Below are 126,921 nucleotides of genomic sequence, written 5' to 3' on the forward strand. Positions count from 1 at the left end.
GCCAGCATTAGATTGTGTCTATCACTTCTGTTACCTAAAAGGGGGTGGAAAATTCATCACCAGTGCGTGTGTGCGCGCGCGTGTGTATGCGCGCACACATGCGCATGCATGGGTGTGGCTTAACACAGACGGTGTCATGCATGGTATGTGTGCAGTTCCAAAACTGGCTTTTCATACCTGACAATTCTTTCCCATTTCTTCTGGCAATATTCGAGTTTAAAACAAACAAACAACAAAACCAAACCAAAACACCACTCTGAACAAAAGTCAGCAGCTTTACGAGGTGCTTCCAGATGGCACAGCTCCCCCTCAAAGAGGCTGGCCTAGCCCTGCCCACCAGGCCACTTGTGCCTGCTCAACACACCCGCTGTATGCTGCCAAGCCTCCGTGTGGTTCTGCTGTACTGAAGGCCAGGGAAAGGCACCATTCAGGCCAAACCCTCTCTCTGCCTGGGTTGTAATTTCCCGATTATGCAGTCACCACCCTCTCCGCACACACTGATTGCTTCCTGCAATCCTTTCACTCTCAAGGGTTCCTGGGGGCTCCAAGACCAACCAGATTTCAGAGGGCCCCACTAAGCACTGGGAAGGGGCCAATGAACTAGCCAAGCCAGGCCTGTGTGAGCCCCCTCCTTTCCTCCCAGCGAGGCAGGCCATACGCAGAAGGAATCACGGCTTAAATTTTTAAAGTTCAAGAAATAGTTTTAACGAGAAAGAAAAAGGTCACTGTGTTCCACCGGAACAAAGGGGTGCGTGTGTGGCCGGTGTTCAGATACCGACTGCCCGAGTGCTGATCTTGGCTGCATGGCTCTCACTCAGTGCCAGCATGCCCACCTATGAAACAGGATTCCTCTGGAGGCAGCTGCACACAGAGGGGCTGAAGAGACAGGCATGCTGGGTTGAAACACTGACTCTCCCTCCTCACTGGTGCAGCCTTGCATAGATTACATCACCTCTTTGAACCTCAGTTTTGCCACCTGCTTAATGGGAACTGTGAAAATACCTGTATCTGTGTTCTGTGCTTAAATTTGTACATGTTTACGTGGCCGGTAAACGGAAGTGCCAGCAAGCAGAAGACAGGGTTTCTTCAGTCAATAAAGACCGAAAGCTGTACTTTTGGTCCTCATCTGACCTCTGTGTGCGCTCCTCCTCCTCCTCTGGCTCAGCATCAATTCGTTGTTTTTTGGTTTGGTTTGGGTTGGGTTGGGTTTTTTAAGGCAGGGCTTGTCTGTGTAGCCTTGGCTGTCCTGGATTTGCTTTGTAGACCAGGCTGGCCTCGAACTCACAGCAATCTGCCTGCCTCTGCCTCCCTGAGTACTGGGATTAAAGGCGTGTGCTACCATGCCAAGCTCAGCATTAAGTTTTGAAGAGGACTTTTTTTCTTTTTCTTTTCTTTCTTTCTTTCTTTCTTTTTTTTTTTTAATATCTCAGGCCCCAGTCCCAAGCCTTGTCTCACCCTGGGGAGGGTCAGGGGGCAGTGGGGATTCTGTCCTGAGCCCCTCCCTCTCCCATGGCCCCCATGAACAGGCCTCAGTAAATCCTGTTTCTTGGAGCTCAAACAAAAACAAAAACAAAAACAAAAACAAAAACCCAACTCTTCATTCCCCTATGGCCTCTTGCAGCCTCCCTCTTGAGCCCATAGTCCCATTTTGCAAACACCAGCCATGCTTGTCCCCCCCACCCTCAGGGATACCAGAACAGACTCCCAGCTGGAGGCTTAGTCCACACTTAACAAAGTTCTCTTGCATGTTTGGTTTTTTTGTTTTGTTTTGTTTTGTTTTGTTTTGTTTTTGAGAGGCAGGGCTCCTCTGTACAACCCTGGCTGTACTCAAACTCCCAGAGATCCACCTGCCTCTGCCTCCCAAGTGCTGGGATTAAAGGCATGCGCCACCACACTCAGCCTTCTTAACATTCCTGTTTAAAAAGATGTTATCTATCTATCTATCATCTATCTATCTATCTATCTATCTATCTATCTATCATCTTCCTCTATCTTGGAAACCAGGACGTCACACACACACTAGGCAAGCTGTCTACCAGTGAGATAGAGACCTGTGCCCTAGAGGATCTTTAATATAATCTAAATAAAATCCAAGCTCCACATGATCTGATCTATTACTCACAGGGTACCATTAAAAGGTTCAACACAGCAACTAAACACTGGCCATGATGGCACATGCCTTTAATCCCAGCACTTGGGAGGCACTGGCAAGTGGATCTCTGAGTTCGAAGCCAGCCTGGTCTACAGAGTGAGTTCCAGGACAGCCAGGGCTACACAGAGAAACTGAGCCTCAAAATAGACAAACGAAATGGTGATTGCTTGCTTTCCCAGAGACCAACAGGGATCCATCTCTCAGCCCAGAAGGCCACCTCACTCCCCCACCCTGCTGGCCAGCTGATACACCAAGCCTACTGCCCAACTAGCTCCCTCTGCTTTGCTATTACTCTGGTTCTCCACCATGGTGAAGGCCCAAGAATGTTCTCCATCCAGCCCTGGCCCTTCACAACACAGCTCTTTCAGGGACCAACATACAAAGCCTCTAATAAAACTAATACAGCATGCGAGAGAGGGTGGCCTGACTAACCAGGCACAAAGAAATTCTCTCCAGGAGGAGTGGTCTAGAGAGAGTGTGTCAGTCACACTGGACCCCCTCTTTTCGGTTCATGTCTCCTTTCTGAGAAGGAAGTCAGTTACCTTTGCCTCCCTGTGCTTGCAGAATACCAGAGCTGGCCCACGTGGGGCCCAGGACAGAGTGAGAAACAGGCGATGGTCTGTGCACTGAGGGAACCTTGTCTATCAAAGGCTAGTTTGGTTTAGAGATGCTGTGTTGCCTGTTTGAAGACACCACGGTATGCTGTTCCCAGTGTCTAGTTACCAAGTTTCTGAGGATTAATGAAGCTAGCAATGATCTCCTCACCACTGCACTGTTGGTGGACTCGACCGTGGTCCAGGGAAGAAACACAAAGACAGAAACAAAAGCAACAATCCACCTCCTGCTAAGAGCTCACATCCTTCCTGCATGAGGACCTCGGACATGAGCAGAAATCTCAGGACAGCCCTGCTGGATCCCAGGAGCTGGGGCAGAAAAGAGAACCCTACCTTCCACAGCCAGGCCTGGGCAAGCAGAACTTATTCTGTCTTAAGCAAATCAATCGAAGTCTTGGCCAAGCCTGTTTGAGTTGGTGAGAACCCAAGTAGGACTTGCAAGCTGCCAGTATTTGCTCTGTAGACTGAGAGAGCCCAACAGAAACGTTGCTTTGGGACTCTTCGCCAAACAGCCATTGGTTTACTCTGCCAGTAGGGGTGGACCAACTCTAAGCACGTTGCCCATCCTAGTTTTCTGTTCTCCAAAGCCTCCTTGTTATCCTTAAAGATGCCTTGCCAATGCACCCCACATTGGGTGACCTGTGCACCCCACCTTTGGTAATGACCCGTGCACCTGGGTGCCCTTCAGGCCCTGGAAACTAGATCTCCAGATATGACCTTCTGTTTTCACATTCTGAACCAGTTCTATCTAGGGACACATTCACATGGGGTCCTGCGTGAGCTCATACCCTCTGCACGCTACTCAGCTTCCACACAGTCACCCTGCACCCAGCCTTCCTAGCCCCTAACAAGCCGGAGCCAGAGGGGGCCAAGCACTAGGAAGCATCAAGTCCTGGGCTGGCAACATCTTTTCTTTCTCTCTTACATGAATTTAATTTGGTCCTTATAACCAGTCTCTTTCATTCCACTGCCAGAGGCCATACCTGTGGCCTCAAAGGTGCAGACACCCTGTCTCCTGACTCCAAATCGGGTCACTCTCCAGCTCACTTTCCTGGTGTAGAGGAATTTTAATTCAGAACATGGCTGCTTTGGTAAAAGATCACATCCAAAGACATTCTAGGTCTGTGTGAACCAGCTGGAATACAGACAAGTCTTTAATCCAGGAGACAGAGGCAAGCAGATCTCTGAGTTCAAGGCCAGCCTGGTACAGAGCAAGCTTCAGGTAAAGAAAAGCTTAGGTCCAGGTGTGGTGGTGCACGCCTTTAAGACCAGCACTCAGGAGCTAGAGGGACACAGATATCTTGAGTTACTGTCAGTGCTGTTCTGGCATTTTGGTTGAGTCAGTGAGTTAAGAGGCAGGGCAGTAGGGTTGAGTTCATGGCAGTTCAGTTAGTGGAATTCAGAGGCAGTTTTACCAGGATAGTTTTTAAAAAGACAGGTTGAAGAGAGAACAAGCTAGACACAGGTGAAGACAGAAGGAACCAGAGACTGAGAAGGAGCCAGAAGATTAGAACATATTGCCAAAGTTAGTATGAGGCCAAACAATCAGAGACCGAGAGAGAAGCCAGACTGAATCAGTCAGCTTGGAGCGGAGTTTGAGCCAGAATAGCTGAGTTGAACAAGCTGACAAGAGCTCAGAAAGAGCTAGAAGGGGTGAGCTTATTCAGGAGTAAGTCTCAAAGGCTGAAAACATTCTAAACCTAGCTAAGATTGTACAAAGGCTAGAAGGAAGCTTCCAGGACTAGGCCCAGTTCAGCAGACAGCGGCAGTATGCCTTGGAGATGACAATTAAATCAGTTGAATAAAAGATACTTTTAACATCCTGGTACAAGGTTTTTCATCTTGTTGTTCACTTCAAAATGCCTGGGGAGTTGGATGGTGGCAGCACATGCCTTTAATCCCAGCACTTGTAAGGCCTGGGCTATAGACAAGAGTTCCAAGACAGCCAAGGTTATACAGAGAAACCCTGTTTCCAAAAAAAAAAAAAAAAAAAAACTAAGGAAATTCCTAAGGTTCCTGATGGGAGCAGGTGGGTGTGCTTACATATTCCTTGTGCTAGAGGGTGCATTTAGGGCCAGAAATTAACAGTTGTCTGCTTTGCCCTGAGCCTGAACTAGAGCCAATATATGGGACCTGCCTGCCTTGCTTAACAGGCTGTCCCCACCACAGCTCTGTTTCAAGTTCTTCACTGGCACCAAATCCTCAAGCTCCTCCCCCGACTACAGGGACATAGGCACGAGGCTTACCTCAGGCCCATGCCTAAGCACAAGTCCTTCCACACAGAAGATGTGTTGTTGACACCCACTACGCACCCCAGGCCCTCCACAGTAGGGCAGATGTCACATCCTCCTTTCCATTGTTCTCGCTGTTCTTACTAGTCCTTGGGAGATGGATGTTTGCACGTGGGCATGATTTGAGTCTCTTAACAGATGGGACTCTCTGCATTCCAACAGGAAACTGGCTAGATTGCTGGCTGCCATATGGAACTAGGAGGATGGACTCTAAGCTTTCATCACTGAATCCCAGCACACAGCTCACTGAGTACTGGTCCATATACAAATGAAACCATAGGGAAAGGTTCCTTCTCCTCTCCTTGTCCCTGGCCTCAAGGCACCACAACTCAATCTAGAGCCCATTGGACAACCATGGGACCCTCTGTCTAGATAGTCTACTTTCCCACCCTACCTCACCCCCGCCCCGTTTCTTTCTGTTCTGACCTCAACTCATGGTTGGGGCCTTTTATACCCAGCTGTGGGTACCAATCTGCCTCCCAAGTTTTTCCTAGAACCTAATTCCCTTTCTGTTTAAGATGACACAGCCTAGGTGACAAGGCTCAGGCATAGACCATATCAATGAGAAGAAACTGGACACTGTGCTGTCCACTCTAGAGTGAGAGGTCCTGCTGCCCTGGCCTGGCACTGGGGAATCTTTAGGTGGCTCTCTTGTGATTGTGCACAAGTAGTGCTAGCACTTTCATACCTCCAAGAGACAGCCAGTAGTGACACAGAAAATGCCACCATCTTAATCAAGAGTCTTAACTAACAGGATGGGAGGAATCTGAAGGGTGAACCACTGCTGTGACTCTAGACTTAAAAAGGAGATGTCCTAACATAGATGTGGTCATTAGCCAGGGCAAGCCTTGGACCTCCCTCTTAATCAACATTCACAAGCAATTATTCAGGCCTATTTCCCAAAGGTAGGGACATCCCAACATCAACACTGTAGCAAGTTTGAGAAGCCAGCCACTCCTGAAGGCTCGTGTTTAATGGAACCATCACAGCCTTTGAGGTCATGCTCTCCCAGCTACGTCTAATATATCACAGCCGAGCTTTCAGATGACTTCTCCTGAGGCATGTCTTCAAGCATGAGGTTCAGCACGTGCACAATCTCATAGTACAGCTCCTGAAGCCTGGAGAGCAAAACAGAAGAGGACAGCACCCTGAGGACAGCAACTCCAGACCACACACGGCACAGCACAGCAGCCATACCCACCAGGGACATGGGCATCAGAAGAGAACAAGGACATCAGGTAGGTGGAATCCTATATCTGTCACTCTGCTGGGGGCCCCTGGCATCAGTTAACACATCTTACATGTCATGTCAACAACAGACCTCTGGGCTCCAAAAGCAGGAATGGCTCTGTTCTCGGACCCAACGTGGGCATTCCCTGGTGCTCTCCTCTTCAGTTACTCTAGTCTCTGAGGCTTCCAAAGGGATTTCATTGAAAAGTCAGGCTTATGATGTCTGTTCCTTCTTGGAAATCCACAGTAACTCCCTAGTGTCCGCAGCTCTTCAGCTGTCAGTCAAAACCCCAGGCTAGCTGGCACTGAGACTAAGACATGGGTCACATCTCCTCAGGTATCACCATCATTTTACCAGCCCAATGGCTCCTTGTGTGACAGGAAGGAAAGGGGCAGGCACTTGTTCCAAGTACCATGGGAGAGAGGTAGCAGAACCAAGCTCGCATCCTCTGCATTTGACTCAGCACCTCAGACATAGCCCCTGCTCCTTGGAAAGGCACTAGTAAGCATGGGTCTGAAAGGAGAAAGGAGCTGAATACGGGTACAAATGGAAGAGGGCTGGGAAGGCCAGCAGAGCAGAGTCCCTCCCAACTCAGGTTCATGCACACAGCATCCCAGCACACATACATAGGATCCTGCACTCCCAGGAAAGGCCTCAGTGGTGAACCTTGGTCACCAATCCTTCAACTTCCTGGGGGTACACAACATGCCCTGGCCTTGAAGAAGCCATAGGGACCAGTAACTCACTTGCTGATAGTGTCGTCCTGGTTATCCAGAGTGGAGAAGTAGATATCGATGAAGGGGAGGCTGGTGCCAAAATCATCCAGGACCATGGGGTCCGTGTGCCGCAGGGTCTTCCTGAAGTCCTCCACCAGCGTGGTGAAGCTCTTGCCACCACTCTTCTAGAGAGAGAGAAGCACGGAGAGGTCAGTGGGCAAGAGCAGCCACGCTACAGAGACCTGAGAACCCTCATGGATGCCAAGAGTCACAAGTTCACCCTGACCGCTGAGACCGAACCCTGGAAGGATGAAAGTCTCATGGGCCACCATCCCTGATATGAGGCCAAGGGTATAACGGAACAAGAGGATGTCTTAGGATGGTTCTCTGTGGCCTCCTTCCACCCTGAACAAACCGTGGGCATAGCTAGACTGGCAGGGGGGTCTCTAATTCAGAAGAGAGACCAAGAAGAGATGCTCTGACAAAGAGACCCAGCAGGGCCCCTAAGTCACATGAGATGGAGCACACCAGGTGGTACTGGGCTTGGGACTTCCGGCCTATTCTTGTCCTGGTTTTAGGAGTATAGGGATATGAGGGTGAGTGACACCCTGATAAAGCATCCCACCCTCATCCACACCAGAGCCTGGGCTTGACCTGCCAGATGAGCACTCAGTGAAAAGCTCCAGCACAGTGGAGAGCATTAGAACTAACCACCGTACTCAATAGTCCAAATTATTCAGAGACACACACAAATGCAGAAAGAAAAGCATGGCTCCAGAGGCTGCAGGAGAAAGTCCTGCTTTACCTAAATCCACATCAGCCTGGGCCCACCTGCCCATTGTATTGAGTCTAGTTGAGTTGAGCCCAAAGCCTTTGTTCCTGACCATCCCATTAGCCCTAACTGTCCCCTTGTCCATCTGTCTGTCTGCCTGTCTGTCTGTCTGCCTGTCTATCTGTCTGGTCAATCATTCTTCAAGTGGGGCTACCTACCTGTGTGTTCATCAGCCTGCCAACCTCCTCTTGCTGACGCCTCAGGATCATCTGCCTCTCCTCCATAAGTGTCAGGTGCCTCTCCGCCGTCAACTCCCGCTCAAACTTTTTGATGGAGTCCTAGCAAGGCAGGATATCCAAGCCAAGATTGTGCTCCCTACGCCCTTCCCTTACCTATCCTTTCTCCTTGCCTAGCTTACCATGCTGCTCAGGTCTTGACAGAAAGGCCCCCCTGACATAAGGCCAGCCCCTGACTCAAGCTGCCACCTGCAGTTGTAACAGTTTCCTAAGCTCCCCTGGCCTGCTGGCCCCTATCACGAGGTGATGAACTTAGGGAGAAGAGTCAGGTACACACGAGAGAGGGCCATCTGGCTACCTCTACACCACTTCATAAAACACAATTCCAGCTTGTCCAAGAAGCCTGGCCCATACCTCTATCTGCCATGACTAACTTGAGTGGCACATGCACAGGCACACACACACACACACATGGACACACACACACACACACGGACACACACATGGACACGGACACTACACAACCTCACCTCTGTGTGCATGATCATCACACCCACAAACATGTTGAGGAAGATGAAGGAAGCAAGCAAGATGAAGATGATGGTAAATGCCCGGCTTATAGTAAACTTCCTCTTGTCCAGCTCTTCCTGCAGGTCTGTCCAGCCATCAACCTGGTCAGGCAAGGCAGGGTAGACTGAGCACCAAGGCCCAGCAGAGTGGGTTTCTATGACACCTATACCAGGGGAACATCAAACCCACTAAGGTGGCTAGTACCTCAGCATCTGCACTGGTACTTCCTCCCCACCCACTAGATATATGAATATATATATATATACATATATATGCATATACATATACATTGTTGATATATGTTGGTTCAGGAATGTAGGGTACCACTAGTTGGGAGCCAACACGCCTGTGGGAGTCTCTTCTCTCCAGGCCTCCCATTTTCTCCTAACAGGCACAAGCCTATTACCAGGCCCACCTTTGGAAGAAAACAAAAACAAAACAAATTCTTTAAAAAGAAAAAAACACCTTTTATATAATTCAAAAGTCTAGACTTTGAGACTTGTGCTTTGTTTATCCTGGGTGGATTTGTGACCGTTTATTAAAATAAATAAATAAAAAGCTGTATTCTGTGGGATTCATTTATAACTTAAGGTTAATCCAAATTAAGTATCACTTGAGAAGTCTAGCAAGTTTTGTTACCCTGCGCAACACATGGATTGGTTTATAAAAATCACAGAATTAGAGACAGAAATGGACTCCACTGGCTGCTGAGCAGTCCCAGCATGCCCACCCCCAGGCCTCCTGTACCGCAGTCATAAGCGCCTGAACATGGGGAAGGCCCCACAGGGGCCCAGCACATCTACGCGCTCACCATCCCTGGGCAGGTCCCTCCGCTAGCTCTGCCCTCGCCGCGCTTCCCAGACACAGTACCGTGGCCAAACTGAAGAGAGTAAAGAAAGCTGCAGCCAGGTTCCCCCAGTTATTCAGATCACCCTTCTCCCGACCTCCAAACAGACAGAATCCCAGGATAGCGAAGATGAACATGAGGACGAAGAGCAGGGTCAGCACAGAGGCCACAGTGTAGACTGTCTGCCCCACAGCGGTGATGAGAGTCTGCAAGGCAGGGAGACTGCAGCTAGGATAAAAATGCTCCCCCCCCCATAAGCCATTCCAGAGCGTCATCGTCGAGGGCCCGCCTCCCCAGTTCACAGCTGTCCTCAGGACCTCAAGCCGTGCCCAGTACATAGTAGGTGTTAAATAACTATTATCTGAATGAACGAACGAATGAGCGAGATCAGAACTGTGCCCAGACTGAGGGCTCCACCGGTCTCACAGTGGCAGCCACTCTGTGGCATGGGCAGGCTGTATACACTGTCTTAGCTCTGGGTCGTTTTTTGTTTGTTTTTCATCAGCCCCACTGATCTCTGTTGGAACCCAGTCTGACCCTGTGCTCATCCCAAGACGTCACATTTGTGCTCCTCAGCTAAGAGGCAGGCGCAGGTCCAGGAGGAATAGGGGCACCATCGTGTACTTGAGGATGGAGGGCAGGCCAAGAGGAAAAAGGCTCCCCGTTCTTTCTGGGCCTCACCTCACAGGAAGCCCCCCATCTTATGACCTGAATCTTCCTCCTGCAACATGGGTAACCATCCTGTCCTCCCTTTTCTTGTCCATCCCTGGAGAGCCAAATGCATTCATTGTTCAGTGACCTGAGACGCGCACCGAGTAGTGCTTTATAAACATTGGCCTACTAAGAGTGTTTTCACAGGCTGTAGTGGTCTAAAAAAAAAAAAAAAATGGCTCCCATAAGCTCATATACTTGAGTGCTTCGTCACCAGGGAGAGGAACTCTCTGAAAGAATTGGAAGGATTAGGAGGCGTGGCAAGGCAGTGTGTCGCTGGGGATGGTCTTTGAGATTTCAAAAGCCCATGGCAGGCACAGTCTCTCTTCTTGCCTGCAGATGAAGGGGTAGCTCTCAATGACTTCTCGAGCACCATGCCTGCTGTGTCTGTGGGTATGCTCCACCCCGCCCCCCCCCCTGCATGGTGATAATGGATTAACCCTCTGGCCTGTCAACCAGCCCCCCCAAAATGTTTTCTTTATAAGAGTTGCCTTGGTCTTGGTGTCTCTTCATAGCAATAGAACGTTGACTAAGACAGAAGTTGGTGCCAGGCAGCAGCAGCAGCATACACCATTAATCCCAGCACTTGTGAAGCAGAGGCAGGAGGATTTCTGAGTTTGAGGCCAGTCTGGTCTATAAAGCAAGTTCTAGGACAGCCAAGACTACACAGAGAAAACTTGTCTCAGGAAAAAAAAAAAGAGAGAGAGAGAGAGAAAGAGAGAGATAAGTTGGTTCCAGGAACTAGGGTATTGCTGTGACAGGCCTGACCATACTGGGGTTGTTTGTTTGTTTGTTTGTTTGTTTGTTTGTTTGTGGAATATGGAAGACTTTGGGACTTTGAACTAGAAAAATGGTTGGACACTTTAGGCGGGGCTTAATGGCCCATCCTAGTTGGAACATGGAAGACAGTGCTGAGGGCGATTTGAATTGTGGAGGCCCAGCTCTAGGAGTTCCAGAGGGGAAGAATATTAACAAGCAGCCTAGAGCTCATCCTTTTAATAGGCAAATAATGTGGCTGCTTTTTGCCTTTATCCTATGAATCTCCCTGAGGCTAAATTAAAGGGGGAGGGGAAGGGAAGGGGGATTGGATCAAGGGCATGGGAAGAGATTTTGAGAGAGCCAAGTAGTGACTGTGTCATGTAGTTACTAGTGGTCAGTCTTATGAAGACCTAAAGGAGCAAGTGGCGAAAGGAAAAATACAAACTGTACAGTCTGAGGGGGAAGAGGGCACCAGGAAGTGTAACGGAGCTAAGTCCAGTGCTCAAGGAGATAAGCGTAAAGAAAACCTGATGGAATAAAGAGCGCGGTGGCCTCAGGGAGAGACCCCCACACAGCCAAGCTTCCAACTCATGAAAGTAAATTGAAGAAAAGTGTAAATGGTGAAGGAAACCATTGAAACCAGAAAGCTGATAAAAAGGTATTTGAAACTAGGGCCATGTTCCAGCCCAATCAAGAAGCAGAGCCGGACAGCTTCAGCCACGTGGTTCTGGCTTTAGAGTCAAGGCACAAGAAAGAGGTTGTGGGATTTTCCTTTTCAGCTAAGGAAAGCTGCTGAGGCCAGGCATGTGTCCAGAGTGTCCCTTGCATGGAGGTCCAGAGAGGCCATTGTGTGAAGAAAGGTCGTTGAAGGTGAAGCCTGGATTGCCTTAGAGACTCCAAGATGGTAGAGATGTCAGAGTCTTGGGATAGCTGCTGAGATGAGCTGCTAACAGGGAGTGGAACCAGCCCATGAGAGAGAGGTGTGCAGCAGTCAACAAAGCTAGAAGGAATTGAAGATCTGAAGAGCCCTTCAGCATCGGCCATGGAGATGCAGAAGCTGGAGTTTGCCCTGCTGGTTTTAGGTCCAGTATTACCTCACTATGTTCTCTTTGTTCCCTTTTGGAACAGTATTGTATATTCTATGCCATTGTATATTGGAAGTATGTGATCTGTTTTGTATTTTGGTTTTACTGGGGTTTACGGTTAAGAGACTGCCTGAGTCTCAGAACAGACTTTGAACTTTGGATTTTTAAACAATGTTGAGACTATGATAGACTAGGGGACTCTTGAAGATGGACTGGATGCATTTTTGCATCTTAATATGACTACAAGCCAGAAAGTGAAACATGTTAGTTTGAATAAGAAAGGCCCCCATAAGCTCATATATTTGAATGCTTAGTCACCAGGGAGAGAAACTCTTTGAACAGATTAGAAGGGTTAGGAGGTGTGGCTTTGTTGGAGGAAGTAAAGCCCATGCTGGGCACAGTCTCTCTCTTAGCCTGCAGATCAGGAGCTCTCATAGGTCTCCAGCACAATGCCTGCTGTGCCAGTTGCCATGCCATGTTAATTAACCCTTTGAAATTGTAAGAAGACCCCAATTAAATACTTTCTTTTATAAATATTGCCTTAGTCGTGGTGTCTCTTCACAGCAAGCGACACAGCAAGTGACTAGGACACACACATCATTTCTGGTAGGTGGCTTAGTATCAAGACGAAGGGTCACAGGCTTAGGGAACATTGGTCTTGGTCACAGTACAATCCAATGGCATAGTAAGGGGTGTCTACTAAACTCTTTCTCCCATGCCACCACCTCCAAGCACCAGTGGCCTTGAGCACAGAGACCCTTAAAACTGGTTTAGCACTGGGAAGGCAGCTTGGAGCTAACCACAGAAGAGTACGGATGATGGGGTGTTCTAGGAGGAAGAAAGGTCATCTCAGAGGAATATGCTGCTCTGAATTCCCCCAGGGAATAAGACCAGTGTTTTCCGATCCACTCTGAAAGAACTAGGGTTTCTGTAGTTGCCTGTCTCCCTGCTAGGCAAAGACAGAACTTTCCTCAAGCTGCTCCAAACTGCGCATGGCTCACGTACTTGGCCACGATAGTCAGCTTTCTGGAAGTGGCTGGATCCTGATATCTCTTCACACATCCTTAGCCCTTCCTTCCAGGATGCACCATAGTCCCTACCCTACCCACAGGGTGTGTGAAGCAAAAACTTGCTGAGATTTGATGAGCCTTTCCTATAGAGGGTTTTCTCTGGTGATGAAGCTTTCTGCTCTGGTCTCTCAGTGGTGTGGGACCCCATTGCAAGGGGCTGGAGGGAGCAGGACAACGAGCTACAGACAAGTGTCACTACTTAGGAGTCCATGCAACAAGCTTTCAGAGGAAAGAGTCAGTCAGAGACGACACTCAGATCTGACTTGGCAACTGAAAGGGACTGGGGGAGACACTTCAACCAGAAAAACCAAAGACTGGAGGAGGAACCGAGGTCCAGAGATGTAAAGGTAAGTGTGAGCCAAGTGTGGCGAGCCTGTAGGTTAGACACATGTGTCTGAGGAAGGCATGAAACCTCCAAATGGCACTTGTGTCTGCGAGTCAGAATCCTAGAAAATAGAGACGATCACCCAGAGAGGAGACAGAAAGAGGACAGTGAAGTTAATTCTGAGAAAACAAAGCAATGGCCAGGCCAGGAAAATCCACATTGAGAAGGCAGCCTAGAGAAATCAAAGAGCAACAAGTGAGGCCAATAGCCACCTAGTGGGAAACAAGAGAGGCAAGTCATCTGAGAGGGGGCTGGGGAGAGAGCGGGCCCTGGGGAGAGACCAGGAAGCTGCAACAGGAAGGAAAAGGCACCATTACCTGGAAGCCTGGCCTGGAAGTGGAGAGGAATGAGGCCTGGGCACACACATGTACATATACACACACATGTGATTACATGGGTGTAAGCAATGAATGGCTGTCGGTGTATGCCAAGGGGGAAAGCTCACATTTAGGGCACAGACACACCCCGATTGGACAAATAGGAAATAGACCCAGGCCAGCCCCTTCCTCGAGAGCACCTACTGGGCCTAGGATGCACACCTGTAGGACGGGCTAAGGAGGAGAGGTCATGCCTGTTCTGAAATGTTCTGAAGACTACTCCATGGCCTTGGCAACTCAGGAAGATGGTGGGAATGGTACCATCAGAGTAGCCTTACCAAAACCAAGAGACTCTCCTCCATCAAAAAAGAACGGCAGCTGATCTCATGGAGGCATTTTCTTAGTTAAGGAAGGTTCCCTCCTTTTGGGTAACTCTAGCCTGTGTCAAACTGACGTAAAACTAGTCAGTACACTGCCTCTGCCTGCTTTCTTGGATACTAACTTAATAGCATGTCTTTCTTTTTCATGTTCATCTTTTGGCTCCTGATGGCTGCAGAGATATGTGGTTTGCTTGTCCTGTTGGTTTTCTCTCAAACTCTAATAAAAAGGTCCTGGAGAGGAAAAAAAAGGGGGAGGGCAGAATGGCAGCCAGCGGTCAAAGTCACCAGAACACTGGGAAGTCCTGGCTCACAGCTCACAGCAGTCTGCACCATAAGAAAGGCAGCTACCACACCATGGAAAGGTTCAGGTTGGCCTGTACAGCCAGACGCAGCTTTCAACCCTGACACTGTACTAAAGGGTTGTTGTTGTTGTTGTTGTTGTTGTTGTTGTTGTTGTTGTTGTTGTGTTTTGCCTGTATGTATGTGCACTCTGTGTGTATGCCTGGTGTCTGTGGAGACAAGAGGGCCTTTGATCTCCTAGAACTGGAGTTAGAGAAGGTTGTGAGATGCCACGGAGAATCTGGGAACTGAACCTGGGCCCTGTGTAAGAGCAGCCTGAGCTCTTAACTGCTGCGTCAGCCCTCTAGACCTCAGCCTTGACATTTCACTGCTGAGCAACTTTCCCTCAGGAAATATTTCTGTCAGGTGGCCTGTGGTGCTGAATATTGACCAGGACACGTACACGTAGCCATTTCCAGTCAGCTGGACAGCTGCATGGTGGTCATGTCTTCCATCTAGGGGAAACCAGACTTAGAGCCACAAGCTCAATTTCTTCCTCTGTAGAATGAAGGTAAGCACATCTTTATTACCAGTTTCAAGACCAAGATGATATTGATAAAGATGAATTAGCAGCAGGAAGATAATACTCAAGTGGTTTTGGGGTTTTTTTGTTGTTGTTGTTTTTTGTTTTGTTTTGTTGTTTTGGTTTGGTTTGGTTTGGTTTGGGTTTGGTTTGGTTTGGTTTGGTTTGGTTTGGTTTGGTTTGATTTGGTTTGGTTTGGTTTGGTTTGGGTTTTGGAGACAGGGTTTCTCTAGGTAGCCTTGGCTGTCCTGGACTCAATCGATAGACCAGGCTGGTCTCAAACTCACAGCAATCCACCTGCCCCTGCCTCCCAAGTGCTGAGATTAAAGGCACCACACCCAGCTCAAGTCTTTATTTTTTAATGAGCTTCCCACAGTGCATATGCACATTCAAGTACACACACACACACACACACACACACACACATACACACACACACACACACACACACACACACACACGGTGCTCACCTTGATGCCTCTGCTGTAAGGGATAACTTTGAGGATCCGCAGGGACTGGATACCATCAGCAATGTTGAGGAAGCCGTAGCGGCTTCCCTTGCTCTTGCGGAGGACATAGGGTATCAAGACAATGATGATGATGATGACGTCCATTAGGTTATAGCCATTTCTCCAGTATTTGGTGGGCTCCACATAGACCTTCATGATGAACTCACAGGTGTAGACGGTGACAAAGAGAATCTCTGACACCTGCAGGGGTCACAGGGGTTAAGAGACCAAAGCAAATGCAGAGGGCGCCCCGTTGTCTGGCCCTTTCCCTGCCGAGACCACCCAATCAGGTGCGGAGAAAAAACCCAGATCTCCTAGCTCTCCTAAAGAGCCTGGTTCCTTCCCGTTTTCAGCCTTCCTGGCTCTAAGGCTGGGTTTCCCTTACGTGCAAGGCCTTGTAGCTGACCAGCTGACTGTAAATGGCTCTATGTACAGGTCCTGGTTAATATTCAACATAGCAGGCCACTGGACATAAATATTTCCCAAGAGAAAGTCCCAAGACTTTTCTGGCCATCATTGTGCATATACACACTTTTCAGGTGAAATATACAAATATCTAGTTATATTTAACCCATCACCATCATCACACACAGCTAAAGAACAGTGGTGGTGGGGGGAAGTCACCTGTTTTTGGAGGGCAGTCTGCTTTAAAAAAACAAAAACAAACAAACAAACAAAACCTTTTATACTGTTTGAGCCAATCTCCTCCGAATGTTTCTCTCTCAGCTATAACTCCAATGGTTGCCCTATTGCCAGTAGAACCTTTCAGAAACATCTAAGATTTTTCTCTTCATCAAAATCCATTTGTCATCATTTAATATGCATTGTGACTGAAAAGACTGCAACAACCAAGTGCCAAGCAAGCCTGGTTTTGGGAAGTGGGAAATGAATGATTAAGACAGATCCCTGGTGTTGGGGAATTTTGAGTGGGGAAGAGATAGGATCTCAGCCCCTGCCCAAAAGAGAGACTTAAGGGGAGCTGGCCAGGGCTACTTGGAAGGCAGGGAGGTGGCAGTCACCCAGGCAAGAGGTGAGAGAAGAATTCGGTATGGAGCCGGGTTTGTTGTTGGCAGGAGGATGGTCAGGGGAGAGATAGCCAAGAAGCTCCAGGCTTCAAACACAGTGACTGGGCCCCTGGGGTGAGGGAAAGACTGCTCACTTGCGCACTGGGGAAAGCAAGGCTTGGCGTTGGTTAGTATCTTTTCATTGTTTGCCAGAAGTGGGAGGGTTTGTAACCAAGTTCATGACCCCACGTGGATACAGCGTCTCTACTTCACACTGCCCTCTACACTGGGCATGAAGGCTGACCCAGTTCCATGAGGTGACTGGCCTGTGGGAGGGGCTGGATGTCCATGAATCTAGTAACCGAAAGAGTTTTAAATGTCTAGAATTTGACAACCCTCCGAAGTGCGGGAGAAACCTTCAGTCCAGACTTGCCTGGTTTTCAGCATAGAACTGAAGCTTCTAATGTAATGCTTTCTAGTCGCCAAGGTTACGTGATGGGTGTTTTGTAAATCCTTTTCTAGAGAGTTGTTCCAGCTGGGTTTTCAAATGTTCTGGCATTAAACAATCAGATTTTCTTTCTGAAGTTAGCTTTACATTTTCTTTTTAATCCCATTTTATTTATTTAGCCTGCGCATGTGTGTGTACAAGGACACTGACAGGTGGCCGCAGTGTGACGTGTGGCGAGGCCAGAGGACAACTTGGAAAAGTCAGCTCTCCCCTTCCACCATGTGGGTTCTGGGGATCAAACTCAGGTCATAAGACTTGGCAGCAGGCGCCAGTACCCACTGAGCCATCCTGCCTGCCAAGTTATCAGGTCTTTAACTATCTCCCTCATCTTTGCTTCCCCTTCTTCTTTTTATTGTCACGTGAAGAAAGTCTTTTTAACTACTTTTAAGAGTCTGGCTCTGGGCTTTGTTGTTGCTTTCTTGGGGTGCACAGTTGAATCTGTTTCCTATTCCGTTAATTTCTGCTTTTAGTTTTCCTGTTTCCTTCTCCTGTTTTTGGTTTGGATTTATTCTGCTGCTCTTCCTCCAACACTGCAGCTCATTACTTTCTTCTCTTCCTCCTCCAGCCTCACCACTGCCCCCTCCTCTTCTTCCTTTTCTTTCTAGAGTTGGAAATCAACCGCGGGGCTTGAGCACACTAGGGATGTGACCTCTGCTCCTGAGCTAGCCTCTCATTTAAAGCGTGTGTGTATAATGTACACATGTGTTCATGTATGTGGTGTGTGTGTGTGTGTGTGTGTGTGTGTGTGTGTGTGTGTGTGTACCGCTATGGCTAACTTACTGCTCACTACTTTTTGAAGTAAAATATAATTCATCTACCATAAAATTCCCAATTTTAAAGTAGAGCATTCAGAGTCTTATGTTTTATTGGTTCAGGATACTTATTGCCTTTGCGGTAAAGTACATGACGTGAAGTTTGCCAGCCTAAGGTGCACACACTGTGTTCTTACAACCATCATCTCCAGCTCCAGAACCGCCAGCCTGCCTTCCGCAGTGGTCACACTACTTTGGAGTCTCCTGAGAATGTACAAGGTTCTGGTCTCTGCATAGTTGCAAACACTTGTTTCCTATTTTTCTTGGTTTTACAATAGCCATCCTAATGGGTATGACATCACATGTCAGTGTGGGTTTGATTGGCATTTCCTTCGTAGCTGGTGATGGTGACAGAACTGTATACTTACTGGCCATATGTGCTATCTTCTTCGAGAAACAGCTATTTAACTGTGCAAGTCCTTCATTCCTCTTTGATGATAGTGTTCTTAAACTGTAGAAATTTTTTATATTGTTCGTGTGTGTGTGTGTGTGTGTGTGTGTGTGTGTGTGTGTGTGTGTGTGTGTAAATTTGAGTTTATTCTTAAATTGACTTGATTTTTTGGATGTTTTTGTTTTCGTTTAGTTGGTGGTGGTGGCTTGGTTTTTGTTTTGTTTTCTTTTGGGGGGGTTGTTTGTTTGACAAGGTCTCATTCCAGGCTGGCCTCAAACTAACCATGTAGCCATGATGACCTTGATGACCTTGAACTTCTGATTCTCCAGTCCCTTTGTCCTAAGTGCTGGGGTTCCAGGCAAGCATCAGGCAGGCCCAGTTTTATGAGTTACTGGAACCGAACCCAGGGTTTTGTGCATTCTATGCAAGCACCCTAACAACTGAGCTATTCCTGGCTGTCTCTTTGAACACTATTGCAAATAGGGTTTTCTTGATTTCCTTTTTAGAGTAATAATTAGCAATATTTAAAAGTATGACTGACTTTTGTTGTTTATTCTATCTCACAACTTTATGGAATTTGTTTAAGAGCCACACACACCTGTGTGTGTGTGTGTGTGTGTGTGTGTGTGTGTGTGTATGTGTGTGTGTGTGTGTGTGTGTCTGTCTGTCTGTCTGCCTGCCTGTCTGTCTTACTATCATATAAGTCAACTGGAAATAGATATGTTTACTGTTTTTCTTTTCCTGCATAATTACTCTGGCTAAAACTTCAAGTACAATGTTGAATATGGTAAAAAGCTGTCAATTTTATTCTTAACCTTTACAGTGAATTATATCTAGTTTTTAATATTAAGTATGATGATAGCTGTGATTTTTTTCTTGCTGTCCTTAATTTTTTAGTTATTTATATTTGCTTAATGTATATGAATGTTTTATCTGCCTGTATGTCTACCAACTGTGCACCACATATGTTCCTGGTGGCCACAGACATCAGAAGAGGATTTGGGATCCTTTGTACCTGGAGATACAGGTGATTGTGAGCTGACCTGGATCTTCTGAAAAAGCAGAAAGTGCTCTTAATCACCCATAATGCCTTTTATTCTAAGGAATTTTCCTTCAGTGCCTAATTTGTTAAATGCTTTTAGTTTGCTTGCTTTGCTAAAAATGTTGATTAAATCAAGTGCCAATCAATGCTTTTTTCTGCATCAGTGGAAAGGTTGTGTGGATCACTCCTTATCTGTCGGTCAATTATGCTGATTAGTTGTGTAACTGAGCATTAAACTCAGTGCTAACCACATCCCCTACCCCTGAGCTGCACCCACAGCTGAGGGGTTGTTGTTGTTGTTGTTGTTGTTGTTGTTTTAACAAATCATTTTTGTCCCAGTTGGTCATGGTGTATGCTGTGGGTCTAGTCTGATTACATCGGCGACGACCTTTGCATCCTTGGCCATAAGTGATATTTGTCTGTAGGTTCTATTTCCTGTGTGCCCAAGTCTTGCCTTAGGCACCAGCTGGCCCAGGGATGAGCTCACAAACACCCATCTTCATTTACTCTTTTGGCAGCTTCAGAAAGTCTGGCGTTGATGATGAGCAGGCGTTCGTTGCTCTTTGCTGACTCAGTCTGTCACAGGCCTGTTTGGGAAGGTCCGCTTCCTGCTCCTTCTAAAGTCAGTTTGTCAGTGCGCATGTTATCCATTTTCCTTATTTAATCTGTTGGCATACAATTATCTATCTATTCTTCTCTAATCCTTTTCCTTTCTCTAATATTGGTAGTAATGACTCAATTTTCACTTCTGACGGCAATTTGAATCATTGTTCAAAATAGCTAAACTTTTATCAATTTTTCTACCCTTTTCAAAGCACTAACTTTTAATTTTTATTTTACTCTAACCTTTAAAAAAAAAAAAACTTCCTGCTGGGCGGTGGTGGCACATGCCTTTGATCCCAGCACTTGGGAGGCAGAGGCAGAAACAGGCGAATCGCTGTGAGTTCAAGGCCAGCCTGGTCTACAAAGTGAGTCCAGGACAGCCAAGGCTACACAGAGAAACCCTGTCTCAAAACAAAACAAAACAAAACAAAACCTTCCTTCCACTTGTTTGGGTTTGGTCTTCTCTTCTCTTTCCTTGAGGTGAAGCTAGGTGTGGCTAAGCTCTCTTCTGACACGATTATGCACAGACGTGAGCTTCCTTAGGGCACTACTTTCACTGTGTCCTATAAGTCTATGTTGTGTTTCTTTTTTCACTCATCCAAAAATATTTTCTCATTTCCCTGTGCTTTCCTCTTTGACCTACTGGTTTAAAATTGTGTGAATTTATACATACTGGACACTTTTTTAAGTTTACTTTTTAAAATCTTCTTACATTTATATTGTATATTAAACATATTTTATATTCTGTCCCTTTCCATTAATCCTCTTTGTTCCCCTAGAAACTTCAGTTCTACTTTAATCTATCCACACATGATTACTTGTGACTTTGTGTCTAGGAAGTACAAATGAGAGAACACACTCACTAGTTCTTTGTGAGAATGGCTTAACTCACTTCATCTTATTGTCCCCAGTTGCACCCATTTTCCCACAAAGAATATAATTTCATTCTTTACATGGAAAAGGACCTCATTGTGTATATATACATTTTCCTTATTCATTCCTCTGCTGTTGGTTCTATAATTCAGCTATTTCCAATAGTGTGTGTGTGTGTGTGTGTGTTTGTGTGGAGACCAAAGACTGATGATAAGAGTCTTCCCCAGTCACTCTCCACTTTTTATAGTAAGGCAGAGTTTCTTACTGATACAGCTAGTCTAACTAGCCATCTTGCTCCGGGCATCCCTGTCTCTGCCTCCCAATTATTGGGACTACAGACAAACCACTACCCCTGCACAGCATTGGTGTGGATGGGCGAACCAAACTCTAGCCCGCACACTGGTGTGGAAAGTTTTAGGCACTGGGCTATGTCCCCCACCTCTGTCATTTGTTAAAGATGCTATCTCTTCTCCAGCGGCTGTTTTTGCTGTAAGGAATCAGGTGGCTGCAGCTACATGTGTTCATGCCTGGCTCTGCTGTTCTGTTGACTTACTGGTTGTGGTGGTCTCTATGCCGGACCATACTGTGTTTGTTTCTGTGGCTCTGCAATACAACTCAAAGCAGGTACGGGGAAAGGCTCCAACATTACTCTTTTTGCTCAAAATTGCTTTGGTAGTTTGGTTATTTGTGGTTTCATATTAATCCTAGAGTTGAGGGTTTTTTCCTATTTTTGTGAAGAATGACACTGTGGTTTTAATGAAAATCATGCTGGCTTTTTACACGGCTTCTTTTTTTTTTCTTCACAGCTTCTTTTAAGACATTTTCACCACATGGCCTTTCCAGTGCACAAGCACGGGATCTGTCCAAAGTCTTCGATTTATTTCTTCAGTGTTTCAAGTTTTCCAGTACATTTTTATTACACTTCCTATAATGTGTATGGGTGCATTACAGAGCACACACTCCTGTTTGCACATGTGTGTGGATGCACATGTGTGAGTAGTGTGGGGGGGTACATGTACACATGTGCACGCGCATGGGTAAGTGTGTGTGCATGCACGTGGGTGGATGTGTGTGTGTACAGGCACAGTGAGCATGTGGTGGTCAGAGGGCAACTTGCAGGAGCCTCTTCTTTCCTCTCACCATGAAAGAGTGAGCGAGGTCATCAGACGAGGCAGCAGAAGCCTTCATTCCCTCAACCTACAAGGCTTTGGTGGGAGTGGGGCAGTTTTTGCTGTGTTTCGATGCAACTCTGAAGGGGATTGGCCTCTCATCTCCCTCGGCGTATTTCTGTCATTGGTGGATATGAAGGCTGCTGACTTGTGCTTTGGTTTTGTACGCTGCCGTTAAGGGTTCTGGGATCTCTTGCATGCAGAGACTCATCACCTCTCATCAGAGATGCCGGCGCTCTCTGCATCTCCTTCCTTTGCTTCTCTTGTCTTACTGCTCTAACTAAGATGTGCAGAGCACTGGGTAAGAGTAAAGAATGTGTCTTTAGAGGGACATTCAGTTTTTCCCAACTTAGTATACCGTTAGCTGAAGGTTTGTTCTATATAGCCTTTGATACACTGACACATTGCTGCCTCCTATTTCTAATCTTCTCAGGGCTTTTATCATGAAGGGATCTGGGGTTTTCTCAAAAGGCTTTTCTGCTTCTGTGAAGAGGTCACATGATTCCTGTCCCTGGGTCCATCTGCACTTGCTGAGCCACCCCTGCACCTGTGTAACAAAGCCAGCTTTAGCACGGTCAGTCGTCTCGATTGTTCTTAGTCTCGGTTGGCGGAGCTCAGTGGCAACTGTTCTTCGTCTCTTTCTCTCACGTGTATCTAGGTGGCCCTGGCTTCACAACAAGCCGATAGCGCCTGCTCTTCCCGTGTGGAGGCTGGAGAGCTAGCTCGTCTTGAAAGGACTGATGGGATTCACAGTGAATCCTTTGGACCTGCACGGTTTTAGTTTAGATGTTGGGGGTTTTTTTTTTGTTTTTTTGTTTTGTTTTGTTTTTTAGTTTAGATGTTTTTCTTGCTGTTTCAACTTCACTGTTGTAGATCCAGCAAAATTATGTATCCAAGGGAAATGATGTAGTTACATTTTTTAAATATCTTAAGGAGCTGCTGCAAAGATGTCTCTTAACTATTTGCATGTCTGGTTCCTTCATGTGAAAAAAATTAATTTAAATAAAGATAAGTTCTTTTTTATTTCTTTCCCTATTTCTCAAAGAATTGACAAATCTAACTAGATGACCTACAGGCATGTGCATGGCTTGTGATGGGGTCACTAATAGATCAGCAGTTTAGTCTCAAGACCAGAAATGACAGTATTTGCACTAATTTCTTAGAAAGATAAATATACATGCACAGTGCTTCCCCTATGAGGAACAGAATCAGTTCAGTCAGAGGATTTGTTCACTGTGGTCTTCAACCTTCAGTCTGTAATATTCATCATAATATTTCGGTTACCTGTGCTTACTGGCGTATGAAGTTCAATGAAAGACGGTTTTCACTGTCAAAAACAAGTTGTTAGTTTTCATTTAATTTTGGTAGGATCTAGAGATTCCTTCATTTCTTTTAGATTTTCCAACTTAGTGGAATATCAGTTTTTTTAAGGTATATCCTAAACATTTTCTCCATTGCATTAGTATTGTTGTAATGGTTCCTTTTCCTCTCTGCTGGGCCCTCTTTTTCTGGTTTGAACCTGCAGCTTTTTCAATCTTGCTTATATTTTCAAAGAAGCAACTGTTTGCTTGCTACTTTATCCCATTTTATTTACTTTTATTTCACTAAGTTCTGTCCTGATCATAATTATTTCTTCCAGTTACCGATTTTAGGTTTCACTTGTTCTTGTTTTCCCAAGGCCCCAAGTTGTGTCAAGTAAGTAATTTGTTTGGAACCTAATTTCTCCTTTTATTTTCAGAGGGTTTGCATGTGCATGGGTCAATAGCCATGGATGCCTGTGGGAGTCACAGGAGATCTGTATGGGTCTGTTCTTTCCTTCCACCCTCCTGTGGCTCCAGGAACTGAAGCCAGGATCCCAGGCTGGTGGGACAAGCACTTCTGCCTGTGAGCCATCTCACTGGCTCATGCAACTTCGTAATACAGGTACTTACAGCTGTAGCTTTTCCTCTTAGGACTGCTTCATTCATTCCACAGGTGTGATGCGATAAGATTCTAGGAATGCTTTTATCTCCTTCTTTGGTTCTTCAAGGACCCAGTCATTGTTCAAGAGTGGGCTGTTTAAGCTCCATGACTTTCCCTTGCTGTTGCTCTGTAGTTTTATTTCCCATTGTGGTCAGATAAAATGCAGGTGGTTGTTTTAATCTTCCCATAGTCAACAAGACTTTGTTCTTTATAATAGAAACCCTTGTCTATATCCCCAGGATAATTTAGTATCTACCATTAAACTTTTTTAAATCCCCCATTCATTTTTTTAAGTGGTTTATCTGGTAAGGACTCCAAGCAGGATGGGTGGATCAGTGGTAAGGAGCACTGCAGAGGATCTGAGTCCATTCCCCAGCACACACATTAGGTGGCTCAAAGCTGTCTGTCACTCCAGACCTGGGGACCTGATACCCTCTTCTGGCCTCCATGGGCAGCAACATATATACACAGACATACAGAGAGGTGTACACATAAACAAACGACAAATCTTCTTTTAAAAAACCCGAGCGTGTGACTGAAGAACATTCCAGTCTACATTCTGAAGCATGCTCCTCCTTTCTTCCCCATTTCTTGGCAACAGGCAGCTGGTTCCAAAAGACTGAAAGATTCAGGTTTCTCCCAAGCAAGGCTGCCGGCGCCACCCTTCCATAGTCAGTACCTCATGTCTGCTGGCTTTGTGTGGCTGCTCAGTGCCCAGATCCGTCGCTTCACCAGAGCTGAAGTGTGTGACCTGCTGTCAGTTCTTTCTAATGTATAAACTGAAACACTGTATAGAAATATCATGCATCGTGTGAATCAAACACTCGGGAGGCTGAGGCAAAAGAATCTCGAGTTTGGAGCCAACCTGGGCTGCAGAGCACAAACAAACAAGTAAACATAAAACAGCAAAACTGCCGGGAACTGTAGTGTGAGGAGGCATGCAGTAGATCACTCCTTAAGGTCAGGGTTCACAGCAGGAATACCGGTCAAGCTTGACTCTTGCCTGTAACCTGCATTTCAAGAGTAAGACATAGCTCCTCGCCTCTTTGGCCTCGCCTCAGTCTTTGAGGATTTAGCACTAACCATCGTACTTGTTACCCTCGGACTTCACATTGTCCCCTCTTCAGCCAGCAGAAGTGTCCCCCCAAGTTACCTCCTGCGTCCTTTTACCATGAGCACAGTAAACTCTGACAACTTGCTTACAGGGTAGATGACAAGAGACCATCAGGCTGGTGGATCTGGACCCAGGGAGCCCTGCACAAACTCTTACACCAACCAAAGACAATGCATGCAGTAAACCTAGATCCCCTATTTGACCGGTTCCCCTTGGTGGGGAGGCCCAGTGGCACACAGAGGAAGGGGAAGCAGGCTATCCAGATGAGACCTGATTGGTTGTAGTCACATGGCACTGAAAGAGGTCCCCTCCTGTCAGAGGTCCAGGGGAGGGGAATAGGGCCGAAGAGGGACGGAGGGTGGTAATGGGAAGATACAAGTGAAGGGATAACAATCGGGTTGTAATCTGAATAAATTATATATATTAAACAAATAACAACAACAAAAAAGACTAAGACCCTAAGCTGAGGAAAGAGAGTATAGAACATCCACCCAGGGGAAGAGGTCAAATAGGGGGCACCAGAGTTCATGTCAGAGTCAGTCCCTGCTCTCCACACAGCTGTGGAGAATGCGCTGTTCATTGGCTAGGTCTAAACAGGGGCTATGGGTTTACTGCATGCATTGTCCTTGGTTGGTTTGTTTTTGTTTTTTTGTTTGTTTGTTTTTGGCTTTTCAAGACAGGGTTTCTCTGTGTAGCCTTGGCTGTCCTGGACTCCCTTTGTAGACTAGGCTGGTCTCTAACTCACAGTGATCTACCTGCCTCTGCCTCCTGAGTGCTAGGATTAAAGGCGTGTGCCACCACATCCAGTGTCCTTAGTTGGTTTAACAGTTTGTGCAGGCCCCCCTGGGTCCAGATCCACCAGCCTTGATGGTCTTCTTGTAGGGTTCCTGGACCCTCTGGGTCCTTCTATTTCCCCATTCTCCCATACTTGTCTCACCTAGAGTCCCAATAGTAAGTCTTAGCGTCTATCCCAATCCCTTGCTGAGTGAAGCCTCTCAGAAGACATCCATGTTGGGCTAGTATCCAATTATAAGTGAGTCTATACCATGTGTATCTTTCTGGGTCTGGGTTAACTCCCTTAGGATGATCATTTCTAGTTCCACTCATTTGCCTGCAAAGTTCAAGCTTTCCTTGTTTTTAATAGCTGAGTAGTATTCCATAGTGTAAATGTACTACAGTTTCTTTATCCATTCTTTGACTGAGGGATATCTAGGTTGTTTCCAGATTCCAGCTATTACGAATAAGGCTGCTATAAACATGGTTGAACAAATGTCCTTGATGTGTGGTGGAGCATCTTTCGGGTTTATCCTAAGGAGTGGAATAGCTGGGTCTATTCCCAGTTTTCTGAGAGAGCACCAGATCAATTTCCAGAGTGGTTGTAGAAGTTTGCATTCCCACCTTGGCAATGAAGGAGTGTTCCCCTTTCTCCATGTCCTTACCAGCATGTGCTGTCACTTGAGTTTTTTATCTTGGCCATTCTGATGGGTGTAAGATGGAATCTCAGAGTCATTTTGATTTGCATTTCTCTGATGACTAAGGATACTGAGCATTTCTTTGTTTCTCAGCCATTCGATATTCCTCTGTTGAGAATTGTTTAGTTCTGAGCCCCATTTCTTTCTTTCTTTCTTTCTTCCTTCCTTTCTTTCTTTCTTTCTTTCTTTTTTCTCCCCGAGACAGGATTTCTCTGTGTAGGCTTGGCTGGACTAGCTTTGTAGAGCAGGCTGGCCTCGAACTCACAGTGATCTGCCTGCCTCTGCCTCCCAAGTACTGGAATTAAAGACATATGCCACCACACAAAGCCTGAGCCCCATTTCTCAATTGGGTTATTTGGTGTGGTGGTGTTTAATTTCTTAAGGTCTTCATATATTTTGGTTATTAGCCCTTTGTCAGATGTAGGGTTGGTAAAGATCTTTTCCCAGTCTGTAGGCTGTTGCTTTGTTCTGTTGACAGTGTCTTCTGCCTTACAGAAGCTTCTCAGCCTCATGAGGTCCCATTTATTACTTGTTGACCTTAGAGCCTGGGTTGTTGGTGTTCCTTCCCAAAATTTTTTATCACTTACATTTTTGGAGTTTTTTTTTTTTAATTCCTCCATTTAATTCAAGATAACATCTGCGTATTTAACCGTATGCTCTACTTTAGCCTTCCTTTTATTTGGGCTCTAATTGTTTCCTGGGTTTTGTCACCTCGCCTCCGTTCCTTCCTACACCTCAGACCACCTCCAGCAATGTCTTTTTTTATCTGTGTATCTCTAGCTTGCTAAATCTTACTCCAGTTCTCCTAAGTGCACTGCCCTTTGGAGGGAGCCCTGCAGGGGTGGAGCACTCCAACCCCTTCAGAGATGACAGAGAACTGTCTGCACTTGCTCACTACAGGCATAGGAGACACAATTCTTGCTGTGGCTAGCTAGCCCCACAGCAGCCCATCCCACTTTCCCCTAGCAGCCCTCTGCTTCCTCCCCACGGGGACTGACACTAATTTCATCAGAAATGCTGCCCATGAGACTCAGGTGTGACATCCAGTTTCTCCGTTTATGAGTAAGAGAGAATCCTGGGAGATTTACCAACCACATATCCACTGTTTCTTCCACTACTATCTGATGCTACCACGGAGGTCAAAGGTCTCTACAATTGTTTCTATAGATAATTTCTTACAGCAAAATGCCTTTGGGATATTTTAACATTTTCAGAAATGAAGAAGGCAAAGTAGGATAATTTGCTCACCTCAAAGACTCGGAATATTCTGTACTTTATGTTATAATTCGTCCCCAAGACCATGAAAAGAGCATTGGTGGTGACTGTGCTGATCATCAGCACCTGGAAGAAACGGCTTTTCACGACCTTCATGAAGAAAGCCTGGCACTCCCGATCCTTCCTCCTGCCAAAGGATGAGCGAGTGAGACACACGGTTACCACAGGCAGCCTGATTCCCACTCTGCTGCTCCCCTCTGAGGGCCGAGGGATTGCTCTTATCACACTGTGAAAAGAAGTGTACTGAAACCCATAAACAGAGTGACCCCCTGAGACACAGAGGGTCAGAACAGCCTGTCCCTGCCAGATCCCTCTCCCTGAACTCCTGAAAAAGAGTGGTCACTACTACTCAGGCTAAGGAAAAGGAACACACAGCCAACTCATGACAGTACAAATGGCATTGGGGAGACACAAAGTAATACCTTTATGGTTTTGTTTATAAAAATCAGTCAGAACTTCCACATAACATTTCATGCCCACAAAAGAGAACCATGACGGGACATTTTTCTTAAGGAACAGGGGAACCTACATTGAACAGTTTTGATACAAAACAAAACAAAACAAACAAACAAAACTAGAACTGTTCATGTCCTCTTTCCTACCCAGACTCTAGCCCAGAAGAACACAACATGAAATGCACACAGTGACTTTAGCTCAGCACGTGACCCCAGGACTGTTTATAGTGATGAGAACTTGAAAACTATTTTAAAATCTAACAGAAAGAGCCAGTTTCAGGCTGGAGAGATGGTCCCAGTTAAGGCATTACCGCCAAGCCCAACAACTTGAGTTCAATCCCCAAGACCTACAAGATAGATCCCAAAAGTTGCCCTCTCACCTCCACACAGGTGTCAGGGCTGTGGATGCCCTTAACATACAAAAGCAAACAAACAATTTTTCTAAGAGACTGGTCAAGTAAACTGTGGAATACAGCCCCATGAAATACGAATCCTAAAGTAGGCCTGTGCGTTTTCTCATGGCTTAGACGATTGATTAGGATCTGATGAAGAACAAAGCATAAAAGCAAAGCAAGCCTTAACATTCTTATTTCAAAAAGATTTCATTAGTGTGCAAAGACACCGGAAAAACTACTCAGTGGGAACAACAGTACCAGAATGACAGGGTGTGCTGCGAGCAGGGAGGCCACAGGCATTCTTTTTCTTACTTATTTACACTGATCTGTGCTTTGAAAGTTTTCTTAGAGAGTAGTATGTTTTTCCTGCTATCTGTAACAAAGGGATACATTCTCTTACAGGTAAATACACACACACACACACACAAAATTTAATTGTGTGTGGCATCCTGTACCTGGGGCCCCATGCCTACTCAGGAAGCAGAGGCAGAAAGATCATTTGAACCTACGACACGGTGAGGCCTTCATCTTTTTTTTTTTTTTTTTTTTTTTTTTTTTGGTAGCCTTGGCTGTCCTGGACTTGCTTTGTAGACCAGGCTGGCCTTGAACTCACAGCAACCCACCTGCCTCTGCCTCCCGAGTGCTGGGGCTAAAGGCGCGCGCCACCACGCCTGGCTGGAGGCCTTCATCTTAAGACACAAAGCACAGGGGAAGCTGAAGCACTTTCTGGCCTCTGTGGCACCACACATACAGGCAGTGCACATACAAGCATGCAGGCACTCACATAACACACGCAACAAAAACAAAAACAAGCTAACAACAAAAAAACATATATTTTATAGTCTACAACAGGATGTATACTTTTCATTATATGATTTGAAATAGGTCCTGTAGCTTAAAAAAAAAAGATTTTTAAAAAACTCTTCAAATTTTCTAATACTTTAATAGAAAAACAGCACTGGTTCCAATTCAGAGTCCAGTTGAGGAGCAGATGTGCTGCCCCCACCCCCCAGAGACCCCAGCGTGTCTGAGGCTCGCTCTTCTATCTGGGGGTGCACACAAGAACCTGTGAGAGAGACGGGGTGAGTTCTGGTGCCCTGTCCCCAGGCTGGCCTGCACACATCTCCTAATCATGGAGGTAAGGCTACTTACTTCACTTTCTTGATCTTCGCGTGCAGCGCTTCCGAAACAGTGCCAAACAGTGAGCCGGAGGCAATTCGTATGGATTCGTGGTGAAAGAACTGAGACATTGCCCCAACTTTTCAATCCTTGCTTCTAGGATACAACCAAAAACCCTCTGCCTAAGGGTTTCCTTAGCATCTGGATTCTAAGAGGCAGCAGCGAGAATGCTTAGAAAGGATTCTCGGCTTTATGAGGTCACTCTTAGGCGTTCCAGCAGTTTCTAGGCAGAGAGGGTGGCCTGACTGTGGCCCATCCACTTGCAAGAATGTCTCAGAGAGGGTGAGTATCTAGTGGCAGGGGAAAGTGCGGCGACAGCAGACATGGAGGCCTTCCCTTGGGGTGTGCCCTCTGTCAGACAAAGGTCTTTTATAAAATGATAAGACAAGCAGGGTCATGTGAGAGGAAAATGAACTTTTCTGAGTTTCTGAGGGACAGAACACACCAGAGACACACATAAGGAAAGGAAGATAGCAATGGGTTAGGCAACGGACACAAAAGAAACGGAAGGCAGGGAAGACAGAACCCAGGGTTTTGTTAATTGGAGACTTGGGATATGACTACCAAATTTCCTTTTCCGAGGAAAATGTCAACAATGTCTAAGGTCCCAAGGACAAACCCAGGGAAGATTGCACCGAAGTTCACTCCAGGGAATCAGTGAAGTTACCAGGCAGTGAGGTAACCTACAAGACACAGGCAAGGGGTCACCTAAAAGAGTAGGGGTGCTCCCTCCCAAAGGCCACACTGGAAAAGTCTCTTGCCAGCAGGAATCGTTGCTTTCCCGCAGCTACATAAATGAAGACACCACGCCCTAACCCTCGCCAGCCTATAGACTGTAGCCCTGCCCTGCCACAAGCAGTCAGGGCAGAGCTTCAGACAACACATGGTATAGATTGGCTGGATCTGCAGGTACAGGTCCTGTGACCCTCCCGTCCGTCCTTCTATAGGGGGTGTCAACAGTCAACAAGCCCAGACAGGATGACCTTGCAAACCAGCACAGCTGGACTCCCAAAGAGCCACGATACTGATGAACAACGTGGCAATTTGAAGTGTGAAGAAAGAGCCCAAGGCCTAGAGATGTTAAGTGCAAGAGCTACAGGGATTTAATTCTGTTCAGCCCTCAAACACTGTTGGCATTCTTTCTCTCTTAGTTGCTCTTACTTATTTGTTTCTACAGGTATCTCTCACGATGGTCTTTGTGTGTTGCCGGTTAGGTTTTAGGACTGTGCTTGTATTTTTTCCTCCAGTTTGCTATCAGGGTTTTTCTGTGTAGCCCTGGCTGTCCTGGAAGTCCCTCTGGAGACTGGGCTGGCCTCAAATTCAAAGACCTGCCTGCCTGTGCCACCATAGCCCAGCAGGCATTGTGTACTCCACCCTCCCGATGGCCCTCACAGGCTCCTCCTCTTGCTCCCCATCTTCTGTCTCCTGTCCTTTGCCCACCTCTTCTTTTCACTTCTTTTTTTGTTTGTTTGTTTTTCAAGACAGGGTCTCTCTGTGTCAGCCTTGGCTGTCCTGGACTCACTATGTAGACCAGGCTGGCCTCGAACTCACAGCGATCCGCCTGCCTCTGCCTCCCGAGTGCTGGGATTAAAGGCGTGCGCCACCATGCCCGGCTTCTTTCTAGTTCTTAAGTATAACCTTTGTCAATGCAAAAAAACAAACATGGGTCTCACCTTAAAAAGGAAATCAGAGATAATTTATTATGGAGCCATTTTGTGTGACCAGGAACACACACTTAGGTGACCCAAAATTCCATGTTCCCACCAAGTATGATGTATGTAATATGTGTGAAGATCACAGGAGAAAACCCATTCCTTTGGGGACTAGAGATGGCTGAGCAGTTAAGAATATTTACAGTTCTTTCCGAGGACCTAAGTTTGGTTCCCAGAATCCATATTTGGTGAGTGACAACCACCTGTAGCTCCAGTTTTAGTGTATCCAATGCCCTGCTGCCTCTTTGGGCACCTGCATGCATGCATGTCATACATGAAAACTCACACAAGCACATACACATAGAGTAAAATAAATGTTTTTTAAAAAGAGGAAGTTGAGCCTGAGATACAGGAGATTCTGTCTTGAAAATGCCAACAACAACAACAAAAACCCAGCAAACAAACAATAAGCACTATGTTGTATACTAATCTAAACTTAATTCAAAATAAAATGGGGGTATGCTCCCCAACACATCAGGGCCACTAGATTTGGGATCACCTAGGAGAGACACCTCTGGATGTGTCTGTGGGCTTCCACAGAGGTTTTAACCTGCCCTAAGCCTAGGCAGCACCATGCCACGGGCTTCCTGCTGCAGATGCAACGTGACCAGTTCACACACCTGCTGCCGCTTCCCCTGCCACGACGGAACGGCCATATTCTCGACCTGAGCCAGAACAAACGCTCATCCTCCTGTAAGCCACTTTCTCTAGGACCTTTGTTTACACTGAGAAAATGACAGGGGCACTGGCTAACTGCAGCAGCCAGGAATTGGCCAGGGGAGCCTGGCCTCTTACCACATGACCACACAGGTTCCTCAAGTTGCAGGCAGGAGTGGCAGGGGTGAGGCAGTCAGGCTTTTTGTGAAGTGAGGTTCTTACAAAGATGATCTTTGTTAGAGACTAGGTCTTCAGACTCAGTTCACTGGTAACACTACAAAAGCTGTGAAAACATGTGGCTCTCAGTTCTCAACTTATAAAGCCCCATAATGAACGGATGGGCCATCGCAATGACAGGAGTCCTTGAATTGCCACATCTTACTGGAAGACACTTGATCTCTCCTGCCACCCCTTGTTGAAAAAGGAAAACATAACCAAGACAGGTCATCCACTTTTTGTAACTTTTGTAAGAAAACTAACTACTCACGTGGCAAAGCAGCTTCAGCCTTGGGAGAAGCACTCCGTCAGCACAGCTTCAGAATGAGGGCTCCCTCCCACCGGTCTCCAACACTGTATTATAAAGTCTTGCTCTGCAGTTTCTGGGTAACAAAACGTGAATATTCTCCTATCCCTATTCTGGCCATCTGGCGCCTGGGGAGATGGCTCAGTGGTTAGCACTTGCTGTTCTTGCAGAGGACCCAGGTTCAATTCCCAGCGCCTACCTGGCAGCTCACAGATACCCATAGCTCCAGTTTTAGGGTAATGGATGCCCTCTTCTCACCTCCACAGGCACCAGGCAAGCGTGTGGTGCACAGATAATCAAGCAAGTAAAACATCATATACATAAATCTAAAAACAAAATTCCAAGTTTTTTTTTCCCTAGGCCAGTCTGGACTATATAGAAAACACCAAGACAGTCAGTCTAGCTACATAGTGAGGCCCTATCTAGAAAAAAAAATTTTAAGTTGTATTTCTTCAAAAACATTATTCATATAATGACCCAGGTTGGGGGTGGAGAGATGGCTCAGCAGTTTAGAGCTTATACTGCTCTCTCAGAGGTTCTGAGTACAGTTCCCAGCACCCATGCAGACAGCTCACACCTGTGTAACTCCAGCTCCTGGGGGGTCCTGCACGTCTATAAGCAGCCATACTCACATAAAGACACGTTTTTAAATTTTTACATAATAACTCAGGTTGGTTTATCATATATTATATCTTTGACTAGGTGTAAATGCAAAATAACAGGCTTGGGTTCAAATCATTTGTATTTAAGCATCAATCATACAAAAGTGAACTAATTTATGACTTAATTTATTCACATAAATGGCCTTTAAAACCACTGCAGACAAGCCGGGTATCAGATCTTCACGTCCACTCTCAGAGAGATCACAGAGAAGCAGCGGCTTTTTCAATAAACTGGGCCAGCTTCACATCACGCTTGGTCAGGCCTCCGCAGTCATGAGAGGTGAGCGTTATCTGCACCTATGAAGGGGAAAGCAGCTTTTCAGATCTGAGCGCAGACCTGTGGGATTTCTCTCTGGGTGGTTCAGAAATTAACCTGCTTCTCAACATTAGCTTCTGAAAACTGGGGTTTAGAGGATCTAGGGGAAAAAATGCATTATAAATAAAACACTGCATTTCCCAAATCCATGGAGCTTAGGGTGCAGGCTACACCAGGCGGGTGCGACAGCCACCCAGGAGGAAAGGGCTCCCAGAGGGTGAGGGCAGTCAGCTGACAGCACAAAAATCTTGCTTCTTGGGAATAAAGAGCAGAGATGGAAGCTCCACTAGGCAGTAGCCTAGTGAAGTAGAAAAGCAGGCTACCAAATGAGGAGACATGGTGGGGACGGCCCTCCACAATAAGATTGAAAAGCAAAGAGAAACATCCAGGAAAGAGAAGGTCGCAGGGCGTGGTGGCACACACCTTTAATCCCAGTACTCGGGAGGCAGAGGCAGGCAGACTGCTGTGAGTTCGAGGCCAGCCTGGTCTACAAAGTGAGTCCAGGACAGGCAAGGCTACACAGAGAGACCCTGTCTCGAAAAAAAAAAAACAAAAAAAGAGAGAGAGAGAAATGGAGTTCTCTTTTCTCAAAGATGACGTACAAACCCTCAGGAAAACTGGATAGATATCCCAGGTAGTGAGACCATAAAGGCAGAGGTTGGGGTTGGGGTGGCTGTTCTCACTGCATCCCTTAAAACTTTTCAGTCTGCCTTCTGGAAAGCAAAACTTTAACAAACATTTACTACAAAGAGACGGTTTCTGGGATTTATTTCAGTGAGCCACGTAAGGCCGTGCTATCTGATTTGCTAACATTCCTTTTTTTTTTCTTTTTAATTATTCACTTTACATCCTGGTCATAGGCCCCTCCCTCCTCTCCTCCCAGTCCCACCCACCGTCCCTGTATCCCTATCTCTCCTCCCCTACTCCTCAGAGAAGAGGAGCCCCCACGCACCCACCACAGCATATCAAGTCAAGTCAGGACCGAGCGCATCCTCTTCCCCTGTGCTCTGGAGATAGGGGAAAGGGATGGAAAAGCAGGCCAGAGTCCATCCCCTTACAAGGGAGCCACAGGAGGACCAATTAAGGACACTCTGCTACGCTTGCAGATGGGGGCCTAGCACAGCTGTCCTCTGAGTGGCTCCACTCAGCAGCTGATAGAAACAGATGCAGAGACCCACAGCCACACCCACTGGGTGGAGCAGGGAGTCCTGCGGAAGAGTGGAGGGAAGGACAGAAAGACTCAGAGGGGACAGGAGCCCCACAAGAAGCCCAGCAGAGCCAGCTACCATCGCTTTGAATTATGTTCAAATGAAACCTCTGGGGTCTCAGGTAACTAAACTGGGCATGGTGGCACATGCCTATAATCCCACAAAATGGGAGGCAGAGGCAGGAGGATCTCCCACAAACCTGGTGTGCATAGTGAGTTCCAGGCCAGCCAGGGCTACACAGGAGACTGACTTAAGTAATATACCCCTCCAAAGAAATACCCTCCACAAAAACATAACGTAAGATTTTTTATCTTCGTGGCTGACATCCAAGATTAACTCAGGAGCCTAATCTCGTCCAAACTTCTGGGAGACAAAAGGACAAAGACGATCAGCCTGCTCTTGGGCTCGCCCTGCCTGTGCTACTGATAAGGACGCGTGAGAGAGAGACGGCGTCCTCAGCACCACTTGTGCCTCAGCTCCGAAGTTAGAGATCCCTAAACAACGAGGCCCAGTTACCTTGTTGTACACGTTGAACCATTCCGGGTGATGATTCATCTTCTCTGCTTGCAGAGCAACCCTGGACATAAAGCCAAAAGCCTGCAAAACACCAAGTCCAGAGAGGTTACCGCCCCGCCCCGCCCCGCCCCGCCCCGCCCTGTGCTCCATGACTGGGAGACCCCAGAGCCACACAACCAGATAAAGGCTCGCTGCGATGCAGGGAAGCCTCAGAAATCACAAGGGAAGTGTTGCTCTCAGTAGGCCGGGGCACCGGGGCAGCAGACTGCTAGGTGGAGAAACAATCTGGCTCAAATAAACAAACCAGGAAATGAGTGTCACCTAGTGACCTGTCTGGACTGCTTAATTGTCCTAGGACTCCCGACTGCACAGGAATAATTTCCCTTCGACCCAGTGCCCTGGGTCTGCCTGCCCCAAATCCAGGGAGCCAATTTGCTCCTTAGCTGTTCCTTCTGTTTTTAGTGAGTGGGCTACACCAGCTATCAGCTGCAAGACTGTGGAGAACGGCTTAGAGCTGTCCCAGCTCACCAGTCAGGGGACCGACCGCCAGTGAAGGCTTACCTTCGCCACCATGCAGCGGGAGCTTCAACGAGCTGAGGTGACAGAGTGCCTCAGCAAAGGGCAAGCCTGGAAACAGTCCCAGAACCCCACCCACCAACACGGACTGTCCGGGCTCCCAAGACAGGGAAAACTTCTTTTTTGCATCCTTTCACAGTTTTACAAAGGCAACTGCAAATAATAACCCTACCTTGCACAACCCCTCTAAGGCTCAGGGAACTGTGTGGGAGGGGACCACAAAGCACATAAGAAGCCCAAGATGGACGAAGGGTTGCGGAACACTGTCACCTAGAGTCAACACAGCCAGTGCAGTCATGAGTGTACGACCAAGCTGATCGCCTGCACTGGGCACACGCAGGCCTGGTCCTGTGAACTGTCAGTCACTGGTAATACATTTTAAAAGGAAGGGAAGAATCCATTCGGCTATATGTGGAAATTACAGTCTCCTGCCTCTTTTCATTCCAAATCTGCCTCCCTAAAGCCCCTGGAGGGTAGAAGTAGCACACGAGCCCGCTTCAGTTATTCAGACACGGAACTAGACTGTCTTAAAGCGACTGGTTCTTATTCAGCAGTGGCAGAGGCAGAGGGCTGATAGCCCGCAGTGACCGGCAGGGACATGGTTAAGGCCTCCTGGCCTTCTGAACCTGGCAATCTGGATTCAAGTTCCGACACTGCCACGTCACTGTCACGTGAGCCTCCACTTTCTTTTTCTTTCTCTCTGCTGTGCAGCCCAGGCTTACCTCGGACTTACTGTTGAGAGCTAGAAGCACATCCGTGTAAATAAAGGGTTTCCAGGCCCAGCACGCCTTCTTTCTCTCAGTTATTTTTTTAAGACGTGTGCTCGCATGTGGGTATGTACACACTAGAGGTGGCGTCAAAGGTGGCTGTGCTGACCTGTGGGTCTGACCTGTGGGGAGCTGACCTGTGGGTCTCTGCAGAGCAGCACACACTCTGAAGCACTGTCCCTCCAGCCCTTAGTTTTTTAAATTCATTCAATTTGTCCTTCGGCATTCTCAGATGTGTGCATAATGCACACTGCCTACCAGCCCTCCCACAAGCCTCCACAAATCTCTCTCACACTCACACACACGTTCATGTCTACTGCCCTTTGTTGTGTGACCCACCGAGATCAGCCGGGGCCATCTGTGTGACCATGAGTTGGGAGCTGGTGGGCTCAGTAGTGGCTACAAAGCTAAGGACAGTGATTTGTTCCTCTCTCAGAATTTAGCAAGGCTCGGTAGCTCAGAGGTAAGGGGGCAGGGCCTTATGTGCCCCTCCCCTCTCCTTGGCTGGCTGTTAAGAGGTCCAGCGTTACAACGGCCAGGTGCAGGGAACTACTGTTGTGGCTACTGAGCGCAGTGGTTGTGTGCAGTGTATCGAATGGCTCTCGCATACAGTCAGTCACTGCCTGAGTTCCTTAGGCCTGTGGTCACAATTCCTGCAAACTCCAGCATCTTGAAAGGTCCAAAGTGCTGCCTAGCATCTCTTACCATTTTAGAAAAATAAACCAAGTAGATTTCCTCTTCTGAACTCTTCGGGCACCAGGCATGCAGATGGCACACAGACATGCAGGCAGACAAAAACACCCATAAACATTAAATAAATAAATAAGAAAGCAACACGAGCTTAAAAGAATTAGAAAATATATGAGACAAAGGAGACTCACATAAAACTATTTACCACAGCAAGGGGAGAAAAAGTTGTAAACAGAGCCAGGGGACAGGGCAGCTCAAAGATAGGACACCTGTCCTTGGCCTGTATTAAAGCTCTGGATTTGATCTCCAGAACTGAAAGGAAAACAGTTGTAAAAGACACAACTTAGAGTCAGCTGGTGAGATGGCTCTAGCCTCCCAAGTTGGGAGTTCTGTCTCTAGGATCTATGAGAGGGAAAAGCCATCCTATCAAGTTATCTGCTCTCCACACACATGTGCACACATGCACTCTTGCACACATGCTCATGCACACCCACACACATTGGCACTTGTGCACGCATACTACATATATCACACACACGTACTCACAAATCATATACACTACATAAACAACATATACACATATCACATATACACACATACTCACATGCACACGCACAAAATAATATAAAAATGCAACCATGGCTACACATCTTAGCAAAGTTAAATTTCTAAAAATTCTTTTGTCAGGGGCTGGTGAGAGAGCTCAGAAGTTAAGAGCACTGACTGCTCTTCCAGAGATCCTGAGTTCAACTCCCAGCAACCACATGGTGGCTCACAACCATCTATAATGTGATCTGGTGCCCTCTTCTGGCCTGCAGTTGTACATGCAGACAGAGCACTGTATCCATAATAATAAATAAATCTTTTTTAAAAAATTATTTTGTCATTTAGTAAGGAAATCCCATGTGTAAGGATGAAAAGAAATCTGTTTACTTCAAACTTCCAAATATCGGCATTCAACACTGGAAGTCAGAAAGGCAATGGAAATAAAAAACAAAGATTGAAAAAAATAATTTTACACCCAGCTAAACTATTTTTCAAAAAAACAAAAGCAATAACTTGATGCAGTAGCATATGCTTTTAACCAGTGCTCAGGAGACAGAAACAGATCTCTATGAGTTCTAAGACAGCTAGGGATAACAGTGAAATCCACTCAAAATAAATAGATACAAGCAGTGGGCTGACGTTTCAGAAATGCAATCCTTCAGGTGAGTGAGACGGCTCCTTGTCTTGGAAGCCCGGCAACCTCAGTCCACTCCCTGGAAGGCACAAGAAAGTAGGAACGAATGAGCGCCATAAAGTTGTCCTCTGAACTTCACATACACACATGCACAGACGCACACATGCATTCACACACTTAAACTTGTTTAGATTCTTTTTTTAATGCAGCAACTCATAGGATAGCTTCTACTCATCCTTCTGCAGAAAGGACTGAAAAAGAAACTGTAACAGAGAGCTGAGTGGAAAACTACTGTCACAGGTGCTGGCAGTGAGAATAAGTTCATTAAGCTCCAAGAATCTACTTAGCACAGCTATAGCAATGAAGGAACCAACAACAACTGTCATCAGCTATTAAATGTTACCAACCAGTGGAGCTGAGCAGTGGAAGAAAGGGGCAGAACGGAGACGTTGGGTTCTGATCTGGCTTATTAGAAAAGTGAAGGAGGGAGGGCTACATTTGTCATGTGAAAGTGTGTAATATTACCCTCAAGACTGAAAGTAAGATGTAAGCATCCCAAGTAAGGAAAACACAACTAAACTAAACTTGAAAACACACCAAAACACCATGTTTAACAGCACCACTCATACACAATTTAAGGTAAGTAGACACTGCTTCTGTCATGTTTTACGAAACTAAACAATCGATGACTCTGCACGGCCTAAATCCAAGCAATTAAGAAAACCAAAATAGGGCTGGAGAGATGGCTCACAACCATCCAAATGAGATCTGGTGCCCTCTTCTGGCCTGCAGGAGTTACATGCAGGTAGAACACTATATACATAATAAATAAATAAATCTTTAGGTAGGAAGAAGGAAAGAAGGAAGGAAGAAAACCAAAGTAAGGTCATCAGCAATGAAGACGACCCCTGCATGGTCTGTACAGAACACACAGCCTCAAAATCAATGAGGCAGAAAGTACGGAAGAACCCAAGGCAGATAAAACATTTATGTTTCAGTTGGTGGGTTGACTGTCCATAAAGAAGCCTTCTAAAACGCTGGGGGTGGAGGGGCATGGAGAAGCAACTGCTCCCCGGATAAGAGCCCTGGCTGCTCTTGCTGAGGACCCACGTGGGGGTTTACAACTGTCCACAACTCCAGATCCAGGGGACCCAGCCCCCGCTCCAACCTCCTCGGGCACTGCACATTCCTGATGCACACGCATACATGCTGACAAACACACAAACAAAAAGCTTAGACTGGAGGGGGACTGGAGGGAATTCAGGGTTAGTTCTGTCCTTTACAATAAATAATCCCCCCTTTGTAAAGTTTGTGGTTCTGTCAGGCTGGAAAGAGATGGCTCTGTGGTTAAGAGCACTGGCTGCTTTTCCAGAGGATCCAGGTTTGGTTCCCAGCATCCATATAGTGGCGCACATCCATCCCTGAGGATCAAGCATCCTCTTCTGGTCCCTCCTCAGGCACCAGGCACACACTTAGTGCTCACTCATTACCTACAGACAAAACACCCATACATGTTACATAAATAAATGATACAATTTTTTTAAATATATAGAGAGGAAGGAGCAGGGTGATATAGAAGAAATGCTCATGTATAAAATTCTGAGGAGGGGAAAAAAAGGCTTAGCTTAGGTATGTATAAATATAAATGTGTCTGAGAGGTGTGGTAGCACACACCTGTACCCAAACACTGAGGAGGCTGAACCAGGGGGCTCCCAAGCTTGAGAGCAGCCTGTGCCACATGGTAAGTAAAACAAGGACTGGAGAGAAGCCTTGGCAGTCAAGGGACCTGTGCTCTTCCACTATAGCTCAATTTCTAGCAGCTCACAGCACCTGTCACTCCAGCATCAGGGGACACTTATCCAGTGACACAGCTACACACAAAATTAAAGTAAAACCTTTTTTTTTTTTTAAGGCACAATGGTTTGTTTGGTTTTTTCTTTTTTTTTTTCTTTTTTTTTTTCTTTTTTAGTGGTGGTGTTTATTTTTCAAGACAGGGTTTCTTTGTGTAGCCCTGACTGTCCTGGACTCACTCTGTAGACCAGGCTGACCTTGAACACACATCGATCCGCCTGCCTCTGCCTCCTGAGTGCTGGGATTAAAGTCCTGCGCCACCACGCCCAGCTGGTGCTTAGTTCCTTTAATCCTAGCACTTGGGAGCAGAGGAAGGTGGATCACTGTGAGTTTGAGGCCAGCCTGGAGTTCCATGTAACTCAGGACTACATAGTGAGACCCTGTCTTTAAGGGGGGAGGGGTCAGGAGACAGCAAGATAGGTCAGAACATAAAAGTGCTTGCCACACAAGCTGACTACCTGAGTTCAAAGCCTGGAACCCATAATGAAAAGACAGAACCAACTCCCTAAAGTCATTCTCTGACCTCTACACATGTACCATAGCACACATGTGCCCTCTCTCTCTCTCTCTCTCTCTCTCTCTCTCTCTCTCTCTCTCTCTCTCTCTCACACACACACACACACACACACACACACATGCACACATACACACACACACACACATGCACACGTACACACACATGCACGTGCACACATGCAGAGAAACACACACGTGCCCATGCTCTCTCTCTCTCTCACATACACACACACACACACACATGCACAGAAATACAGACGTGCCCCCTCTCTCTCTCTCTCTCTCTCTCTCTCTCTCTCTCTCACACACACACACACACACACACACACAGCACACACGCCCATACTTCCCTCCCTCCCTCTCTCACACACTGCAGTACACATGTGCCCATACTCTCACACACACATGCACACATGTGCACACACATGTGCAGGCACGCAAGTCCATGGCTTTAGAATAGAGAGTTCCTCTTCTCAAAGCTTGTCACCGCAGACACTCATGCAACAGTTCCAATAACCGCCACTCTGTAGAATTTGCTACCTTGTTGCAGCACTGACTGGAAGCTGAGAGGGTGCGGATAATAAAGTGAACACAGGAACACGGCGCAGTCATCGGGGAGCACGGGGAGGACTGCCTAGACCCACTGCTAAACCACAGCGCACACCAGTGAGTGGCCTGAGAGGACAGGCAGTGCCCAAGCTCGCAAAGTGAGTGGCAGGAGGCAGGGGCTGGGAGGCAAGTGACCGGCGCCAGAAACCAGAGAACTCACTGCATTCTTAGTACCTTTTGAATTTGTACAATGAATACACTCGATCTAGTCTTAAAAATTAGTTTGGGGGGGGGGGAAGCAAAGGAGCCATGCAAATGAAGTTATCACTATAAAGGGAGCCAGGATCCTGCAACGTACGTAATATGGTTCATATTAAAATACTTTGGCTCATGCTACCTTCTTAGCATATGCCTACCTGTTGAGGTGGGTTTTAGTGCCAATTTACAGCATAGTTTGCCTATGAGCCGTGTTCTGTTGAGCCACGGCCATTTCAAACAAACATATGGTCAACAAATAACATATAATGGCTGATAATCGTTTCAGTCTTTCCTGTATTGCAAATTACAAACATTTTGTGAGCGAGCCACGAGTGCATGATGAAGTATTGATTCCCTGGGTCACTCTGCCATTTCAGGGAACGTGAGCATTGCAATCACAGCAAGCTGGGCCAACCAAGTTTGTCATTTGGAAATCTCCAAACCACCAGCAATTAAAGATTTTTTTTTTCCACAAACCCCAAATCAAGTCTTCTTTGGAAACCTGAATTTTTCTCGAAGTTGCTTTTGTTTCATTTGGCTCCGTGGAACCATGGAAAACTATCAGATGCACAAAGCCAGAACAGGAATCCGTATCAATCCGTGGCCGGTGTACCAGCACCCCCAACTTAGAGCGCAGCCTCAGTCCTAATGACATGTATGACTGACTGACGCTCACAGGCTTAACTCCGGGCACAGTTACAACACGAGCCTTTCAGTCCTCAGCACGACGCCCTTTGATATATGTCCTTCAAATCAGCTGCCTTCATATTTTGATTATAGACTAGTTTAATTACACACTAAAAAAGAACATATCTCCCACTAAGAAAATGAGCACCAGGTACTCCCAAGTAATTTCCCCAGTACAATCTCCATTAAGCCGCTAAATACTTCCCTCACTAATTCAATGAATTAGAATTCTCTATTGTTTACGAATCACCTTCATGTTTGTGGGCCTATAACCCTTCTTTTAAAAAACACAATTTCTGTGGAAGGAAATGATATTTATGTCTGATTAGAAATGAAAACACTATTACATAAATCAGTTTGGGCATTTCTTCACGTCTTGAAACTTGATCGGCAATTTCCTCTAATTGGTGATCAAGGAAACTATCTTGTGATCAATTAAAGTAATTACCAGATTCCGGCAACACAGCCTACCTTAATTTCAGCTAGAGTCTGCACTTCTTCAACTTTAATTAAAAATAATGAAAATTATTAAGCAAAATACAAGGCAAGATCATTGCCAAGTATGCACATGTCACGGGACAGGACCTTCCCTCCATGTTGGTGACACCAATCACGTAAGCACTGCTTGGTGTACTGAGGGAAGCCGCTCTCCACCCTCAAGAATGACTGCACGACTCCCTGTAACTTTCACATTGAAACACTGTTCACGATTTCAGTCACCATGGAGGGACGTGAGATCTTACTCTGTAGGTCAACACACCACTCCTGGCCAGCATTGTGAGGGACAGACCTAGCCAAAGACATTTTTCACTCATACTTTTTTCCTTCTGTACAACTACAGAGTTTGGGGGTCAGAGACCTGGGTTCAACTCCAGACTGTGGTACTCATGGGCTACATGACATCAGTGAAGTTTCTTAGCAGGGCCTCCTCCTGTGTAAAACAGGCGATTCGTGCACCGTCCTCCCCAGTACCTGACACTTGGAAGCATGCATTGCATTTGGCTATCGTCATAATGCTTTACACTGTGCACCTGTGGCCTGGAAAGGAAAAATTCTTTTTCAAACCAACCTGGAGACCAAACAAGTTTACCTTTGCAAGGCTCAGAAACTCAGCAACATCTTGAAGACTGTTCCTTTAAGTGAGTGTTGCCAAAGGAAGATTTCCTCAGGGTCTGTGAGCAGCTCAGCCAAGGATTAGACTTTTGGTGTGTGTGTGTGTGTGTGTGTGTGTGTGTGTATGTTTGTGTGCATGTGCGTGTGCGCACACACATGTGTACGTCTGTGTCTGTGTGTATATATGTGTGTGTCTGCCTGTGTGTATATGTATCTCTGTGTATGTGTCTGTGTATGTGTGTCTCTATGTGTGTATGTGTGTGTTTGTCTGTCTGTGTGTATGTGTGTGTGTATGTGTGTGTCTATGTCTGTCTGTGTCTATGTTTATATCTGTGTTTCTGTGTATATGTCTGTGTATGTGTGTGACTCTGTGTCTATGTCTGTCTGGGTATATGTGTCTCTGTGTGTATATGTGTGTCAGACTGTATGTATTAGTGTGTGTGTGTGTGTGTGTGTGTGTGTGTGTGTGTGTGTGTGTGTAAGGCCTGAGGACCAATCCCTGGGCTTTCATCTATCTGGAAGCGGATATAGGCCAGCACTCCTGGGGCAGCATCCACTGGCCCTCTACCTAATGTACTACAGAGCTTACCATTTCCAGGAACTTGGGACAAGAATACTCAACTCGAAAATGGAATTGCCTTTCTCTTGTCAATTTTGTCACGATTTCCGGTACAGCCAGCCACTCTGCCCTGCCTGAAGCTGAACCATCATCCTCTCAGTTAGTGATAATAAGCACGCCACCTGGGAAAAGCATGCGCTCTTCTAAACACATGCATGCTTGCGCTCTCTCTCTCTCTCTCTCTCACACACACACACACACACGCACACGCACACACAGGTGTGTGAGATGATGATTACAGATAATTTTTTTCATTCAGTACCCTAGACAGCTGATTGGAAAAAGAAAGCAGCGCCACAGCTAAGGATGGCAGCATCTTCAAAACACATTATTAAAGGAAGATGCAAGGCTACAGACTCAGGGCCTGGCATGTTTAGCACACGCCCCCTGGATACCAACACCGGTGAAACTCCCCTGGTAGGAATCCACCCACAGAAGCCCTTGCTTCTTAAGGAACAACATAACGCCCTCTGCACGTCACCCGCCCCCGACCCTTGGTTTCTATTCTAGTCAGGTGAGAGGACTTCAGACATTTCAGAAGCTCATTTCTAAAAAAAAAAAAAAAAAAAAAAGAAAGAAAGAAAGAAAGAAAGAAAGAGAAAGAGAAAATGCCATCTCATTCTTTCTCCCCAAAAGACCCCCGTTTCCGACTTCCTCCCCACACAGACCCAACCACTTTCCCTATATTTCATTGGCTAGTCCTTAGCAGACAACCGCCGGTCTGGGGTCTGTTTATCTGCTTCTTGGATTTCTCACAACCCCCAATTCTGCTCTCTTGGAATCAGCACATGCCACCAGCTTCCTGAGTCTTCTCTTCCACTAATGCAAACCAAAACACAGCTCAAAACCAACCCAAGAGAAGGCTGCCAGAGAGGCACTTACAGGACTTACCTAACGTCACAGCATTGCCTGGTACCCTATTGCTCACTGTCACTACACAGATGCCTCAGGACCATCCTGTGGAGGAGTCCTTACCTGAGTCTCTGATAGAAACTGATTCCTAAACTTTCAGGGTCTCATGAAGTGAGAAGTATTACGAAAACTGCCAAGGATCTGTGTTTTCTTCTAGCAATCTGTAAAACTGAACTTTATGCTCCTTGAGATCATCATTATAAAAATTCAATGTTATATAGAAAAGGTGTGTCTTCAATGCCATGCATCCAAACTGTGTGAATTCAGAATGTCAGGCCAAATACATGGAAGAAGGAAGAAGAAGAAGAAGGAGGAGGAGGAGGAGGAGGAGGAGGAGGAGGAGGAGGAGGAGGAGAAGGAAGGAGAAGAAGCTGTGGCAGCAGCAGCAGCAGCAGCAAAATAGCAGTCTGTTCCTGATTGACAGAAACCCTCCTGCTGCCTCAGCCTCCGAAATGCCAAGGTTACATGCCTGGCTGCATTTTTTTTTTTTTGAGCCGGGTCTCACATAGCTGGAGCTGGCCTTGAGCTCCCACGTCTGAGGATGCACCTTGCTGTTCTGATCCCACCACCACTGTCCCCCTAGTGCTGGGATTACAAGTGTGCACCACCATGCCCAGTTTATTCAACACTGGGGATTAAATTTAGGGCCTCGTTCACGCGAGGCAAGCACTCCACCAGCTGAGCCACTTCTCCACGCCCTGCCTGTCTCCTTCACATCCCACTGGCTGCTTTCAAGACTCCACTACCACTCATGCTGTGTGGTTCTGGCTTACCTCTGAGGCGAAGCCACGGGAAGTCTCAGCACCTTATTCCAAAGACAGAGAAAAGCACGGCTATTTACACTAGCACATTTAAACTGAAAGTAACTGAGCGGGCAGAGGATGAGAACAAGGTCTCAGGCAGACAGAGCACTCACTTCCCATTACCACCTATAGGAAGGAAGGTCACAGACATCTGAAGGAAAAATAACACCAAATGCTATGGGTGTGCACACATTATCCACTGCAGCACATCCATGCTGTGGGTGTGCACACATTATACACTGCAGTGCATCCATGCTGTGGGTGTGCACACATTATACACTGCAGCACATCCATGCTGTGGGTGTGCACACATTATACACTGCAGCGCATCCATGCTGTGGGTGTGCACACATTATACACTGCAGCGCATCCATGTTGTGGGTGTGCACACATTATACACTGCAGTGCATCCATGCTGTGGGTGTGCACACATTATACACTGCAGTGCATCCATGTTGTGGGTGTGCACACATTATACACTGCAGTGCATCCATGCTGTGGGTGTGCACACATTATACACTGCAGTGCATCCATGTTGTGGGTGTGTACACATTATACACTACAGTGCATCCATGTTGTGGGTGTGCACACATTATACACTGCAGCACATCCATGCTGTGGGTGTGCACACATTATACACTGCAGCACATCCATGCTGTGGGTGTGCACACATTATACACTGCAGCACATCCATGCTGTGGGTGTGTACACATATTACATTACAAGACATCCACACTGTGGGTGTGCACACATATTACATTACAGGACATCATGCTGTGGGTGTGCACACATTATACACTGCAGTGCATCCATGCTGTGGGTGTGCACACATATTACATTACAGGACATCATGCTGTGGGTGTGCACACATTATACACTGCAGTGCATCCATGCTGTGGGTGTGCACACATATTACATTACAGGACATCATGCTGTGGGTGTGCACACATTATACAATGCAGTACACCTATGCTGTACATTATACATTCTAATCTGGTCTGTATCCTCCCACTTCATCACAGACCACCTGATGGCACAAACAGGTCTCCAGAACACCCATGGTCCACAGTTATTCTTTCTTTTACACTGTTTAGGTCATGAGTCCATTTCCCTTTTAGGATTTTTGAAGTAGTTTCTACCACATTTGCCAATATTTTCTATAAAAAAAAAAATACATCACCCAGCTCTTGGACATCCTGATAACTCCACAGAGGATCTCCAGGAACAGACCATGGCAACACATTACTGGAAGAAAAACACCTGTTTGTGTGTCTGTCTGTGTCTGTAAGAGCACACCACAGTGCCAAGCCTGGGACAATCCTTCCACCTCAGGCACTGAGCTGAAGCAAATCATGGTATATTCAGAGTCTGTCACCGCCTGTCATGACAAAGCTTAAAGAGAGTTAAAGTCTCACCCTTGCAGACTGAAAGAAGGGACTAGTTTTTGTGTTTTAAACAACATTACTAAACAATTAAAGAGAAACCTCAGGGCTCACAGCCACAGAGAGAATAAGAAAGCTCGGTGCTCACTTATTTTTAGTATCGAGGACTCAGGCGGGTAGTATCATCTACCCTGAAAAGTCTGAATTCCAGGTATGTCTCCAGGACTGAGTAAACTCCAAACCTCAACTGACCACCGTAATCCAAGGCTGTTCTGTCTCTTAATGTCACTGTGGGATGTGAGAGGTCTCAGAGTGACAGGACTGTCACACACAGACATTGTGCCACCATGGGGCATGTGCATAGTGCCTTGAGCATATACAAACCAGTTCAAGTTTTTTTGGGGGGATTGGGTTTTTGTTTTGTTTTGTTTTGGTTTGGTTTTGGTTTTTTGGGTTTTTGTTTGGTTGGTTGGTTGGTTGGTTGGTTGGGGGTTTTTTTGTTTTTTGTTTTTTTTTGTTGTTGTTGTTTTTGTTTTTGTTTTTTCAAGGCAGAGCTTCTCTGTGTAGCCCTGGCTGTCCCGGAACTCATTCTGTAGACCAGGCTGGCCTCGAACTCAGAGGTCTGCCTGCCTCTGCCTCCGGAGTGTGCCACCACTGCCCAACTGACAAACTAATTTTTTAAGCTAAAAAGTTTGTGACCAAATAAACTTAGCAAAGTACAACTGAAAAACAATCCCCATCAAAAGTTCACACATGGGCCATAACTCATAAACACTTGAGAGAATACAATGTTAAGTTATCATTCTTCAATATTCATACACAAATCACTTTGCCATCAGCTGCTGAGTTAGCCAGGCTTTCTTCAGCTTGGGCTTCGTTCTCTAGTCACAACGTATTTGGCGAAAGTGTTTTCCTGACTGTGTATGAACAAGAATGTTTGCACTCCCTTCGGGTCTGTCATGTCTCTGGGCAGGTGAGGCCACAGACAAGCACAACAGAGTCCAGCCCAGCAAGGAAGGGGCAGGCACAAGTGCCCTGCAGCGCAGACCGAGAGCGGGTGGGAGTGCACTGCCATTCACGGGAGTGCAAGGGGGAAATGCCTCCCTTTTGTTCTGAAACGTTTATTATTTCATATCTTATGCAAATCACATTTTATATATTAGGCAATAATATTTGAGAAATACCGGAGTCAAATTAAAGGCTTCAATAGTCCTGGCTGAAAGCACTGTGATTTTCCTATAAAAAAATTATTCCAATTTGTTGATCTTACATAGGATGAAACATACTGTAACAATCTTCATAATTTATGTCCTGTTGGGACACAATGATTTAAAGTAACATAATACAGAGCCGCATCACAGTTAATCTAAACCACCTGACCAGATAAACACCAGCTTTCCTTTCCTCTTCAGCAAAGGCATTTCTGTTTATTGTCATATCATTTCCTCATTCTAGAACACGAAGAATAAATGCAGCCAGCCCGCCCTGCAGTGGGAGGCTGAGCTGGCCTTTCCCTTGTCCTGGGTTTGCGAGTGCACAGGTACCATACAGTGTCAAGGGCTTACAAGACAGAAAAACAAGCCAAGAATTCCACCCTCAAAACCATTTACAGTGAAGCAAATATGGATTCATCCGGCACAATCTGGACCAGGTGTGGTGTTATGAACCACAGCCCTTCAGTTGGCTTTGGGTTTTTAATGTCAGTGAAAAAGTAATTCTTTTTAAAAAATTATGAGGCTTACAATGAGCCAAATTGTTACAAATGCTTCAATCATGCCTCTTGCCATGTTCATGGGGAACACATGATTTGATTAACCAGATGCCCGAGCTAAACATTGTCTTCTGGAGTTAAAAAAAAAAAAAAAAAAAAAAGACAAACAATTCAGTATGGCCTGGCCATGTTCATTTCTGGTCCACAAATGCAGTCAGTCGCACACTTCAAATGTCAAGGTTTCTCTAAGGCCTGCATCCCTTCATCCTCTGCATACGCAGGAGACCTCACTAGGCACAAGGAGGTTTCTGGGAGAACTTGAGGAAAGGGTTTAGAGTTTCAAGAGGGAAAGAAACAGCACAGGGTTCACACACACTAGGAAGACAACAAGTCACCGGGAATATTTTTAAATCAAAATGAAATGCCTGTCTGACCGAATTTTTACAGACGTGGTTGGAGCGGAGGAAAACAAACAATTGTTTAAGGCTGGTTTCAAATATTGCTTTCTGCTGTTAGTGAGAATTCTCAAAGCTTTTCACGCTCCATCGGAAACGGCTCTGCCTCACAGGCTGCTGTGGTCGGCCCTGCCAAGGAAATGGTCTGATGCACTTTATTACAAGTTTATCAGTGTGCTTACCCAGGCAAACATACATAATAATCTCTGCCCAAAAAGGCCAGTGTGAAACAGGACTCCCCACACTGAACACAGTGACTGCTGAAACACAAGACAGGATGGCGGTGCCCTGCCGGCTTCCCAATCCCGGCTCCGCTGTGGTCCACACTACCCCACCCACCCAGTTCTGGCAGTCAGATGTACAGACTCACCAATCTTCCCATCGCTGTGGTTTGCACTCTCACTGGTATTTGTGTAGGAATGAAAGCTACAAGTGGTGACACCTTTTCACAACCTAGAACTTTCTGCTGTAGAAATTCTGAGAGGGTGCCTTTACACAAGGTGAAGGCGTACAGTGACTGGGGTCTGGACTTGACATCATGAATGCATATAGAAGGTAACATTTCAAATCTGCAGGACTGAGGGCATCTCAAGTCCATGCTTACCAAGACTGTGAATGGTGGTAGACACCTGTAATGTTTTGTTTTGTTTTGTTTTTCAAGACAGGTTGTTTTTTGTTGTTGTTGTTGGTGGTGGTGGTGGTGGTGGTGGTGTGTGTGTGTGTGTGTGTGTGTGTGTGTGTCCCTAGCTGTCCCAGAACTAGCTCTGTAGACCAGGCTGGTCTCGAACTCACAGAGATCTGCATGCCTCTGCGTCCCAAGTGCTGGGATTACAGGCATGCACTCCCATACCTGGCTTAACACTCAAGAAGCTAAGGCAGAGCCAAGCATCGTGATGCATGCCTGTATTCCAGCACTCGAGAGGAGGAGGAAGAAGAGGAGGAGGAAGAGGAGGAGGAAGAGAAGGAGGAAGAGGAGGAGGAAGAGGAGGAAGAAGAGGAGCACCAGCAGCTGAGGGAAGGGCAGGGGATGAATCTTGAGCTCAAAACCAACCTTGGCTACACAGTGCCCAGACACTCCTGCTACACAGCAAAATTATGACTCACCACAACAAAAGGCCACGACTTTCCATTAAAAGTAGGTTTTCTGAGCTCGGCCAGTATTCGCCACATAAGTGTGAGGAGCCATGCTCAATCCCCGCCACAGTGCAGCATGACCCCAGGCACTGCAGAGGGAGGGACAGGAGGGTGCTCGCTAGCCAGCCGGTCTACCCAAACAGGTCAGCTCCAGACCAGTGAGAGACCCCTCAAAAAACAAAGTGGGGAGAAGCTGACCCCAGGCCTCCACGTGCATGCACTTGTGCACACACACGTATACATGCATGCACACATGAACATGGGGTAAGCTTCTTCCCTTCTATGTTCTCCTAATCTTGACTGAGACCCCACTTGCTAGTGGCTTCCACAGTATTTCCACTGCATGTGTACCTGCTCATATGCTCAGTACCAGTTCAAACCAGCTAACACTGTACTGACACAATAGGGGCTCAGGTCGCCATGGGTTACTGTAGTCTCACGCGCAGGTAAGGCCTCTGATGATAAACAGCTGGTGTGACCAACACCAGCTCTTACCTCCCCACAATCCTTAGCCTTCACTTTCATTAATATGTGCACCAGATAGCTACTGCAACAGTTCCATTCCTAGGACTTCCTACAGAAGCCTGTGCCTGTGCACAAGGAGACACAAGGGCCCCTGTCACAGGACTGACAGCAACGGCAAGGTTTGGGGCAGAAATGAAGTGTTCATTAACAGAAGACATATCATTTGCTAAACTGCAGTTAAAGTACTTAAATGTCTAACTTGTGGAGATAAGAACATGTTTTAAGCACAGCGAATGTGCCAGAAGCACAGTGTTGTGATGGAAAGAGCATCAAACGTGCAGCCCAAACCTGGTCCCCAAACACAGACTGGAGAAGGAGAGAAACTCTGCCGATCACATTGCATAGAGGTAGCCTACTGAGTGCTGGTGTGGGCCACTACTCCTTGCTTCTCATTAAATTTTTAAAATTTTATGTTAAAATTTACTTTTAGGTATGAGAAAAATGTGGAAAGTGTGCTCTGACATTGTTAGGGACTTGTATCCAAGTGTGTGGGTGCATGCCCCGCCAGATACACAGGTACACACTGGTGCTGCACACAGATACACTGGTGTTGCACCCCCCCCATATACGAACATATATACACAACACACACATATCACATTCACACAACACATAGGTGCTACACACACACACACACACACACACACACATACTGGTGCTGCACACACATACACTGGTGCTGCCCATATACCTCCCCCCCACATATACAAACACATACACACAACACACACACATCACACTCACACACCACACACACATCACACTCACACACCACACACAGGTGCTGTGTACACACACACAGTTGCAGCACATGCATACACCACACACAGACACATATACCACACACACACACGTGCTTGTGTGCACATCCTGCTGCTAAAAATCGAACTCAGGGCACCGTGCTTGCTAGGCAGATGCTTTGCCACTGAGCAGATACCTAGTCATAGAGCAGTATTTCTCCTTTTTCTTCTTTCCAAGAATTGAACCATGAGAATCCATGGTCAGAGTGATGGTCCTAGGGTGCACGAGTTAGAATCTCCAGCCAGCAAGAAGCAGTCTCTTCTTTAATCCCAGCATTTGAGAGGCAGAGGCAAATGGATCTCTGTGAATTTGTGATTTAGAGACCAACATGGTCTACACAGTAAGTTTCAGGACAGCCAGAGCTACAGAGTTAAAATCTGTCTCAATAATAATAATAACAACAACAGAGTAGAACATTACAGAATGTTTAACAAAAGGAAAGATGCTATTACAGCCTCTGCCTGTGCCTTTTCCTGTGTAGCCTCCACTGACCTGTGTAGCCTGAGCAAAGCACCCCAGAAGGAAACACCTTCCACACACATGGTCCATGAAGCAACATGGTTTTCATTCCTCACGTCAGAAACCACACCATCTCCCACACCATGAGGAGCTGTTTTAGAAAGCACCCCACATATATGGTTCACTCTGGTGGAAGAAAAACATGTATGACAGATAGGTCTTTTTAAAATGTGTTTTTCCTTTTCTAAGCTTTTATGTACAGTGTTTTGGCCTGTGTGCCATGTCCATGCCGGCTAGAAAAGGGCATCAGATCCCCTGGGACTCAAGTTACAGGCAGTTGAGAGTCGCCGTGTGGCTGCTGGGAATTGAACCCCTATAATACTTTTCGCCACTGAGCCGTCTCTCCAGCCTTCCTGAGCATAAAGACTGAAGCCTCTGCCAACGTACATCACAGTGTTCTTCAGGAACAAACTCTAGCATAACTGACCACGGGAGTTTTATGGAATAAATGAAAAGTTATTTTAAATTTATTTTTTCAATGCCCAGTGAACAGACAATATGTAAAAGATGTCTTTATGGGAGCACTGACTGAGAACAACTAATCTTTTCCGGTATTAATAGTTACCTGTGCTAAGATGACAATTATTTCTCAGTTCCTAATACTCTTTGAGCAAACAGCCCAGCAATTAACTAGAGAAGGCACTATCGCCACGCCCTCGCTGTGGACAGCCACCCCTCCTCCTTCAGGTAGACTTCTCAGCGGAACAGTTCTTGTGCTCATGGTATTTCCAAATGCACATGGATCGTGGACACGCCCCCCAACCCACACTCTGCTCCTGCACTAGCCTGCAAGAAAGCAGCTCACGGAGGACACTGTGAAAATGAGGAGACAGGACACAAATGTGATTTACGTCTTTCCTTCCTTGTGCTCAGAGAACACAGTGCTACTCTGACATGACCCATATCTAAGTCTTCATAATGAGACAGGGCCTCCTCTACCCCTGAGTGCACTGGGATGTACCCTCCTAGAAGCCTCGGGCAGGGGCTAAAGCCAGCTACAAATGTAAGATCAAGATAAAACACAGGACACACTCTGCTATGATTGTGGGGAGCAGGCATGAGGCAGAAACAAACTGGGGTGGTTCTAACAGAACTGCTAGGGACATGGTACCTAGCACACGTTCAGCCTTGAGTTCGAACCCCAGGGCAGTATATAGCTCAAGCCTATACTTGCAGCACTGGGGAAGGGTCATAAGTTCAAGGTCATCCTTAGCTACTGGGATACATGAGACCCTGTCAAGATGGAGAAGAGAGGAGAAAGGAAGAAAGACTGGACCAGTGATAGGTGCCATTTCCCCACGGTGTGACCAACAGAAAGTGTTCTGTTCCCTGGTGAATTCTTCTCATAAGACAGGGAGGGGCCTCTGTAACACTGCACACGCTGTTCAGGAAATAAGCGTTGGCTTCCAGAGCAGCTGAGAGAGAATCGTGAGTCCTCTGTCTGGCATACGGGGCTTATTGGGACCTCGGAAGTGTTTTTACAAGCACCAGTAAAACTTTAAAGTAGTCAAGTGTCCAACTTTTCTCAGTTTCAAAGCCCATGAGGCCAACCCCAGCCACTGCCGCCTGGCTCAGTCTCTCCAGAAAGAATACTTGTGAGGTTCTTGGACATCTCACGCGAGGCCGCTGCTCACACAGGCTGAGGGCTGGGGCCTCCTGTGAGTTTAAAGCCTGGAGACCCTTTGCTCCTGGCGGTTACCACACCACCGAGTTTTTCTCCATTTGGGGTTTTTCTTTTGTTTTGAAAACTAGGTTATTCTGCATCATTCTTTCTCCTCACTGCCTCAGGTTCCCCAAAAAACATCTCCCAAGGGCCCTCCTGTGACCCAGCAGATGTCCCGCACGCATCAACACGGCACACCCAGTTATTAAATGGAAACTAAAAATCTTATGATCTCAGTATAAATTTAAAAATCAGGCCGGGCGGTGGTGGCACACACCTTTAATCCCAGCACTCGGGAGGCAGAGGCAGGTGGATCGCTGAGAGTTCGAGGCCAGCCTGGTCTACAAAGAGAGTCCAGGACAGCCAAGGCTACACAGAGAAACCCTGTCTCGAAAAACAACAACAACAACAACAACAACAACAACAACAACAACAACAACAAACCAAAAATTAAGAGAAATGTTATATATATAGCCAGGCCTGGTGGCACATGCCTATAATCCTAGCACTGAGGGAGGCAGAGGTAATGGATTTCTGTGAGTTCGAGGCCAGTCTGGTCTACAAAGTGAGTCCAGGACAGCCAACAGAACACAGAGAAACCCTGTCTTGAGGGGAGGAGGGAAGAAAAAAAGAAAGAAAGAAAGAAAGAAAGAAAGAAAGAAAGAAAGAAAGAACAAGCTATATCAATATAAGCTTTTAATAAAGTAGCTGAGCCAGCCTAATAGTGCTACATAATGACAGACAAAGATGACATGAGGAATGGAGAGACGCTCAGCAGGTAAAGGTACTTGTCACCAAGCCTTGTGGGCCCTAGGCCCACGGTGGAAAGGGGTAATTAAACCCCACAAGTTCTCCTCTGGCCCCACATGTACCCCATGGCATGTGTGCAGGCGTGCAAGCACCCAACACAAAAAAAAAACACACAGACAATAAAAGATAATAATGATGTTGCTTGGCCTCAATTGGAGTTTTCTCTCAAAACTTAACACTACTCAACAAAATACGGTTAAAAAAAAAAAAACAGAAAAAGGTGGAGTGTTTTATTATACTAATGGATTTAAGAAAAATCTGCTCAGAAATCTGATGACAAGGAAAGCGAAGGCTGTAGTAACACATCCAGTGGTTGCACTATTTCATTCATACACAGCCTTTGCAATCTAGATGTGCAACCAGGCTTCACTTTACTAAAAAGCTTAAAAAATTAAAGTTAAATCGTTTTTTGGGTGCAATGCCTTTCTTTTTGCCACTCATAATTTATAAGTTAGTAATAAATGAGGCCAGCTACGTCAAAACAAATGGGAAATGGTTTAGGTTTTAAGGCAGTATTTTAAAACCTGGCAATAAATTCCTTTAATGGTATTCTAAACATATACATATATATTTAAAGTAATTAAAATTTCTCAAGCTCTCAGACAAAATTCAAGCATTCCAAACTTCATCACCTTCCAACTCCATTTTGTCCCCTTTTCTGCCACCGCCTAGGTGCCAGCTTCCCAGGCTCCATCCTCACAAAACCAAGTCAAATGCTGGTCCAAACTCAGGCCCCAAAGGGTCCCATGCAGGACACAAAACTGCCAAGTAAAGCGACCTCTCTAGAACCAGTAGGCTACTGAGCAATCGGCAGAGAAACATGAACAGATGTGAGGAGCCCACATCACCAGGCAGACAGAAAACAGTGAGTTGGCAGGAAAAGCTCCCTTTGTATCTTTTCTGCCATTTTGTAGTAAGAAAGGGACTTTATGAAAGCAAAAAGCCAGGAAAGGTGCCAGAGGAAGCTAATTCTTGCTTTTCTTCCAGCACCAAAGCCCACGGCCAAAGCAAGAGACCTGGAAACACACACTAAAAAGGCCGAGAGGCTGTGCTTCCAAGACATGGAGACACCGGGACTGAACTCCCCACATCCACAAAGCTGAAGCATTTCCTCGTGTAGAAACAGAATCACCACTGACAATCTTTGAAAACAATAGTTGAGTCTCGGGTCCCAGTTGGATAATTTTGTCCTACACCAAAAGTAAGTCGGCTCACGTTCCCCAAATCTTCAAAAGGCTTCGTACCACTGTCAGGAAGTAGCTTCCTTCCAAACCCAGTGAAACGAAAGGCAGAAACCGGCCGAAGAAAGATTAAATAACATACATAAGGCTGCTTGCCGCTTTATGAAAAACAAATGAATAACACTCACGTCCCACTGATAAATAAGGAGGCTGCCAGTGGCTCTCAGGGCAGATGTAACATTTTAACAAATGTGATTGTTTGTGAACGAAATAATTCTGATCAAAAACTTAATTGCAGTCAAAGTGAGCCCTGGGCTGTGTCACCATAATCCATTCTGACAGGAAGCAATGAGTGGAGATTCCTACTGTGAGCGGGGCGCATGTGAAAGGTCAGCACTGGCCTGGAACTTCAAAACCGTTAGCGTGTAAAACAGTGTGCATTAGAGCCCAGGACAACTACCCACTGGATTAGCGGATGTCCGCTGTGCGGGTCTCACATGCTTTTGGCAGGTAATAGTTAATTGGTAAGTAGGCAGTGCCTTGTAACTTCCTTCGTCCCCTCTTCCTCACATTCGCCATAGAAACCATTCTTTATAGCTCTAGAATAGCGCGCTGTTACATTTGTAATACTGTCTCAGCAGGATGTTTCTCAAGTAAAATTCATCTTCAATGATCTATCTAACACCAGTTGTATTTAACAAATAAATGTTTGTTGATAGAATGAATAAAAAATGTCTTATTTAACATGAATATAAATATATACATTTTTACATAAGAGAGAGAGAGGGAGGATGTGTGTGTGTGTGTGTGTGTGTGTGTGTGTGTGTGTGTGTGTGTCTGTATACATGTATTTGTTCAGCCAACTATGACAGCCAAATTTTTCCAAGTCAGGGTTTCATTAGGGAAAATATACTATGCTCATATACAATAATCCCAAAAGCCAATTATATGACAGAATTTTGCATGGCTTAAAACAAAATTCTAAATAAAAATGCAGTTAATACCACAGTTTTCATTTCGAACATGGAATGCTATTTATGAACGAACCAAGCTAAATATTACCTTATAAGTCAACGCATGAAAAAGTGTTTTGAGAAGATCTAGCAATACGAGCTGCTCTATTTGGCTTTAAATTATAGTCATTTTTCAACATCTAAGCTACATAAGGTGATACAGCATTAATTGGTGGTAAAGGCAAGCACTGGGCACTGCAACGATTATTTTAAATTTTCACTCATTTCTGGGATGTGTGGATATGTAGATTCACTTTTTAAAAAACAGTCAATTCTTCTGCAGTTTTATTTCTGTTCTCACAACCAGCCTTGGAAGGGATACGTTAGGCCGCTGGACACCTTGTGGGCTAACCCGAGGGCTGCCCGGCTGGGGAGGTACTGTCTTCAGTGACTTCGTTGTTTCTGGCCCCTGCAGATCATCAAATGACATCTTAGAAACAGAATCAGATATTTGCCTCCAATTGCTGCAGACAACCAAGGAGAAGATGAAAACTGCTCAGTGAGACAAGCCATGGCTTCCAGTGCAGCCCGTGATAACCTGAAGGGACGTGGAAGTGCCGGAATCTTCCCCCAACCCGACTGTGCTCCGAGTCTGCGATGCCCACAGTCACCGTCCACTGCTCTAGGATCCCCAGGCTCCCAGCCCTGGGTCCCAGCGGCTGCACTGACAGGAGGTGGGCAGGCCAGTGAGCAGTGTGCGCGGAGAAGCAGGCCGAGAGGACAGAGCAAGGCTGTCTCATGTTTACCATTTTTTCCAGCAATGTCCACACGGAAACCACAACCTTCACTACCCATGGAAATCATCTTATCCTGGGGACAAAAAAGAGATGCCATAATTCTCTTTAAAATGCCTTCCAAGGTTCCAATTGGCCATTAATAATATTTTCTGTTAAGTGACTATTCCACCTGGTAATACACTAAATTATCATTTTACAGTACTAGTCACTTTTCCTATGATAATTCAGCATAGTAATTTAATTTTTATTACATTTACTCAGTGTGCATGCACTCATGCATGTGTGTGTGTGTGCATGTGCACACATGCCACACATGTATGTGTGCACACACTTGTGTTTGCATACACTCGCGTGTACACCCAGGTCATGACTCATGTAGCGATCACAGGACAAGCTGTGAGAGTTGGTTGTTGGTTCTTTCCTTCTACCGTGTGGGTGCCAGAGATTAAACTCAGGTCCTCAGGTTTGGCAGCATGCACCATTACCCACTGAGCCATCTTGCCAGCCCTCGGCATAGTATTTTTGAATGTTGCTTCACTTCCTTGATGAAAATAAGGCTCAAAAAAAAAATCTTTAAAACTTCCTCCTAGGGCTAGTGGGGTGCAGCGCTCGTGGGTGTTTGTGACGAGTTTACCCCTCAGTCCCAAGCCTTTTCTCAGTGGATTGACAGGAAAGCCAGTGATGGTAAAACGTAAGTGGGGAATGGAGTCCAAGGGCTACCTGGTCTCAGTAGACGGCTACATGAACATGCAGCTTGCGAATACAGAAGAATACATAGATGGGGCATTCCCTGGACATCTGGGTGAAGTTCTGATAAGGTGTAATAATGTGCTTTATATCAGAGGCATTGAAGAGGAGGAGGAAGATGGGAAATGAGAGAATAGCATCTTTGGGGGATTTTATATATATATAAAATACTTTTTTTTTTAAAACTTCTTTCTAGGGGTCAGGGATGTGGCTGAGTGGCAGAGTATCTGCCTATCATGTGCAAGGCTGAGTTCAGTGGCCAGTACCAAAAACAAACCAAGAGAGCCGGGCGGTGGTGGCACACGCCTTTGATCCCAGCACTTGGGAGGCAGAGGCAGGTGGATCGCTGAGAGTTCAAGGCCAGCCTGGTCTACAAAGTGAGTCTAGGACAGCCAAGGCTACACAGAGAGACCCTGTCTTGAAAAAACAACAACAACAACAACAACAAAAACCAACAGAAAAACTTAAAATCTAGGGCTGGAATGATGGCTCAGCAGTTAAGACCACTTACTGCTCTTTCAAGGACCTAAATTCAGTTCCCAGCATGCAGATATAGTGGCTCACCCACCCCTAACTCCAACTCCACGAGACGCTGTCCCCCATATCCCTCCTCTGGCCTCCAAGGGCACCCCCACATCATGCATATACTCACATGGTCACATACACAAAAATATTTTTAAATAATAAAATTAAAATTTGTTTGTTTGTTTGGTTGGTTTTTAAGACAACGTTTCTTCATGTAACCCTGGCTGTCCTAGAACTCACTCTGTAGACCAGGGTGATTTTCAACTCACAGAGATCCTCCTGCCTCTGCCTCCCAAGAGCTGGGATTAGAGGAATGTGCCACCACCACTCAGCTAATGAAACAAATCTTAAAAAGAAAAAAAAAGAAAGAAAGAAAGAAAGAAAGAAAGCCTTCCCTTCAGAAAGCTCATACAGCGAGCTGGGTGGGGTTGCACATTGTCTGTGACGCCTTCCCCGGGCGGAGGGAGAAGGATGGTGAGTTCTAGGCCAACCTCTGATACCCAGCGGGTGTGAGGCCAGCTAGCACCTACAGTGAGAAGCTGTCTCCTGGAGGGAAGGAGAAAGGAAAGAAAGGAGGAGTTTAAAACGGATCAATAGGCAGTGGTGACAGGGCACACCAGTAGCCTCAGCATTTGGGAGGCAGAAACAGGAGGTTGCAGGCCAGCGAGGAATATTCTGGACCGCCCGCTGCGTCTGCCTACGCCAGCAGTGTGGTTTCAAAAGACATCTCCGAAAATTGGGATGTCTGCTCTCCACCCTATTCCTTCCTGAACTACTAACACACACACAAAAAAAAACCCTGTCTCAAAAAAATAAATGGAATAACGGTCTGAGAGACGGCTCAGTGGTTAAAAGCACTGGCTCATCTCACGGAAGACCCGGGTTCGATTCCCAGCACCCGTACGGCAGCTATAAGTCCAGCCCCAAGAGATCCATCACCCTCCTCTAGGCATGCACACGGCACGCAGACGTATAAACAGACAAAACACCCACACACATGAAATAGACTTTGAAAATAAAATAAACGTCAATTAATAAACAATGAACATTTTTAAGATCAACCAGGCAGGAAGTACCTTCATGCCCACTGTAATCAAAGCAAGTGTGTACACTCGGGGTCATGGTCCTGTACTACACACTGTAGGGTGTGCACTGCACACACCCCACCCTCAGCGTCAGTATTAAAGCTGCCTCACTCAGGAAGGAGATGACTGCCAGGCAACTGCAACTCCTCGGCAAGAGACAGACTTCTGTTTATTTCTTAATTGGTTTATGTTTTGCTTACATATTTAAGCTATAAAAAAATCCAAAAGGTTGGCTTCAATGTTTAATTCAGTTTTGTGCTATGAACTAATTTTTGCAAATACCAACATGCTGCTGGTTTCATGTTAAGGAATCTTGGAAATGGGGAAAAAAAATTTTTTTAAATCATCATTCAATGCTAATTTACAGGAACAGGTTTTGTGTAACCTGTAAATTATTTTGATTTATGGAGAATCATTACTGTACTCGCAAATGCTGGAAAGTTGAACAACCTGATACAATAGCACCCCAAATAATTTTGTGACTGCAGGTGTGTGAACTGGGACACGTGGAAGATGACTCCAAAAATAACGGGCAATAGAGAAGGTTAGGAAGGGACAGGGTGAGGGCAGACGCCCCGGTTTTCTGAGACGTCTTTGAAACGACACCACTGGTGTAGGCAGATGCCATGGAGGGATCCAGTTACGTTTTAAATAAGCCAACACAGAACGCTTCATAATTTACAACAACCAATCACACTGCCCGCTCTTTTTGAGGTTAAACGCCACTGACATAAGCTACACCTGAATCCAATCAGTGCGGAGACGCGGGGAAGATTCACACGAAAGGACTAAATTTGTCACAAATGGGTCGGTTTCCGATCTTAATGTGGCCAGGTTGCTTCGCCCTAACCTCCATTGAGCAAATCAACTTAATGGGCACTGGGGGCGCCATAAAACTTAACAATGGACTGATTTTTAACTTTTAAAATATAGTTATGAAGCAAAACGTTGCATAGCTTCTACGATACTGGAAATCAAATTAAATCTAGATGCTTTTTAACAGTCTTGACAGATATAATCCTAGTTACCATGTAAATTTATGGTAAGTCGCTCTGATATTAGCCACAGGTGCTACTTTTAATATACGAGCCGCATCTGGCTGGGAATAGGATCTCTCAGAGGACTGAAAATGACCTCACTATCAGACAATGGGGGGGGGGAACAAGACCGCTGTGGCATATAAAAAGCTGAAGATGTGGTCCACAGCTAAATATTTCACATAAAATCCATTTTGCCTCTGTAGTTTAGGTTAAAGGATATTAGGCTTTCAATACTTGCAAGGCATAGATATATTTCAACAAAGTGGCCAAAAGATTCGGGGTGTAAGACAGCTCCGAGGACTACATATAATTCTAGTTTTCCAATCTTTGATCGGTGTTGGGGGGGGGGGGATGATGTACTGAGACTTGAAAGGAAAATTCTTCCCTGGTTCCCAAGCGCGCAATGTGACTGACGCCACTGAGCACACGAGACTGAGAGGCCACAATTACCCTGTCCACGGGCCCTGCGCTGCAGCGCGTTGCCAGTGCCAGGCAGCCGTTCTGATGCCAAGGCCACAGATGTCATTATCACACCCAAGGAAAGCATCTTACCTAGCAAAACTGCCTTAAAGATCTCCACAAAGAAGCATCACTCCAAGCTTAGGAACACATAACATCACCCAGAGCCCATCACAAAGAGAAAGACAGGAGTCCCTCCATCTGCTGGGCTCAAAACTAAAACCACAGCTGAGGAGAAATGGAGGGACTGTCTGCCTTTACGAAACCCTTCCCCAACTACGCCAAAGTCATCATTTGCCAGGGAACTGACAAGTGTGGAAATGTGACAGAGGATTTACAAATATTTAATTTCCCACGAAATAACTCTTCTAGAATTAAACAAGCCCTCTTTATCTGGGGGAAAGAAAAAAAACTCAGAAAGAGAAAGCTTTCTGTGAAAGTATCCTGTGGGTCCCTGGGCTAAGCTGAGCGAACGGTAGCTATGACGCACTTAACGACAGCGCGGCTTGTTCCTTCTGGACTTCTCAGACAACTCGAAGGGTCTGGGGTCCTTTCTAGGGGGTGATGCCTATTTACTTTTTGTAAAGGCAGGGTACTGCTATGTAGTCCATGCTGACCTTGAACTCACGATCCCGCCTCAGCCTCCTGAGGACTGGCATTACAGGCCTGTGCCACCACAACTGGCTGTTACCTTTTAACAAGATCTGTGCCTGACCTCAGTGCAATGGGTACCAAGGTCCTACGAGTGCAAGAAGCACTCGGTCTTACTTCCTGATGTCTCTATGCTGAACTGACAGCATATCACTTGAAAAAGGAGGTTCAGAAAGCCACCACTGTGAGGATGGCTACTGTATGAAAGCCCTGGCTGAGCTAACTGTGACCTTTCAGTGTCATGAGATACTATATATCCTACCATTAAAAATCTCCAGGTGGATACTGGCAAGGTGGCTCCGTGGTTAGGAGCACTTGTTGCCCTTTCAGAAGGCCGGGGTTCAGTTCCCAGCACTCGTATGGCAGCTTTGCCACCTGTAACTCTTGTTCTAGAGAATACAACATCCTCTAATGGCTTCTGTTGGCACTAGGGAGACACACAGTGCACACACATACCTAGCCAAAACATTCACACATATAAAGGGTTGAAAGCTGTGAGGTAATGTTGGCGTGCTGGCTCAATCCTGTACTATCATCACTTGAAAGTCTGAGGCAAGAAGACTGAGGTCAAGGGCAGCTTTGCTGGGCCATACAGTGACCCTATCTCACACCAAATAAGTCAAAAAGCATGAGAGATCATGAAAAGTGCTCACTGTACACAAAGTGAATGAAGCAATTTAGCAGTTTCTACAGCATGGCCCCAAGAGCACACACACACTCACGTCTTTCAAAAGGGCAGAAGGACTATTTTTTTTTAATAATTTATTTTTACTTTATATGCATTGGTGTTTGCCTGCATGCATGTCTGTGTAAGAGTGTCAGATCTTGGAAGTTACAGACAGTTGTGAGCTGCCATATAGGTGCTGGGAATTGAACCCGGGTCCTTTGGAAGAGCAGTCAGTGCTCTCAACCGCTGAACCATCTCTCCAGCCCAGAAGGACTATTTTTAATTGACTCTCCTGTTTTCCAAATTATAAGATGCATTGTGCGAGCAGAGAAAAAAAATGCACCTATGAACCAGCTAAACACATCATCCAAATGTGCCACAATGCCTTCATTCCCTGAGAATCCTGCCTGACCTCCACAGGGCACGGATAAACGACAGAGGCTAAGCATTTCTCTCTAAAGCCCACAGTTTTAAACAAATAGAAAGGTGGAAGAAATGCAAACTTACGCTGTAGAATTACAGCTTAAGACATTTCAAAATACGATGGCCTTTCGCTTCGACACATCTGCTTCCACAGCCGTGTGGTCAGCGGCTTAGAAAGATGCAGTGTTAGCCACTTGAGTGGTGAAAGGACCAGGAAAAAGGTCAAGGTCATCCTTTGGCTACATGGTGAATGCCCATCAGATTCCCCAGAGTAGATTATGAGACCCTCCTGTCGTTTTACACACATACACACATACACACACACACACACACACACACACACACACACACACACACACACACACACGAATGAGAGTTTCTCAACTTCTCCACCGCCTTCCACTTCTTCTGATGAAGCAGCTTCTTGGTGCTCTTTCCCTCCAGACAGAAGCTGAGCTAAATGCGCACGAGATTCAGGACTGTAAGTTGATGCTTTCTGGGCATGGCATAGTGAACCAGGTACCAAACCTCAGGTCAAACTCCTCCCAGAAGCTGACTGATAGGAAACCCGGCTGCCTTTCCTTCTCCTTCTAAATATGCATATCACACCATCTCCTGCAGACAGAGATGCTCAATTTTTAATGGAAAACTTGAGAGTTCTAAGATAAGACATCCTGAACAAAGGTGTCGCCTATTTCTGAGTTATATATAGCTCTTCAAAACACAGATGAAAAGCTGTCTGTCTCTTTGGCTAGAGTGTCTGGACTTGGTTACAACCCATATTCCACTTCCTCTACAAACTTTAGCTCCCCTAACTTTTCTACAACTAGCAATGTGGGCTTCTAACAGCCAGCCTTACAAGACTGCCGGGCTGCTACAAGCCGCTCACAGTGAGCAGCTAACACTAAGTGCACTTACTGGTCCATAAAACGCTGTGACTCGGGCTGGGGCCATATCAGTAGATTAAAGTGCTTGCCTTGCAAGTGTGAAGACCAAGCTTGGTACCCAGAACCCACGTTAAAAAAAGCTAGGCGTGGTGTATGGGTGTCCAAGCTCAGGACCGGGGAGGTGAAACAGACAGAGATACCTGGGACTTGCTGGCCAACCAGCCCAAGTGGGAAATACCAGGCCACGGAGAGACCCTGTCTCAAAAAGCAATGTGGATGATTTCCTAAGGAGTGACACCTGAGGCTGACCTCTGGCCTCCACAGGCACACATGCACACACGCATGCACACCTGTGACCCCTTATTCTCACAAATAACAGACCTGGTTATTTAGGTTAAATAATGCAACACAGAGAGTCACTGGCGGCTGGGTACCGTATTATGCATCTGTAGTTCTGAGCACAAGGGAAGCTGAGACAGGAAGACAGCCTAAGCCCAGGAGTTTAAGACCAGCCTGGGCGATATGATAAAATCCTGATGATAAAATCCTGCCTCAAAAAGCAAACAAAATCCTAAAAATAGTTCCTAAATAGAAACACACACTCTTTTTCTTTTACAGAATAACACAGAGTCACTAAGCAACATCCACAGCCTTTTTAATTTTTATTTTGATAAATTGCTCGGGCTGGCCTTGAACTTGTAATCCTCCTGATTCAGCCTGCTTCAGGAATGTTCCACCAGCCCCAACTATCCCATGTACTACCTTCCTACAGAACACCAGTCAAGTTACTGATTTATTTATTTTATGTGCACATGTGGTGTGTTTGTGTGTGTACACGCACACACACATGCACGAGTGTATACCCCACGTGTACTCAGAAGCCTGTGTGGGAACGGAATGAATGCCTAGTGGACAGTGAACAGACAGGCCTGTGGCAGCCTCCAGCGTGGTGCTTTGTAGGGTCTTGGCAGAACCGACCATGGGCCCACAGGACACTAAGTCACAACAAACGGGGGCTGTAGTTATGGGTGCCTGAGGTCGTGGAGCCAATATTCTGAGTGACTGAAAAGCAGAAGTGTCTCATTGCTGAAGGCAACTGAGTAGGGGTGCAGTGGGAGGTGGCCTCCAAACTGCAGGGACAACAAAGGCATCCGTGCTGTCTGAGGAAGTGCCCCTCAGCAGATAAGCCAATCACCCTCAGAAGCCATCTGTCACTAGGAGTAGATGGACAAGGAACAGGGAAAGACCTAGTGAGAAAGAGACAAAAAGAAGAAAAGGGTTTGGCTCACCAGAGATTAATGAACCAAACCAAGGGGTCTCTTGCATTCAAATACACCCAGATGCTGCGGGGATGGGCTCAGTGGGAGATGGCACAAGACAAGTCTCAGCATTCTAACCAGAGAGCCCTAGGTGAGTCCACAGCTGAAGCTGAGACTTACTCTCCTCCTCCTGGCTCTGGGACCTTTGTCACCCTGGTCAAGTGCATGACTCCTGGGTCCTGGTCATGTCCTTTTTAGCTCTGACTTCACAGAGTCAATAAGAAAGCACTAAGATGCAAATGTTTGATATCAAAACGAGGCTAACGAATGCTACACACAAGTAAGATAACTCAAGGACTAGATCCTAAAAGGGACAAAGAGACCAGAGACTCCCAGTGCCCGAGGCTTCGAGGATCCGCACAAGCACGTGCGCTCCACATTGGCTCAAGGCCGCCCTCACCCCAGCCATCAGTGACCTGCAGCTGCTCAACCCAGCAGTCACTTTACGTGTGTCCCTAGAGAACTGACCCCTCCCTCCCTCCTTCCTGCTCATTTGCTCTTTGCTTTTAACTATTATCTTGTGAGGGTTGGGAGGGTAAGTACGGGCCATGAGTAGAGGTCAGAGGGCAAGTCCGTGGCGATGGTTTTTTATTTCCACGTCCATATGCTGTGGTGGATGGAATGAGAGATGGCCTCCATATTCTCGGAGGCCTTTGGTCCCCAGCCGCTGGCTCTGCTGGAGGAAGTGTGCCACTGGGGGCAGGCTCTACGGGTAAAAAGCCTCACCTACTTTCTCCCTCACTCTCTGCTTCAGGCTGGCGGGACAGGATGTGACTTCTCCGCTTCCTGCTCCTGCTGCCTGTTGCCACGCCCTCCCAACCATTACGGACCCTCCTCCCTCTGGAACCGTAAGCCAAAACAAACTCTTCCTCCTTCCGTAAGTTGCTTTTAGTCGTGGCGATTTATCACAGCAGCAGAAAAGTAACTAACACACGTGGGCTCAGGCATCAAGCTCACACAGGAGTCAGGCTTTGTCAGCTGCCCTGCTGGCCTGAAACCTAGCAATTCTGTTGAACTTGATTCAGTCACCACATAATGGAAGGACCAAACCAACACCAGCAGGTTATCCTCCGACCTCCACACATTGCCGTAGGATAGCCATGCCCGCACAGACGCGGATCGATAAATGCAACAAAAAAAATTAATTCTCAGCAATCATTTTGCCTCAACTCCCCAACTGTCAGGATTACAGCAGGACTACAGGTGTGTACCACCACACCTGGCTGCTTCCTCCCCTCTTTTGGATCAACTCTGTGATATTACATGAATCAATTTTTTCCCCTTTAGGTGTCTTCCTGGGGCCCCCGAGAGCTCCTTCCCTGTCCTGAGCTCTCCTCTCGCACTATGGTTCTTCCTCGGTAGTTTCACCTTTCACCTCAGCTCTCCCACACAGGCCTGTGGCCTTCATGTAATCTGTGACCCAGATCTCTTCTGAGTTCCGATCTCAGACACAAACCCATGTTTACAGAGCTTGCACCTGGACATCTTACAGCAGTTCATGCCCAACAGTGTCCAAACCAGGAAGTGCATTCACTGTGCCCAGCTGTATCCGGTTCTTTCCCAGGCTCAGAAAATAGATCTCCAGCCACCTCGTTCCTCCAGGTCCAAACTCTGAATGTCATCCTGGCACCCTGTTCCTTCCTTTCCCTCCTAGTCAGAGAAATGTGGGCATTCTCCTTCGTTGGCATTTTTTTTTTTTCATTTCTTTATTTATATGGTTTGGGGGCACAAGCTCTAGTGTAAGTCAGGCTGGCCTCAAACTCTCAGTGTAGCTAAGGATGACCTTGAACTCCAGGCCTTCTGCCTCTACATCCCAGAACACTGGGATTTCAGGCTCCCATCACTATACCTAGGTACACCTTCCTCCTCGTTAACACTGTGATTAGAGCCCAGGGCTCGCTGAGCCACACCCCAGGCCCACATATGCCTTTCCTGTACAAGTGTGCAGCGCACATCTGCCTTTCCTGTACAAGTGTGCAGCGCACATCTGCCTTTCCTGTACAAGTGTGCAGCGCACATCTGCCTTTCCTGTACAAGTATGCTGTGAACATCTGCCTTTCCTGTGCAAGTGTGCAGCGCACATCTGCCTTTCCTGTGCAAGTGTGCAGCGCACATCTGTTTTTCCCGTACAAGTGTGCAGTGCTAGTTTCTGCCCATGCCATTTCTAAATCTATCCAAGCTCTGCATTTCCCTGTTTTTCCCACCACTGCCCTGCCCACTGCTCCGCCCACTGCCCCGCCCACTGCCTTGTGCTGTGTCCACCCCAGCAATGAGGATCTCCCTCTGGAGCAACCCAACAGCTTCCTTGCTATTCTCCCCATGGATTCTTACTCCCACTCCACGCTTCACAGCCTTGGACTGTCTTCTTCAAACAGCACACACACCGGCCACTGCCTCACTGCTCTCCAGTCTCAGCACTAGCCCCGCCACTCGCTCTCACTGCACTTTCCTGTGGCTGATGTAGGACCTTAGCCAAGCCACCCAGTCTAAGCTTCAGCTTCCCCATCCTTGACACACGGGAAATAACATTTACTATGGAGTATGTAAGAACCGCAACACGGGAAATAACATTTACTATGGAGTACGTAAGAACCGCAACACGGGAAATAACATTTACTATGGAGTACGTGAGAAGTCTCTAGAAGTGGGAGGACATGGACAGATGTGGGCCGACGGATGGAGGGATTGGAGGCAGAGCAGGAGCTGGGATGACAGGGATCTTGAGCCAGCTCTAACACATCATTACCTTCCATTGGCCCTAAGAGCCATACGACCTTGAACATCGAGGACAACCAACAGATATCACAGATTACAATTCTAATCTCTAAATAAAGACGTTTCTTATAGGAGTTCACAAGCAATGGGGTCTGAGCAGGCCCCCACTGGGCAGCTTTGGAAACCTCTGAGGAGATGAAATATGCCCAGGAAGAAACAACAGCAAGGCCCTGGGGGTTCCTGAGCAGACACTAGAATGCCCCCAGCATGTTGCATTCGGACCAAGTAAATACGTGGAGAGCCTACAGGGGACAGGCAATCAAAGCTTCTACCATAGCTACGTGGATGGCAGAGACACCCACTACAGCAGTGCAGCCCTGAGAAACACAAGCAAGCTGAATGAAAGTGACAAGAGTTAGTCTCAGATACCCCAAGCTCAAGACAGTGGGAAGCAGGGCCCCACAAGGCCCCACCTCCATCTGTCGCCCAGCCCACTGAGCTGGCCTCAGAGTCCTCATATCCTCCCTGCCTTTGCTCTGTCACCTGCTAACTCACACCCGTTCCAGACCTTGAAAGGCAGCCACAGACTCACTTCTGCAGGCTCACCCCCAAAGCATACCACAGCCTCACACGTAAGACCCCCATGAACCAGGACAATTTTATAAAATTTGCCACTTTGTAAAATGTGGATGTCCCATCTCCCCAACAAGCCTGGACACTCTTGGGGACGGAGATGAACCCTTCCCTTCCAGCTATTACAGTTTCACCCCTCACAGCCTGGCCAGAGGATGCTAGCCTCTTGGTGGTTGGCACCGAACGCCCTGTGGCTCTCACTCAGCCAGCCAGCCTATGTGGCTCCTGTCCCACCTGGCACCGGGGCATTCCCACACCCAGGGCTGTTATGGTGGAAGACAGGACACATAAAGAGAGTTTGATGACTGGCTTCACAGAAGACCACGATCCTGCCCTGCTGGCCAGGAGCACAAAAGCAAACAGTTCTGTTATGACAGAACTGAATTCAATGATACAACTGAATAACCCTTTATTGTTTGTGGTGAAACACAGGCTACTCCCAGATGACTGCGGCTTTGTTTGTGTCACCGGGTGAGTAGCCCTTTCTCAGGAAGGTATGGTGAAACCAGCTTAAGGAAAAGTCATCCAACAAGCGGTCCTTGGAAAGCAAGATCCCTGCTAGAAAACTACCACAGCAACAAGAGAGGAGGACCTGAAAACATTGCTGCTGGAGCCAGAGCTGTAAGTCTGCCACCTACTGTGACAGGGCACAGTGTGACAAGCCATCCCTTATCCTCAGTTTGGCCCACCATCATCTTGTAAGAGTCCATGGATGAGTTAGCCAGTCCTAGTCTGTTCTACCTCAGACAGGCAACAGGAGGCGAGCAGACACTAGTGTGTTTACAGCAGGGGCTGGAGAGGTGCTCCGTGGTTAAGAGGACCCAGGTTCAGTCCCCAGCACTCACATGGTGGCTCACAGCCATCTGTAACTACAGTACCAGGAGCCCTAAGGCCCTCTTCTAAGGTCTGCAGGCACCAGGCACGCACAGTACAAACATACATACATGTAGGCACCAGGTACTCACAGTACAAACATACATACATGTAGGCAAACCACTCATACACATTCAATTTTTAAAGCAAACAAATCTGAAAGGCATAGCAAGAGGAACAGAACCCAGGATGGTCAAAGCCAGGAAGAACCCACACACACACCAGCGGACCAAGTCAGTGATGAGCCAGGACCCAACCTACTGGGATGGAGGCACAGCTTTATCCTTCTGCTGTGGAGAGGTGGCCAGCTGCACAGCAACCTCACCAGCGCCCTACCTCCATGTTCTGAAACACATGAACCCACATTCCTGTCACAGTTCTAAGGCACCAGAAGTCCACACAAACAGTATGGAGGCGACTGAGACCCAAATCCTGCCGAGGCAGCATGTAAGGTCTCCTTCCAATTCTTGTCTGCAACTATTGAACAGCCCATTGTTCCTAACTCATTTCCAACATATTTAAGCAGTTCCAGCAACGTCGGCTGGAAACAAATGCCTCCATAATTCTCTAATTCCTGAGTATTATTTTCTTGTCAGTTAAACTTAAAGCAAGCCACTTGTGCACACTTTATCCCACTAACTTCATCTCAAGTGCGTCACAAACCCTAAATGCTACACGTAGGTTTTATACTAGTAAAAGCAATTTAAAGAAATGAAACTTATGTCAATGAATTCCATGACAATTTTCTTTATTTGATAATAATTACGGCATTTCTAGGAGGCTGTCTGCTGATAGTAACAGTCTAAACCCGGCGCTTTCCAGGCAGCGTGGACATTATCTGTGAAAAAGCAATAAAGAAGCAGCGAATACATTAATCACAGCACAGTCATCTGCAGGGCATAAATCTGAAACGCCCTTCTCGTCGGCTCAGATTGCTTTCTTATTTTTCATGCACCTGATTTTACGCCATCTGTAAGAGGGCAAGACAAACACTGTTGAGGAAATTATACTTCTTGGCTGTCTGACTTTTATAAAATGCTCAGGCTAATTTCTGTAAACATAAGATTTACTACATGACTAAGGAAGACTGATACACTTAAAAGTCCATTTTTATTAAAGGGCGGTGCGCTGACTGCAGCAGTTTTTTTTTTTTACACTGCGTGGCATCACACTTACCTTATTGACACCTGTTTCACATTTACCCCCGTCTCGCTTGTGTGCTTTTCCACACGAGCTCTACACCTGTTCTAGAATGCAGGCAGCAGAGTAAAGAGCTCACCAGGAACACTGTAGGCTCTAACCTCCCTTTCTCAATGACAGCCACACTAGAGGCCCAGCCTCCACCTGACAGCATCAGACGGGCATGCTGAAACTGCCCGGGAACTCCACTGTGAATGCCAACAGGTGGCACAGACACCCCCACCCGCCGCTGAGGCTTGAGACATGTTGGCTAAAGTGCAGCCATCTCCGTTCTCCAAGGAAAACTAGGGATGCCGTCATTCTCCAGAGAGTTCTTTTACTTTTAGATAAGGGGAAGTGTACATGGATATGCACATGTGAGTGCTGGTGCCTGTGGAAGCCAGAAGAGGGCGTGAGATCCCCTTGGAGCTGGAATTACTGGTGGTTGTGAGCCGTTCAGTGTGCATGTGGGAGCTAAGCTCAGGTCTCTGCAAGAGCAGCGTGTGCTCTTAGCCTCTGAGCCAGTCCCCAAAGAGCACTTTCTTGTTTCTACTCTACCATGTCACAAAAGCCATCACTAAACAAAAGTGCTGCCTGTGACAGCCATGAGTTTTCAGCTTATTCTGTCAAAACCAAGACACCAGCCTATACCTTCAAACAAAATGACACTTTCTACCCACGTGGGCACATCGTCCCTGTGGCTGGGGACAGGAGACAGGCTCATGTTGCTCATTATCATCATCAGAATGTCCTCTCTCAAGGGCTGACTAACAACTTTGATGTGCAGAACCAAAAGCCAACAACTAAGCCGGGCGGTGGTGGCGCACGCCTTTAAACTCAGCACTCAGGAGGCAGAAGCAGGCGGATCTCTGTGAGTTCGAGGCCAGCCTGGTCTACAAAGCAAGTCCAGGACAGCCAAGGCTACATAGAGAAACTCTGTCTCAAAAAACCAAAAAAAGAAAAAAAAGAAAAGAAAAAAAAGAAGCTGGGCGTGGTGGCGCACACCTTTAATCCCAGCACTTGGGAGGCAGAGGCAGGTGGATCTCTGTGAGTTCGAGGCCAGCCTGGTCTACAAAGTGAGTCCAGGACAGCCAAGGCCACACAGAGAAACCCTGTTCTGGGGGTATGTGACAACTAATTTATTCACATGCTAGCAGCCGAGACCCCACTAAAGACTCCCAGTGACAGCTGCCTTTCTCCTGGTATCATCAAGCCTCTGAGGTCGTCAAGTATTTCAAAATTTTAACCCTAAGCCTGCTGTCGATTCTTCAATGCAAATCTTTTTTATTTTTCTTTTTTGAGACAGGGTTTCTTTGTGCAGCCCTGGCTGTCCTAGAACTTACTCTGCAGACCAGGGTGGCCTCGAACTCATAGAGATCCACCTGCCTCTGCCTCCCAAGTGCTGGGATTAAAGGTTTGTACTACCATGCCCGGCTGCAAATCTTTTTTAAATTATCATTTTATTTGTATGATTATTTTTCGTGTGTGTGTGTGTGTGTGTGTGTGTGTGTGTGTGTGTGTGTGTGTGTGTGTCTATGCACCACGTGTAGGCCTGGCCAGATGAGGGCATTGGATCCCCTGGAATTGGGTTTACGGGTGATTGTGAACCATCATGTGGATGGTAAGAACCTGGGTCCTCTAGAAGAGCAGCCAATGCTCTCAGCCACTGAGGCATCTCTCCAGCTCCTCTTCATGCACACCTTTCAAAAGCAAGTGAGCCATAGTAACTTTCAGCTACATTTATGATCACCTCTTTGGCCCCGCAAACCTCCAAACCACTGCTGGGGACCCAAACCATCACCACCACAGAGAGCATGCTTGCCACGAGCCGGGCATTCGCCTGGGCACCCTCGCTCCCTCTCCAGCACCAGCAATCTTTCAAAGGCCATGAAGGCAAATGCTTGGAATAAGCTGGAAAAGAAATGAAGTCCACCCCTTGCCTTACAAAAGGTGTTGTCCTGGCTACAGGATTAGACCGTGTAAAAGTGTCCCCTTTGGAAGGGAAAGCAACGACAAGCCAGTCCATGTACCTCAACCTCAGGAAACCAACCGCTCTGGCTGGCTGGCTGGCTGGCTGGCTGGCTGGCTGGCTGGCAGGCCACTGGAAAGGGGGGACAAAGAGACACACAAGACCTCCTCCACGGCCTCAGGGAATACCACTGACCACAAAGCTTAGGCTCCCACCTCTACCAACAGGAAATCTCACATATCTTCTACTTCAAAACCCTCACAGGCTTAAAGGCACCAAAACAAATGCAGGGCCTGGCCATAACTGCTTACCCACTCTTGAACCTGAGCATGGGTGCCACTTACAAGGGTGGCCTCAGATACCCAAGAGTAAGGGAACAGGGACAGCCTGGGCTCCTTCCCTGGAGGGAACAGGGACAGCCTCCCCAGGGCTAGCCTGGGCTCCTTCCCTGGGAGACCCCACCTGCGAGCCCTGGGAGAGCCTGCTTCCTGTATTCTAAGAGCTCATGAGCTGCGTTCCTAAAGATGCCTTTGTGTGACAGCTTCCTGTTCACGCCACTCACACATGACACAGTTTCTCGCTATGGAACACACACCTACATTTCTAAGTGACAATTTTGCTCCTTCAAGGCTCTACAGGTGACAAGTGCCCAATAATAAGTTTAAGTCGGCCACAGCCTCTCCCACCTTGTGTCTGCATGAGCAGAAAAGCAGAACTCCTTTGGATAACGCCAGCCCTACCCTACCTGTGTGAGTCCAAGCTCACTGAGCATGGCGGCTCCTCACCTTGAGACCAAAATGTATCCAAGTATCACTGTGAGTACCATCATCCTGTCCGCCACAATGTACTACTGAACCGTGATACCACCACTAACAGCAGAGGCTGCAATTGATGGATGGGCGCCTATGGCTACTTCCTGTACTGGAGCATCCAGGAAGTCTCACGATTACAATCAGCAAGTATTTATACCCATTTAAAATACCAAATGAATTTAGATTATATGGAACTAACCACAGTTTAGAATAAAACCTCTCAGAGGAGGAAAAAAAAAGATCAAGTGTAATCTGCTGGCTACTTATTATTATAACAAAGCCTGAAAGAGCCTTAAGCTTAGCAAATCAGGCTTTTATCCAAGGCAAGATCACTGAAGTCACTCTGAAAATGGATAGCTGATTTTGCACAGCAATAAATGAAACAAAGAATAAAGCTCGAGATACCATTTGACACACATTAATAAGCAAGCCACTTATAAGCTGTAATGCTCAACCCAGTGTAACCCTGGAAGGCTTTATTTTATTTGTTTTGAGACAGAGTCCATGTGGCCCATGCTGGTCTTGGTCTCCCTGCCTCCAGCTCCTGACTACTGGCATTGCAGGCCTCAGCACTGTGCCTGGCTAAAACATGGCACGTGGAGCTGGAGAGACGGTTCAACAGCTAAGAGCCCTGGTTGTTCTTGCTAACAAAAACCTGTAACTCCAGTTCCAGAGGATCCATTGGCCTCTTCTGTCTTTGCAGGCCAGAATGCATGTGGTGCACAGACATACATCAGCCAAACTACTCATACATACAAAATAAAATTAAAATACCTCTCTCGCGCGCTCTCTCTTTGGTTTTTCTCTCTGTGTAGCCTTGGCTGTCCTGGAACTCATTCTGTAGACCAGGCTGGCCTTGAACTCACAGAGATTCATTCACCTGCCTCTGCCTCCCAGAGTGCTGGGATTACAGGCATGTGCCACTGCGCCTGCCTTAAATAAATCTCTTTTTTGGGGTGGGGGGGCATTAAGGACAGGGTTTCTCTGTGTAGCCTTGGCTGTCCTAGACTCACTTTGTAGACCAGGCTGGCCTCGAACTCACAGAGATCTGCCTGCCTCTGCCTCTCTAGTGCTGGGATTAAAAGCATGCACCATCACCACTCGGCTAATAAATCTCTTTTTAAAAAGACTTCACATAGGGCTGGAGAGATGGCTCAGAAGTTAAGAGCACTGACTGCTCTTCCAGAGGTCCTGAGTTCAATTTCCAGCAAGCACATAGTGGCTCACAACCATCTATAATGTGATCTGATGCCCTCTTCTGGAGTGTAGGTGTGCATGCAAGCAGAGCACTGTATACATAATAATAAATAAATAAATAAATATATTTTTTAAAAGACTTTACATAATAAAATGAAAAGACTATTTAAAGAACCAAAAAATGGCTGGGCATAAGTGTTGTAACTTGTAATCCTAGAAACTGGGCATGGGCATCTAAAGCACGAGCATCAAGAGTTTGAGGCTAGCCTAAGCTAGCCTAAGCTACCTGGGGAGATCCTGTCTAAAAAATAACAATGATGAATAAAATGTTTGCTAAAAATCTAAACCTGAAAAATGGAGGCTGGGGAAAAGGCTCGGTGGGTAAGAGCACCTGCTAGGCAAGCCTCAGAACCTGAGAGGGCTGTGTGCATGTGTGCATGCATGCATGTGTGTGCAGTGCATACACATGGTGCATGGTGTGGGTATATCCATGAGCACCCATGCAAAGTCCAAAGCCAGGCTCCAGTGTCTCTCTCTGCGTCACTTCCTGAGACGGGGTCTCTCACTGGACCTAAAATGCAGGGCATGGCTGCTTATGCCTAAAACTCCAGCACTGCCAAGCAGATGGAGAGAGAGGTAGACCTCAATACAGTAACTCTCTGACCCCAGCCAGCCTAGCCCAAATGACAGGCTGCCAAGCCTAATGACCTGAGTTCAGTCCCCAGGGACCAGGTGGTGAACAGAAAGAATTGACTCTTATAAGTCCCACCCAACACCCAACACACACACACACACACACACACACACACACACACACACACACACACACACACTATGCACACGCACACGTGAACACACACACACAATTAGATAGAATATAATTTTAAAAACTTGACAAGGTTAACTACCACGTCTCCATATAGATGATCTCAAATGCACCCCCAGGTCTTGACATCCACCTACTCTTCAAAGCTGCATTTCTCATCAGTCTGAATTCCAAGCCAACAGCTCAACCACCTTCTCACCCCTCTGTTACCCCGTGGCACTTGTCTGGCCAAAATTCAGCTTTTTTTTTTTTTTTTAACCCAACCCAGTATCTACTCCAAGCCTGTACCCATGCAGCTAATCGCAGCTGGATAAAACAAAAGTTTTGCTTTGAAAGCTGCACCATAATCTTTAATGATACTCCAGGCGCCCTAGCATCAGCCACCTCTTCCTAGTTGGTCTTGGGGTGACTCTTCCTTCTCTACCTCCCTTCTCCCCCCCTTTCCCCCCCCCACCCCCGAGCTCCAGTGCCCCTCGCTGGCAGCTGACTGCCTCACTAGAAGAAAAGACACAATCAGAAGTCTTCCTACAATGAATTCCCTTCTCCTAATGCAATGGCAAGCCAGTCCTGCACTCACCCCTCTGGCGCACCTCCACTGCTCTCACTGCCCCCTTCTGGCAGCTCAGGTTCTGACCTCAGAACTGCTGTCTGACTTCTCCCACTGACCGACCATGGGTCTCACCCCTGGTGTGTGCACAACTCAGTTCTCAGTTCCTGCCCTTCTCTCCCCCACCCCTTGCCCTGACTATGCAGCTCAACAGGCGGCATCAATGTCATCCTCCTCCACCTTACAGCTTCAGCCAAAACCCTGGGGCCATCCTAACACCGTCCCACCTCCAACCCATCTGCAAGTCTTTTTCCTTTCCTGTCTGCGTGGTGCCAGGATGGACCCAGGGCCTGGTGTGTGCCAGGAGAGTGCTGCCCCCACTGAGCAGAGCCCCAACTCTTCAGTCCTGATTATTCCGTCTTCAAGCCGTCCTGCCCGCTCCTGCCCATTTCTCTTCATTTCCACTGCTGCCTCCGCTCTCTAGGCGCTGGCTTGGACTGGCCCAGCAGCGCCCGGGAAGCTCGCCTGCTCCAAGCTTGCCCTCTTTCCTCCGATCCTCTCAGCAGAACTGGCACTAGTGATTCTAGAACAAAAGCCAAGTTTCTCTACTTGGCTCTTCTACCAGCTGCCCTTCATAGAATCAAGTCCAAACGCCGCACCATGCCAAAGGCCCCAGAGCCCTTTCTCCCGTCTGTGCACTCTAGCACACCGCCCGTCCCGTTCTCATCCCATCGTGAGAGATTATTCTGTAGGAGGAAATCAGTCCTCTCTCCCTGGAGTGTTCTTTCCATAGATCCTGACATACTAAGCCCGTCACGTCAATCTGTCTTCCTATGTTCTCTCCCCAGAGAGCTTACCCGATCTTAAAGACTGCCTTTCCCCTCTGGGCTGCTGTAGTTCACTGGCAGAGCACGAACTCCCCCATGTTCAGGGTCCTAGCTTCAAACCCCAGCAGAAAAAAGAAAGGATTGGGGCTGGAGAGATGGTGCAGAGGTTAAGAGCATTGGCTGCTCTTCCAAATGTCCTGAGTTCAATTCCCACCACCCACATGGTGGCTCACAACCATCTATGATAAGATCTGGTGTCCTCTTCTGGCCTGCAGGCATACACACAGGCAGAATACTGTATACATAATAAATAAATCTTTAAAAAAAAGAAAAAAAGGATGCCTTGCCCTTTGCCCTTTACTCAGTGTCCTGCCTGGTTCTGCACGGAGCCCTCTGTTAGCTCAAGCCACACTACCTGTTCTCCAGCTTGTCAATCTCTCCTCTCTGCTGGGTTGGGAGGTACAGAGCCTAGAGCAATGCCAGCCACAGGCAGCGCTTAAAGCATGCGGAGGAATAATTCACAAGCATTACTTCCATGGTAAAAACAAGATCTGCCAGGTGGCTCAGTGGTTAAGAGCACCTGCTGCTCTTCCAAAAGGACCTGAGTTCAATTCCCAGCACCCACATCAGGTGGCTCATAACCACCTATAATTCCAGGTCCAGCCACCTAATGACCTCTTCAGGCCTCCTCTGGCAACCACACTCCCATGCACATACCTCTACACAGATGCCCCTGCACGCATGACTTTTGTAAAAGTCTTTTGAGAAAAATAAAAGGGGGGCTGGAGAGATGGCTCAGAGGCTGAGAGCTCTGGATGTTCTTCCAAAGGTCCTGAGTTCAATTCCCAGCAACCACATGGTGGCTCACAACCATCTATCATGAGATCTGGTGCCCTCTTCTGGTGTGCAGGTGTACATGCAGGCGAAACACTATACATAATAAATAAATAGATCTAAAAAATAAAATCAAATGGATTTAAAGACATTTAACAGTTCATGTAGTCATCATACTGTGAATAAATTAGATTTCTGGAGAAAGACCAGAACAGCAGTAAGGAGAGTGGTCCTAGTGGGGATTCTACATTTACATCATCTTATTACAATGCTGCACTGTTGCTACAATTCAAAAGTGGCCTGCCAGGTGTGGTGGCCCACAGTGTAATCTAACACTCAGGAGACAGAGGCAGGTGGATCGCTATGACTTCCAGGCCAGCCAAGACTGCATAACTCAGACCTTGTCTCAAAAATAAAATAAAATAAAATAAAATAAAACTAAAACTAAAGGGTTTTTGTTTTGTTTTGTTGTTGCTGTTTTTCTGCCCTAGATGAATGAGGTAAGTGAGGCTCTGTCAGCACTACAGCACCACTGACTCACTTTCCAGCGGGAAGCTGCTGTGTCCGGGAGCTGGCCTGGAACTAACCAGGCCTTAGTGTTCTCCTTTCTTCCCTTGTTTTATTCTTATTTATATTTATTTTTCTTGTGTGCATGTGTGCATGTGTGTGGGTGTTCACGTGCACATGCTATGCTGCAAGTGTGTAGGCCAGGAGACAACTTTAGGGAGTCATTTCTCATCTTCCAACATGTGGCCCTGAGGTCTAAACTCAGGCCATCAGGCCTGGCAGCCGGTGCTCTTACCTGCTGAACCAGCCCATGTTCTGGACTCTTCTTTGAGTCAGAGACCCTCTCACAGCCCAAGCTGACTATGGTCTTCCTGCTATGGTACCCTAAGTGCTAGGACTCCAGGTGTGCATACCACAGCAGCCGCTACTCCCCCTGAACATAGCAGCAACAGCAGCAAAGCCATTCTGCAAGCACAGGGATTAGAAAGAGCAGCAAGCTATGACGACATCTGCATAGCCCTGCTCCGCCAGCTAACGCTCTTTCTCCATTTAGCCCTATCTCTTTCTTTGTCTAATCTCCCTAGAGGCAGGATTCATAAAGTGCTGACTCACAGACCTGCCCTTTTCTGAACAACACCCAACTGAAGGCAAAGCTGGCTCCTCGGAACGTTCCAAATCTGCTGGTGCAAGCTGAATTCCACCCCAGGTCTCTAATGCTCTTCCTGAGATGCTGCACACAGTGTGTCCTCACCCTCTCTGCAATGAGCAAAGGGGCCCACCGTGTTAGTTACAGGTGTGTCCTGGTTGTGTGCAGGCAGGGATAGCTGGTCACGACACCAGTGCCAGCACAGGCCACTATGCCAGAACAAGTCATGGAGCCCACAGGGAAGCAAGTCCGGGATGTAATATTGATGCTGGTTCCCCTTCCTGAAAGCAGAAGAGAAAGGCAAAGGCAGTGTAACATCACAGTGAGTAATGACACAGTTGATCCAAGGTGCCCTGGATCACTTCACTCCCGCCCCAGCTACAGTAGTGCTGCAGGGCCCACTCAAGGCAAGGCCTGAGGCAACATCACTCTAGTACTTTAAGCCACATGTTCAAGCCCAATAAATTAGCCCAGGCTTAAAGAAGTCAAGCTGTACACATGTAAGAATTTTAATAAGCTTGGAAAAAGCTACCTGGCGCTATGTACAGCTTACTGTACAGTGAAATTCCCTGCCACCAGCCACAGAGTGCTAAGCCCCTGACGAGAGCTGTGGAGTACGTGAGGTGGGAACAGAGAGTTGGTTTGGTCCAAGTTTCCTCAGAAGTTGGGGACTTATAGCTGAATGGCTGAAGCCAGATGACAGGAAAACCGAACAGGGCAGGTGACTCAGTAGGAGCCGACGGCATTTACCAGGAAAGCGCGCCACGGGTTTCTTCGGTGGGAATCTGCTGCTTGCACACCCTTGTTGAAACCAGCAAACACTGTGATCAACGTCTACGCTGCAATCAACGCCTGTTTGTACTCAGAACCATGCACTCAGACACAATGGGGAGCTAAGCAAACACGGGCTCTGACTTCTAGATGCCAACACCTAACATAAATAAAAACAATAAATCTGTCCAAAGGATTACCAGAGTTACTGAGCAAACACGAGCTCGTCAAAAGCATTTACCTCACACAGACGCAGTGGGGTAACCACGAATGCTAAGTCATGGGAGATGACTCTCTGAACAGGGTGGGGCCCAAATGGAACAGTTACCTGTGACGGCTGCGTCTCCAGGGGGCAGGTCAGAGTTTGAGGAAATAGCCAAGGGCTGGGTACCAGGCTAGGAGGGGGCAGGAAGTGGGAGAGGGTTTATAGGTAAAAACACAACTATTTAAGTGCATTGAAAAAGTAGAGAAAGCAAGCAGGTTACCTTTCTCACCTGGCTTTACCCATGCACCCTTTTAGTACACAGAAAAACACTCATATCCTCATTTAGCATTATTTATAATTTAGAAAGGACTAAATATCTTACCCAAACCCAAATCAAAGCTACAGCAGCTTCAGAATCTAACATTCGTCCATTCTCTCTCTGTCTCTTTCTCTCTGCGTGAGTGCATGCTTGCGTGCATGCGTGAGCGTGTGTGCATGCGTGCCTGTGTGTGTGTAGTCCAGGCTAACCCTGAATTCAGAATCCGGTCTCGGTTTCCCAAGTGCTGTGATTACAAACATACAGCAGCACACAGTGCTGATTGTCTAAGTAACACAGAGATGGCCCTTCCCCAGGGCAACACCAGCCCAGGTCGGCAGGGACAGTCGCTGTCCCTGACCTCATAAGGAAGAGAGGGTATGGGTCCAAGTCCACATGGGACCAGATAAACAGTAGTCTCAGAAACGGTCACAGGAAAGGCGACCAGAACAGAACCTGGTACATCAGGGATTCGCAGGGATTACCTGGTTAAAATTTTTGAAGGAGAACTCTTTGTAGATAGCGTCTCTCTCACTTAACTCCGACCATCCCGCTGCTTTCAAGACAGAAAGAAGTTGTTTCCTCTCCTCTGCTGTCAACCACTGCGCATCTGAAGACTAGGAAGAAAGCATATTTCCTGTCTGAAAGGGTAGGCATTTATTTGAATTCTTTCCATAAACTTATACCTCTTGAGGAAGAGATACAGGAAAGCAAAGTCTCAAGGGAAACAAATTCTAGCCATCTCGCATTCCTTTATTCTCAAAGGGTAGGCAAACTCGGGGCTGTACAGGAGAGGGTGGCTGCGGTCCTGTCTCTCTACTATGGGTCCTGCCTCAGCAGCTCTGGTTTATTACAGATACAACTAAGACTGCCACTGCCATTGGCCTTCCTAGATGCTACAGAACCACAGGATGCGCAAACAAGGCAAACAACCGTCTAAGGAAGCTGATGGTGGGGCTCTAACTCCCGGCCCGATGCTCTTTGGAGAGACTTCCCAGCAATTCCTGTCTCTGTACTTCCTATCTCCTCACTTCCTGCCTCTGTACTTCCTGTCTCCTCACTTCCTGCCTCTGCACTTCCTGTCTCCTCACTTCCTGTCTCTGCACTTCCTGTCTCCTCACTTCCTGTCTCTGTACTTCCTGTCTCCTCACTTCCTGTCTCTGCAGGTGACTCTCATGGTGAGCTACTTAGGACATTGTGGTGGTCTGAACAGGAATGGCTCATACACTCAAGGGTTTGAATGTCTGTCCCATAGCAAGTGACACTACTAGGAAATATGGCCTTGTTGGAGAAAGTGTGTCACTGTGGGGGCGGGCTCTGAGGTCTCACACACTTAAGCTACATCCAGTTGGCGCAAAGTCTCCTGCTGCTGCCTTCACATCAAGATAGAGAGTTTACGGACACAGTGGCACACACCTGTAAACCCAGCCTGAGCAGAAGCCCCAGTCAAATACTGCCCTGTATAAGAGCTGCCATGGTCATGGTGTCTCTTCACAGCAATAAAACCTAAGACAGATGTCTATTCCTTTCATATATAATGAAAACCCTTACGTAGAGCGGGAACCAAGTGTAGGCATCCATGAAATTTTGTGTAACAACCTCTGGGGTCCATAGTCCCTCTACCATAGGCAAAAAAAGAAAGTCCTTGCCTTGCTAATAAGAGCATCAGTAGGGGCTGGAGAGATTGCACAGTGGTTAAGAGCACTGACTGCTCTTCCAGAGGCTCTGAGTTCAATTCCCAGCAAACACATGGCGGCTCACAACCATCTATAATGTGATCTGATGCCCTCTTCTGGCCTGCAGGGGTACAAGCACTGTCTACATAATAAATAAATCTTTTTTTAAAAAATTTTAAGTTAAAAAAAAAAAAGAGCATCAGTAAAACAAATTCCTTCAAGGGTCGCCAGACCACCCAGAGCAGTCACAGTACCTGTCTGCACTGTCCACTCATTCTGTTTTCCAGGTGGCAGCCACAACTCAGCCCTTTGCCATTCAACCTGTGCCTTTCTTTGCTAACTAAAAATATTAAACACCGCCGGGCATGGTGGCGGACGTCTTTAATCCCAGCACTTGGGAGGCAGAAGCAGGCAGATAGCTGTGAGTTCGAGGCCAGCCTGGTCTACAAAGAGAGTCCAGGACAGCCAAGGCTACACAGAGAAACCCTGTCTTGAAAAACTTAAATATTAAAATCCAAGGACACACTACTGTAAACTATGAACACAGCTGATCGTTTCAGCTTAAGCACCTATGGCCACCTCCTTGTAGGGACCCCCTGCCCCCCCACCTCACCTCCCCCCCACCCCCCCTCCCCCGCCAAAGACTGAGTTTATGCTGAAGGCCTGGAGTGGAGGGCGGAGCTCCATGCTCCAGAGTCTGTACAGGAAGCTACAACTCACTCCTACTTCTGAACTCCTCCAACTTTTTGTCACAGACATTAATACAGTTAAGAAGGCACACACATTGTGCCTTTAGACAGCTTGTCCTACGAAAAGGAAAAAAAAAAAGTTATGATCCTGTTTTCCAGTTTATACTCCCTAATATAGCAGCTACTCTCTCCCACTACAAAAGAAGGGAATAAGTGTTTTAATGTTAAGAATAGGCAGGCAGCCGGCGCAGTGGTGCACTCCTGTAATCCCAGCACTCTGGGAGGCAGAGGCAGGCAGATCTCTGAGAGTTTGCAGGGAACATGTAAAACCAAGAGGAGAAAGTATAGGAAAAGAACAGCTGTTGGTAGGGATAAGTGAAACAGTGCGCATGCTCTGATAAGAAATGACGTAAGTTCTCCACCTGAACGTAATGATGAGCATAATGTAAAATGAGTGACATAACCCGATACCTCATTGGCTAAGAGCGTGCAACTTCTCCCAACATCCATAGGGTGCATAAGCTGAGTACACGACCACTTCAGGCTGGCTGTGATGTTTACCAACTAAGACCACGCCACTGTGCTGATCAAGTTGGACACATGTCCCCAAGTCCAAAGACCTGTCAGAGACCAGACCAGGGCCCAGACCTAAAGAAGGAAGCCCGTTGTGGACCACTCAGCACACGGGGACCAGGCTACAGCTGTACTCAGCAGACTAGGCGAGGTACTGGGATGTCCGAGTGAAGTGTGAGGAGTGCGTGACTAACACAGTGTATGTAAAGTCTCGATGCTTGTCTCCTTGAGGTTCTTCCTTCGCTCAACTCACGACAGAGTTCGAGGCCAGCCTGGTCTACAAAGAGAGTCCAGGACAGCCAAAGCTACACAGAGAAACCCTGTCTCGAAAAAACAAAAAAAGAAAAAAGAAAAAAAAAAAGAATAGCCAGGCATGTTGGTTTATGCCTTTAATCCAAGCACTCAGGGGAAAGAGGCAGGAGAACCTCTGAGTTTAAGGCCAGCCTGGTTTATAAAGTGAGTCCAGGACAGCCAAGGCTACACAGAGAAACCCTACCTAGAAAAAAAGCAAAAATAAATAAATAAAATAAAATAAGCCTTTCAGGCTGGAGGGATGGATCAGTGGTTAAGAGGGTCACCTGCTCTTCCAAAGGTCCTGAGTTCAAATCCCAGGAACCACACGGTGGGTCACAACCCTCTGTAATGTGATCTGATGCCCCCTTCTGGCCTACAGGTGTACATGCAGGCAGGACACTGCATCCATAATAATAATAAATACGTTTTTTTAAGAAATCTTTCACTGAGCATAGTGGTGCACACCTTAATCCCAGCACTCGGGAGGCAGAGGCAGGCGGATCTCTGTGTGTTTAAAGCCAGCCTGGTCTACATCCTCATTGTAAGACTGAAGGAAAGACAGAGGGAGGGGGCAGGGAGGGAGGCAGGGCTGGAGTGGAAGAGATTAGTCGAATGTGATGGTGCCCAGTGAGACTCTGGCATGTGGCAGCCATTCAAACCAAATCTGTTTACTCAGACACCCAGTTGTATAGGCTGGACAGCACTCTAGGCAGGAGTGTGCCTTGAGACACACCTAGGTGACAGCAGTCAAGCTGTGCAGGATTTTTAGCTATGCAACATGCTTTGTATTAAAGTTTCACATCAAGGGTAGGAGCATACACCTGTGTTCTCAGCACTTGAAGTAGGAGCAGGGTGCACCTCGAGTTCAAGGACAGCCTCAACTACATGAAACCTACCTCATTAAAACCAAAACAAGGGGCTGGAGAGATGGCTCAGTGGTTAAGAGCACTATCTGCTCTTCCAAAGGACCTGGGTTCAATTCCCAGCACCCACATGGCAGCTCACAACTGTCTGTAATTCCAAGATCTGACACCCTCACACCAGTACACGTAAGTTAAAATTAAATAAAAATTAAAAATAAAATAAAATAAAACCAACACAAAATAAAACTTCATTCTTTCTTTTGTTGGAAGAAAGCAAACAAACGGGCAAGGGAGCACAGGAGAATGTGTTCGGTGTATCTGAACACACATATGCACCTGTATGAAAGATCATCTTCATTGATTTTAAAATGTTAACCAAATTCAATGGCTGGTCCTGAATTATACCAGAAAAAAAATTTCTCGAGAGTCCCTTAGTCAAAAACATCGAACGTTATCAGCATAATTTTCTGACTTCAACAATTCTACTATGTAATAGAAAAAGAGCTATGTCTTAGGAAATTCACTATAGAAATTTTACAGGAAAATAAATTACGTCTATGAGTTATTCATAAAAAATTTTTTCTCAAATGGGCTCTCATGAGCTAGCGCCTAGAAATGCAATGGTGAGCTTCATGCTGCATTTTCCACTAGATGGAGCTGCCTGTTAAAACTTTCCTTACCCTCCACTCCCCACCACCGCACCCCCTCAGACAGTCTCTCAACCCGCTCACTCCTAGCTGGCTTCACCTTAATCCTCCTACCTCAGCCTCCCTAGATAAAAGAGTTACAGGCCACCACGCACGGCTAAAATATTAATATCTGAAGTAAGAAAACTAAATGTCCTCTTTAGAAGTTGTGAAAATATTCGATGTGCCGGTGAAAAACAGAAAGGGGCGGGAGGAGCGCAATGTAATTTAGTAATTTTCATAAAACTCACGACCAAGAAAACAGCAAGCCACGGGGGGGGGGGGCCGTGTCACATCCCCGGGACCACCATCACCCCACCCCAGCCCCGCAGCACACAGAATAGCCATTTAGGTTTTTGTTTTGTTTTACACGCGATTGTTTCCGGTGAGCAAGCTCATAGACTACGGCAGGAGGTCTTTGGGGTGTTTTGTTTACAGGCGGGGGCCACTACCTAGCCCTGGCTGGCCTCGAACCCCCCCACACACACGCTCCAGCCTCCGCCTCCCCAGAGTGGGGCTAAGCCTTGCGTGGGAGCTGCAGGTCTGCGCGCGCAGCCGCACCCACCCAGCCGAAGGCTCGGTCCCCCACACCGGTCGCACTTACCATGGCCGCCCGGCTCGCGCCCCAGCCACGCAGCACCGCGAACCAGCGTAGGGCGCCACGCGCTCCTACGGCCGCCGCCATAGCTCCGGGCTGCCCGGCGAGTTGCCTGACACGGCCCAGGCACCGAAGGCCCCCGGAGCGGACAGCTGGCCTCGGGGCTCGCAGGTAACTGGCTGCAGACTGAGCTCCCTCGGCGTGGCGAGCAACCCGGGGGCGCTGGCGGCGTGCGTGGGGCCACCCCTGCCCGTGGTCAGTGCTCAAAGCCTGGGCCTGCCATGGCTTCCGAGCTGAGCTCTCCCTGCACCTTGACTGTGACCTGTGCACAAGTGCACCACCCCATCCCCGAGGGGCCCGAGGATGGGCTGGAACTAAACAAATTGCCTCTCTGGCATTGAGATGTATTCTTTTATATGACGTAAGTGTGTATATTGATCTGTATTCTTTTGCCATTTTTTTTTTCATGCGATGGAATTGACAAGAAAATTCACTCTTTGAAAACCTGGGGTAGGGGCTGGAGAGATGGCTCAGAGGTTAAGAGCACCACCTGCTCTTCCAAAGGTCCAGAGTTCAATTCCCAGAAACCACATGGTGGCTTACAACCACCTGTACCTGTAATGAGAGCTGGTGCCTTCTTGTGGTGGGCAGGCACACGTGTGGGCAGGATACCATTTAAATAATAAATAAATCTTTAAAAAAAAAAAAAAGTTTAAAACCGGGGTATAGAGGTATCCGGTGGTGCACGCCTATAATCCAAGCACTCAGGGAGGCAGAAGCAGGTGGATCTCTGAGTTCGAATCCAGCCTGGTCTACAAAGGGAGTCCAGGGCAGCTAAGGTTACAAGAGAAACCCTGTCTTGAAAAACATAATAATAATAATAATAATAATAATAATAATAATACCTCAAAGTAACCTAAATTTTAGACTTCTTTTGGCCAACTGACAAGATGAAACAATCTGTCAAGGTGGTCTGGCAGCACTGACTTAAAGTAACGTGGGTAACAGCATGTGATTCTTTTAGGCTCATGCCTAAGGATGAGCTACCAAGGGTAGAATTAAGTCTCATTTCTAGTATTTATACCAAATGTTTATGATTATTTGTATGTTAAAGTGAGGATCCCTCCAGGGCATGTGGCAGCTCATTTGGAACCTCAGCATTCAGAAGGGCAGGCAGGGAGATCTGAGGTTTGAGGGTAGGCTGGGCTACACACCGGAAGAGGAGGAGGGAGAGAAAGACTAGGAAAACGGGATCAGTAGGAGTGTTAACAAAGCAGTGGCACATCATTTTCCCACCTTAGCGTCACCGTGTGAAACCATGGCATCTCATAGTCAATCTAGTCATAAGGAGCAAGAGAAAGATGCTAGGGCCTCGGCAAGAGACATCACACTTCAGCAGAGGCTCTGTGAGTGCTGATGTCATGTCTAAATCACTGGAGGCAACTATGGTAACAGTCACTTAACAAGCCAGGCACAATGGCAGAGGCAGGAGAGTGCCTGGGTTGGAGGCCAGCTTTGCCTACATAGTTGAGTTCCAGGCCAGCCAAGCCTGTATAAGGAGATGCCATCTCAAAACCCAGAACGTGATTTATCATTAGGTAGCTCAGGTCTGAATTAAAAGAGCAGCTTTTCAAGAGGTTTGCATGAATTATGTTGACTCTATAAAGTATTATATTTTTCTAAGTGTTTGGGGGACCACTGCTGTGGTGTACAGGTCAGAAGGTAGCTTTCTGTAAGTGTGCAGGGGCGTGTGCTATGGTGTAGTCAGAAGGTAGCTTTCTGTAAGTGCACAGGGGCGTGTGCTGTGGTATACAGGTCAGGTGACTTTCTGTAAGTGTGCAGGGGCGTGTGCTGTGGTGTACAGTCAGGTGACTTTCTGTAAGTGCACAGGGGCACGTGCTGTGGTGTACAGTCACAAGGCGACTTTCTGTAAGTGTGCAGGGGCGTGTGCTGTGGTGTACAGGTCAGAAGGTGACTTTCTGTAAGTGCACATGGGTGTGTGCTGTGGTGTACAGTCAGAAGGTGACTTTCTGTAAGTGCACAAGGGCGTGTGCTGTGGTGTATACATCAGAAGGTGACTTTTAGGGCCCAGTTCTCTCTCCTCAGCATGTGGAACATAGGATTGGAACTCAGGTCTTCACATCCAGTGACAAGCACTTTTATCTGCTAAGCCATTTTGGTGGCTCAAGTTGTCTCTTTCCTAAATGTGTCCTAAACTAGACCAGACTCAACTTTCAGGCAAGAACAGTGTTTTATATTTCCTTTGGATCTCAACCTAGCCCAGTGCTCAGAGGTTTGGGGTTCAGATAACGTCTGCTGATTATATAACTAATTAAAGTCTAAGCTCTAGCACAGAACTAACATGCTTTCTTTTCTTTCTTTTTTTTTTTGTTTGTTTCTTTTGTTTTTGTTTTTGTTTTTTTGCTTTTCAAGAAGAAACATGTTTTAATTAGAACGTTTATTTTTCCTAACATCTGTCATTTCTAGAAACAACTGAAGCCACTCTGAATTCTTTCATCAAAAGCAGGTATAACAAAACAAGGGGCACGTGACTTTTTATTTTTCATCAGGCCCACGCTTACCCACACCACACTCCCCCTGCTCTTCCCACACACTTTCCTGCTTAGTGACACTACATGAAACTCCCATTATGTTCAAGTACTCAAAGCAAGAACAGTCAGTTGTAGAGAGCACTTTTGCATCTGCTGATGTCATAGTAAAAACCCGTTTTTATGTAATCTCTTCAGCCTTTCAGTAGTTCAACAAAAACATGATTCCTGAATCTGACTTCTGTTGCAGGTCAGCGCCTCGGTGGAGAAAGTCCCGCGGCTGGGATACTGGTCCCTCTTCGAAGCACTGTCGTTCCGTCCTACTCTGCGTGCTCCTGCTCTTGTCCCGGAATCAGCCACCGAATGCTCTCAGTCCGGATGGTAGCATACATAATAAAACTAATTAAAAAGAATAAGGAAAATACAAGCAACCAATCCACGGTCTTTATCAACGTGCTGGGGAGAGGGCCCATGTGGTCAGCTTGGGTTACCACCACGTTTTTCTTGGCTTCTATACCTGAAAGAGAAATCAATTGTTTCAAATCAGAGAGAAAGCACATCCGAGGCGTGTCTGGAGTATGACGAGTGGCGTGCAACATGACGAGCAGCCCTAGAATAAACACCACTTCCAGCCCGTCTTGGAGGGCTTTCACCTGCGTGTCAGTGTAATTTCTAACTTGCCTTTCCTCCCACCACATCAAAGGACCAGGATTCCTTCCAGCCTGTCACAGCTACAACTCCAGCATGTCTGGGACTCCTCGGAGCCTTTCTAGTTAATGTCCTATTAGAGTTGCCTTTTGTTCTCCTAAGACCAAAGTTCAACAAAATAAGGCAACTCTCAACAGTTTCCAGAGGTTATCAAGATGCCTTCCAATAAGTTACTGCAAGAACTGTAAGAACAATTGCACACTGCGGGGTCAGGGGTCACCTAGAGTTCATCTACGAGCCCTCAACACGATGGCCTTCTCTCCCCACACCATTCAGGGATCCAGCACAGGGCGCAGAATGCCCAGCGACCCTGCGATACTCTCGCCTCTAACCTGCGAAAACTGAGACAGATAACCAGGATCTTTGCTCTTTGGTGTCAAAAGAAAACTGTGTACAGTGTGTACTGCGGCGTGCTCCAGTCTGCACCCATTTCTAGGAAGTGCGCCTTAGAGAGGGCGAGGTGCTCACAGTCAAAGTAATAAGGCTTTAAAGAAATGGAGTTTCCAAAGGAAGACATTTCTTCAACACACCACACTGAAACTTTTATGAGAAACAAACAATAGGGCCATAAGCTTTGGCAAACACTAAGGAGACAACTTCTGGCAAGGAGGTGGAGCTCACACCTTTAGTCCCAGCACCGGGAAGGCAGAGGCGGGCGGTCTCTGAGTTTGAGGCCAGCCTGATCTACAGCGTGAGTTCTAGGATAGTCAGGGCTACACAGAGAAACCCTGCCTCAAAACAAAAACCAACCTCTGCAAGTGGACAAATAAATGAAGCATTACACAATGAAAACACACAAAAAATAACCACATCCAACAACTCAGCTAACTCCCACAAACACACAGTTGCAACAGCAGCCTGAAGCCAATACGCTGGGTGCTACTACTAACATAAAGCTGTCAGTGAGCTCCCAGCCAGCCAGGGCTGTACAGAGCAACCCTGTCTCTGAAAACAGAAACAAAACAAACAAACAAAACGCTTCCTCTCTCTGGGGAAGTTATTTCTACAAACCTGTCTGATTGAAAATGAAGACCTTCAGTGTTTCCAGAGTTCGGTCTGTGTGATTGAACCTCGCCATCGGTTTAGCTCCTTGAAATAGCAAAATGTTGGGGACAGCTACAGTGCCAAATCTGGTAGAAAGGCTGCAAGAGGAAGAAGGCAGTTAACTTAGGAAGTTCAACAACATGACCGCCTCTGAGAATAGGTGGAAATCAATGAAAAGTTGGTGTGACCTATGGTTTCTGACAGTCAACTCCAACTCCTGACTTTTGGTTTGTTCCTTACAGGTCACGGTTGGGCATTCCTGCTCTGCAATCCAAGTCACTTGCCATTAGGACATGGTTCCAGCCATGACCCAATGATTCCACTATTTAAATTCCAAATGTCAAAACAACACAGACCAGAAAATTCTAATTCAGGGATAAAGCACAGCGCATCAATTTTCTTGACAGAAAAAAACAAAACAAACAAAAAAAAAACCTTCAAACTTCAGAATGGCTATCCTTCCTTCAGAAAAGATCAGCATTCAGGAAGTAAGCAATTCTTTGGCAAATTGGTGCAAAGGAATCCATGACTCCATCAACAGAGCAGAGGGTCACTAGGGAGGAAGGACTTGGAAGAGGCAGCCTGCAGGCGTGTTTTGCCTTCATGTGACCAGTCCAGGTTCTGGTGGGGTTTTGACAACAGAGCCAGCTATGACCTTTGGGGAAATTATTTAATCTCACAGCAATGTCAGGTGAGCAATGCCACTTTTGTTCTTCAGACACTGGCACATGAGTCAAACCCATGAAAGAGTGTCCTCCACAATTGAGGCGTAAGGCCTCCATGGTGGCAAAGGAAGGCAGCAAGGCAGATGCCAAAAGCCTTCGGGAAGGGAGCACAGGGAAGAAGTCTGGGCCTAAATCCCAGAGTACAGTGCATGCTTTTACGCTTGCCAAGCATTGCTATCCGTAGGCCAGGCCATGCTCATAATTTCCTGAAGCAGACAGAGGAGTTACTAGTGTTGGGCGTGGGTCTTGTGCACTGTGTAGTCAGATGCTGATTTTGGTGCCCTGAGGTCAGGTTGCAGTCCCGACGTGGCTATTGTCATTTCTATGAAGAATCTTCTAGCCAGGCCAAGTGGCTCATGCCTTTACTCAAAGCACTTGGGGAGGCAGAGGCAGGTGGATCTCTGTGAGTTTGATCCCAGCCTGGTCTACAAATTGAGTCCAGGGACAGCCAAGGCTATACAGAAAAACCCTGTCTTAAAAAAAGAAAAAAAGAAACTCCTGTATCAATGTTGTGTAAAGGCTGCTCCCCAATTATCTCTGATTGGTTAATAAAGAAGCTGATTAGCCAATAACTGGGCAGAGAGGACAGGAGGCAGGCCTTCTGTGCTGAGTCACAGGGTCAGAGGAAGAGAGGAGGAAGAAAGAAAAAGAGAAAGAAGAGGGAGGAGGAGGAAGGAGAGGTGGAGAAGGGGTCTCCATGAGGAGTTCACCATGAGGAGAGAGAGATACAGCTGAAGGCCAAGGTGAGACTAGAGGAGAGGTAACACGGCACGTTGTTCGGAAATAGCCAAGACCCAGCATAGACTGGTTAGAATAAATGAGCATCTGCCCAGCTTAGTGAATTAGAGCTTACTAATACATGTAGGTCTCTGTGTCAATTCTTTGGGAGCTAGGGTGTGTATTAGGAAATGCCCCAGTAAGACTAGAACTCAACATACTACGTTAGGGCTGAAAAGGTGGTCGGTAGTTAAGAGCACATATTGCTCTCCTAGAGGACCTGAATGGGGCGGGTCACAGCTGCCTGTAATCAGCTCCAAGGATTTGACCTTCTCTTCTGCCTCCACACACATGCAGACACTCACGCGATGGCTACTCTTGTCAACCTGGCCACACCTGGAATCGGCTAAAACCTGGGCATCTGAGCACAGCTATGGGGTATTTCCCTGATTGGATCATTTGAAGTGAGAAGACCCACCCTAAATCTGGGCCACACCCACTGGTGGCATCCTACATAAAAGAATGCGGAAGAGGAGGTTTGCTCTTCGCCTGCTTGCCCTCACTCCAGCTGGCAAGCTCATCCATCCTGCTTGGGAGACATCATTCACTGACAGTTGGGATTCCAGTGTAGACTGGAGACCAACTGAGACATCTATCCTCATAGACTGAACAACTATCGTATTCTTGGCCTTCCCATAGGAAGACAGCCATAGTTGGACTAGCTGGACGGCAGCCTGTAAGCCACTCTAATAAATCCCTGTTTAATATAGACTCGTTCTATCAACTCTGTTCCCCTAGAGAACCCTGACTAATACACCATAAGCTAAAAAAAAACAAGGTAAATCTTTAAAAAGTGATCGTTACTAACGTGAAGGACAGTTTCTTTCTTTGTAAACAGCTAAAGCACGCACACACACACACACACACACACACACAACATACATACATACATACATACATACATACATACATACATGTAAAAAATAAAGATAAAAGACAAGCCAGGCATGGTGATGAACAACCTACAATTGTACTTCTCCTCACTACTGGATAACAGAGCAAATCCACTGTTCTGCCCAAGAAAGAAAAGATTAAAAGGCCCTGTAAACAAATAAAAAGAGTATAAACAAGGATAATGTCACTATAAAGGGATACATTTATTTATTAAAATAGTAAGTACATAATTAAGACATTAATAAACTTGTAATATGCATGCAAGAGTAAACATAAGTGTGGTGGCTCATACCTGTAACCTTAGTACTCGGGAGGCTGAGGCATGAGGACTACTGAGGTCCTACCCAAGCTCAGTCTTGGGTACAGAATGACCCTCTGCCTCAGAAAATAAATGGAAAAGTAAAGAAAGAGAAGACAGCCAGGCAGAGGTGGCACACACCTTTAATCCCAGCACTTGGGAAGCAGAGGCAGGTGGATCTCTGCGTTCGAGGCCAGCCTGGTCTACAGAGTGAGTTCCAGGACAGCCAAGCTATATAGAGAAACCCTGTCTTGAAAAAAAGAAAGAAAGGAAAGAAGGAAGGAAAAGAAAAGACAAGGAAAGAAAAAGAGAAGAAAATAAAAGTGCTGGGGCGATAGCTCAGTAATTCCTTATGCATGCTGAACTTCAAGAGAACCAGGGTTTGGTTCCCAGCACCCATGTCTGGTGCTCACCATCTCCTGTAACTCTAGCTCTGGGGACCTGATGCCCTTTTCCAGCTTCTGCATGCACCCACACACAGGTGCTCATGCACAAAGACAGATATAATTTTTTTAACATTTTGGTTTTTGGTATTTTTTGTTTTGTTTTGTTTTTGTTTTTGTTTTTTAAGACAGGGTTTCTCTGTGTAGCCCTGGCTGTCCTGGACTTGCTTTGTAGACCAGGCTGGCCTTGAACTCACAGTGATCAGCCTACCTCTGCCTCCTGAAATTGTTTTAAGATTAAAAAAAGAGGCTCAGCAGGGCATGGTGGTGCACACCTTTAATCCCAGCACTCAGGAGGCAGAGGCAGGTGGGTCGCTGTCTGTCTGAGACTAGCTTGGTCTACAAAAATGCAAGTCTAGGACAGCCAAGGTTACACAGAGAAACCTTGTTTCAAAAAACAAACAACAATAACAACAAAAAAAAAAGAGAGAGAGAGAGAGCATGGGCTGCTCCTCCAGAGGACCTGAGTTTGACTCTCTGCACCCACACGGTGGCTCACATATGTCTAGTTCCAAGGGATCCAGCACCCTCTTCTGACCTCCATGCACATGTAGCCCACAGCCAACTATGCAGCCAAAACACCCAGAGACATAAGTTTAAAGTAAATAAATAAAAGTACTTTGAAAAGATGACCACACAAAAAAACAACAACAACAAAAAATGCATAGATGCAGCATAGCATAGGACAGGGAAACCTCACTGTAGGCTGTTGTCACAAAGAGACGCCCGCCCTACCACAGAACCACTTGAGCTATTAATCTGGTCTACACCATCCAGGGTCCTCTGGCCATGGCCCTGGCTCAAGTGCCATCACTTCCACTCTTAGGTCCACCACACACAGAACAGGGCTATTTCTCATCAGGGGCACCACCAGCTTCCAGAGGAGCCGGACCACCAGCACCATTCACTTCTGCCTTTCTTTTCTATCCTTTTTCAAAGCCCACTGACCTTGTGATCTTGTAGCTCAGCCAACAAGGGCCCACATTACCATGAGCTTTTGCTGAAAGGACAAGCCACACCCCGCCAAAGGATACCTGCTGTGCTGAGACGCATCCAGAGCCAAAAAGCCAAGGGTTGGAAAAGCCCGAGGCAGAGAGTTAAAATGAGGAGCCAGGCTGGCGGAAAACCGGCACCACGGTGTGTAGAAGAGGACCAGTGTACAGTCACTACCGTTCGGATTTAGAAAGTCCATGAGGTCCTGCAAAGAAAGGGACAGTAGTTAAAGTCAGCATTCAGTGTACATGTGCGGGCTAGGCAAGGAAGGCAGGAAGGAGCGCTTTAGGTTCAAGTTCCAGGGTTCTCAGAGATACACAGAGAGACCCTGTCTCAAACAGAACAAAACAACAACAACACATGTATATGTTTCTGAAGAGATCCAAGAAAGAGAATGCCATGCTGCCTCCAGTGAATGAGCAGCAAATGTGCAGATAGAAGGCGGCAACTGATACCCCCTAACCATCGTCAGGATTTGGAACCAGACACCAGTCAGTAGAAAAGCACTACAAATGCTGAGGCACACTTATCTCTCAACTTTCCTGAAGCTACTTCAGTGTTTTCTCAATTCAAATACTAAGTAGTTACAGTACACACAGACCACCATGCCCGGGCCACTGAACTGTACATCTCAAATGCTATGGTTTAGATAATTATTTTTATTTATGTGTTTGTGAGTATGTATGCATGATTGTATGTAAATGTGCATGCTGGTGCCCATGGAATCCAGAAGAGAATATCAGATCCCCTGGAGCTGGAATTACAGGCAGTTGTGAGATGCCAAACATGGGTGTTTGGAACAGAACCCAGGTCCTCTGGGTAGCAGCTGGCTCTCTGTAACTGCTGAGCCAGAGACATTTGGTGGATACTTACTTTTCAGCCTGTGGTGCTATTGGAAAGCAGTTCCAATATTAGAAAGTAAGTTCTGGTGGGAAGCCACAAGTCACTGGAGCACGCCATGGTTGGTCTTCATGAGTCTTCTGTTGCATGGTTTTGCACCATGGGTGCTGCTGTCTGTGCACCATGGGTGTGCCTGGTATTTGTGCTGGCCAGAAGAGGGCATCAGAGCCCCTGGAACCACAGCTGCAGATGGTTGTAAGCTGCCACATGGGTGCTAAGACTTGAACCCTGGTCCTCTGCAAGAAGCCAGTGCTCTTAACCTCTGAGGCATCTCTCCAGCTCCTGGGGCATGCTTTTGAAGAAGACTGTGCAACCTTGACCTCTTTTTGTTTCCTTCACAGGGTCTCACTGTGTAGCTCTGACTGACTTGGAACCCACTATAGAGACCAGGCTGATTTCAAACTCATAAAGATTTATCTACCTGCCTCTTCTTCCCCAATGCTGGGATTAAAGGTGTGCACCACCACAAACTGATCTCTTCATTCCCTTTTTACTGTCCAGTCACCAGGAGGTGAGGTATTTTTCCAACATGTGCTCCCACCATAGTGTGCTGCCTCACCACAGGCCCAAAAGCAATGGAGCCAAGTAATGGGGAACCAAAATAAGCTTTCTTTCTTTTTAACCTTTGATCACCTCAGGTATTTTGTTACAGTAAGAAAAAGATAACACATCCGTTAGGTCCTGCTGCAGGGCGTGGCTGGCATGGCCTAGGGGCGGGACTTCCCCTCCCAGAGACTCACTACAGAAGCCAGACATTTTGGTTTCACTGGCCCCTTTTGCTGCCCTTGTCCTTTTCCTACCTCCCTGCCCTCTCTCCTTCCAGGCCCTTCCCTTCCCCTCCCATGCTTCTTCCAATAAACCTGCATTTACATTTTATAGCTTCATCGCCAAATAGCTCATTCTGATTATTTAATCAACCATCTGATGCCATCGTGATTCAGATGATGATTGAACATCAGTTTCAAATCTTGGCAGAGTTAAGATCAATGTGTATGGCCACAGATTCATGCAATTCAAGGGAACACTGCTCCTGTCACCAGCTCTGTAAGCTGTCACCCAGGCTGGCTTGGTAATATGTGTGACGCAGCAAAACAGGCCTGCACGGCCTAGGGACAGATAGTGTTCAGGGCACTCTGAAGGAAACGTGCGCCAGGCTGACCCCAGGCCCTGGACAAGCCGCATGAATTAAAGACACCACATCCTCCATGACAATGAGCCATCACTGCTCTCACAGATAAGGTTTGCTCCCCTCATGTAAGCAGGACAACGGCACCCTGCTCGTCTGAACCGTCTACAGAAACTGCCATGCAGTATTCTAGGATCCCCTGAGGAATCATTTCTCTAAGGATCTGGGTTTTCAGACAATGGTCTCACTCACTGCATAACAAAAACTGGGCTCACATTCTTTGTTTTTCTTTTTTAAACAATGTTAATTTTCTATATTTTTTAATATTTTATTTATTTTTATTTTATGTGCACCAGTGTTTAGCCTGCATGTTTGTCTGTGTGAGGGTTCCGCTCTTGGAGCTAAAGACAGCTGTGAGTTGTTAATGTCGTTATTGCCAATTGAACTATTGAACCTGAGTCCTCTGGAAGAACAGTCAGTGCTCTTAACTGCTGAGCCATCTCTCTAGCCCCAAGACTCCACATTCTTTACAGGGAAAAGAAACTTCATCACTGTAACACATCTTCCAGTATAAATATCAAACTGTAGTTTTAGTCATTCAGATTCTTTTTTCTTGCTGGGCATGGTGGCACACACCTTTAATCCCAGCACTTGGGAGGCAGAAGCAGGCGGATCTCTGTGAGTTCAAGGCCAGCCTGGTCTACAAGTGAGTCCAGGACAGCCAAGTTTAAGATCATAGGTTATCCTTTGCTATACAGTAAATTCAAAGTCAACCTGGTATACAGGGGACCTGTCAAAACAGAGCAACAGCTGGCTGCCCAGTGCAGTCATTCAACACCGTCCTCACGCAGAGTGACAGCCATGAGGCTGAGCAGCGCTCTCCTCACGCCCACCTGAGCCCAGGTGGTGGAGACCAGCCTGGGCAGTATATATTTGAGAGGTGATGAGTACCCGGGTATTAAGTCTAGGGTGAGTTTGAAGAGAAAGACAGAGATAGAGACAGGCACAGAGACAGACAGACAGACAGACAGACAGACAGACATTAACACATGCTTCCTACCTGGGACATATTTAATATCTTCAGAGTGAAATTTTCTAGCCCGGTCACATTCCTCTCCTCGCAGTTCACCTTGGGGGACTTGAGGCTGTCGGTGCTATTGGCATCCTCAGTGGCAACCGGCTCAGCCTCAGCCACTCCAGGCTCAGAGTAGTATTCCTCTTCCCGGTCCGAGAAGCCGCCCGCACCCTGCAGTCCGAAGAGGTTCTCTCGGCCGCAGCGCGGGTCCTCCTCTCCCCGTGCACTGCAGGTGCCATCGCGGGCCTCGGGGCTCCGTGGGTCCTCGGTTGCCCCAGGAATCACGGACAGCACCACCATGGGATCTCCGCGGGGACCCAGGCCCAGAGAGGCCTCGGTGGGCTCCGACGCCCTGGCCTGGCCCAGATGGCCCTCAGCAGCCTCCTCTTCATGCAAGTACACAGCTCCAACCTGGAGAGCAGGGCCAGGCTGCTCCTCCCGCCACGAATGACCACTGTCCTCTGCAGCTAAAGCAGGGCATTATATTATCATATTTGACTCGAAAGCAAATGAACCCCAAAGACTTAATTATCTTTCAAAATGAGACCTACTATGAAAGGAAAAAAAGTTTCCAATTTAGTATCAGAGAGCCACCAACCTTCTCCGGTTCTGGAAACCATAGGCAGGGCTCCTGTATTAATAGATATCCAAGTAAAAAGGCAAACACAGAACACACCAGAAACCTGCGATATGTGATTTACCACATGAAGCACAATTTAAAAGAAAAACAACAAAAAACTCTGCAGTGCAAACAACCAACTAAGAAAAGGTAACAGAGACACTAAGAAAATAATAATGGTTGATGGCCCACATCTCTAACCCCAGTACTTGGGGAGCAGAGGTAGGCAGATCTTGTAAGTTCGAGGCCAGCCTGGTCTACATAGAGAGTTCTAGACCAGACAAGGCTACATAGTGAGACCTTGTCAAGGGGGTAGAGATTTCTTCTTTAGCCTGACAAACTGATTAGCTTGAGCCACGTATAAAATGAAAATTATTCTATCACTAGTTTCAAGGAAATTGCTTGGGAGTCAGCTTTCTTCAGGAGGCTCTCTGCCAGCTACAGGTTTCTTCAAAATGCCTTCTGTGCAAGGGAGCCTAAGGAGGAAAGTCCAAGACAGGCTGGGGCAGAGGCGGCTGCAAACCTGCCCTTCCTAAGGGCAGTCCTCATCGTGCTTGTGTGACAATGAGAAAATGCCGCCAATGTGCCACACTCTGCAGAGGTGCTGTGACCTGAATGAGCAAAGGTGTACTTGATCCTAGCTTGTGAAAGCTGCAGTGATGGATGCTGCACTAACAGTTCAAAGTGTGTAGAATTACCACAACCAACTTCCACTCCCCATAAACACAACCTCAGTCCATCCACTTTCCCTGACTCCACTAACACTGCACACTCCAGGCTGCAGCTGCCTCCCACTGTAAGATGCTAACACTGCACACTCCAGGCTGCAGCAGCCTCCCGCTGTAAGATGCTAACACTGCACACTCCAGGCTGCAGCTGCCTCCCGCTGTAAGATGCTAACACTGCACACTCCAGGCTGCAGCAGCCTCCCGCTGTAAGATGCTAACACTGCACACTCCAGGCTGCAGCTGCCTCCCGCTGTAAGATGCTAACACTGCACACGCCAGGCTGCAGCAGCCTCCCGCTGTAAGATGCTAACACTGCACACTCCAGGCTGCAGCAGTCTCCCGCTGTAAGATGCTAACACTGCACACTCCAGGCTGCAGCAGTCTCCCGCTGTAAGATGCTAACACTGCACACTCTAGGCTGCAGCTGCCTCCCGCTGTAAGATGCTAACACTGCACACTCCAGGCCGCAGCAGCCTCCCGCTGTAAGATGCTAACACTGCACACTCCAGGCCGCAGCAGCCTCCCGCTGTAAGATGCTAACACTGCACACTCCAGGCCGCAGCTGCCTCCCGCTGTAAGATGCTAACACTGCACACTCCAGGCTGCAGCAGTCTCCCGCTGTAAGATGCTAACACTGCACACTCTAGGCTGCAGCTGCCTCCCGCTGTAAGATGCTAACACTGCACACTCCAGGCTGCAGCAGCCTCCCGCTGTAAGATGCTAACACTGCACACTCCAGGCCGCAGCAGCCTCCCGCTGTAAGATGCTAACACTGCACACTCCAGGCCGCAGCTGCCTCCCGCTGTAAGATGCTAACACTGCACACTCCAGGCTGCAGCTGCCTCCCACTGTAAGATGCTAACACTGCACACTCCAGGCTGCAGCTGCCTCCCGCTGTAAGATGCTGACACTGCACACTCCAGGCTGCCTCCCGCTGTAAGATGCTAACACTGCACACTCCAGGCTGCAGCAGTCTCCCGCTGTAAGATGCTAACACTGCACACTCCAGGCTGCAGCTGCCTCCCGCTGTAAGATGCTAACACTGCACACTCCAGGCTGCAGCTGCCTCCCGCTGTAAGATGCTAACACTGCACACTCCAGGCTGCAGCAGCCTCCCGCTGTAAGATGCTAACACTGCACACGCCAGGCTGCAGCAGCCTCCCGCTGTAAGATGCTAACACTGCACACGCCAGGCTGCAGCAGCCTCCCGCTGTAAGATGCTAACACTGCACACTCCAGGCTGCAGCAGTCTCCCGCTGTAAGATGCTAACACTGCACACTCCAGGCTGCAGCTGCCTCCCGCTGTAAGATGCTAACACTGCACACTCCAGGCTGCCTCCCACTGTAAGATGCTAACACTGCACACTCCAGGCTGCAGCTGCCTCCCGCTGTAAGATGCTAACACTGCACACTCCAGGCCACAGCAGCCTCCCGCTGTAAGATGCTAACACTGCACACTCCAGGCTGCAGCTGCCTCCCGCTGTAAGATGCTAACACTGCACACTCCAGGCTGCAGCTGCCTCCCGCTGTAAGATGCTAACACTGCACACTCTAGGCTGCAGCTGCCTCCCGCTCTAAGATGCTAACACTGCACACTCTAGGCTGCAGCTGCCTCCCGCTGTAAGATGCTAACACTGCACACGCCAGGCTGCAGCAGCCTCCCACTGTAAGATGCTGTACTCCCCTCCTGGTCACCAGGTCTGTCCTCCATAAAGCTGGTTCTCTTTGCAGTCAGAGTGGAACTAGATGTTGGTCAAACCTGTTCTTGCTTTTCCCAGTTTAAAACTCTTTCAGCGGCTTCCCCTGCCTGCCCTGTGTGAGTTATCCTCTATACTGTCTGATCCCTGGCCCCACATGCATCCCCATCCTACCTGGGACCATTCCTGAGGATGAGCTCCCGGCTAAGAATGTCCTCTGCCCCACCACTTCATCTCCAGGCAAATCCAGTACCCTTCAGATAGAAGCACTAAATTTCACCTCTATAAGGTCATCTATCCTAACCTTTAGACCAGGGAAAGCAGTCTCCAGATGGTACCCAATTACGTCCTGAGGGGCTTTCCTTTATGTGCTTTCCACCCTTACAATTCACTTGATAATTTGTGTCCATGTGATGCCTGCCTCACTCTCCAGACAGGACGGGAGGAGAGGCCCGCCCTCTAGTTTGTCTGACGCTTCCCTGTGCACAGCAGTGCAATGCATAAGATTCACGGGAAGGTTCTGATAGCAAGCTGGATGTGGCGGATCACACCTGTAATCCCAGTCATAGGGAGTCTGAGGCAGGGGGATTTCTGTGACTTCAAACTAGTATGGGCTACATTGTGAGACAGCCCTCAAGTAAATAAATAGATAAATATCTGCTGACTCCCTAGTGAAGTCTAGTATAGGACCTTGGATTTCATTCCATTCTTAGGCACCCTGGGACGCACCAATGCAGATGCTAATCTGTCAGTGGTATCTGCTAAGGGGGCCCACTGGGGGAAGCCTTGTATTTCAGCCACCCGGGGAAGGAACCAGCTGGTGGAGGTTCCTTTATGTCCAACCACAGAGGTCGACTGTCAACCCTGGGAAATCTGAGTATTTAGTGAGGAACTATAGATGTGCGCATTGAATACAGAGAAACTAAACCTGATATTGTTCTGTTTCCTTTGTTTGTTACAGAGTCTTGTATAGCAGAGGCTGACTTTGAACTTGGGATCCTTTGCCTCCACCTATGCAGTGCTGGGATCACACGCCTGTGCTGTCACCACATTTGGCTTTTAAAGCCATGTTAAACAACCCGAAGACCAGGTTTGGCAGAGGGGAAGGCAGGCACCACGCACATATTTCACGGGTGCTGCAGAAGAAACTAAAACCTTAAGGCAGCTGCACAGGCCATAGGGAGCAGTTTCCCAGTATTGTTGCTTTCTGGTGATGAACACAGCAGGCCTGTAAAGAGCCCTGGGGGAGGGAGCCAGGAGATCCAGCGCGCTGCCCCCACTCTCTCCTTGTTCTTTTTGTTTGTTTGTTTGTTTGTTTGTTTTGTTTTTATGTTTTTCAAGACAAGGTTTCCCTGTGTAGCCTTGGCTGTCTTGGACTAGCTTTGCAGAGCAGGCTGGGACTAAAGGTGTGCGCCAGCATGCCAGGCTCTCTCCTTGTTCTAACGCCGTTTTTGTCAGAAAGATGCCTACAGAGCCCATTACTCCATACATCTTTTTCACTTTTAAAACCAGTTATTAAATGGAATGAAAATACCAAATTTTGGGCATGGGCTCTGACAGGTACGGGCTGATCCCACTGGCCCTCGATCTGGGCTGCATAACGTTGACAGAGGATTTACTTGGGTTCTGAACCTCAGTTTCAGGTTGGGCACCTACACATGTAACTATGAAGTCTGTAATCCCAGCGCTAGGCAGGCAGGAGGATCACCAAACTGGGGCCAATCTGGACTGTCTCAAAACGAATAATAACAAAAAAATATTTGGTGTAAATGTAGACCGTCCAGCTTGGTCTACGGAGTGAGTTCCAAGACAGCCAGGCTACACAAAGAAACCCTGTGTCAAAAAATAAATAAATAACAAAGAAAAAGAAAAAAAATGGGCTTTAATAGAGTGTATAAAAAGAGCTATGAATTAAGCCCTTCCTCTCTGCTCGCCACTTCGGCTACACAGGGGACCCAAGAAGCACGGACCCCAGAATCTGCTGTTAGGTTTCTGGCCTTTGCTTCATGCAGATACCTACTGAGCAAGAGTGGCTACCTTCAAAAAGTGGCCCAGCAGGGAAAACGGCAGCGCGAACTCTGAAGTCCGAGAGACTTCAGGCTCTGATATTTACTAGGAAGTGCGAACCGGAAAATTGTTTATCCCCTCTGAGCCTCCTCACCTCCAGGCAGGGAAACCAAGGTATTAATGAGAGCTGCTTCCCGGGGCTGACAAAAGCACTGCTCTGAGACATGATGTCGCGCATCACTCAGAGATGTAGGATTCTAATAGGGCCACAACAAAAAGTCAGCTGTGTGTTATGACGGCGGCGGCGAATAATAGCGTGCCCATCACAAAAGGCTATGTCTCTGCAAGCCCCAACACTCCCTCCTGTCAGGCCAGCTGAGGGGCCAGAGTAGGCTGGGCCTCCGCCGCCCCGCGCAGCCCCGCACCGCCGCGGCCGGGTCCCGGTGGCAGCGCGTCACCCAACGCAGCCGCCCTCGTCCGGCCGGGTCCGCACTCACCCTCCAGGCCGCGGGCCGGAAGGCCCAGCACCCACAGCAGTACTTGCCACCAGCAGAGGAGTTGCATGGCTCTCAAGAGGGAGCCGCGGCGACAGGCACCGCGGTAAAAGACAACCGCAGCTCGCTAGCTCGGCAACAGGAGTCGCGCCCCCGCCCCACCGAGGCTACGGGGAGGAGAGCTGAAAGCGCAGGCGCGGTCGCGCGCCGCCATCTTGATTCCTGGCGGCCGCTGCAGACGCCATCTTGGAGTCGGGCGGTCGGGTTTGGCAAGTCCTGTGCGACCTGTGCTGGAAGCATCTGAACCTTGGGAGGTCGCAGGTCCTCTGATGTATTGCTTTGCCAGACAAAGGATAAATCCAGTTAAGTTTGAATTTCACCTAACTGCTAAAGTTATACACACACACACACACACACACACACACACACACACGTGCACGTGTTTGTATCTTGTAACTGAGCAGCCTGTAATTTGCTACATGTGGCAAGTCAGGTTTAATTGGTTAATAGGTTTTAACACTGCGGCTCAGAAGATAATACTAAGAGCATGACATTTAGGCATGCTGAATACTTTGAGCTAAAAAACAAGGCCTCTTTAGAAGCAGCTTCAGTGGCTAGAGAGATGGCTCAGTGGTTAAGAGCACTGACTGCTCTTCCAGAGGTCCTGAGTTCAATTCCCAGCAACCACATGGTGGCTTACAACCATCTATAATGTACTCTGATGCATACTGTATACATAATAAATAAATCTAAAAAAAAAAAAAAAAAAGCAGCAGCTTCAGAACAAAGGCATGGCCATGTGTGGTGGATCATGTCTAAAACCCCAGCTCTTTGAAACCTGGGAGGCAGGAGAATTACTGTGGGTTCCAAGCCAGTCTTGGCTAAATTATGAATTACAGACCACGCCGGACAACAGAGTGAGACCTTGTCTCAAAAAATGAGAGGTGGGTGAGGAGGGGAAGGGAACAGAGAACAGAAGGGTGGGAGCAGAAGGGAGAAGGGAAAGTGAGAAGGAAAGATGACATTGAGGTTAAGAGCACACACTGCTCTTACAGAACTTCAAGGGTTATGAGCCAAAAGTCTTGGCATTTGAAGTCAAGAAAGAAGCCACAATACTTAGGAGCTACTGCCACTAAAGCGCAAAGCAAAAAACCTCCCACCTGAGTACTTAAGAGCTATAAGTCTCTGGCATGACCCACTAAGAGCACAGGACCGTGGTTTGATTCCCGGCACCCACTAGCAGCTCACAATTATGAAACAAATTTTTATTCTCTGAGGTAAATGTCTTAGAGGCTTACTTCCTCTGTTTGTTAACCTAGGCCTAGGCCTGGAAGCTTCTGGCCTCTGTAAAAACTTAACCTAGGCCTAGTATGTCTTCAGCCTTTGAGACTTACTACTTAATAAGCTCACCCATACTTGTCTTATTGAGCTCTGGGCTGGCTGGTTCAACTCAGCTGTTCTGGGCTCAAACTCCTTTCCCAGCTCACTCACTCAGTCTGGCTTCTCTCTTGGCCTTTGAGTTATTCTGCTTGGCCTCAAACTAACTCCAACAATCTTTTTAAATCTTCCGGCTCCTTCTCATTCTCTGGCTCATTCAGTCTTGACCTGAGTTCTCTCTCTGCAACCCATCTCTCTATTTCTGTCCTGGTAAAACTGCTACCGCCGCTGCCGCCACCACCTCTGCCACCTCCTCCTCCTCCTCCTCCTTCTTCTTTCTCTTTCTCTTTCTTTCTTTCTCTCTCTCTCTCTCTCTCTCTCTCTCCCCCTCCCCTTAAATAGCTTCCCTTTCCTCCCTCTTCTCATGAGAGTTGGGCGTATCCTAATCTATCAAATCTTCTCTGATTAGTCACCTTTTCTGCCACTCAATTAGACATCACTTTCAAACATAGGTGCTTCCTCCTACAAACTAGCTTTATCTTTGTTTGGGATTAAAGGCATGTATCACCATGCTTGGACCTAAGCTTTTCTTTACCTGAAGCTTGTTCTATACCACGCTGGGCTTGAACTCAGATCTGCTTGCCTCTGTCTCCTGGATTAAAGGTGTGTTTGTATTCCAGATAAAGCACACATTCCTAGAAGGTCTTTGGATGTGATCTTTTGCCAAAGCAGACATGTTCTGAATTAAAATAACCCTACACAAAACTCCAGCTCCAGAGATCCAGTAATGCCTTCTGGCCTTCATTGGTACCCACAGGTATATGTGGGGTGTGTGGGGGTGTGTGCAGGAACAACACCCACAAATGTAGGCTCAATTTCCTTAACAATTATGCTTCATTATGAACTTATTAAATGAATGTGCCTCCCTTACAGCCCGACTACCCTAAACAAGATGGAAAAGAGATTAAAGAAAACATGAATGCAGCATTCTGGGTATCAGTTCCTGGGAACGATTCTCCTGGCATAGTCATCAGGATTTCAGCAGACCAGCAATTCCACCAAAGTTGCTGCTGGAACCTGGAGCAATCGAAACCTAGAGCCTCAGCTAGAGCCCAAAGCCTTGAAGCCTTCCCTGGAGAGGTTCTCTCTAGGAGTGTCTCAAAGTGCAGCAATAAACAGCCAAACAATACCAATTCCCAAAAAAGCCCAGCCATCCTCTTAGAGTCTGTATTAGGATGTTTTTCAGCTGGCAAAAACCAAGCCACCCCATGAAGTGGTTTGTCTTCTAGTAGATAAACATCACCTGCTACCTCACAAGGCTGCTTTCCACCCCACACTTGGGATCAAAACAAAAACATGTTTATCTCCCCTACACATAAACATAAAAATTAAAATGTAAACAGATGTTTTTAAATGTTTAAATAAAAATTTAGAACCTGTGCTAGCTAGTTTTTACTATCAACTTGACAAAATTACAAGTTATAATCATCCAAGAAGGAGGAGCCTTTGAGAAAGGTCAGGCTGTAAGAAGCCTATAGCACATTTTCCTAATCAGTGATTGATGTGGAAGGGTCAGGTCAGCCCATTGTGGGTGGGGCCATCTCTGAGATGCTGATCCTCTGTTCTATAAGAAGGCTGAGCAGGTGTTGAGAGCAAGCCAGTAAGCAGCACCCCTCCATGGCCTCTGCATCAGCTCCTGCCTCCAGGTTCCTACCCCATTTGAGTTCCTGCCTTGCTTTCCTTCAATGATGTGGAAGTGTAAGCAAAATAAGCCCTTTCCTTCACAATGTGCTTGAGTCATGGTGTTTATCACAGCAACAGAAACTCTAAGATATATGTATATGGGTTGGAGAAATGGCTCAGAGGTTAAGAGCACTGGCTGCTCTTCTAAAGGTCCTGAGTTCAATTCCCAGCAACTACATGGTGGCTCACAACCATCTATAATAAGATTTGGTGGCCTCTTCTGGTGTGCAAGCATACATGTGAGCAGAACACTGTATACATAGTAAATCCTTTTTAAAAAGATATATGTATACACATACCTTCTAATGTCAATTCAGTAAAAGTGACAGGATAAACCCTAATTTGACTATCTCACCATCAGCAGATGGGACACATGCCCGATTTCAGGGACATATTTAGAAACTTTCAAGTCTGTCCTAGGTTTTGGAATTAAATCTCTCTGTGTCAAGAGACATGGCCTAGGGTTATTCACATAAAATATCGATACCAATTACAACTGTTACATACAGCCACATTCCTGTACCTATTAGGGTGCTTAACTTGTCCATGATAAATCTTAGATTTTCCTCCCCCCCCCCCAAGATAGGATTTCTCTTTAAAGCCTGCTCAGTATTTTGCTTTAGACCAATGAGGCAAATTATTCCCCATAATCACAACCCACCACCCTAGTCCTGATTCACAGTGTAATTTTGGTACAACCTGGCCCCTTGAATCAGTGTGGGCTTCTGGTCCATGAACCCTTCACAGAGTCTCACATGGCTGTAAGACTCAAAATAGTTAATTAACGCTACACAACTTCATCCTCCTTTGTAAGAGCACGACATAAGCTGTGCATTTAGATTATCCTGAGTCAGCCATATTCTGAAGGGCCTCAAACTAGCTTGCACAGAGAGGCCCTGATGTAGCAGGAGCAGGACAGGGAGAAAAACAAACCGGGCGGCAGTAAGGGAGACTGGAGCACTGTAGGTGGAAGACTAGTAAGGAAGACTCGAGCACTGCAGCGGAAGACTGTTGTGTAACTCGGATGCTGACTTCTGTACCTCCGCATCTGTTCACAATCCTTGTTCTGAGAATCTCCTGTCTCAATGTTGTGTAAAGCAGCTTACAGCCAATTGTTGAGCAGGGAAGAGAATAGGACTGGATTTACTGCCAGCCAGGGGAGGAGGAATTAGAGGAGGAAGTAAGAGATTGAGCCATGGGCAGAGGTCAGGAGAGAGAGTTGGGCAGGAAAGCCAGAAAGTGCAAGTGTCTCTGGGATGTACACTAGGAGGAAACCAGATTAACATAAGAGTTAATAGTAGAGTAATAAACTGGGTGTGGTGGCACACACCTTTAATCCCAGTACTCAGAAGGCAGAGGCAAGCAGATCCTTGTGAGTTGGAGGCCAGCCTGGTCTACAAAGCGAATCTTGGCCAGCAAGGCTTCACAGAGAAACCCTGCCTTGAAAAAAAAAAAAAAGAGTAGAGTAATAACTGCTGTTATAGTGTTGTGAAGCTTATTATTAAACAAATATGAGCCTCAGTTGTTTGTGTGATAGCCGAGTTAAGAGAGAAACTGAGAAACAAACACAGTTTTATAAAAGGAACATTAACAGAGCACCTTTCAAGTACAGGCACAAATGTATGATCCACACACATGACCTATAAAGACCCCAATCTTCTAGGCATCCAGCACTGTTGGCTTCTAATTGTTCTCTTGGAGCTGCTGGCTTGCCCGACCTCCCACCCCCTACATGGTCCAGTAAATTCCATTTCTCCTCCCTCTTTCTCCAACCCTACCTGGTCAGAAAGCCTCAGAACAGAAAAAAGGCACCAAGCTGGGCCGCCTCTGCTCTGGGAGGAGACAGCAGAGAACTGGGCAGACACAACCTTTATATAGGGTTTCTTAGGGGGTGGAGCTTTCTGGGGCAGGAATTTCCAGAATGTGGATTGATGGGATTTCAAGCCTGAGCTGGGGAACACTCAGGGATTGGTGAGCTTTTGTCCAGACTTATCCCAAATTGGCATAATATGGGTTGAGTCCTACTGAGGGGCTGGAGATGACACTTACAGAGGTCTGGGGGGTTGGGGGACTGGATGCTGGTGCTTTCTCAGACAGAGGTTTGGCCAATTTTCTGCCTTGAGGGGTAATAAATTTTACAATGTGTCCAAAATGTACAGAGCCCACTGTGAAGGCAGTGGGCTGAAGCAGGAAAGGCTGTCCTCATCCCGGCCAGCTCCCGTGGCCTCAGCAGCAGAATGTCTGAGGCAGGAAAGGTGTCCAGTTCTCATAGAGCCGTCAGCTGAAGCAGGACTAGTCACCCTGGACAGCTCCCGCTGAGGCGCTGACAGAAGCCACGACTCTCCACAGCCACAGGCAGAAGATGGGTGGTGTTACCTAAACAATGCCTCAGTCTTCCCCAGAGGCAGGCGCTCCTGCCATCCCCCCATATCCAGCAAAGGCTAGCCCCAAGGCCCTAGTCCAATTTCTAGAGCCCCCTTTTCGATCCCACAGACCTCCCAGCCCACGTTTTATAGGCCCACAGTTCCTGCCAGATACGTGCCAAGACCAACCCGCAAGGGGCTCTTCAGATACGTCAGCCTCTGGTGCCAGTTCCAAGGACACCAACCAGGCAAGGACTGGCAGAACGACTTTACCACAAGCCCTGCTTTCTCCTAACCCTTGTTGGCATTTTAACATGGTGGGTCAAGGCATTACATACCCATCTCCAGGGAAACAGTGGGTGTGGCAGCTCAGGTGCTCCTCGCACACATAATTCCCATTGGGCATGCCACAAACCATCCAAACAGACAACGGTCCAGCCTTCACCTCCAGGGTCATCGAGTTCTTATCAAAGCTCTCAACATCTCTTAGAAACTCCACACGCTACTGTAGGGCTTTTGTCACTTCGGCGGTAGCAGCAGCAGCAGCTATCAAGGCCGCTTGCCGCAGAGATGATAACTACTCCAAGCTGCCCCGCTGCCGCCCCCGCCCCCGCTGCCCCCACCGTGGCGGATATAGATCCAAGCAGCAGTTGGCCACCGCAGAAGAGAGAGAGCCCTGGCGTCTACCACAGCGATGATAGCTACCCCAAGCCGCCTCACCGCCCTGTCGCACCCCCACGCGCTCCCATAGCGGAGATAGATCAAGCAATCGAGCAGCTCGCTCCCCCCGCCCCCGCCACCCCGCCCAAGCAACAATAGCCTTGGCAGCTAGCTGTGTTCCCCCAGACACAGCAGCTGCTATAACAGCACATCCCCGCCACACCCTCCACAAAGGATCAAAGTTGCCCAATGCGTCCCCCCATCTCACTCTCAACCCCTGCAAGAGTTCTGTCTAGCTCGCAAGCATTGGGCCACTAAAACTGTAAGTGGCATGCTGCAGCCCCCTCTTCCCACCCTGGGGCTGTGGAAACAGAGACAGACAAAATGGTCGTTCCTGTCAGCAACTCGGTGGGAGCTGTCCATGGTGACTTTTCCTGCCTCAGCCTTCTGCTATGATGGGAGCGGACACCTTTTCTGCCTCAGATAGCATAGGAGCTCCTGATGATGGCAACCTTTCCTGCTTCAGCCTACTGCCTTCATGGGAGTTGCCCATGAGGGCAGCACCTCGTCTTCAGTCTCTGTCCACTATTCATGCTGCAGGGAAGGCTTCCCTGCCATGGACTCTTTGTAAATTATGTTCTTTATAAACTTTATAACCCCTGAAGGAAAGAGTGGCCAGACCCTTGCCTAAGAAAGTCCAGCTCTTCCCCTAGACCTCTATAACTGCCATCTCCAGTCCCTCAGTAGGACCCACCCCAGATTGTGCTAATTTGAGGTGAAAAGTCTAAACAAAACCCACCAATTCCTTAGCAGAGAACAGACCAATCCCTGAACTTCCCACTAAAACCCACCAATCCCTGAACAGGAAAGCCCACCAATCCCTGAGCTCCCCAAGATCAGGACTTGAAATCCCACTAATCCTCACTCCGGAAATCCCTGCCCTAGAAAGCTCTGCTCCCTAAGAAATCCTATATAAAGGCTATGTCTGCCCAGTTCCCTGTGGATCTTCTCCCAGGAGCAGAGGCGGCCACTCCTGGATTTGTCCTTCCAATATATCTCTCTAAAAATATTTACTGCCTGGTGTGAGTGACCCTCTCATTGTAAAAAGCAATAAAGAGAAGAAAGAAGAAATGAAGAAGAAGAGCCTCAGCTCCTCAAGTGTTTGGCTCCCCTGGGAGCCGCAATATCTCTGCAAAAGAGTCTGGACTTGTAAGTCTCGGGATACCCTTCCATCCAAGCACCAGGAAGTTCAACCAACAACATTTGGTTCTGTGACTCAGTATCCTTTCCTTAGGGCATTGCCCCAGCTCAGAGCTAGGGTACCCTCCAAAGCCTCAAGAGTTGTGGGCTTCGTAGACACCTTCCCACCAGTCAGGAAGGCCAACACACACCGCCTGCCATAGTCTGTCCGAGACTTTTTTTTGCCTGAGGGAGGCCAGACAGTGAACCTAAGAAGGTCAACTGCAAAAACAGCAGTACATGTTCTTAAATGTGGAATCACTTGTCCAGCCCCTTGTTTGTTTTTATTAAGGTAAATTCCATGTAACCAACAGGCCCCGAACTCTTGATCCTCCTGCCTTGGCTTCCCAAGTGCTGTGAGTGTGGGTGTGAGCGACATACCCAGCAGAAACCAATGGCAAATAGTCATCATTAGGCTCGGTTTAAGGCTCAAGGGGTAGAACACTTACTTACACCCAACATGTAAACACAACAGAACACACAGAGAAATGTCATTACTAACTTTTGTTTTATAGATAACCAGGTCATTTCATTTTGCAATGAAAGAGCCTTAAAGATAATCTGAATTCATTTAACTGAATAAATTTAACTACCTTGTAATAGTTGGAATATATTCAATAATTTTTCCAATTTGACCATTTTTCTGCTGTTTTGATAAAACTGACTCATTTGGGCTAATTTATTTTTATTTTTGTGTATCTATGTGTGCCTTTGTGAATTATGTGTTCTAGATGTCTGCAGGTGACTGTGGAGGCCAAAGGGCAGAAGATCCCTGGGACTAGAGTTATAGGCAGTTGTGAGTGCCCTGCAGTTACAGAAGGACTGAAATGAGCTCCTTCAATTGTTCGTTATTCACCCACGATCTCTACTAATGGGGTCACAGTGGGCTCCGGGCTGGCCAGCACTAGGGCTACTCAGAGAGACTTTGTCTCAAGGAAGATGTGACTCCAATTTGAAACACTAGGAAACATGGAAGATTCCAGCAAGGCTATGGCTAGAATACCAATCTGAACTCAAAGCCTTTCAAACCGCGCTGTGTTAACTGCCAATTTGCTCCAAATGCTATGCTGTACTTTGAATCTTGACTGTCCCCTCAAGTCCTGTGTGGTAAGGACTTGGTCCACAGCTTCTCACTGCTGAGATGGAAATGCTGCAAGAGGTGCTTGGTTCTCAGTGGGTTCTACAGGGCCCCATCTCTTCACTCTTTCTCTTCTTGGCCACAAGTGAGCATCATTGCTCTACCAAATAATGCCTGCAAGAGATGTTGCCTCAGTGCAGGCCCCAAAGCAAGGGGAGCCTCCAAATCTGTGACCCAAAGTGAACCTCTCCACCTCATGGGATTGTTACCTGGGTGGCTGGCATAGTGGAAGAAAACTAACGTGTTAACAGTTGTAAATAATTGCTTTTTATACACGTATTTAAATAAGCTAATTTAGTCTGGCGTGGTGGCGCACACCTTTAATCCCAGCACTCAGGAGGCAGAGGCAGGTGGATCGCTGTGAGTTCGAGGCCAGCCTGGTCTACAAAGCAAGTCCAGGGCATCCAAGACTACACAGAGAGACCCTGTCTCGAAAACAAAAACAAAAAGAAAGAAAGAAAGAAGAAAAGAAAAAAGAAAAAAAGATTACCAGAGAAGGGCTGGAGAGATGGCTCAGAAGTTAAGAGCACTGGCTGCTCCTCCAGAGGTGCTGAGTTCAATTCCCAGCAATCACATGGAGGCTCACAACCATCTATAATGTGATCTAATGCCCTCTGAGATCCGGTGCCCTCTTCTGGCCTACAGGTGTTATATGCAGGCAGAACACTGTATACATAATAAATTTTTTAAAAAGTTTTAAAATATAATCTTGTTGGCCTGGTACTAAGTCATATGCCAGTAATCCCAGGACTTGGCAAGTGTGGCAGTAGCATCAACAGCTCAAGTTCACCCTTTGCCACATAGTGAGTTTGAGGACATCCTAGGGAAAACAAACAAAAAGTTAATGCCATTAATTTTTTTTCAAACATTTTATTCCCATTTATTTTCTTTTTGGTTTTTCTGAGACAGGTTTCTCTACGTAGCTTTGGCTGTTTTGTGAAGAGATTATGTAGACCATGCTGACTTCAAACTCAGATAGAGATTCACCTGCCTCAGCCACCTGAGTGCTGGGATTAAAAGCATTACCTCAAAAACCTTTAATTTCTTAGGTCATCTTGTCATAACAACACACAAGGAAACTATCAAAAATCAAAATAACTAAGGAAGGCTGACATCAGGTAAAATACTCACCACACAAACATGACTGAAGTTTGAGCCTCAAAATCCACATTTGTGCCCTGGAATAAGTAAGTCCATACAAATGCACCATACATGTACAATAATAATCAACACTTTTAAGTGACCAAGGAACCGGACTAGTTCCTACAGTGCAAAGTTGGAGCATTTTGAACCTAACAATGAATAATCTCGGCAGAATGGCACCTAGTGCCTACGTTAGGATGTTAAATTCATGGGAATGCTTCGGTGGCTCGGTGGGTAAAGCTGCTTACCAACAAGCCTAACAACGGAGAGGACTCCTGTGTGCTGTCCTCTGACCTCCAGTGTGTAGCATGCTGTGGCCACACAAACAGACTAAATCAACAAATTTGAAACTGTGAGTTAAGCTGGGAATGATGGCACACACCTTTAATCCCAGCACTCAGGGAGGCAGAGGTGGGTGGATCATTGTATGTTCAAGGCCAGCCTGGTCTACAAAGTAAGTCCAGGGCAGCCAAAGCTACAGAGAAATCCTGTCTCAAAAGACAAAAATAACAAAAAAGTGAGTATTAAAATACTTTCAAAAATTTAAAAATACTTTCAAATCTGTTCTAATACATTTCTATAACCTTTGGAAGACAATGGAAAACAAACTCATTCTGAAAACCCTGCTGTGGTGCTGAGCAGCAACTCAATGTTCAGTTCCCAGTCACACTTGACGTTTCTAAAACTTTACTATTAGGAGCTGGAAAGATGGCTAGACAGGAAAGAACATTTGCTGCCTTTGCAAAGGACGGAAGTTTGGTTCTCTGCCTTCACATGGAGGCTTATAACCACCCATAATTCCGTTTCCAGAGGACCTGGAGCCCTCTTCTGCTTCCCAGGTGTAACAAGCACACTTGTGGTGAAGATACATTCACATAGGAAACATCCATACATACAAAATAAAATCTAAAAATATGTATATACTTGTGTACAGAAACACACACGATACATGTATATGGTAGTTAATGGTCAACTTTGTGGCATCAGTTTTCTCCATGAGCCCTTATGTAGTTTCTGGCTAATTTTCATGTCAACTCACCTCAATTTAGAAAATGCCTCTGTAAGGTCAGGTTGTAGGCAAGCCTCTTAGGCATTTTCTTAAATAGCAATTGATGGGGGAGGGCCCAGCCCTCTGTGGGTGGTACCACCCCTGGGCTGGTGGGCCTGGGTTCTATAGGAAAGAAGGCTGAGCAAGCCATAAGCAGCAGGCCAGTAAGAAGGATGTCCCAATCCTGACTGCCTTTGATGAACTGTGATGTGCAAGTAAAAGCTGACTAAATCCTTTCCTCCCTCAAATACTTCTGATGGTGGTGTTTCATCACAGCAACGGGAACCCTAAGACAAGGGAGTATCTCTCACCCCCTCTAAGGGTCAAGAGCACAGTGAGAAGGGGGGCAGAATGTAGGAGGCAGAGGATGGGGTGCAGTGGTGAACACTGTGGCAGGCACACCATTGCCACTGCACTTGAGCTCACAACAAAGGGCCTGCTCACGTGTCCTGAAGGGCAAGAGTGTGTGAAGCCCGGCTCCTCCCTGAGGATTAAGGCATTCAATGGTTGCTGGAAAAGAAAGACATTTTCTTTACAGTAACCACTAGTAAGTTGCCTATAAACACAAGTAACCCTACTGAAACCCTTGCGTAACTATAGAGGGATTTTAATACAGCAACATGGCTACTCTGGTTGGAATACAGACCTTTAACCTCAAACAATAAAGGTAAAGTTAGCTGGTAGAAAGAAGAAGCCATGTTTGAAAGTGAAATCTAGTTGAGAGGCAAAGTGATAAATCAGAGAAGAATTGAGAGAACAGGATATGTCTAACTCTCAAAAGAACAGAAAGGTGACTTAAAAACGGGAACACCACAGACAAAGATAAGGAAGAGGCAGTTTTACTGGTACAGTTGTACAGAGACAGATTGTAAAGAGAACAAGCCAGACACAGGTGAAGACAGAACAAGGGAGAGAATGAGAAGGAGCCAGAAGATTGGAACAGATTGCTAAAGTTAGTATGAGACCAAGGAGAGCAATTCAGTGAGCAGAGAGAAACCAGTTGGATCCATCAGCTTGAAGAATTTAAGCCGGAATAGATGCGTTGAACCAGCTAGTCCGAGTTCAGAAAAAGCTAGTGAGCTTATTCAGTAGTAAGTCTGAGGCTGAAAACATTCTAGGCCTATATAAATGTGGGCCATTTGTATAAATGATTTTTTTTCTACACCCCTTCAAGCTCCCAAATCATGACACAGATACCTACTTGACTTCTTAATAAGCTTTAAGCGGATAGTCTATTCTATTCTAACCTGTCTATGCTACTCTGGACTACTTCCCAGCCACATAGCCCATCACCTCCCATCTAGTCTCACCCCAATGCTCCTGCTCCATCTTTATCCTCCTGGGGACTCCTGGCTACCTTCCCCTTCTCCTTGACAAGTCCAGCCCTAACTCTCCTGCTCAGCTATTGGCTCTTCAGTTCTTTATTAACCAATCAAGATTATGGAGAACTATTTTACACAGGGACAGGAGATTCTTGACAATGACAATGTCCCTGTGTGGATTGCAACCAGATCTCTGGACACATAAATCAGTATCTGAATACATAGTGCACAAGATCTGCCCCCAAGAGACAACCAAATCCAAAACCAAGTGGAACAGAAGGGAGCTGCTTCAGAAGAGGAAGGGAATTGGAGGCAGCCAACAAAGGATGAGGGATGAATACGATCAAAATAACTCTAAATATGTAAAATTAATGTTAGTAAAAGCAATTAAGGAAAATCCTTAGGAATAAACATGCACACATACACACACACACAACACCTACAACAGGCAATACATGAATTTTGCATGATCAGCACACACCAAGTCTGACCGCCTATGGTCTCCAGACCCCCATGGTGGAACACATGCAAACACAGATACACACATGTACATACAAAAAAAGTGCAACAATTTACAACAACTAGGTAAAGTGGTGTACACCTGTAACCCCAGCAGCCCTTGGGAAGTGGGAACAGAACAACTCATAGTTCAAGGTCATTCCTAGCTACTTAAATTTGAGGACAACAAAGAGAGAGCATAGTGGCTCATGGCTTTAATCCCAGCACCTCCTTGGGAGGTAGAGGCAGGAGGATCTCTGTGATTTTGAGGCCAGCCTGGTCTATACAGTGAGTTCCAAGACAGCCAGGGCTATGCAGAGACAGTCTTCCAAAACAAACAAACAAACAAACAAAAGCTAAACAAACAAAAAAGAGAAGTATCTGGAAAGATGGCTCAGAGGTTAACATTGGCTGCTCTTCCAGACGACCGAAGTTCAAGTTCTACACCCACACAGTTCACAACTGCCTATAACTTCAGTTCCAAAAGATCCAATGCCCTCTTCTGCTCTCTAAGAATACTGACATACGTGTGCACATACACACAAATGAATCTTTTAAAAAAGAAAACAGGGGCTGGAGAAATGGTTCAGTGGTTAAGAGCACTGTCTGCTCTTCCAGAGGTCCTGAGTTCAATTCCCAGCAACCACATGGTGGCTCACAACCATCTATAATGAGAGCTTGTGGACAGTCACACATGCAGGCAGGACATTGTATACATTAAAAAAAATTGCTTTAAAAAAGAAAACAAAGCGAGGCCAGTTTTAGCTACAAGAGTGAGTCAGAGGACCATCTGGACTACATGAGACTGTCTACAATGAAAACAAGAAAATATTATTAGCCAGGCAGTGGTGGTGCACACCTTTAATTCCAGCACTTGGAAGGCAGAGTTCCAGGCCAGCCTAGTCTACAAAGCAAGTCCAGGACAGCCAACACTACACAGAGAAACCCAGTCTCAAAAAACAAAACAAGTAAATATTATCAGCCTGGTGTACTTTTATAATATATGTATTAATTTTTAGTGAACAGTAACTGCTTTTAACCACTAAGCCATCTCTCTGCAGTCCCAATAATGGAAATCCAACAAAACACAAGTATTTAAGTATACATTAAAAAAAAAGTGGCAGATTAGAATGCAAAACTCAGCCAGGTGTAGTAGTGCACATGCCTTTAATCACTTGAGAGGCAGAGAAAGGCAGATCTCTGCTCGCCTGGTCTACAGAGTGAGTTCAAGGACAGCCAGAGCTATACAGAGAACCCCTGTCCAGAAAAACAAAACTAACCAATGTGGGAAAGATTAAGCTTTGTCACAGGTGGAAGCAGTCTTAGCAGGCTTTACCCTTGGAGCAAGCCATGAATACCTTGTGACAGACTGTTTGGAGCCTTCCAGGGCTTGGAATTCAGGAAGGCGACCTGGGAACCCCACCGTGGCTATTGTTTTTTTAATTGACCCTCGAAGGGAGAAGGAGACCGCCCCTTGCTTGTGACTGGGAAGGTGGGGCAAAGAAAAAACAACAGGTGAAGGCGAGAGGGCGCTCGGAGAGAGGAAGGGACCGGACCAGCTCGAGGGACAGAGACACCTAAGGACCCGTCCTGCGGAACGGATTCTAGAAGGTTTACTATTCTGTCCCTTTAACCTTTTTTTCCTTCTTGTATATGATAGTTGGGTTGTATAATAAAGTTTAATTGTTAATAAACACAGCCAACAAACCAACCAACCAAGAAATATAATAGAATGCCAAATTCCAAGAAAAATACACTACCAACAAATCCTGTACAGCTTCTAGTGCTCAGAGACAAAGTAGCTGGAAGCAAGAAGGCTCCGTGGGTGAGACACAACAGAACCCTCACAACCTGAGCTTGATCTCAAGTCCCAGAGAGTGGATGAGAACCAATTCCCAAAGGCTGTCCTCTGACCACAAAAACGCTGGGGCATGCATGGGACCCCTGACCCGCCATATACAATAAATAATTGGAGAAAAATAAAGTAGTACACAGTTGGTTTTAAAGTGATGACTTTATTAATAAATATACATCTATATGATGATGTAGATACAAATCATGAACACTACTCCATTCCATACACATAATTGCACACGAGTAGCTCAAGTTCATGGACATTAAAACATACACAGTATCTATTCAGACTTTTTACAGCAGAGGACAACGTGCTTATTATCAGTTAACTGGTAAATACTTGCTTCATAATTGTCTGTGGAAAAGGGAAGTTGTGAATCATAAAACCAGAGTGGCTTGATTAAATCACACAGCTGACTTACTACAGCATCACTTCTCAAAAACTTAAATACATTGTATGTGAGAGCATAGATTTGCCTACTTGGAAGTAAAAGGGAGAAAGGTAAAGGAAAGATTCAGATACATCTTAAGAGTCTGAGTGCAGTCATTACGATAGCAAACAAAAGAGCACCAAAACTTTTATACCCAAGACTGTTGTGAATTATTATTTTACTGTAACAGATCATAAAGTTTTACTGCATATAGACAAGGAACTGACAGAGCAGTCATCAACATCCCCTGAAATGTTCTTTTAAAGCTTCTTAAAGTAGAAAGATGTTCACTGTTTAAACTCACAAACTGGTCATTCTTACACTGGATGAATCAACCTTAACATCATAAGTGGATCCAGATTTTACCTCAAGGAAATTCTATTCTTATTTCATGAAAATATATAAGTAAATTCACACAAACACCAGTTTGGAATGAATAAACACCACTTTGACAGATGTTTCTTTTTAAAAAGTAATTAAAAATACAAAGAATTGTTAGTCTGATTTAAACAATGATTTTTAAAAAAAGTTCTCAAATATTAAAAATCAAACCAGGTACTATTTAACTTTTCAATATATTGTGCCAATATATATTTTTAAATATCCAGTGCAAAACTCCCAAGATAGTATCAAAATCACCCCATACTAAAGATTAGTTAGGCAAGGTGATACCTGTGGAAAATGAAAATTTCATCTGTATTGACTCCTTATTTGTTTTAATAATAATAAATAAGGCATGTTAAAATATCCTTTTAAAAAGTAAAACAAACTTACTTGAATAGTAGATCATTTTCTGACAGTTTTAATATAGAATAGTGAAACCTGTTTTATGAAGAATAGATTCACGCAGTATAAAATTAGCAATTTACCTTTTAAGGAACAACTATACAGTGGGGGAAGGGCTTCGGGGGACAGTTTTCCCCAACTGAATATACTGACATCTAGGCAACTGTTTAACATGCTATTTCAGTGTCTGTCATGACAAAAGACCATGTTACAAAAGATGCAGAATGCAGTCTTTAGATCGTGTAGAAGTAAAAATATTTTTTATGTGAAGACTTCATTCCGGTCATCATGTCTGTCCCTCCAGCGTGGCACTAGTAAACTGTCCACAAGGAGAGAAGTAAGCAGAACCGATGTTCACCAGGGCACACAGTATTCCAGGTAACTAACTGCTCACAGGAACAGTAACTCAGTTTCACAACTGCAGCCACTCACCCCCACCTCCCTTCCTGGGGTGGAGCTCCTGATATAACCATTGTTATGTACAGTATCTCCTTACTGTACTGAGGTCCTATTTCATCAACATGTGCATGAAACTCCTGATACAATAACACACCTGCTTTATCTTCTGGCACACCGCACAGCACTACTGAGTAGATGTGCTGAAAGCTGAGGAAGGGGATGGATGTGGGAAAGAGTAAGGAAGAAATATAGAAGGGTATAAAACCAGGAATGAAATTAAACTGAAAGATGTCAAGTGGACTTACTAAGAAACACACATGCACCCAAATCCTTGACAGTGGTGAGCATTATTCTACAGCCTAATATTTCAACTGTCTTCAAGAACCAGCTGTGCAAAGATCTCTAGGCAGCCAATTGCTAAACAACTTGAGAAACAGCTGGCAGGCACTCAAGTGACCAGATGAACACAGGAGTGAAGACGTAAGCATTTGAGTGTCAGAAGCTATACATTTCGAGTAAATTATTAGCAGTCTTATATTCTGAGCTTCTGCAAGAAGAAACTCTTGAAGATGTTTAGCTGTCCGAATGTCACGGCTGGCTATGTAGGCACCCAACACTGTTCGCTGTTATGGTTTGTGCAAAGCTATCCTGTTGAGGTAACTCTGCCCACATGCAATGCAAAACCTTTACTGTAGGAGCAGAAGCCCAGCTGCTGTGTCAGCTATCACTGGGGCACCTAAAGTTTGGTGCTTGTCTCCTGATAAAGGTCCGAAACATGGTATTTTATGTGCAGTCAGTTTGCATGGACCAAGAGCAAGCCTAAATTTCGTTTAAATTTCTGATTATTTGTTTTTTGAGACAGGGTTTCTCTGTGTAGCCTTGGCTATCTTGTACTTGCTTTATAGACCAGGCTGGCCTCAAACTCACAGAGATGCTTGCCTCTGCCTCCTGAGTGCTGGGATTAAAGGCATGCACCACCATGTCCAGTCAAATTTCTGGTTTTTTAAAAAGATTTTTAAAAAAATTATTTATACAGTATCCTGCCTGCATGTGAGCCAGCAGGCTAGAAGAGCATACGAGAGCTCATTATAGATGGTTGTGAGCCACCATGTGACTGCTGGGAATTAAACTCATGACCTTTGGAAGAACAGCCAGTGTTCTTAACCTCTGAGGCATCTCTCCAGTCCTTCTAATTATTTTTAAATTTTTTGAGTCCTATAAATCTACATTTTAATCTCAAAAGCATTTCAAAATGCAAGTTGAAACATTTTTATTTTTAAAAGACAGGGTCTTCCTGCCTGGCACTAGCTATCCTGGAACTCACTATGCAGACCTCAATTCACAGAGATCCACCTGCCTCACCTCCCAAATGCTGGGACTAGAGGCATGCGCCACCACTGCACCTTGCCCAGGGAAAGCTTTTCAATTTTGAAGTTCAAAATATTTTACTTAGAACAAACTCAGAATAAATAAAGTGTATATTAACAAGAAACATTTCAGAAAGGAAGATTTCCCTCCGTAACTATGTCTACCTGCCAGTGTTTGTCTCTTCCATCCTTGGTTTAAAGCTTGCCTCACTAGGGAGAAGAGGCTTCTTTTGGAAGAAGCGGTCATCCTGGAGCCACACCACCATTTTTAAGCTAACCAGAACTCAATTTACAGACATACTGAGTTCTTGCATTTCTTGGCTTTTTAGATCTTAGCCAAGAAAGTGCTTTCTGCTTAGACCAGTTTTGTAGCCTACCATTCAGTTTGTGTCCTTTGGTAGATGTAAACCTGAAAATGCAGTTAAGTACTAATGCAATATAATAATTACTCTGAAAAAAACCATTCTAAATGAATGAGCAATCGTTATATGTGTTTTTAAATATAACATTTGAATTAATATTGAAAGTCACTAAGTATATGAAAGACAAAACAATAGAACAGAATGATTACAGTTACATGCAGACCTTAAGGATTTTTTGTATATTCAATGTAATGTGCACGTTTATGAAGTATTTATGGGTTTTAAGTATAATGTAGTGTCTGATGTATATGGTCTTAGGCAACTGAAAACACATAACCTGGAACTATAATCTCTGCAAGGCAGGTATTAAACAATGCTTTAGGAATAATGATCAACTAACGTCGTGTGAATCAATAAGTTGTGTTTTAAATGCCAAAGCATCCAAAAAGCTCTTATTCCGGGAGCTCTGAACTCACACACCATCCCCTTGGATCTGCTCACTAGCTGCTGTTCGGCCCCCTCAGTTATGAAGCCTCAGGTAAAACTGTGTCACACTGTGGTTTGCTCATAAAGTTAACTGCCAAGGCAGCTGCTGAGCATGTGAGGCGTCCACTTAGGGAAAGCAACAATGACTTAGCTGAGTGCTGTGTGAACCTTGTACCATACAGGAACAATGTACTACTCTTGCTCAAAGTGCACCTGTCAACATGTGGCAGCTTCTGAGCAAAAAACGAAAGGAAGAAAAAGTAGGGAGTGAAGACGACCAAACAGAAAAATAAAACTGGGAAGTCCAGGTGGTAAAATCATGTCAAATTACAGCCAAGAAGCTTTAGGGTGACTCAGTCTGCTCCTAACAAGTGCTCTCCTGCCTCACTCATTCACTGGGTGGCTTGACTTCACCGCTGCTTTCCTGAACCCCGTGAATTGCTCGGCTGTGCATCATAGGGTAAGGAAAGGCAGCAGTGCCACAGCCATAGCCAAGATCTGCAAGCCGGGACAGAGCTTTAATGCTACCTGGAGGTCTCCCTGGGCTGACCTTGTATCCTGCAGCTTTGGTTGTACCCAAAGGTCTGCCTGGACTTGTTTTAAATCCAGCTGCTTTGGTAGTTCCCAGGGGTCTGCCTGTGCTGGTCCGGTATCCTGCTGACTTGGTGGTTCCTGAAGGCCGGCCTCGCTTACCAGATCGATTGAGGTTTTTCTTTTTCTTGAGTTCATCTTTTATCTCTATGTTTCTGCCACTGGTAGGCTGCAAGTGTGTTTCGTTTAATGGGTCCTGCCTCTGACAAACCATTGGTTTGTGGCTGACCGTGTGGGTGTATTTGCTTTGCTGGGAGGAATATATATCAAACTGATCAGCAGCTCTCATGGCATCTTCACTGAGGCAGGAAGGCTTGCCAGGCCCACAGAACGCTGGGTTACTGCCGGCAACGGGATGCATCATTTTCTACAAAAATTAAAGACAAATATGTGTGAAAATCTATCTGTACGACAGCATCCAATAGGAAAATCTCCACCCCCACCCCCCCACCCTGTTTTTCAAGACAGGGTTTCTCTGTGTAGCCTTGGCTGTCCTGGACTCACTTTGTAGACTAGGCTGGTCTCGAACAGTGTGATCCACCTACCTCTGCCTCCCAAGTGCTGAGATTAAAAGCGTGTGCCACCACGCCCAGGCGGAAAACCATCTTTTAACAACTATACAGACTACCTAAGTCGTGACCCATGCTAGGTAAGTGATTGTTTAGGGACGCAGCTGCCTCTGAGTTACCTATACCACCAGCCTTGGTCAGAATTCTTTGATTTGTCATGCCTTATCTAATATACATAAATAATGTTGTTCATGGCTTCCCCCAAAAGTCAGATAATGAGCAGCATGAAAGAGTCATGGTTTTCTCAGTAATAGGTAGGAACAGATGTCATTTAAAAGTATGATCATTCAATTAGAGGCAGGAACCACTTTGCTCAGCAGTTAAGAGGACTTGCTGCTCTTGCAAGGGACCCAGGTTCAGATCCCAGCACCCACATGGTGGCTCACACCATCCGTAATTCCAGATCATGAGGACTGACATCCTCTTCTGATCCCCTTGGGCAGCAAGCATGCACAGATAAACATATATACATATAGGCAAAACAGTCCTACGCATATTTTTTAAATCTAAATTCTACTTTTTAAAGATTTATTATATAGACAGTATACACTTGCAGACCAGAAGAGGGCACCAGATCTCATTCTAGATGGCTGTGAGCCATCATGTGGCTGCTGGGAATTGAACTCAGGACCTTTGGAAAAGCAGCCAGTACTCTTCGACTCTGAGCCATCTCTCCAGCCCTCTTAATCTAAATTCTTTGAAGGATAACTCAAAACACTAATTTAATAGCTATAATATTCTGATTAAGGTTGATATAAATTAAAAGTGAATTATTTGGTAGGCTTTTTTCCCTTTAAGTTACTAAACCCTGAAAAACTAAAGGTAAAACCAGAACAAGGGTGAAAATAATGGATCAGCAGGTAAAGTCGCTTGGCACCAAGCCTGACATTTTAAGTTCAATACCCAAAAGGCAGGAGAATCCACTCTCAAATTGTCCCCTGACATCCACATACTTGCAACACACACACACACACACGGTTAAAAAAAAATTAGCAAAAGTAAAAGCCCAGAACTCCTTGGGTACTGCAGCATTCTCACATGCACACTCTTAACCTGATCAGTTTCTACAAGATGGATCCTCAGTCATTATGTAATTTATTATTTATACAGAACCCTGAGTGTCTGTTACACTTTTCAAAAGCCAGATAGTATCAAGCAAGAAACACATGTCTTAGCCAATGGCCTCTATCCAAACAGAAGGCAGTATCAACCCAGAAGATAAAGGTTTCTGTTACCTAAAACAGATGAGAACGTATACAGTCAAGGCTTGAAGCCAGGTGCCAGGCGTGGTGGCATACACCTTTAATCCCAGCACTTGGGAGGCAGAGGGAGGTGGACTGCTGTGAGTTTGAGGCCAGCCTGGTCTACAGAGAGAGTCCAGGACAGCCAAGGCTACACAGAGAAACCCTGTCTAAAAAACCAAACCAAAAAGACTTGAAGCCAGGTGTGGTGGCACACCCCTTTAATACCAGCACTTGGGAGGCAGAAGCAGGCAGGCTTCTGTGGGTTTGAGGCCAGCCTGATCAAAAAAGCAAGTCCAGAACAGTAAGGGTTGTTTCACAGACATTCTCTGTCTCCAAAAAATAAAATAAAATGCCTACCTCTTTCCACTCCAAGACTTACCTGCTAGTATTTCTTTGCTTTTTTGTTTGTTTTTTTAAAGAATTGGTCCTGGAGTCAGGTGAACTGGTGCACACCTGTATTACCAGCACTCAGGCAACAGAGGCAGGTGAATCTCTGTAAATTCGAGACCAGCAAGTCCAGGCTTGCTACAGAGAAACCCTGTCTGGAAAAAAACAGGGGGTAAAAAAAGAATTGGTCTCAGACTGGAAAAATGGCTCAGTGGTTAAGAGCATTGCCTGTTCAGTTCTGAGATCCTGAGTTCAGTTCCCAGGAACCACATGGGATCTGATGCTCTCCTCTGGCATGCAGATGGACATGCAGATGGAGCACTCATATACATAAAATAAACAAATCTTTAAAGAGCGAATTGGTCTCACTCTTTGTCTATGCTAACCTCGAACTCACAATGATCCGCCTGCCTCTGCCTCCCGAGTGCTGGGATTAAAGGCATGTGCCACCACACCTGGCTCCAGCATACATTTGGGGCGGGGGGCAGAGAAAGGGTTTCTCTGTGTGGCCTTGGCTGTCCTGGATTCTCTTTGTAGACCAGGCTGGCCTTGAAATCACAGCGATCTGCCTGCCTCTGCCTCCTGTGGCTTGAGCCACCATGCCCCACTACATCCTTGAAAAAAAAAAAAGGCTTTTCAAGACAAGGTCTCTCTGTGTAACAGTTCTGGCTGTCCTGGCTTCACTTTTGTTATCCAGGCTAGCCTTGAACTCACAGCAATCAACCTGCCTCTGCCTCGTGAGTGCTGGGATTAAAGGTGTGCAGCACACCAGGCCATCACACTCTTAACTGCTTTTCTTCCAGCTAACTACTCTTTAATTCTTTCACTAAAATGATATAGGCTACATTTAATAAAGTTAGAAGAACTTCTCTAAGATGTGGGTGGAATGTACACAATTATAGAACAAATTGTGTTGCCTAGCAAAGGCTACAGTTGTGTGTGTGTGTGTGTGTGTGTGTGTGTGCTACTAGGAGTGCAACCCAAGGCCTTTCACACATCAAACAAAAAAGGAGTATCTTTTAAAATGGTTCACTTAAAGTTTAAGAAAGCCAACCGAAGTGTGACTGTGACTATATTAGTGGTTTTGAAGGTGTACTGAGATTTGCTGTCCCTTAAGTTCTCCTGCGGGTGTTTAACCCTGCTGTCTTTCGATGAACAATCGCATTTTCTTTCCCAACACTATTTTTAGTAAACACAAGGCATCTATGTAGCTTTGTAAATATAGCAAAGCTTCAGAAGCCCACATTTCCTTCTCCTCCAAAGATTAAATATCACATAATTCTCGGATTTTTGTTACTATCTAGCTAACTAGTATATGTAATTACATATGATTTTGTAATTCTAAACAAGTGTGTGGGAGGCCGTGTTAATCACTAAGGGTGCTGCTCTGCTCCCTGCCTTGCCAGAAGTTTAGATATTAGGACACAACATAAATAACGGTCTCCTTTGTCTTCTCTGCGCTCCTTAACTGTGCCCTACGGCGGTTCCCCAAAAGCACTCTAACTGGACCCGAGGCGTTCACCGCCGCGTCCCCGAGACGCCGCTGACTACCGCAGCGCGAGAGCAAGTTTGCCGCCCCGCTCCCACCCTGCAGCCCTGGCGGCGTACTCCGCGCCGCGACTTCCGCCTCCCGCGATGCTGGCGGGCCCCGGAACGGAAGTACCGCGGGTCCCGGCCGCCCTGGAGGAGGGAGGCACTGGCATTCGCCGCCGCCTCCCGCGCCCACGCCCGCCGCCGCCCCGCGCCCTACCTCCGCTGCTGGGAGCCTGGCTCTCAGAGCGCCCAGGGGCCGCCCATAGGCAGGAAAGCTCCCGCCCGTTCCCGCCGCGCCCGCTCTAGGCGGCCACTCCCGTTCACCGCAGAGGGCCGGCAGCGGCGGAGAGGCCCACGCCAGCGCCCGACTCCCAGGAGCCCTCACCGAGGGCCCGGGAAACGAGAGGAAGAAGCCGCCACAGCCCCGGAATGCGAGCGCCGCACGCCCAGGCGCATGCGTAGGTACTCTTAAGTCTCGCGAGACTGGCGGTGCGGCCCGCGATCAGAGTGCGCCTGCGCGGAATGGACCAGGCTGACGCGGACTACAGACCCGCTAAACGGGGAGTGCAGTTTACCTAGATGAAATTCCGAACATCTACTAAATTTCTCAGAACACAGGACTACTCAGTGAGGCAGTCAGGGTTTGAATCCTGCTGTTGTGTTCCAGAAGCCGCTTTTCACAGCTATTTGTAGAAGATGTTTGACAATGTCTGTGTGCTGGGGACTCGCGCAGACATTTTAAAGATTCGTTGTCTGCTCTGTTCTTAGGGTTTAGGGTGAGAGAGCCCACCTTCAGACAACATGAGAATATTGAGATGATGGCTTTAGAGTCCTATGACATAAGATGTGTAATAATTAAAAGTATCCTGTGGGGTTCCCTATAGCATTTAATTGTTTGTTGTTTTTAAATCCCTGACATCGCTAGAATGTGCCATATCCTTCATCCTGAAAGAACCCCAGCCACAAGCCTAATTCCATTTTTACCATAACGGGTTTCTTCTGAGTCACGTTGTTGTATAATTATCTTGTATTCAGGAAGAATTCTTACCACAAATACATAACATGAAATCGACACTCTTCCAGCACTCCAAACCCAAATAGAATTCCAAGGAAAAAACAAAACCTGTCCAGCAGGAGGCACCAACAAGCCCATCTTCCTCTCAGGAACCCTAGGAGCAGTCAAACAGCCCCTCCCTTCAAAAATCCGTGAGCTGCCATTAACAACACGGTTTTGGTATTTTGTTTTGTTTAAAATGGAAGAAAAAACAAAACAAAACAAAACACGACACAGCAACAAAATCCCAGAGTTGCCCAAAGAGACGCCTGTCTGGCAGAGAGAACCGCTGTAAGAGCAATGGCTCTTCCGCTCCAATGAGCCTAGCTTTGGACACAACTCAAGATGCCTCTTTGATGAGGCAGCCTATGGCCGCCCCAGATGACCCTGCTCACAACTGAACT

The 126,921-nt window shown here is 46.7% G+C and overlaps 4 protein-coding genes and 2 long non-coding RNA genes across 8 annotated transcripts; 2 read left to right on the forward strand and 4 right to left on the reverse strand.

The window, feature by feature from the left end:
* Positions 1-6,009: 6,009 nt before the first annotated feature.
* CATSPER3 (cation channel sperm associated 3) lies at positions 6,010-81,084 on the reverse strand. 2 transcript variants are annotated; one of them, XM_084795806.1, is made up of 8 exons: positions 80,953-81,084; positions 27,706-27,859; positions 15,469-15,708; positions 9,453-9,635; positions 8,543-8,683; positions 7,995-8,114; positions 7,035-7,189; positions 6,010-6,175 (listed from the first exon to the last, which is right to left on the reverse strand). In XM_084795806.1, exons 2-8 carry the CDS (start codon positions 27,826-27,828, stop codon positions 6,076-6,078), a joined length of 1,062 nt encoding a protein of 353 aa, XP_084651932.1. In that variant the 5' UTR covers positions 27,829-27,859; positions 80,953-81,084; the 3' UTR covers positions 6,010-6,075. The 2 variants fall into 2 exon arrangements, with proteins under 2 accessions (XP_084651932.1, XP_084651931.1); XM_084795805.1 differs by lacking the exon at positions 80,953-81,084 and adding an exon at positions 29,735-29,869.
* On the forward strand, positions 29,945-35,349 carry LOC311605358. Its single transcript, XR_014781901.1, has 3 exons — positions 29,945-30,043; positions 33,476-33,595; positions 35,171-35,349. It is a non-coding gene; the product is annotated as an uncharacterized lncRNA (long non-coding RNA).
* Positions 33,425-85,985, reverse strand: PCBD2 (pterin-4 alpha-carbinolamine dehydratase 2). The gene is made up of 4 exons (XM_084795826.1): positions 85,853-85,985; positions 80,953-81,084; positions 35,356-35,436; positions 33,425-33,612 (listed from the first exon to the last, which is right to left on the reverse strand). The coding sequence occupies exons 1-4, from the start codon at positions 85,931-85,933 to the stop codon at positions 33,517-33,519; spliced, it is 390 nt and encodes a 129-aa protein (XP_084651952.1). The 5' UTR covers positions 85,934-85,985; the 3' UTR covers positions 33,425-33,516.
* LOC311605367 lies at positions 49,827-58,511 on the forward strand. Its single transcript, XR_014781913.1, has 3 exons — positions 49,827-50,559; positions 55,864-56,077; positions 57,486-58,511. It is a non-coding gene; the product is annotated as an uncharacterized lncRNA (long non-coding RNA).
* Positions 85,986-88,289: 2,304 nt separating the features above from the next.
* Positions 88,290-103,183, reverse strand: TXNDC15 (thioredoxin domain containing 15). The gene is given in 7 exon segments (XM_084796254.1): positions 88,290-88,912; positions 90,115-90,245; positions 94,319-94,482; positions 97,364-97,845; positions 102,927-102,999; positions 103,002-103,093; positions 103,096-103,183. Coding segments are annotated over 7 exon segments (1,212 nt in total). The 5' UTR covers positions 103,169-103,183; the 3' UTR covers positions 88,290-88,715.
* Positions 103,184-117,449: 14,266 nt separating this feature from the next.
* On the reverse strand, positions 117,450-125,950 carry LOC311605486 (UPF0461 protein C5orf24 homolog). Of its 2 annotated transcripts, none has more exons than XM_084796072.1 (2): positions 125,681-125,950; positions 117,450-122,097 (listed from the first exon to the last, which is right to left on the reverse strand). In XM_084796072.1, the coding sequence occupies exon 2, from the start codon at positions 122,092-122,094 to the stop codon at positions 121,528-121,530; it is 567 nt and encodes a 188-aa protein (XP_084652198.1). In that variant the 5' UTR covers positions 122,095-122,097; positions 125,681-125,950; the 3' UTR covers positions 117,450-121,527. The 2 variants fall into 2 exon arrangements, with proteins under 2 accessions (XP_084652198.1, XP_084652199.1); XM_084796073.1 differs by lacking the exon at positions 125,681-125,950 and adding an exon at positions 123,923-124,230.
* Positions 125,951-126,921: the final 971 nt, after the last annotated feature.

The sequence above is a fragment of the Acomys minous genome (genome assembly GCF_964271855.1).
Source record: "Acomys minous genome assembly, chromosome: 9".
NCBI classification, from domain to species: Eukaryota; Metazoa; Chordata; class Mammalia; order Rodentia; family Muridae; genus Acomys; species Acomys minous.

Bases quoted from the DNA above. Each gene is read 5' to 3' on its own strand.
- CATSPER3 (XM_084795805.1), bottom strand. From the start codon at position 29,832: ATGTCTCAGTTCTTTCACCACGAATCCATACGAATTGCCTCCGGCTCA. The intron at 9,636-15,468 runs GTGAGCACCGTG...CCTGCCTTGCAG, and splicing joins CTTACAGCAGAGGCATCAAG to ACTCTCATCACCGCTGTGGG. The intron at 7,190-7,994 runs GTAGGTAGCCCC...CTCTCTCTCTAG, and splicing joins GCAGGCTGATGAACACACAG to AAGAGTGGTGGCAAGAGCTT.
- PCBD2 (XM_084795826.1), bottom strand. From the start codon at position 85,933: ATGGCGGCGGCCGTAGGAGCGCGTGGCGCCCTACGCTGGTTCGCGGTG. The intron at 81,085-85,852 runs GTAAGTGCGACC...CTTTCTTCCTAG, and splicing joins GCGCGAGCCGGGCGGCCATG to TCTTCAGATGCGCAGTGGTT. The intron at 35,437-80,952 runs GTAATCCCTGCG...GGTGTTTTGCAG, and splicing joins CCTTCAAAAATTTTAACCAG to GCTTTTGGCTTTATGTCCAG.
- LOC311605486 (XM_084796072.1), bottom strand. From the start codon at position 122,094: ATGATGCATCCCGTTGCCGGCAGTAACCCAGCGTTCTGTGGGCCTGGC.